The sequence below is a fragment of the Struthio camelus genome, chromosome 19 (genome assembly GCF_040807025.1).
Source record: "Struthio camelus isolate bStrCam1 chromosome 19, bStrCam1.hap1, whole genome shotgun sequence".
NCBI lineage: Eukaryota > Metazoa > Chordata > Aves > Struthioniformes > Struthionidae > Struthio > Struthio camelus.
In genome coordinates this window covers 54105-163535 of record NC_090960.1, presented here as the reverse complement: position 1 = coordinate 163535, position 109431 = coordinate 54105, and the positions used below count along the sequence as shown (strand labels likewise).

The 109431-nt window shown below is 40.0% G+C and overlaps 3 protein-coding genes across 40 annotated transcripts; 1 reads left to right on the top strand and 2 right to left on the bottom strand.

The window, feature by feature from the left end:
• Nucleotides 1-1021: 1021 nt before the first annotated feature.
• CCDC57 (coiled-coil domain containing 57) lies at nucleotides 1022-60212 on the bottom strand. 31 transcript variants are annotated; one of them, XM_068913942.1, is made up of 19 exons: nucleotides 54277-54606; nucleotides 52532-52754; nucleotides 50667-50733; nucleotides 49602-49814; nucleotides 49377-49468; nucleotides 42549-42959; nucleotides 41784-41855; nucleotides 38234-38342; nucleotides 35594-35695; nucleotides 33845-34002; nucleotides 30765-30965; nucleotides 28522-28680; nucleotides 27708-27870; nucleotides 22854-23082; nucleotides 20696-20796; nucleotides 16403-16631; nucleotides 15565-15701; nucleotides 10717-10939; nucleotides 1039-2929 (listed from the first exon to the last, which is right to left on the bottom strand). In XM_068913942.1, exons 6-19 carry the CDS (start codon nucleotides 42938-42940, stop codon nucleotides 2700-2702), a joined length of 2505 nt encoding a protein of 834 aa, XP_068770043.1. In that variant the 5' UTR covers nucleotides 42941-42959; nucleotides 49377-49468; nucleotides 49602-49814; nucleotides 50667-50733; nucleotides 52532-52754; nucleotides 54277-54606; the 3' UTR covers nucleotides 1039-2699. The 31 variants fall into 31 exon arrangements, with proteins under 31 accessions (XP_068770067.1, XP_009667087.2, XP_068770058.1 ...); XM_068913941.1 differs by lacking the exon at nucleotides 49602-49814 and having other exon boundaries at nucleotides 52532-52616; nucleotides 52696-52754; XM_068913945.1 differs by lacking the exons at nucleotides 49602-49814; nucleotides 52532-52754; nucleotides 54277-54606 and adding exons at nucleotides 59370-59468; nucleotides 60128-60212.
• On the top strand, nucleotides 54748-70224 carry SLC16A3 (solute carrier family 16 member 3). Of its 2 annotated transcripts, none has more exons than XM_068913974.1 (5): nucleotides 54748-54920; nucleotides 64330-64573; nucleotides 64954-65097; nucleotides 65485-66252; nucleotides 67583-70224. In XM_068913974.1, the coding sequence occupies exons 2-5, from the start codon at nucleotides 64351-64353 to the stop codon at nucleotides 67867-67869; spliced, it is 1422 nt and encodes a 473-aa protein (XP_068770075.1). In that variant the 5' UTR covers nucleotides 54748-54920; nucleotides 64330-64350; the 3' UTR covers nucleotides 67870-70224. The 2 variants fall into 2 exon arrangements, with proteins under 2 accessions (XP_068770075.1, XP_068770074.1); XM_068913973.1 differs by lacking the exon at nucleotides 54748-54920 and adding an exon at nucleotides 62066-62202.
• CSNK1D (casein kinase 1 delta) lies at nucleotides 61034-100201 on the bottom strand. 7 transcript variants are annotated; one of them, XR_011135547.1, is made up of 11 exons: nucleotides 99650-100140; nucleotides 93585-93695; nucleotides 91562-91710; nucleotides 90846-91074; nucleotides 90307-90477; nucleotides 88572-88720; nucleotides 87865-88036; nucleotides 87399-87538; nucleotides 81074-81140; nucleotides 79460-79522; nucleotides 77162-79316 (listed from the first exon to the last, which is right to left on the bottom strand). XR_011135547.1 is itself a non-coding variant. In XM_068913978.1 (10 exons), the coding sequence occupies exons 1-9, from the start codon at nucleotides 99723-99725 to the stop codon at nucleotides 81108-81110; spliced, it is 1230 nt and encodes a 409-aa protein (XP_068770079.1). In that variant the 5' UTR covers nucleotides 99726-100140; the 3' UTR covers nucleotides 64900-66298; nucleotides 81074-81107. The 7 variants fall into 7 exon arrangements, 6 of the variants coding, with proteins under 6 accessions (XP_068770081.1, XP_068770079.1, XP_068770080.1 ...); XM_068913978.1 differs by lacking the exons at nucleotides 77162-79316; nucleotides 79460-79522 and adding an exon at nucleotides 64900-66298; XM_068913977.1 differs by lacking the exon at nucleotides 79460-79522 and having other exon boundaries at nucleotides 99650-100201.
• Nucleotides 100202-109431: the final 9230 nt, after the last annotated feature.

Sequence of the window (109431 nt, the reverse complement as noted above, 5' to 3'; positions counted from 1 at the left end):
GCAGGGCCCATGTGGGTGTTGCTAGGCGATAAGGCGATGTGGTGACTGCTGAGGGGCGGCCGCGAGGCCGCCGGCGAGCGAGCAGCACCCGCGCGTCGCCGGCGGTCGTTGACCCCGGCGGAGCGCGGCCCCGGGGTTACCACAGGGCAGCTGCGCGGCGGCCGGGCATGCGCTGCTCTGGGCCCGGCGGCGGCGGCGGCGGCAGAGCGGGCTTGGCGCGGGAGAGGTGGGCCGCGGCAGAGCCGGTCCCTGTCGTGCCGCAGGCGCCCGCCTCTGGCGTTTTCACCTTTCAGAAGTGGAAAAAGTGAAAGGAGTATAAGATACGGCAAAGGGTACCCTTTTCCCACTTTCTCCATATCTTGTACTACTTATATTAAAGCAAAATACTGAAAAAAAAATCATATGAAACTTCGTTCAAAGGACTTTTTTTGTGATGAAGTAGTTGTCCCTCCTGCCTTTCAGTTGGCAAACTTAGGCCCAAATGCAAGGATGCAGCGAGCACTAATATCTCCTCCTTGCGAAGACAGCACGTGGGTCAGAGGTCCCATCTAGATTAAGGCTTGTCACTAACTACTTCTGGAGGTGCACCAAAGCACCACTGGTTCGAAACACAGCTCGCTTATGACCTTCTATAAGCAGAACTTCTGCCTTTATCCATATATCCCCAATACTACATAATTTTTTTAACTCTCCCCTAGCAACAATCGGTACTGCACCTTTAATCTTAGTTTTACCTTTTGAGTGCTCTGTGAACAGCTGGAATTCTCTTTTTTTATAGGCTCTTCTTTCTTTGTACAATTCAATAGCATTCACAGTATCATCTGTGAATCAACTGCTGTCTTCTTTCCTTACCTACAATTGCCTTAAGGAAACTTGTTTCTCAGGGAAAATAAATAAATAAAAGTTGCCTTTCTGGCAAGAGGTCTACATGACCAGGCATGCCAGCTGAAATAGTAAAAAACAAAACAAACCCAACTCCCCCCTCCAAAAAAAAAAAAACCACACACACAAAGGCATTTCTGAAGTCTGCAGCCCAGGAGTTTATATCCATGATATAAGAAATACAGAGCAGTGTTTTTCAAGCTCAGATGTGGTATTACCAAGATTACGGAACAAACTGCTCCTTTCCTAATGAGTTGACACTGCTTTTAATGAAACAACTGCAAATGCACAGGATCTCATTGCACGGAAATACTCAGCATCTCCACAGTTCAATAAAAAAACATGGAATCAGAAATAAAAAAGTTACTTTAGAGGATAACCTGCAGCTAATAACAATTTTGGAATTTACACATTGTGCTCTAGAAATATCCAATGAGAGCTCTAATTGTGGGGTGAGCTCAGCCAAAATTCCTGTGCTTGTTAGAAACCACTATGCTTTGAGCTGCAGAAAGAGCTCATTCACGGCCTGGTTCAAGGGAATGCATCATGTTGTTCTGGCTCATGAACAATGTCAAATGTTGAATCCAATGACAGGACTTTCAAGTAATAAAACGATTCAGAAAGAAGCCCAGAAGATCCCTCAGGTCTCATATTGGCTTGATAACGTCCCAATGCAATTTAATTGGGGATTTAAGCATCTGATTATAATACCATAGCATCTTTATACTGAAGCAAAACATTTTCAACAGGAAGTAGAAAAATAATTTTTCAAAATTTTCTCAAAATGATTAACTACAACATTATCAGATGCTACAGGGACCAGCTGTTTGCAAATACTACCAGGGAAGAAATTCTAAAACAAAAAGCGCTGCAGAAAAAAGTACTGGTGGGTGAGTAGCTCTCATCTTTCCTTAATTCTGTTTAGATTTTATATATGCTTTTAGCAGTAACAGAGAACTACAGTTCACTTCATTGATACCACTTGCAGTAAAGTTCAATGCTGAAATACCTCAAGACAGCCCCCTCTTGCTGGAATTCGTGACACAACTACACTGATCACTTGTTTAAGTGTCCTGGTATGGTTGATAACTACACAGGTATTCCTCATTCCATCACAACTCACTCAAGTTTTCTTTTAGCTTCATCTGTTTTAAGACTTATTTCCTATAGCGCTTCTGAAAGGTTCTAAGTGTTACTAATGAACATGTTCTTCGCTGCTCTAAACTTTGTGAAATCTCTTGTTAAAGAAAAACAGTATTATGGTGTGATGATAGATTTTTGACTGTATACTCTTTCTCAGGAGGTGGAAACAACTACAGAAGATGAGATACAATACAAATTCAGGTGTAATCTTTTCAACTACCTTTCTCTCAAGTGGAAAGAGAGCTGCACAGGATTAACGCATTGTTAATTATAAGAAAACAAGTAGGTTGACGCATCCCACTTCTAAGCTTAAAACACCTCTACAGTTTCTCAACAAAATATTTGCTAAAGACCTGCTAGCTTTGTCTAAAGGCAAAAGGATTTACATGTGTATTAACTGGGCATTTCTAAATCCATGATGCAAGCAATATTTAACATATATAATTAAAATAAATCAGTATTAACAGTAAGGATGATAATCTTATCACGTACGCAGATTAATCCTTTATTTTAGCTTGCAGCATGAAACAGAGCATTTGTTCGCTCTTTCGGCCCCAAATATCCCAACTTTGCATATAAAAATGAACACCAAAGCCAATATTTAAATCTGATTCATGGGTTTAAAAATAAATAAATTGCAAGTGTGGACATGAAACTTGCTGCCAACAAAGAAATCAGTCTTTAATGTTGTAGTTACGGATTTTTGCCATGTTGGAAGAGAATTTTTTTGGCTTTATGGGATGAGCACAAGACAAATTCCTGGATTTTAACTTCTGCTGAACTTCCAACTTGGTTCCTGTGACTGTCAAAAGTGTAGCTGGCATTTCAACTTTATCCTTGGCTTCAATATTTTGCTGAGATTCTTCAGGCATCTCAGTTTTATCTATCACTTCAAACTCCACTCCTCGAAAAAATAAATAAAATTATTTTGTAGCTATGTTTGTATTTAATCATAAGACTGGATAGTTGAGGAAAATAATTTTATCTTGTCCTCTAACTATACTGCCTTCATAGTGCCATATTATCAAAGTCTTATATTGGGCAACTGAACCTTTCTGCAATAGTAAACACAGGGGGCATAGAACTGTCCATTAAGGCCTGCCAAGCTGACGGTAAAAATACAACAGCATCTCCTGCTCAATCCTTGCTTCATCTGTACCCCTTCATCCTCAGTTAGCACTGGCCTGCTTAACAGAGGAGGAAGGAAGACAGGAAGGAAGGTCTGGAAGTTCAGTTCAAGCACTACTATCTGCTCAGCTGTTTTTAACACCACATTTTACAAGCGCATTCCTCTCTGCCTTCTGAGAGAACATTTGTTTCAATCAAAGCAATACCATCACTGGATAACATGATATAGTTAGACCTACTTATTCCCATGCTGTGAAATGGTGATAAATTAGTCATTAGTTGGCTGCAACAGTGAGACCTTATGTTTCAAAGAAATCACCAGCAGCCACGAGAGCTGCAGCAAAATCTTTTAAGAGAAGCATGATCTAAAGGTGCTAAGGTAGTTCTGTGGGCTTGAGTGAAAAATCTCTGTCAAATCAACATCTTGCTCAGAAGAAGGCACCAGTGCTGAGTTTCCAAAGCTGTTTCATTACTAGAATCCCTTTATCAGGGCACAGTACTCTAAAAAAGTCATTTTATTTGTCAGATTTAATAACTGAAAAACAATGAGAAAGCTTAAGGTGCCTATCATGGAACGCTTCAGGGCCTCTGCCTTGAACATATTCTATATGGCAGCCCATCGCCACCCAGTGAAAGTCTTGTAGGATTTTTAATAGGAATGCCATGTTCTCATAACACAAATACTAGGCATGACTTGCTGGAGAAAATTTGTAATTATGCTATTACATCAAAATAATGTAACATCCAGAAGCTTCACCCTACCCATCTGCTGCAATGAACAGTCTGAACTTGAGAAGACAGGGTGGGAGGAGGAAGGGATACCTCGCTCCTGCCCAAAGGCAAAACCCAGCAAACCACTAGATGCAACTGTCCCAATCTCATAATTCTAAAATAATTTCACATGTGAGACAACGGAGTACAGGCAAACACAGTTTTAATAAGGGAATAAGGTATAGAGGGAAGAAACTTAGGATGTTCTATTTTGTTCCTGTTGGGTTCTTCTTTCTGTTCATTCTAAACTCATTCTGTCTGTATATTAAAGCTACATTACCACCATTATGTGCACTTTTTTTTCATCCTCTCTCACAGAGGAAGGTGTACACAGTGGAACACTTATCTAAAATGTTAGTGTGTACTAGGAAGGACTAACTGAAAAAGTAACATCTTAGGTTGGGAAGCAGGGAGACTGGTCTTAATACTCACAGGAGTTCACATTGCAGTGTCTCCATTCTCTGAAAACACTCTCTCCAACTAAATGAACTTTAATCTTATCACAGATTTCATTAGGTAGGATAAGTGGAATTGGTCAATCACAGTATTCATTGTAAGCTTTAAGTAATGTTCATAGGTGCTTGGCTCCAGCCACTTAATCCTTATTTTTTTAAGGCACTCATATTTTAACCTCAGATTTGCTATAGGAATCCAAAGCAGGCAGCAAAAGTAGGCTCAATTTATTTGCGAAAACATCCGCTACAGTATTCTGTACAAATTGGAACGTTCCGAGCATGACAGGCTTCAGTCCCAGGTACGATCCAATCACAGAGCAAGGAAGAAAGGTGCACGAATTGTCAAGGATAGGTTATTAGCAGGATAAGATAAATTTTTATAGTCAACAGAACGTAGTAGAAAGTCTGAAAAAAGTTCTATGTGGAAGCTTAGCATTATTCACAAAGGAAATCAAAACCACTCTTGAATTATGGAATGAATTAATCAATTGAGGCTTTACAGCTCTCTCCTAAACATGACACTGTGACTGTATACTTTTCAAAATCACTTTTACATTCAGGCTTAGTTTGAACCAGTTGTTCATCCACGAATGTGAAATCTCTGCACTGGGTCAGCTTGATAGCATTTATTATTACAGGTGGCGAAGGCTCAGCGGACCCTTGTGTCACTTGTATACTACTGATGTGAGATCAAGTTGTTCAGCTTGCCACCTAGTGGTTACCTACGGCTGTTGAAGATACGAAAGAAAATTAATGCTCGAGGCCACAGAAGACCTTTGTGTGTGTTTTCTTTCCAGGAAAAAGGACTTCAGTTACAGTGCGTTACCTAGACCCCTGCCACATCTGTCAGATGATAAAGCAGAATTTCATGACAACATCAACATTTCAGAAAAGTGCAGGAGGCTGTGTCTTAAATGACACGGATACAGCTTCAAGGATTATTTTACTTGAGCAGGAGCTGCAGCAGATCAGACTCTCTCTCATTTGTGGTCCAGTTAAGAGCACTGAGGTCAGGTCCATAAATAGACAGCGGTGCTTATTGACAGCTTGTTGCGAAAGATTCCCTCAGCTTTGAGGGGCCTTTTGAATTTGACCAAAGGAACGATTTTCAGAAAAAATGTGGGAGGTCCTAATCTTACAGACCCAAAGGTAAAATAACCAAGCACTAAGAGGCACTCATCACCTGCATCCTTTCTTCCAAAATCTTTTGTTACATTTGCCACTTTTGACAGCAGTGGAGACACTGCAATTACAACTAGTAAGGGCTATACATTAGTTAGGTGTTTGGAACACCATCACAAATATGCAAGCATGTAAAGTTTTGGATTGTCTGTGTTAATACAGAAATTTAAAACAATGAAACTGCAAACAGGCAAGGCTAGTCCTATAATACTGTGTCACGGAAAAAGATAAAGAATCAACACGCAACCTTAGAAATGCTATTTAAAACTGAAATATCCTAAGAGAATACTGAATAAGGACCTTCATGTGTTACTGTTTCTGCTTAGAACTGTTCACCTGTATGAAGGATCTTCAGTTAAAAAAAAAAAAAGTGCATCCAACTTACAAGTTCATTAACTTACTTTCAAAGTAACTTTGCTAATAAGAAAGAACTAATAAGAACATAGTTAAGAGCCTAAACTTTAGATTACCGAAATGCTCAACTCATCTTCTGTTTGACCTCTGTTGACTACAGTCAGACAGAGATTACAATACACAGATTTTTTCCCCCCCCTGCAACTAAAGAGATACAAGTAGACATGTTATATGAGCAAAATGAAATTTCCCAGAACTGAAGCCTTCATTTTAAAAACTGGTCCTTAGCTATTTACTTAGGGCTAACAGCACTTCTGAAGGAACACCAACTCAAACAGTTCCTATTCAGGAGAAGAACATTTAAGTGTAGAATGTGTAACTAGGAGATTAGTTAATATTTGTGAAACACTTCAAAGATGAAAAGTTTTATTTAACACGGAAGAGAAATCATCAGTCCTTCTTTAACTGGAGCCAGAAAGAAGCAGATCTCTTTCTGTTTGTTAATATTTTACCAGATTCTTTCTCTGGCCAGCTTTTTACCCACATGGATTGCTCTTAGAACTGTCAGTGATATCAAAGCTGTTGAAATTCTGTCTAGTGTGGAAACATTTAAGATAACTTTTGATCCATAAAGTGTAGAATTTCAGACCACAGGGCTCAGCAACTAACAGTAACAATAAGAATTATAGTAAAAGAAACTCCTGTATCTAAGTTCAAGTAGTAAACCAGAAAAGTTACTTTGCTTTAAAGCAGCTCAGTCTCTTTCTTCCTTAGTCTACAACATAAACTCAACTTTAATATCCAAAGGACCACGGTCCTGAATAGCTGTGGGGGTGGGGTTTCTCCAAATTTATGTTGGGACTATCCACCGCAATTGGAGCCCTACTCTGGCATGGAAAATAGGAAGTCTCATCTACTTCAAAAGCGTATTCAGTTTCTTCAGAACAAGTGACTAGTTGGGACATTCTTAGTGCAGATAGTTTGCCTTATGCTCTTATTCCCTCTGCACTGACCCTAGTCTGCTGACCCAAGGAGAGACAGCTGATCAGGAGCTTTTCACATGGTAACACAATGCATCAATAACAGTACTGGCTTCAGTCTAAAGGTCAGTCAAATTTTAAATAGGTGGTGTTTGCTTTCTTGTCTTAGTTTTTCTGAAGAAAAAAAGAAGTGCCTACAAGAACAAGTAAAAACTCTATTAAACTAATCTTGAAGAAAAAAATTCCAGTTTTCGAAACGTTCTACAAACCAGAACTCCCCTCCTCTCCCCTAACATTTATTCCTAAATCTAAGAAAAGCTCTGTAACCCACGAGTGAATAGAGAAATCTTGCAACCTATACAGAAGCTAAGCACACTGTTGGATAAGTGTGCAATGATTTTTGGAGAAAAGCCACAACTCCTCTGACAAGCAACTTTCCTTTGGGGATTACCTGTCATCAGCATTCAAAATGCATGTGTCATGGACCACCAGCCAAAGTCTCCCACCTGCTCCCAACCCCTAGAACAGGGCACAGAAAGGAAATACAGAAGTGTACTCACTATCATTTAGTACAGTTTCTGTATGTAACTGATGTTTTCAGTAGCAGCCTGGCTTGCGCTTGTCTACCTCAGCTGCAGGATCTTTTCCTTTCAATAATACAGTACCATGAAAAACAACTGTACAAGGATCCTGTATTCTTTCTAAACCCCTTATTTCTACTTATCTGCAAAATTAACACAAAATTTATTTTAATCCATCTCCTTCCTACAGTACAAACTACATATCAGTAGGCAGAGTAAGGAGAGAGAAAATCAGAATATTTCTTAGTCCTTTAACTCAACTGAAAACTTCCATGAGTTTGGAATTTGATAGCGAGATGAACAAAGTATGTAAGAGTCCATTTCAGTGATTCAGTGTTAACTTCTAGGTCAAAAAACACCCCAAAACACATTGTCACAATGAATCGTGTCATATGCTGGAAATACAGCAAATAGTAAGGCTTATTTGAAGTGCCAGCTATTTTAAGGCCCAACTGCCTGCACTGTACATGAAAGGAGAATGAAGCTGTTCAATAGGTTCAGAAAATAATTCTCATGCTACATCTGGTTTCACCAGAAGTGTCCGTAAAACATTGTTACTGGTGTGAAAGATCTGTATAGTGTTGAACTTATAAAAGAAATGCTTGAATGAGCAATCTAACTTGCTTGCTGCTGTTCCACATCATCTTTTGTTACTGAGCTTTCAACTGTGCGCGTCACTTCTGTTTGAAAGCCCAGTAGCCAGTCGTGCAGTCTTAATGATAGTTCTCTCCACTATAACCATATGTTTGATGAATATATTAAATTCAAATGAGTGACTTTAAAAAAGAAAGACTGAATTAATTTTCCATAATTCAGGCACAAAAAAAAAGTTATCCAGGTCTCTGCTAAAAATCAGAAGCAGAACTCCTTGAAAATGTTGTACACACTGCTCTGAAAACATGGTCACAGACATGCAGAAAAGGAGGATTTTAATTTTATAATGTTGTTTTCTGAAATGTATAAAACTAACCAACAATCTAGCAGAATTAAGCCACCACTTGGCCAGTTTCCTAGAGAAGAGAGCTAAGCAACACAAAAAGAATTTTTCGAAGTTCTACTCCTGCAATGCAGTATTTCAGGGCCTGCATGTAATGAGTAAGAAGCTCCTCTCTTAAGCGTTTTTTGGGTGAAACTGGATGCACAGAACACATTAAGGCTGTACATGGGAAAACGTCATCCCTTAATGTCGTTTTGCCTGTTTTATGTCATCAGTAACCTCTTCTTGGCTCTTCTCTGGACCCCAAAAATCTCACAGTAAGTTTTGCAACTGTGGCTGGAAATTTCTAGACATTAAGAAACCGATGTCCTTGTAAGGCTGCCAGTGGTGTTGCATCATACATACAGCAGCATGAAACTGCATGGCATTATCAGTAATGTTTCAAAGACTTCCTTTTGCTTATCCTGTCAATATAGGCCTGACCTGAAATACTCCTCCTATTTCAGTCCCAGCCCCACAAAAAAGCATATGAATCACGACCATCAGCACTACTTCCATTCCAGTCCTACAAGTCTGTCAATGCATATTAGTTTGTCCCTGCAATACACTGTCACTGTGAATAATTGCACTTTTATAACTCATTTTTCATTGTGAAAGCCCATTTAAATACCAATTATTTTTGCTCTTGTGTGCCACTGAAGAGGGTTCACTGCACCTATACACTGGCTTAAAAACGGAAGCAGGGTAACGAAGATTGGAAGGGACCGCTAGAGACCTGGAGTTCAACCCCTTCCCCAGAGCAGGGCTAACTTCAAAGTTATATCGGATTACCCAGGTCTTTGCCCAGCTGAGTTTTTGAACATCTCCAAGGATGAAGATTCCACAGCCTCTCTGGGCAAAACGTCACAATGCTTATTCCTCTCTAGTCAGAGCAATCAGATCACCCCCTTGACCCTCTCTTGTCCATGCTGAATGACGCGGCCCTCTCAACCTCGTCTTGTACATCATATGCTCCAGCCCCCTAGCCATCTTAGTGACTCTCCACTGGACTCACTCCAGTCTGTCAATACTCTCTCTCACACCAGAAGGTCCAAAACTGGACACAGTACTCCAGATGCGGCCTCGATAAGTGCCAAACAGAGGGGAATAATCAGTTCCCTTAACTAGCTGGCTACACTCTTGCAGCCCAGTATGCGGTTGGCCTTTATCACTGCACAGGAGTATCTCTGTAATGGTAACAGGCCACTATGAGTAGAAAGCTAACTCTAAGAGTCTAAAGAGCTGCAGTATTACTCCACAGCTATCACCAGATCTCAGGAATAATAATGGTAATAATAAACAGCCCCTCATACATAAGTCCCATAGCATTCTAAGAAATAATTTATTGAAGGCTACCCCTCCTAATCCAAAACAAAACAAATCACCTTTACTTGCAATATTCTGGAGAAATGTTTATCTGTGAATCTATGAAGACCTTCAATACAGAAGAGTCTATGACCCTCCTGGGTAACACAGTCCAGTATTAGATGTTCCTACAGTTTTTCCATTATCACAAGTTAAGGACATTACTTTTTGTCCTGTCCATAGCAGAAGTAAGAACAGTTTTCCAAAGTTTTGCCGATGAAGTATTACTTAATGAACAGACCAACAGTTTGGGAAACACATAACATTCATCTGCAATACAGTGCTCAACGTAACGGCTACCATTAGAAAGTTCACTTACAGTTTGCATGCGAAGAAGCTAAACTTTGGAACTACTAGTGTATTTCATTCCTCTTTGCTTATGCTTATTTTGCCCCTCTACACCCTAAGTAATCACAACTTCTTCAATCATTTTTTTAAAATCATGATTTCTAGACTTCTGCTCATTCTTGTTTCTCTCCTGTTGACCCATATCGTTCAAATGCAGTGCCCCAAAATGGGACCTCCAGCAGATGTCTCACTAGAACTAGGTAGGAGTGAAAAGATTACTACAGCTGTCTTATAAACAACATTCCTGCTAAAACTTCCAAGTACCTATGTTTTCTGCGCAACTGTGTAACATTGATTAATGTTCAGTCTGTGATCTAGGTCTTATCCTCTCCTCTCATTCCAACCCTGACACTGTCTTCTGGCAAAATATTTCTTCTGGCAAGAGTGAAAGTACCTTAAACAACTCATTAGATCTTCAGATGGTGATTACAGGACTATAAAACCAGTAGCATTCATGTAAAAAAAATAGTGGAAGGGGGCAGAATCCACTACTGTACTTGCATTCTTCTAGAAGAGTCAAATACTATGATTACATTGCAAAGCATGCTTACCTCGGCCAGTGTTGTTTTGAGGACTGAGAATAGAAGGGCTTGATCCCATTTCTAAAGCGTGCCAAATATCTTGGCAGGAACTATGCGTTCTAGATGAAGAAAGCCAGACCTGCTGGGCTCGACTAGGACTCTCCCTGAGTGGCTGACTTTCAATGAGCTCTGAGGATGTACATGCCTTTTGTTGCTCTGGCCAACAACTTTCAATAGAGGAATCTAGCTGAACCTGTGAAATTCAAACATAGTCTTACAAAGATGCATACTCTTCATATCAAAGACATCTGGTAATTGGTTAAACCTAATAGTGGGATCCTGGCTTTCAAAAAGATGGAAGGTTTCAGCACCTTAGAGACGAGCAGAAACAGAAAGATGTCACTTTTAATTTTGAAAGGTTGTAGGAGAAGATGAATTTTAACATGGTAAAAGTGATCGAGATACCCTAGTTTAAGCGTTAAGTAGAATAAAGCTCTATTACAAATACTATTTTGTACTTAAACAATGAATAACTTAAAAATATATATATATTCTTTTTTTTTTTTTTTTTAAAGTTTTCCAGAAAATGACTTTTGGACAACTACACTTGAAGCATCCCACTGAGGGCAAGTTTGATGATAAAACTGCACTGTAGCTCAGTGGATGGTAATTCTATTTCTTCCCTACAGCTGCTTGGAGCTTCTTCATTTAAGCTAGAGCAGGCATTTAGAGGAGATTCTTGAGAGATGCTCTTGCTTTGCGTACTGCTGCTCCTTCTATGAAATGCTACATTAACACAAATAACCTACAACCTCTAAAAATAGCTGTAATGCTGCTACACTACTAGATTAAAAATAATCTATTATCAATATATTAATCTGTTATAAATAATACTAAATAAAATTGCGTTCTATTTGGATCAACAGGGCCCAATCTTCCCTCCTAATAACTTTGTACTAAATCTGTTCACAATCTCTATTTCTTACTGCTGTTACTATCACCATGCTTGTTACTCAAGTGTATAGTCACAGGGATGTTGTTCCTTTTCATCTATTCCCATGATCAAATTACAGAGGAAAACTTGTAGAGCAGTATTTAAAAAAAGAGATTTATCAGCCAAAAAAAAAATCAAAGTTTCACGAACTTTCAACATGTAGCAATTAAAGTGAGATCTGATGAAAAGTTAACTGCTTCAGCCCTTTCAAAGGAGATTAAAATAAACATCAAAAAAGTCTTTAGCCATAGACTAAAGAAACAAGATATGAGCCCATCACATAAAGTAACTGAGATTGAAATTCTTGTAAGTACGACCTCTGGCCTATAGTAATAAGTTTCTCACAGTTTTTAATAAGGATGATGATGGTTATGAACACAGGAGCATACGTAGCATGGCTAATAAGAGTGATTAAATGGGAGGTCAGGGGAAAGAACCCAAGCACTTGAATGGCAGTGCTTGGAAGCTCAACCTCCTGGAGCTCAGCATCAGTGCAAGAGCTGAAGCCGCAGCAGGTTATGTTCAGCATAAAGACCACTGGGGAGGAATAGCTAGGATGGAGGAAGGGACATCCTCTGACAACCTTCTTCGCACTAAGACAAGATGTTAATACTTCTTGTGACAGTGCTGCTATGACAGTTCTTGATCGGGACTGCAGATCATCAATGAAGGGTTGCAAAACACCACCACGTTCCCAGATCTCTTCTCATAGAATCTAAATATAATCCGAGTCTGCCCAGCTTCATAGCCTAGATGGCTTTCACTATTTTGTGTCCTAACTAATATTTCTGATGCCCTCACCAATTTTTTTGACGTCAAAGCAACTTGAACAGATAGATTTTTCAAAACAGATCACTCTCTAGCTGGTGCTCCACTTACCCGACTGACTTCTTATAGTCTAAGATAACAGAAATTTAGAACTATCTGCTATACCTAAGGAAGAATAAGCCTCCATTAGCTCTGCAGAGGTTACACCATATGGCCTTCTCAGTTTATCGCTCTCTGATGGATTGTTTACAGTGTCTGTTCACACTGCAACCTTTAAAACTTCTTCATTGACTAATGGCGGTAAGGAAGGATCTTATTTTCATTCAGGCAACCTGTTTTAAGTTTCTAATTGACTTTAATGTCATAGCCTTTTGCAACTGAGGCAATTTGTTTCTCTATTAAACCTTCCATGGGAGTGCACCTCCTGCTGAATATCTGCTAGGAAGAAGCTAAGAGAAATTTAAGCCCTCGTGATGGGACTTCCAGACACAGAGTTCTTCCCTGCCATGTTCCTTAGAACATACTGCAAAATGTTGCCATAGGTTGAGTATGAGCTTCACCTTAGCCAAGAAACACGTGTACCCATTTTCTTCCCTGAACATGCATCTTCTCAGGCTGAAATACTGCTGCGTGGCTGAAATACTGCTGCGTACCTCAGATGCTTGGAGAGCCCTTTCCTTTCACATTCAAAAGTCTAGGCCCTCCAATCAAGTATGACCTGTTTTTACTGCTATTCTCTATCCAAGAGAATAGCAATCTTCTGCAAAGCTGGGTAACTGTTTGCCTACAGGCCTGATAGCAGGACACTGAACTTGACCCCGTCAACACCTGCTCCCAACTTTAATTGCTGGATAGTCCTTGGACTTCAACTTTTTACGCTATTCTCTTAAATCTACTAACCCAGAAGTTTTTCTAACTACTGCAGCTCAGCTAACATCCCTCATGGTTATAATTACATGGTTCACCTGCAGTGCTATTTTGCTTAGCAGGAAAAAAAAAAAAAAACAACTGTCTTAGGCAGAACTTAATTGCAAAACAAAAGAATCACCCCCCAGACACATAAGCGGTTAAATTAGTACCTGCTGAGTGACATAACTTTCATTTACCTAATTTGTAGCACTTATTCTAAGCAACTGGAGAGGCTAAGGTGATTTTTTCTTTAATCTCACTCCGAACTGAAGGAAAAGAAGAACATCTGAAAGTTCCTTAGAATTTATTACCACTGACTCTTTTAGGAAATTCATTTTTCATTCAAACTGGCTAGCTAGATGGTTTATATAGCTTTGTTACAAACCTAGGCCAACCAGGTAACTCAAAATAATACAAGATGGCATGCTTAGAATGCACATGTGGTTATTCCATCTTTTGGGTTTTTTTGAGTATGTTTTTCCTTCACTAATCTGAAGCAGGAAGGTAAAATTTTCCAATAACTGACTGATAGTCATGATTTCTTAGTGTAAGTTGGCAACACAATAGGGTTTTCTCCTGTGTAGTTTCATATTACCATAGACAGAGATCTTTGTATGCAAAAAGGAAAACATTATACTTCAGTCTCTTACATATTCCTGGATCAATCCTAATGATCCTCAAAAAGGATCTCAACTTGTTGCTGGTTTCAGTTAAGACAAATAAGAATTCCCCTCACAGAGAGGGGATGAAAAATAAGCAGGATACTAGAGACGAGGTTTTAATTCAGTTCATTTTTTCCCCACAAAAGGGCAAAGAGGTTGCATTTACTATCTAACAGGTTGCGGGCTGACTGGCTGGAAAGCAGCTCAGCAGAAAAGAACCTGGGAGTCTTGGGGGACACCAAGTTGAACACGAGCCAGCAACGTGCCCTTCCAGCCAAGGCGGCCAATGGCATCCTTGGCTGCATCGGGAAAAGCATCAGCAGCAGGTCGAGGGAGGTGATTATTCCCCTCTACTCAGCATTGGTGTGATGACATTTGGAGTACTGTGCCCAGTTCCAGGCTCCCCAGTACGAGGAGGACAGTGACATACTGGAACGAGTCCAGCAGAAGGCCACAGAGATGATTAAGGGATTGGAGCATCTGACATAAGAGGAGAGGCTGAGGAAGCTACAATTGTTTAGCCTCAAGAAAAGGAAGCTCTGGAGGGATTGGGAGGAGGTAGGAGGGGTAGTAAAAGACGACTGAGCCAGACTCCTCTCAGTGGTATCCCATGCAAGAACAAGAGGCAACGGGCAGAAACTGAAATACAGGAAATTCCACTCACACATAAGAAAAAAAAGCCACTTCTTCACCGGGAGGGTGATCAAACACTGGAACAGGTCACCCAGAGAGGTTCCCAGAGGAAGTATTTCCCCAATTGAACTTGGTTAATAATTCTACTGGAGTTGTACGCCTCAGAGCAACAACCTCACCCTTTCTGAAATAACATCGTTTACTGCCCTCAAAACTAAAACGACAATCAGCTGCTCTGACTCAATCATCACAGGAACAAACCTGCTGATCAATTAAGTAAAGTACATAGTGAAATCCTGACTCCACTGAAGTCATTGGGAGGTCTGCCACTAACTTTTGGGGGAGTCAAGATTTATGCATTTGTCTCTCTGAGGAAAATTGTAATTTAACTATTAAAAACTTTATTTTAATTATAAAAGATTAGAGACAGGTTAGTTACACATTCTATCTTCATATATGTAAACATGCTATTGCAATAATTCGGATAAGAGTGCTTTAAAATCCCACCAGGGTTTATATTTGGAAATATGCTCACTGATTAATCATTTTCAAGTTTATCTTAGAACATATTGCAAATACCTTCAAATGGCATTATCTTACTCATTTAGAACTAAGCTTTATGAAACTCATACTTGTAATTCAGCACTTCTACAGAATAAATAACGCATTTCTGCCGCATTAACACAAATATTTCTGAAGTTTCTTGGATGAATACCATGTTTAAAAAACGCAGTTCTCAAGCTCCAAGTATAATCCCTTAAGTATAAATCTTCCAAGGAACCAAAGGAGGACTTTTACTGGGTTTAGCTCAAAACGCCCAAATGCAAGGAGTTTTAAGGAAAGTTATATACATGGAAATAGAATTGCCTTAACAGCTCAGTATCCCTAAATTTCAGAAGAGTATGTCATTACCTGTGTTGCAAGCTTGTACTGTAGATGCTCTAAAGCTGAAAGCTGACACTGTACTCTTTTGACAAGCTCTCTTGGAGAAAGACTACCAGAGGCAACACAAACCGTGCAGCACTTAGAGCTAACAGGATGCTGAAGTCCTGTAAAAGGTGAGAAAACATTGAGGAAGGCACTCGCTGTTGTTATTCCATCATCAATATTGCATTCCTTGCAGGTGTTTACAGCAGGTATAAATGAATCACAGAACACAGCAGCTTCTTATCGCAGATGAATTCAATACTTTGTGAGAACAGGCTTAGAAACACCTCTTCCAGCTAGTGTTTTTTTTTTTAAATCTTTGCTTCACTGTCACAGTGATTGTTACACAGAATTTACATGTCTACAGTGAAGTTTACTTACATTCTATCTACTGTCAATTCAAGCTTATTCCATAATAAGCCTATTCTGCTTCCTTTCCCATTTTAATGAGAAATTAGTTTTTATTCCAAAAGATAAGCTGCTTTTTTTCTGCACTTAAAAGAGAAAAGTCTTAATTCAACTTCCAGTTCCCACACGGAATCTAAGCACCAGGGAATCCTTCATCAGAATATTCATCCTCCCAAAATTACTGCCTACAGCCTCTCCTCGTTCTATCTTTGCATCGTCTATCACAGAATAATTTTACTTGTAACAATTAGTTCTGCAGTCTCACAGAAACTGTCCAGCTCAAGGATCCGCCAGGTCCAGCACTTGGCTTTCATATCAAAACTTAGCGCTCTCCAGCTCAAAAGATGAAATTATTTCCAAGTTTTAGTTTTATTCTAAATACATGAGCTAGCATCCTTCTGTAGAATAAGTTTACCTTCCTTTGATACCCTTCCAAGTTCTGCTCTGAGCCTGTTTCCCATTTCAATTAGCTGCTGCTTCTCTTGGCTTAAAATCAAGATTTTTTTCGCTGCTTCCTTCAGTTTATTCCGTATTCCTTGTAGACTGCAACCCACCCAATATGGAAGACCATCACCAGGCCCTACATCAGACAACTGTTGTCCATGATCTACCATCTTTTCTTGAGGAACTTTGTTTTTTGGCCCCTGAAAAAACAGATAACACGTATAATGGATATTTTAAAAGTGTGGTCTATTGGTTTAGAGATTGGTACAAACATGCATTAGAAGCCAGTGGAGAAAAAGTGTAAAGTTACTCTGAAGCCCATTTTTTGCAGGTCCATTTTTGAACTTTTTTTGTTAGCAATACAGAACAAATTAAACCATGGACAAAACTGCTATTGTGATCTGTGACGTTCCCACAAGTATGCTCCATCTTGTTAACTGTAAATGTAAAATAATACATGTAGCCTAAAAACTGTACAACTGTTCATTAGAGAGCAGTTAGTTTTAAGATAAAATGTGAAAAAAGAGACTTCATAGCAGATAGCAGGCTACCACAAACTCTTCTTTGTGATCTGCGTGTGCATACACACGAGGAATAGGTATGACATACAACAACGTTAGAAGAAAAAAGGCTGCAAAATAAAGATTCTAGAGTTGGTTTTGTCTCTGCATCCCTAACTGAGCCCACTTGCACATATGCGTTATGATACAGTATTTACTCAAAATATCACAATCTCATTTTAGGAGCTGTATGGTGGCCTCTTTCAGCTCCCTTACTACAGAGGGGACATTTTCAATAGTCATTTAAATACTCACCATTCACTGAACATATCCTCTCCCTACAGACTTGTTTTAATGCTACATATTACCACAAGTATGTAATCATTTCACACACATTACAATAGTTTTGCAAAACTCTTACAGCTCTATATTTACACTTCCACATATAAACTACTGCTAAATTGTAATTGTATAATTTCAATCAACTTTCAACTAAATCACCCTTAACACTGTGATTCAACAAGTATACATTGATTAAGGTGTCACTGGGGGAGGGGGAGGGGGGGGTGGAAGAAGCTTTAGGGCATTATGCGACTCCCAAACATTCTTTTATTCTTTTTGGATAATTCTACCATAAAAGAGGAGATTCTTGAAAGCATGCACAGAAAGCACACAGGTACACAAACATTATGGAGGAGGAAGGCGGAGAAATAAGGACAGGGCAAGAATATGTAAAAATATTAAGGGACCACCATGGGGGGGGGGGGGGGGAAGATCACTACCTTGGTGTACATACAGCAATTTGTATCAAAGCAATCAATGTAAGAAGCTGTAAATTATTACATTCTAACCTCATCATACAGCTGGTGAAAATAAAGCACTGCGGCTCAATATTACGAGATTTCAGGGCCGCATCCAATTATGGTACCACTGGCTGTCAGGCTATGTACTACCCCCCCCCTTGTACCAACAGGCAGAAGTATACCACAGGGCAAGGGCAGAAATATCTTTTTATTTTCATTAAACTTATATTTTCATGGAATTTTACATAAAAGCAAGCACAGAGGAATTTGTTTCAGGTGAAATCTTTTTACCTTTAGCCCCATGTCCAGTGTAAAACTCTACCAATACAAAAGAGAGGAAACATGGAAAAGACAGGCACTTAAAAACAAAAAAAAAAAAGGAGAAAATTCTCCTAAGAATAGATATGAAAAGAATGGAAGACAGACACACATACAGACAAAAGTCTATATGCCCATTTAACCAGTTTATGCAATAAAATTTCCTCTTTTCCTTAAGATACATTTTAGCTGTGAAGTCTACCATTTTGAGAATACAGTCCCAGAACCTCTGTTACACTAAGTGGAAAAAGAAAACTATCACTGTGTCCTTGGGTAGACCTCATGTCTGCTCCCCTGTGTTTAATTACCATCACTGCTCAACAGATGTTTGAGGTTTTCTACCTCAAACTCCTTGCGGTAGAAATATTTTTGCCTGAAATTTGTTACAGCCTTAAGCACATGCTTAACATGCAATTAAAAAACATCATTCTTCTACCCTACCCCTGCGCTTCTTAAGAGACAAGGACTTTTAAAATACAATAAGGAATTTTGATGATATTTTGTCTATTATTCCAAAGCCAGTCTCGGGATTATTTCATCAACCAATCTAAGCCTAAGAAGGCTTATTATGTGCTAAGGAAGAAAAAATAAAACACAACTGTGTGTGTAGGAGACAGGAAAATGCTAGTTCAACATCAATGAAGACAGCACTGACTACAGTTCCAGTACTTTGTTCACTGTAAATTTAGGCCCACACATTTAGAGTGTCATTATTTGCCTATACACATACTGCATAAGTAATACAGTATTTCACACCAAAGATGCTCATCACTGCCTGAAAAATATTGTTGTTTCTCATAACCAGTCCTGAGCATTCAATTACTGTTTAGCATCATGAAGTAAAGGATTTATCTTGGGCATAGAGAATGTTCAGTTCCAATCTCTGTGTCCCCACGACAAAGCCACTCTCTACTTTTCTTTTAAGGCTCCTTCCACACTTAAAAAAAAAAAACTCAAAGAAGATGCAAATGCATCTTGGACAGTGGTTTGTAAAATATTTTCCGCAACAGAAAAGAACAATTGGTACAAAAATCAGTTTTCATCTAATCATTCCGAAAGTGACCAAAGAGGAGAAATAAATCCATTTAATCTATACTGGCACATTTGCTACATGTAGTTTTGCAGCAGGAACAAACAAAACTCCTTACGTATTCAACAAATAGACACAATTACGATTAAGCATTAGCTGTTTAGGGTGGGTTGTGCATGTTTTCACACAAGCTTCCCAGGGCTCCAAAGTTTTGCTTAAACATTGATATCGTGTCAGTTCTTAAAGCTATTACCTTTTAATGTAATCTATGGCCATTATTTATTACTTAGTTACTATTTCCATTTTCTTGAACTTAGAAGGCTGGCCCAGTCTTAACACTTAAAAAAGCTAAAAGGAAACACAGTAGATTATATGGAGTAGTTTAAAGTTAGAAAATTTATTTTTTTTTAATTGCATTTTAACCTATCTTACTCCAGGCTCTTTTTACTACACCATAAACTCTCTCGAACAGGAAGAACATAGAGACTTATTCCATAGATAGTATTCAGTATTTGTCTCAGCTTTTAATTCATTTTTTAGTAATTTTTTACCAAGAGATTGGCCTTAGTGTGACAGACATGCATTGTTCCTACCTCTAAAATAACACAATAGGAATTACATTTGTAGACAGAGCTGAACAAAAATGCTCCTGGAGCCAGTGAGTTTTGAATTCTCAGGTGGCAAGAGCTCCAGACACTAGCCTTCAATTATTTCCCCGAGCCATACATAATGGAGTTACTCACGGTCGCCTGTCCCACAGGGGAAGGACAGGGAACAGAGAAGTGGGGCTCCAGTGGCTGCTGGGCTGCGCTGCCCTCGCAGGCACAGCCATGCTGCCCCTAGTGAGGGTCCTGAAAAAGAGCGCTCAACGAGCTGGCAAATCAGAGGTTCTTTACAGAAAAGACGTAAATTAAGTACCACCCAGTGTAGGTATGATAGTTAAGTTCTGTTACGTTTATTTTGTGAAAACGTTCGTATGTGAATTTCCTAAAGGAATATTAATTTAAATATGTACAACTGCCCCTGTTCTTTACCTGAAGGAAAAAAAAAGGGGAGGGGGAAAAGGGAAGAGGCTGCAAAGAAAATTTGGGAAGAGAAAAATTAGGCACAATCAGATGTGACTCAGGTTCATATTTCCATAAAATAAAAAGGGAATACAACTTCATTTGCATATCTGTGTCAAATCAAAGTTTCACGGTAACTTCTCCCAGACTCCAGTAGCGGCACACTACCTACATCACCATCTGTACTCACCTCGTTACTGGCATACTGAAAGATTTTCAGTACATGCACACCTAAAAGATGGATTTACAAGGGAAAACTTGAAGATTTGATATTCAATAGTTGACATATTTCCAAGAGCTGGGGGTGCAGGGGAAAAAAAAAATCAGAAAGGACTCATGCCAGGGAATGACTAGCCAAAATTTATTACCTAGACAGAAGGAGCATAAATTTGGCTGAAAAAAATCACTGCTGGCTCTCATCTAACTTACACTCCTTACTAACTGACCATATAGGTGTATATAGCACCTTATTTTTAATATTTAAACAAAAGTAATATAGTATTTATGTAACCACACACGTTATCTTTGGTAGTTCAAACACCTTCATACCTTTTCTTTGTGTGGCTTTACTATTAAATCCAAGTTAGCAGCGCTCACTTTGATATTGTTTAAAGTGGTTCTAGTGGAAACTTTGTCTGTGCATGATGAACCTAAAAGAAGAGAGGAGTACAATATGAGAGTATGTGTGTGCACACACGTGTGTGTGTGTGTATATATATATATATATATAGTCTAGCCTTTCATAGCAACAGCTGCATCAGAACTTAGTCTCGTTAATAGACAGGCATATCGTTTCAGTACATATACTTTAAACAGAGCTGAAGAAATAAAAAAAGTAGTACAAGCTCACAATATGCAAACATCATTCAGCTACAAAATACAGAAGTGATTATATAAAGTCAACTCATGGGTAAGGAGCACACAAACAAAAGTTATTTCTTCCAATGCTGCATTATTAAATCATTCTCAGGAAACTGGCAATACTCAGTATAACAAGAATAGTTAAGATATAGTGGCTTTTCAATCACAGGTAAAAAAAAAAAAAAAAAACACGCATATTAATAAATTGAAACTAATCCTGAAACATTTTCAAATTCCAGTAAAAATGGAAGTCTGAATCTGAACATTTTGGTGTACATGGGCAGGCCAGTGGAAAGAACAATTGACTTCTCAGAAATCAGAAGCGCTCTTCCAAGTTACTCTGCCATTGCCTTAAATTTTAGGTTTAACATTATCATCTCTTTGAGTGACTGAATATAATCTCCATCTACATTTTTAAAGGGATATCAGAAAGATTATTTTAGTTGAAGAAAGGCCTAGCGAAAATGCACAATCAATTTCTGAAAAGTTACATTTATCAACTGATAAAGATCATTGGTTTTCTTGGAGAACACGAAGCTCTCACAGCTGTAAGCCTTTTTAATATTAAACTATATCATCTCCAAAAACAGTGGACTAACTTTAGTTGCCTGTGACAAAACTATTCTTGAAATAATTTTTTTATTTAACAGGTTTTCTTGAATTAGTTATCATTATTTTGTTACTAACAAAACTGAAAAGTAAAATAAGCTTATATTTATTAAAAATGCCTCTGCAGCCTTAATTAGCTAGTCATTTCACATTGCTGCATAAGTAGCAGTTTAAAATAAATTCTGAAAACTGGTAAGACAGATTTATTCTCATTGCAAAATCTAAACAGAGAAGCATATTGGACAGCAAAACACAGGGTGCAACAAAACACCTTTCACCAAGTCCATCTTAGTTTTCTGAAATATAAATTCAGAAGTTAAAGGTTTACATAAATGAGGCATAAACAGATGTACAACACAGCTATCTACCTGAATTTAAATAACTGGCAAAAACTGATAAAAACCAGGGCTACCTTTCTGCACAGGTTTTGAAAGATAACCTTGAAAGAGTTATACCTTGCCTAATTTATTATTATTATTACACCAAAAACAGATGGGGGCTGGTTATTCCATTACCACGTTACAGTTGGTTTCCTTTTCCATTTTCTCCAGAATTCCAAAATTCACAAGAATGTGTACCCCTCCCTCCCCCCCCCCAAATAAATACAATCCTTTTCTGTTTCCAAACAGGCCTGCACAAGTGCCAATCGAAAACAAAGTTTATACAATTGTGAAAACTTATTACAAAATAATAATATATGTAATGGATATAATAACTTCTGCAGTTCATTTTTTGTTGATGTTATCAGCTTTCAGCTCTAATATAACTACGTTCTATTTTGTGTTTTCCACAAAGGATATACAATATACTAAAATGTTTAAGTGATACTAAAATTTTATTAGTCACCCAACTACGGCAGTATTTGGTAAAGGGATGAGTCTGACAGTTTATATATATAGGGGTGTGTGTGTGTGTGTGTGTAATATATGTATGTATGTATATATGCACATACACACACATATATAGGGCATGAAACTTTCAAAAATAAGAATTTCATGTATTTTTATATTATGTCTTATAAAGTATCTTATTGAGATTTATTTATTATAATGCATTTGTTATGAAGTACTTCTTATTGAGATGTTTTTAATTTTCAGCTTCCTTAACTGAATTTAGATTTCTAAGTCAAGATTTGTTCCCTAAGGGAGAGGAAAAAAAACAACAAAACAAAAAAAAAGTGTGAAAGGTGCACGTAACACTTATGTAACAATGTCTTCATCCCATTCCACCTCATTACCTGGTGTAAGTGTTGAGATTTCTGTAGTTATGCCAGTGTTAGCCTGCTCTGCAAGCTGTCTGTTTTCTGTCAGAGGATGAGAGGGTAGCATCTGCTCATCAAGACTCTCCATTTCTTTCCTCATTTGTGCAATAGTAGCCCGAAGGTTGTCATTCTGCTTCTGAAGTTTTTGTACTTCCAAGGTAGGAAAATCCTTGCTAAGAGAACTTTTATCATCACATAGACATACCTATAAAATAAAATTACAGCACAATAGTAACAATCTTTATTGATGAGCAACACAAATCCTCTCTCCACAACACTGCACACAAGGAGCTTAACACTTTCAATCTATTAGCAGATTGCTGGAAAAAAAACACAGAAAGTGAAGAAAAATCTGGTTATTCTGAGGATTTGCCTAAGAAAAAAGTGGTATGCTGAGAATCCGAGATGGGAAGGGGCGCAGAAAGGGAAGAAGAGGGCCACAGAGGGCTATATCTTATCTCTGTTGTTCTTTCAATTGTTCTCTGTCTCTCCCTCTCATATCCCAGCTCTTGAAAGAATTCATTTGCTCAACAGCAATCCCCTTTCTGACCTGCCAAATTCTCGTGTCATTGGAGGACATTTGCTTGAAATCATAAAGAGGATGGACATCCATTGCTACACTGGAAAAAGGAAAGAGGGGTATGGAATACATCTAGACAACATCTAGACACTCTAAGTGCTTATTCATGTGTAAAATAAGTAACACTGGCTTTCCTTAAAAAGTAGTTGCTTAGATGGTCTTAGGTATTATGCGTAACAGCAGACAAAATAAAAGGAATTTTGTCAGATACCAATTGAAGCTCTGCCTTCACAAAGAGCATCTGTAGTAGAAGTCTGACTTTTGGAATTATACTTGACGAAAGCATGAACTGATGAGCAACTGTCGGTCCCTACAGACTTCCAAAATTGAAAAGTCTGCCAAAAAAAGATTGGCAAAGCTGCTTTAACTACTGTAGAAACACTAATCTATATTCATAAAATAGGAGTAGCTTGCTTATAGGGTGATACATCCCAGAATCATCCTCTTTCAAGAATTTTTGAAGGGGAATTGTCTGATGTTTTCTCCATAGGCTGCAAACAGTCTTGAAGATCATCCTAGAGATTTAGCTTGGAAACAAAGTTGTGCGTGAATAAGGTGATGCTCTAATCAGAACAAGAATGTGAAATGTTCTAAATCATAAACTTTGATCACTGCTTTACTTTGTTACACCAAAGGTTGCCTGCTCCAGCATCCAATGTCTGACAGTAGTCAGCAACATATGTTTAAGGAAAGCTTAAAAAAAACCAAAAAAACCCACAAAAATGACAAATATAGAATCGCTTCCTCTCACATGTCTTTCTCAGTTTCCAAATTTGCAACTTTGGAGAGGGGAAAAAAGAAAAAAAAAAAAAAAGAAAAAATAGACATGACAACACCCCCTTCCCTGCCCAACAACCAACACACAGGAACCGGTAAGCACATTTCCTGATCATTTGAAATTCCAATGCAATCCTCAGAATGTTTTCCTGGTAGAATCTACGCATCATTGAAAAAATACACGACAGGGTCCTGACAGTAAGTACCACTACTGCCATTTCTTCTTTCAAAGTATTAGTGACTTCAATATTCTTAAACAGGTTGCATTAAATGGGTGACTGTGTGTTATAACGGTGGTTTCATCAAAATGCAAAGTTTAGGTTCCATTCCATAAAATCCTCTCTAACTGATGGAAATGCTTGTTGTCAGCCTTGTAAGATACATTGATACCAGTTGGTATGCAAGTATTAGAAACTCATGGAATTGTGGAACATACACTAATATAGTCACTAAATGAGTCTTGATTTACAGATAGCCCAGACGAGATGTTTTTAGAAAGGAAAAACAGTTTAATGCGTTTGGAACATTCGCGCTCAATGCTGCTAGTTTGTGTTGCTGAGTGTAGAAGTTCCAAATGTTTTTTTTTATTCAACCCTAACCCAAAACTGTTGCAAGGCAGCAGTCCTGCCTCTTGGGAGGGAAAAGCAATCCATGAGCCCCTGTACAAAGGACAGGTCAGCAAAATACTTAAATCTTAACTTTTTATGCCTTGCACTGCCTCAAAAAACACAACTCCTTTTTCAGTCTTCTCCATCACTCCCCATTTCTTGCAGTCTCCTTGTTTCCCCAGTCATCAGGCTATTCTGGGAGTGTGATCTGAAAGCTGGGAATCTAATGGCCTTCAAATTAAGTTTCCCTTTCATAAGGGCAATGGCTGTGCTACAGCTCATTTCTCTCCTGTGGCTCTTTCCTCCTTTTACAGTACAGGGGTAACGTGGAAGATGTGAATAATCCCTACTCTGCTTTTACAGTCTCTCCAAGGTTATCAAGGTAGGTGAGGGGAAAGGAAGGCTGAAGAGGCACGAAGAGGAAGGCAGCAGTAGGTACCAGTACATCTACATAGGTATGCTCTGAATTTTAGGGCCCAAAACTCCATATCAATCTGCAACATAGATTTGAGCCACTGAGGTCTGAACCAGAAATATAACTGTTCCAGATCTTTGCTAGCGGAAAAGAATCTAGACAGAAGACCAGAAAACTGCACAGAATGCTTGCAGTCAATCTGTCCTTATGTGAGCATTTGTACGGTATTAGTAAGGCCATAGCTGCCGGACTAGGGCAAAGTCATACTCAGAATCTGTTCCAAGGAAGAACTTCCAGGTTGGTGTTTTTCACAACTCCGTTGCTTAGTTAGTCTTCAGGATGTGACTTGCATAGCATTTCCAGTGCTCTCACAGGGTCCCAGACCAATTTGAAGAAAGGATCTGTATGCTAAGGATACTGTAGCAGCGTGTATTTGTAACTTTTCTTGCCCCAATAGTCTGAACCAGAGGAGAGCCAACACACTACTGTGTCTTTGGGAAAAAGTTTGAAGAATGCTTTGCAAGTATTATCAATTTTAAACACGTTTCCCCCCCATTTGTTTACATTTCACTTTTTTTTTTTCCCCCCTGCACAAAGATTCCAGTTCGGAATACTTTTTTTGCTGTTTGTTTTGTTTTTAAAACAATGGCCCTTCATAAAAATCAAAGGCAAAAATGGTTTTACCGAGATGGGTACCATGTGTCCTATAGGTCAAAAACAGAGACAAAGTATATTAACAACAAAAAAGTGTGACAATGAAAAAGTGTTGTCAACAACGGTAGCAGTCAGATTACAGTAGAAGAACCACCCTTCCCCAACCATGATTCACTTTGCATTTGAATGATCATGTATATAGCTTTTGCATCAAGTCCAGTTTCAGATGAAATTGGAGCAATCTTCTTCATAAGAAGTTTTTGCTACCAGTCTACTTTTGTCCCTTTTTATTTTAATTTAAAAGTTGTTTTCAGGAAGTACCTTCAAACTATTTTCTGTATTCAGAAAACATTAGGTTTGCTTAACACTGCTTTTTCATTTCAGCAAGATCAGATAATATATTCTTACTAGTTTATTCTGAGCATCGGCAACTGCTCAGTAGGGCACCCCACACATTACACTCTACTCTCACTCTTTACGAAAGTCTTTTCTTGATACATCTCTGCCAGAAGAGTAAGGGATATGATGACCAAAATTAGCAAGAAAGCTTTCCCAGAATGACCAAGTAGGTCTCCAGAATTATCTGTTTGTAAAGCATTCAATTAAAATTTTAGCTTTATAGCTTCAAAATCTACTCTGAACTGCAACTAACACAGAGCTTCAGGAACACACCAGCAAATAATTCTTCCTGAAGTGCCACAATACTATAGTACATTGTCCTTTTTTTGGAGTAACGTTTTTCTTGCATCTGGTTTGCTCCTTTTGCTGGAAAGGAGAGGATCAGATGCGTAACGAATCCCGTGTCACATAATCTACACATATTCCAGGCTACATGTGTCTCTATTTTGAGTTAGACGGGTGTCTCAAATGAGCTGCTTACAAGTAGTCCAGTGGAAACAAGCCCTATAGGGTTTTCATCTCATTACGAATCCATCCAAGCCAAGACATTAATTGTTGCCTAACCTGTTTCTCTCCTTCAGGTAAAATATCATGACTCCAAAGTGCTTGGAATGTTTGTTCTCTCTCAACAGTCAAGGCAGAAAGAACAGTCTCAATTTCATGCAGCCTATATTCTGTCTTCTGTAGATCAGCTGCAACCTAGGAGGGATTGGGGGGGGGGGGGAACTAAATCACAGGACAGGGACGTACATAAGAGACATATATCCCTTTTGGCTCTGTCAAAAACCTCTTTCACAGAAAAATAATTTGGCTTCCCTGTCCATGCTGTGAAATGGACAATGATTCACCTCTCAAATATATTCCTGCGCTACACCTACTGATGTCTAGAAATCATTTTGGAAGACAAAGGTAAAACAATACGCCAGTGTAATAATCTCTAGGCAAAAAAAATATGTTGATCATCTGTTTAATTTCCTTTTTCAGAAACAGCAGCTAGCACACTTCACAAAATAGCTCCCCCCACGTGGCTAATATTGTTCCCTTGACAGAATTTAAGCCCTCTTATGATCTGTGAAACTCTCTTTGGCCTGTGGCTGCTCTGAAAGGACATTTCTTTTCCTGCTATAGCGCCAAGAGAAACACGGTAGCATCTCTCAGGCTGTCTTGACTTCGTTACAAGGAAAAAAAGACAGCTAGAAGTTGTCTATGAGAACTACTCTGGTCTATGATAAACTACAGTTGATGACCTGCCAAGCGCAATACAAAATCCACGTTCAAAAGGGCTTTGAAAGGTGACTAAAGTCACGCATCCCCTGATGAACATCATGACGGAAAGAAACTTTGTGACTCTCTATGCAACAGATGCTTTCTGAACAGAGTTAATTTGATCTTTTGACCTGCTCGCTTGCTGAAGACAGGCTTTGTATTAGGTCCTCTGATTTCTGAGACTGATTTCTTTCAGTATTCTCATAGCGCTGCTGCCAGTCCAGTTCTTCTTGTGTTTTACTCTGTTCTAGAACCCATTCTCCTTCAGCTGCTGGAGCCAGTTGTTGTTTATACCTACGATAAACACAAAAAAAGCTGAAAATGTTACTGTTGATTTCAGCAGAATAAATATTGAGATATTAAAAAAACAAAACAACAAAAACAAATACACACACAGCCTTGTTTGTTGTGCTCTTCTTTCCTTGTTCTGTTTTGGCAAAAGAAATCTGTTACATTCTATTCCTAATCTAAATATTTTTCTGGACAGAAGCGTTTACATTACTGAGAACTCAGCGGTCTCTTGAAGTACATCTTTATGGGTATTTAGAGTCAACTTCAGAAGTTACCTCAGCTCAAGCTGCATAAAATGCTCCTCAACAGATACTGCTCTCAGCAAAACCATCCAAAGCATATTTCTGATTTGCTAATAATGGAAATAGGATACAAAAGGGCTAGGAAGCAGGAACAGAAGATTGTTGGATGGTTGGAGTAGACTTGCTAAGCTCAGAGCCTGCTGCATATGCATAAACTGCAAACAAACCGAAGAAAGGGAAGGGCTAGGAGTACACAGAATGAGACAAATTTCGTACTCAGAACTTAAGGGCTTTCAAGACTGGTTCAACTTCCTTAGGACTGAGCAAAGGCTTTTATAACACAAAAACATTAAGACTGCAGGACAATCTTAAGAGTGACTGTAAATGGCACTTTAGACAAAGTATTCTTTACCATTCTGCATCTTCCTGGAACTTGGCCAATTTTGTCCTCATTAACTTATCTTCTTCATGCATTGATTGAATTTGGAAGTCTTTAGAAGCAAACTCTTTAGAAATCTCAGTCAGATGAGAATGCCAGCCTGTTTTTAGTGTTACAAGTTCTTCTTGAAGTCTACATCCAGGAAAAGAACAAAAACAAAGCCCACATGAATACATAATTGTTCAGACAATAAACAAAAGATATAACACAATCTCGTATGTAAAACTATTCAATAACATCTTTTAAATTAAAAGCTCAGAGGGAATTCTGTTTTCTTGAGCCAAATGCATACTGCAAACCAAGCATTTCCAGTCATGCAAAATGCAGGCCACCTAGACAATTCTTTATTTGGTTTCCAATGGCCTTCCAGGAATGGCCGTTGCCTCTTTACAGACTGGCTATGGCAGAAGCTCTTTTCTTCCGGTATGCTGTTGCTTCTCTAGATTCCCAGCTACTTTCTTTCCCATGTCAGCTCCTTCTCTTGCTAATACTTTGAGTAGCCTGTTCTTGCTGGTATCAACCATATAACTAACTTTTATATATATGTCAAAGTTTTGCTACACGTTTTGTTGTAATAAGACATATACGATTTCAGACAGTATAAGTTTACTCAGACCTACATTTGTCATAGCTTCACAAATATGGTAACACATCTGCCTCACCAGACATACATACACATCCTATACTTAACAGAGCCTTTCTCAAAAGGGTTTGCATGCAAGCAGTATCCCTACCAAAGGATAGTAAGTGAGACCTTAAAGAAATAGAAATGGGGGGGTTGGGAAGACCAAGCAACTTAACCAAACATCTGAGAAAGACTTCACTTTGCTGCTTTGCATTTACAAAATAGGAATCCATCTTAGATGAGCAACACAGGCAACTACATTCTAGAAAAGCGAATCTTAGCTTTGTTCAGAAATTAAGTCTTACTTAGACTAAGTTCTAAATATAGAGCTTAGACTGGAGATGAGAAAGTTTATTATAAGGTTCCATTTATATCCATTGCACTACATCTTTCATTAAAAGAAAACAAAAAACCCTGGAAACTAAAAGTTTACTATTACTGCCTTGAATGGCTAAAGAGGGCAAACAGAATGACCACCAACCCTTTCCTCACCTAGGAGAGGAAAAATAAAAAAGATGGGGGAGGGCAGTGAGTGACAGACCAGCCTGACACCACTTCACACACACAGATTTGGTATGAGGTCTTATAACAAGGTCACCAAGCCAATGAGCTCACCAAGCCTCCTACAGCAGGTAGCTACTATTTAAAATGACATTTGGAAGCAGGCATTTTCAAGAATCTTGAAATAAAATTTCAAAGGTTATGCTTCTCAACACCCTTAGCCATGTCAAGATTAGACATGAAATTGCACTGGCACAGCCAAAAGTTATTCCTCTGAAAGAAGCAGGAGTCTGGAGATAACAAAATCCAGGCTTATCGGTAATAAAGACACAAACATCAGAAATAGCCATCACGTTATCCTTCAGTCAAGCTACCGCTAAGTTTTTTTTAAATTACAAGAGTTAGTCTAAACGTACAAAGAACTTCCACCCAAATAAAGGTGACCATTTGTAGGTGTTGTTGAGATCTTTGCCATTCTCATTCCATTGTCCCAGCTCACGAAGGAACTCAGGGTACTGTGAGGTATTGCACATGCTGACACTGGAAAAGTGATCCATTTGAGACTTCTCCCTATTTACAGCAATCACAGATATCTAAGAGGCCACACTGCAACTAAATGGTATCTTGCAAACACCTTTTGTGTTGAAGGCAGGCAAAAAGATGAGAAAAGCAAAAACAGTTTGTCCTCACAGAGAAAAAGATATTTGATGTAAATGGGTTTTACGTTGCACAGGGATATGTACCTCTTACATGAACAGCTGCATACTGATCCTTCTTCAGCTAAGACAGGATAAAATCCCCTGTGTAAGGCTCCTCGAGTTTTAAAAACTAGTTTGAGGTTTCCAAAATCCAAAACACATTTCAGATCATCTATTTTGTGGAAAGTGAGAAAGAAGTTTTAGTAAAACTGTCCTAACTCTGATGCTATCAAAGAGCTCTGGAAAGGAATACTTCTATAGACATTTTTCAGTCTAAGGGTCCCCATAAAGAACTGTGGGAAGATGAGTGGGTAATGTTAAACCAAGCAGTCTCTCAATACAGTATGTTATTTCATTAGAGCTTAGGAAACAAGACAAATCAGGGAACGCACTTTCCAATGAGGGCATCTTTCTCTCTTAAGCAAGCACTGTAACTCCATTCTTTTCTCTGTAGCTCCGTTTCCAGACTTTGATGTCTTATTTGCAGTTCCCTAATTTGCTTCTCCAAATTTTGTAATTGTTCGACTTGAGTTTCTTTTGCTGAAGCTGGCACCGCAGCCTTTTCCTTGGCAGCGTGATCTACTACTTCATGTCTAGAAGATGAAAAGAAACAGAATAAAGTGAGGTGTCAGGCAACATAAAGCATGTGGTTTTTTTCCCCTCCAAACTGTTGTTTTACTTTCTTGTCAATTTTGTTTGAGCAAATTTAAAGAACCATTGCCAGAAGCTCAGCCAACAGAAATTAGCCTCAGCTTGCTAGCGAAACAGGTTAGGGGTTTTTGTTGTTTGTTTTCTTTTAAACTCAGAATGCCACTATTTGGATGAACTTGAGATGGGGATAGAATCTCTCTATACCATTGAAAGAGTTTAGCTCCAGTTGATCACAGAACTTTTAAGTTTATGCTTTGCACAAAGAACCAGTATTTCACCTAATAACAGGATCAGAACCATCTTAAAAATTAGGGTGTTTTAAAAATAGCTCATAGTGTAGTTACTATTTTAACAGATAGACCTCTCCTTTATCTCCATGCAAAATACTGTTATACCACACTGAAAATATTCTTCACATTAATTAAGTAATTGGAAGGCAGCTATGATCAGGGTGCCCAGACAGGAGACTCCAGGAATCCATGGAGTAAAAATACTGCTTGTTTGAATAGACAGTTGTCATTTGCAGATTAATTTCCTGAGCATACACACCAAGACAGAGAACAGGTTTAAAATAAGGGCAGAAGTGGGTAGTTTACGTTAGAAGAAAAGATCAACTAATATTGACTATAGAAAACTCAAATCTAACAAGAAAAAAAAAAAAAAAGGAGACACGCAAGTAATTGAGTTATGCAATGTTAATACTCTGATCTAAGCTTTTAATAGAGTGGAAGTTCACCTGTGCCATAAGGAAAACGCTAACAAGCGCCTTTAGATAGCACCAGCAGCTGATTATTTCCAAAAATCGCAAATCCCAAAGTAAAATACTACCGCTTAAAAAATTAGGACTTCTGATCTCAGTTTCACACTGTAAGAAACGCTCACTTTCTCTGAAATGTTTCCATCTTTTCATGCACCAGACCTTGGGGGTGGGGGAGAAAAGTAGTTTACGCTCTAATTCCTATAACCTAACTCAGCAAGCATTGGGAAAAGAATAAAAACAGATTTAGAAACTTCAAAGCTCAGATAATTATGTTTAAGAGTTACAAAGTCAGGAAGGAAGCGGTCAATTATGTAACTGACAGCGTGGAAACTAAATGCGTGAGCATGCCCTCAGCATTTTCCAAAATATACTGGTAAGATTTCAGTTTTTTCTGTTCTTTGACAGCCCTAAAACAAACAAAAACAAAAGAAAAACACACTTTTTTAAACATCAGTTCAAGAAAATAAAACAAAGAGATTGCCACGTTATTCAGCTACGCACTTAACATCCATTCAGCAGCTAGCCACCCGAGTTCCTGTCCAAAGTCACTTTTGTCTATTGATGCCCATACATCATGCAACCCTCCCTCACAGCATTTAGGTGGAGCAAGCAGCTAACATCTGCAGTTCTTATCCCCACTCTTTGGGGAGCCTGCTCTCCACTTCAGGAGCTGCCTCATCTAATTGGTGTACTGGATTTGAGAGTCCTCTTCTGCCATTCAGCCCAGGGAAACTGGAATGAATGTAGTTGAGGTTTTCCTTCAGAAGCAAGGGAGTCTCAAGTTCACACCTTCTCTTTTTACACAAAGGTAGAAGGTTTTACTTTTCAGGTAAAAGCCTTCACATATCTTTCCATGGAAAGTCATGAGGAAATAAGTGATACAGCTTCAAATCACAACTGTGATGTTCAAAACTTCTTCCCAAAACTTTGAGTTTTCTCCAAAACCTTGTTACAGGTCATGTAAAACTACTACTTTGGTAGATGTAATGCAAACTCTTAAATAGGATGAGCTTCCTTGGATTTAATCATTTGAAACAAATTATATGGCCCAGCAACAACACGCATTATTGGCACGTCTCTGAAATCTGAAAGACAAACACAGTTACAGCAGAAATGTTTGTGGTTCATACCAGTTCAAAGCCCAGAACCAGAGGCTAAAAGTAGGAGAGGCTACAAAGATCTAGAACATGAAGCAAAGAGGAAAAAAGGGACAGCGAAGCCAGAAATGAGAGAGAGGAAAGTTCAGGCAACTCAGGTGGAGAAAGACCATAACACATCCATTCCACAAAATAAAAACAAACACACATGCATCCTAACTATTTTTCAGTCAGATCTTTGCTGCAAGATTTGCTGCTGCTGTTTCCTTAATTCCCCATTGCATATAATGGATTAAACATAAACAGAAGGAACAGAAATAGAATTATGAATAAGTCTTAAGTTTGAACTAGTGTTATACAGATGCCTTAGACCCATTCAAATAAGATATCCCCAATCTATTTAAGGGGTCCTAATTTTTCAGGTTAAATAGTGAAATTATACATTAACTTCTCCCCAAAGTTGAGGCACAAAAAAAAAAAAGTGCTAGTTCTGTCAGACATTTGAATTATGAGTCAGTGCTGGTTGTATGCATAATCAAATAATTAATTCCATCCTATCTATCAGTACTGAACCAGAAAAAGGCAAGCCACATAGTACGTAATTAACTCCAGTCTTGAAACACAGATTTTCAATATGGATCTCTAATGCCTTTCAAAGCTTGCCTCCTTCAAAAGTTTTTTAAAGTAAAGTCAGAAGGCAACAATGAACCTTTAGAACTTTATCTTAAAAGTTTTAAAGTGAGACAGGTTACATGCAGACAGAATGCATTAGAACTTACCCAAAAATCCATGCTACTTAGCAAATATTTCATACCAAGGGTTACTTCTTTTTGTTGCAACAGTGGATGTTACTAGACGAATTAGTTTCTATACATCTGAAACTGTTGCTATAATTAAAGAGCATGTGAAGAAGAATAAAGTTGAAAGGCAGCTTATTTTGACCATAATCAAATTGGTATAATACCGAGCATCTTCCACAGCTACAGAATCTTTAAATTCCCAATCCTTGAATTTGATCTCTTTCTTCAGTTTCAAATTAATTGTTTCTGCTGTTTGTAGTGATTCTGCAGCTCTCCTTCCAGCCTCTTTCAGGGCCTCCAGTTCTTTGGTCAGCAGCTTAACCTTAAAAAGAAGGATAGTAAGACTCAAGAATTCTAATTAGCCCCAATATGATGAAGAGCCCTTACACAGTTCGAATGTTAACAACAGCTCCAGGGAAAACAAACAAACAAAATTTATATTTATTTAAAGTATTCAATTTGAATGGTGTAAATGTGTGCAACAAAAACTCTTTAAAACATCCTCCTCATAAGTCATAACCTCTGCTGTTATTTAAACTTCTACTTCCCTATTACTTCTAAACATCCATTTTGTATCCTTTTCCTACAATTATTATCTATTCTAACATAAATCTGCATACTGCCCTTCCTATATCTTCCTGAAGTTCCTCTCCCACAGCTTGTGTTCCATGACTCCTTAGTTTCTCCCACAGCTTGCCTCAGTAATACATGGGGAAAATGACAGCAGATAGCCTCCCCTTCTGCTTAAAACTTCCACCACTAATTCAGCTATGAATAGCAGATTTAACATACAACTCAATACAGACAATGTTTCATAAAGAAAGAAAAAGATGTTACAGCATTTAGCACACTAGGAGTACTGAGAGTCATTACATTCAAATGCAACTGGACATAGCATTAGAGACAGAAAGAGTATTAGAGATAGCTAACCATGCACTGAAGTCTGAAAGCTACAACAGTTAAAGGTTCCTTCTGAAGTACTATCGGAGGTATAGTGCATAGTACGCAGTAAGCAACAGTACGTGTAAGTTTACATTTAGGAAGTACACATGCAGTCACTTTTTTCACACCAAGTTAACAGCAGTTGGTCTTGCAGTCTTTACAGCCAAGACTGAAGTAAGAGTAAGTCTTTATGTCCATTACTACAGCAGCGTTCTTAAAACAAAACAAAGAAAACCCCACAAAGACGAGCAAAAAAACTAAATTCAGAAACCAAATCCCAAGTTGCGTCAGTACTCAACATGAGATACCACTAACGGCCAGAAAACATTTTAATTTCCTAACAAGGCTTTGGCAAGACAAAATTTGTAGCCAGAAGTAATTTATTTTATTAGACAAAAATCAATGCAGCTAGAAAAAAGCTGACAAACTTTTAGGCATACAAGTTGTCTTCCTGAAAGTTTGTCTGCTTTTTCCAATGCTATCAATTGGTTTAACATGAGGTTTTTTTAACCTCTAAACACTTTGGTTTGTTGAACTACTATACCATCAGTTAAATCTGAAACAAGCAAACTGAACAAGCAAACTGAACCAAGCAAAATGGGCAGCAAGTCTTCCAAGTAACGCTGGCTATCAGTGAAGAATGCACAAGCAGAGACTACTCCTTTTGGAAGAGTGATTTCCTTATTACCAATCTTATAAGGATGAGACAGGCCTTCAAGGACCTGTACATAGTTTTTGTTTGTGTAGGGGAAAAGGATGGTAGCTATGAACGAAGTTAAGATGCACACTGCAAGTATGTCTGCTTCCTGCTGTCCTGGAAACAACTAATTCAATACACAGGTGGAAGGAAAAAAAAAAAAAAAAAAGTAGGAGCATCATCTTTTCATGCATTTCACCCAGGAGTGACTTGAGATTATAATAAACTCATTCACTCTGAGTAAAGCAGAACAGCCAGCTTAAAAATAACTTACCTTAACTTCATGGGACAGAATTAAGTTACCCATTTTGTTCATCTGCTGTCGAAACTCACATTCTCGCCTTTTCATTTCTGCATCAAATTCAGCTAGCATTTCCTATAATGGGAACAACAGATAGGTAATGCTAATACAACAGCATTGATGGACAAACACTGTACTGTCATTTGTTTTTTTGGTTTTTTTTGTTTTGTTTTTTTTTTAAATCATTGCACCATTTTTCTCTGCTCTAATGAGGATCAGAACATCCTGAATGAAATCAACCATCTGGTCTATGCTAGTTCCCCTAATATGCCTTGTACAGCAAAGCAGAAATTAAAGAAATACATCAGCGAAATGGCATCCTCTGTAAAATAAGCTCAGATTCCACAAGCAAAAGGAAAAAAGTTAACTTATTTGAAAGAAAACCTTACAGACATTAAAGCTCAATTCCTACACAGACACCTGAGCATTTGCAGTACAAAGACTATTCAGTATGGAAATATCTGCTTTTTCTTTCCACTCTCAGATGAGCAGGGAAGTGCAACTTCCCCTCAGTACTAAGAGTTTATTTATTTATTTTTTAAACTAGGCATATTATTCAGAAACAAGCCATATCAGCTGCAGATAGCAAATGGGCTTGGACTATCTTGGACTCCACAAAAAGAAACAGAATGAAGTTGTTTCAGCCCTGTTTGTCACAAATTTAAGTAAGATTTTAAATATAAAATAACAAGTATTAACAGAAGTTAGAAGCATGCTGACAAGAGTAGTACATGGTGTAAGCACATAAATAAAAGGATATAGATTTTTTATATACAATCATTACAAGCAGCTAGGACATCTGCTTTCTTATAAACACATATTAATTTCATACACACACACACACGATGATAAACATTTAACCATTTTCCCCTTTTTTTTGGCAGAACAATGTTAAAAACAGTACTAAAGCACAAAAAACGGTCACTGACAAACCACACAAGAAAGATGGTAGAAGCACATCACCGAAATTTATAATCCCAGGTCTAAGCTTTTTGTTTAAGTTAAGTAAGACAATCCACTGCTATTAGAAGGGAAAGTCTTGGCTGCAGTAAAGACGCTTTTAAAGGGAATACTTGTAGACCTACTAAAAAGCTAAAAAAATTAAAGCCTTACTGAAAAGTGGCTTGAAAAAAATTCCTCTGTATTTCCATATCAGAGACAGAAAATTGACAGGAGGGCTGCTGGGAGACAGGAAGCTATGGAAAAGTCTCTCTCTTGTATCGCCTATACAGCTGTTGGAACTGGAAAGTACTAAAAAAAAAAAAAAAGTGTTTGAGAGAGACTGCTTCCAGGATTGCAATTGATGATTCATGACTGAAACTTAAAAGCAAAGAGGACAAGAGGTCAAAAGAGGAGATTTTGGCTAGCTGATGCAATATCGTGTTAGATAAAGGGGAATGGAAAAAAAGTTACCATAAATAGCGTGCATTAGATGATGTGCCCTTATACCCAAGGAACAGTAGATAATCAGTGTTATCATTATAGTTTAACCACATACACAAAGATAACTTCTAAATTAAGCCAATTACCTATCAAGTGTTTTCTAAGCGAGAAGTGCTCATACTCCCTAAGGTAGGTTCATAAACTATCATCGGGAAGCAAGTAGATGACAGACTCCTAGGTGAAGATGGGCTGTTCCAGCAGGACTACCACTCGGAGGGCAGGGAGGTTTGGTTTAGTAGGTTCAAGCTGTAATTGCATAGAAATATCTCCTACCTCTCCAATTTATATTATACATACTGGTTTGTATGACAGACCAAAAATTAACCATTCTAATTGTAACGATCAGCACTGACATGTAAAAACACTTTAAAAAGTTGAATATCTCCTTCCTTGGAGATATTCAAAAGCTGCCTGGACACAATCCTGAGCAACATGCTCTAGGTGACCCTGCTTGAGCAGGGAGGGGTTGGACTAGATGATCTTCAGAGGTCCCTTGCAGCCTCAACCATTCTGTGAGTCTGTGAGAAGTAAATTTTTAATATCATAAATCTGTTTTTATATAAAAATAAGGAGGGACAATTTTGTTGTTCTTTTAATTTTTTTTTTTTAATTACAATATATAGGTGGTGGAATGCCCCCCCCACCAAGGTATCACAGTTGAAGCTCAGATTTCCCTGTCAGTTGATCAGACTATCCTTTTATGATGAGGTGATAGCAATATAACAGGTAGAAGGCGGGGGGGGGGGGAGGGGAGGAGGCCTTGGAATCAGGAGTATGACACACACAGTACATTTATCTACCTATCTCACCTCAAGCTGCCTCTGCTTTCTAGAGGCTGACCTTTGCTGAAGTTTCAAGGTTAATAAACTTAACACTCTGCTGTCTACATACTTAAAAGAATCTCAGATTACTAAACACATTCTTAACAGTTCCTCACAAGTGGCAGCTGCCAGAGAAGTAAAGCAACAGCTACCACACAAGCACTAAATAACACCTAGAAGTCTAAAGAATTTTCTAAACTGTTATCACACATTTCATTAATTTAAACAAAAAGGCAAAAATAAAAGCTTATACAACTATCTAGCAATGCTAAACCAGAGCATTCTAATAAAGAAGGATAGACTGCTAGGTGGCGCCCTAACACAGCTTTGTTACTCCATATTTTTATACCTGTTTCCGACCAGCAAGCTCTCCTTCCAGGTCTTGGAGTTTTCTTTCCATGACACGTTTCAGGCTCACAAAGTTCTCATGCTGATGACCTATGTTGCTGTTCTTAGAGCTATAAACAAAAATAAAACAAATTTACAAGACTGTCTCCAGAAGAGGCATGCACTGGGGGCGGGGGGGGGGGGCGGGGGGGGGAAGGTCTTTCCAGTGGTAACACAACTAGAAATACAAGATGCATTAAGTTCCTAAAGGAACAGTCATCTTAAAAACAAATAAAAAAACACCTTTCCTTTCACTACAGATCATTAGAAAACACTATTTCTAAATTATCATACACATAAGAAGTGAACAAACCATTTAAAACAACATGATTCATTATGGTCAAATTGCTCAATCTCCTTTTTAACATAGTATATAAACTTTTACTGATTTTTTTCCAAGATGTTCAGTCTCAATTTAAAAAGGTCAGGCAATATAGAGTATATCATAGTCCCTGGTAAGTTAGTTCAGTATTCATTTCCCTTATGAAAAAAGAATGAATAATGTTTCAACTTCAGCATGTGTCAGGGTAACTCGTCAGCCATCAGATTTCACTAGGGTTTGAACTGCACTCTTCTAAACACCCTCTTCTATGCAGGCTTATCACGCTCTCATATAGTCTCCTCCTCCGCCCATCATAGAGAATGTTCACTGGTGAAGCTCCCTAAGAATCCAACTTAATTGTTTTCTATGATTCAAGTTATTCTCCACACCTTTCCCCTCTCCACTGCCCCCCAACAGTTCTGGAACAGTGTATGTTGTCAAAGTCAAAAGGTAATACCTGCTCTTCAATCCCACTGCTATGCCTCTGGTGATACCTCTAGAGATCCTGTACAATCTATTAGTTGTAGCATCAACTTGGAGCTTGCTGAACTTGTCACCCAGTACGACTCTTAATTGCCCTTCTGAGTAAAGCTATAGTCTGGCAAGCAGCAGGATAAGTTGTTGGACCTCACGTTACTTTAGAGATGCATTTGTTTGTGCCCCCTTTATTTACTGACCTACAAGGATTCATTACAAATCATTTCAGTACAAAATAATCTGGACTAATTACAGGTTTAAAAGGAAAAGGGGGAAGAAAGAAAAACCCCACATATTTCTGCCTATCTCCACAGATCAGCGATAATGACTTCCCAGAAAAGCTTTTTAGCTTTCTTTTTTTTTTTTTTGCTGCATCTTCTCCTCAATACTATCATCTGCTGTGAACCTACTGGTAGGGCATTTTAGACACAAAAATCTAGCTACAGTCAAGACAGGGAAGAAGTTTCTGTTAGCGAGCATACAGAAAAGGTCAGCATGGTAATACGCAAGATTGGCAGCAGCAGACTTGAACTTGTCCTAACACAACCTCCACTGCCAGTAGAGTTACAATATCACTCTGCAGGGTGGACAGTTTTTAACTTGGCTTACAAATCTTCAAGCAGCATGAATACGTACATTCAGGATATAATTTATCTCTGAAATTCTTGTTCGATGTGTATCGTTCTCTTCCCTTTCTTGAATAAAAGGGGTCTCACTGCTCAAAAAGAAAAAAATCAAACTCTTGGTTCTGATGAAAAGTCTCTTTTTTTTTTTTTTTTTTTTTAAAAAAAAGGAACAAGTAACAGGTAAGAACAACATACCTATCTTTCTCCCTAGTTCCTTAGCAAGGTAACATCTAGAGGCCTTTCTGTAACTGATCTAGCCAGAGTCCAGCAAGGCATTATTTTTCCCATCTTAACTTAGGCAACCATTTCACATAGCGCTTTTAGCAAGAGACAATTCAAAATTGTTTTAAAATAAGTTATTCAAATTTTTAAACAGACTATACACACTGCATCAGGTGGTTAGAACTGAAATTCCATATTCATAACCCAAGCTTAAGTCACAGAAGAGGTCAGAGCCATATATCATTAGAAAGTCCCTTAATATATGAAAATAAAAAAAAATCACCTCTCCCTGTGACACTTCTGCAGTTAGCAATAATAAAACTGACCAGCTGGTTAGAGATCAAGTTTCTGAGTACAGGGGAGACTTAGAAATGCTTGATCTTTTACTTTGGAACCTGAAAACAAAATATACCACTGGTTTTGGATTCAAATACATGGCAGTCTGCCATTTGAACTGGCTACTCCTTCTACTTCTCCCAAAACTATATCTTGCATTTAAGTCTTCTAGTGACCCGGGTAAGTTATTACTCGTAAACGCTAGTAATCTTCAACATGTAGCCAGATATCGTTGAAAAGACATCAGGCACATTGACGTAGAGTAGGAACAACTGGATGACCTTGTCTGAGGATGGAAAATTTTGAACGTCTTCCGTAGCGCAGCAGTTTGGACCACAACTCTCTCTTCCTTTCTGTTATAGTCTGTGCTTCTGAAACTTGTTACTCATGAGTTTGTATAAGGTACGTTTGTTTACATAATTCTATAAAAGCCCAAATACATGTTCCCCAAAAGTATAGTCCAAGTACTTACATTTCATGTTAAATCATTCTAAACGGATTTTTGCTTACAGACTTTCTACAAACTTTGTCATTCATTTCTAGCAGCTCATTCTACAATTACCCACCATCTCATTCTAGGGGTGTTTTTCCCCAGTAAATGGCAACAAGAGAGAGCAGGATAGTTGGGAAAAAAAGGGGGGGAGAATTAATGATATTATTATAATATGTTATTAATATTATATAATATGATCTATAATGTTATACATATAAATAATTATAGTGATATAGCATATATATGTCATACAATGTTATTAATATTATGTTATTCTAATATAATAACTACATAGATACAATTGCAAACCAGAAACGGATAGTCATAGATAGCTAAATGCACACTCACTTCCATACTTCACTTAATTTTGCTCTTAAATTTACACATCAGCTAAATCAATCTGAATCCCATAGCCAACAGTTAAGCACATAAATAAAGTATAACAGAAGCACTGTCTCAGTGCAGTCCAGACAGGTACTTCTGATCTGCCTTGTCCTTGAGAGTTGTGGGATAAACAAGGGAGGTGTAGAAAAACAGTTGCTGTACAGCCCAGGAACCACAGTTCAGCTCAGCCTGGGAAAGGGGCAATGCTGGATGAAAGAGCTTCACACTCCTCCTCCCATCCCCAAAGGACATATTCCACATAACATTCCTGCACTGGCTTTAAACGATTTGCATATGCCCCATAACGATGGTAACCTCAATCAGTTGCCCGTGAGAAACTCTAACATGTCCAGATCACTTCTAACAACTGAAAAGTTATTTATAACTAATCCAGCCATCTCTACATTATAAATGCAATCTGAACGAGAACATTTTGCCACAGTGATCAAATTAAAGAGAGAATAATTTCAAAGATACCATTGTATCTGAAGACAGTAGTTACAGTAGAAAAGAACTGAGATTGAGAGAGACTTCAAGAAATAAGCATTTATACTTTTTCCAAGGTTTACAACATATACAGAGAAATAAAAATTATTGAGAATGGACAAATTCAGTAAGTGCACTGCTTTGGCTATCTTGATCTTTTAATTACTTTGATAAGCTGTAAATCCTGGTCCTCCTGTGGCTGGATACGGCCCAAAGGACTTCTTTCCTGCAAGGAAGCCTACCAGAGAAGATGGGTCAAGATTCAACAGCCTGCAGATCCAGTTCCTATCACAGGATTAACTTGTAATAGCCTAAAATAACTGAAAGACTGAACTCTATGTTGAATCCATAGCACAATATAGCAATGAGTGCTTAGTAATCTTAGATATTATTACTAATGATAGTTGGCAAAACTACCATTTAACTCCCTGCACACACAGTAGACAAATTTATCTTGATATAACACATAGGAGACATATACCAAACAGTTTCAGATTCACCTCAGTCGCCATGGAAAAAAAAGTGGCCCCTTTGATAAATCTTTTTTGGCTCTCTACACCACATCCCTCCCCTAATCATACCATCTCTCCAGCATACACCCCTTATAAATTATGTAGGGGCATGCTGTTTATTTAAGTAAAAGTAAGATTGCTGTTTATGTCATCCCGTCTCTAAGGTATTTCCAGACTTTGGACAAGTCACCGGTAAAAACCAAGATACAGGAGGTATAAAGACAGCCGGAGTCATTTTTGTTTGCCCTTATCCTGTTCATGCTTAGGTATTCCTTTGTCAGAACAAATAATCAGATCTCCATGCTCCAAGTGCTCTCTACCGTATGAACGATGTTACTGCTTTACCTCAAACTAAACATATCCTAGAGAAGCTAGGTTTCTCATTTCCTGCATACCATTCTAAGGAAGTCACGTCTCACCTGCAAAACTGTTCCAGCTCTAACTTATGGTCTTCAAGGTTTTGTTGATAGTGATAATGAAGTTCCTCTCGTTTTTTTCTTTCCTTCACAAGTGCTTGCTCCAGTTTATCTAGCTGTACTCTAAGATCACTAATCTCTGCCTCTTTAGCATTTTCAGAAGTTCGCAGATGAGCGACCATGGCATCATAGCGTTCTAACTCTTTATCTCTCTCTTCTAAAATTCTCAGATTATAGACAAAATCTTCTTTTAACTTGTTAAATTTTTCACGCATGTCTTGGAGCTGCTTTCTGACATTCTGCAGTGTTGTCTTTTGACAAGAGAACTTGCAGGCCTGTAGCTCTTTGCATTCTTTTTCTTTCCACCTAGGTAGCTCATTTAGTTCCATTTCCATTTGCTACCCTGTTATAAATCTGAAATAAAACATGATAGCAGACAGTTAAGACTGAGTACTAAGACAAATCAAGTATCTTCTCATTCCCAATCTACAGCATAGCTTAATTGATTATCAATGCATTTTACATTTAAATTCTAAAATTTCCTGGAGCATCAGGTGACAGCCATTTCTAGAAGCAGAATTCTCTCTTATTTATATTCCTGCATTATCAAGGGATAAGACTTCTCAGTCTAATTACTAAATGCCACTAAACTATAAAGTGAGAAAATATTCTTTTCCCTTTCATACAGATGGAAAACAGAGGAATATAAAGATTTAGTCATTCAGAGAATCCTGTGCTTTCCACTGAGAATCTTAGAGCAGCATACTCCCAAAAGAGGAGAAGAGCTGTAAATTGTATAAGTATTTCTCTTATCCTGAGGACACTTATGAAAAATTTAGTCAAACCGTAATCCAGCTTTGTCTCATACTGCACTGCCCATTTGGTCTTTCTACCCATTAAAATTTTAATTTCTGTGTCCCATTTGTCTTCTCTTCCTACAATTATTTTGATACGTTTCCTTGCGTCCCCCTCCCCATCGCTTCCTAACTGTGGACTACAAAGCTACCTGTTCTGTCCTCTGCCAAATCCACCTCAAAGCCACTCTTCAGAAAGCCCAACAGGTATGAGGAAATAGCTGCATTTCAATAACATATTAACTGCATCTTTAAAATTAAAAAGAAAATAAACAACACGGAGGTCATGTGCCCCTTTATCTGCTTCACATACACCTATTATTTACTATCCACATTTGCCTCACATCTAATTATAAACTTTGTAGAAGAATAACCATTGATTCTAAGAGGTGCATATACACTGATTAAAAAAAAAAAAAAAGAAAAAGAAAAAGAAAAAAGAAATTAAAAAAGTAATCTCTGCTCAGCACATTTTCCTAAATCTCTGGAGTCAATACAGCTTCTTTCACAGCACAGTATTGTTCTGTGCCAGTAGTCATAGATAATCCTGTCTGAATAAGCCCTGGGATACAGAAAACAACAAATCAGACAAGCACGCCTTTTAAACAGCGGCTCTTTAATCTCTAAATGTAAGAGACTTCCAGATCAGCAAATGTGATGCAGCATCTCTCCTGCAAAAGAATGCCACAATTTGAACACCATTTATCTCATACACTAGACAAAAGTAATTCTGGAGAGTCAGAAAATGAGTCTCTGATAGCTGGAAGTGACAAGCATAATAAAAGTCAACCTTGTTTTTCTTAGGCACACTGAGTAACGCTGCTAGAAGACACAAGGGTCTGCTGGTCTTTACTTCTGCCTAGAATCACACTGTTATATTTATCTTTAAGGGAATTAAAATTAAAGTATGTATTTTCTTCAGATTATGCTTGTTGATGGTAATCTTCAAATTAAAATAAGGTGTAAAAACAGTATAAATAATGTCTTTTCCATTTAGGTAAGCAGAAATATGTATTTTCTGTAAAAGTCACCATACTGGATATTCCCAAGTAGTATTGTCTCTTTGCCTGTAACATACAACACTACAGAAAGATAGCTCCCTTTCAGTTATTATTGCTCTCAATGCACCTGACAGCTACCACAGTTAGAAAATATTAACTAAACCTGATATTTGTTCTTCCTCTGATCATAAATATATAAAAGATGTTGATAAAAGTGTCATTATTAAGTGCTTACAAGATTGTTTCTGAACTCTATTTCTAAAGACACTGAAAGAAACCGTCCTCAGTCTATACTCATTAAGGTATTGAAACAGTTTCATAAGTGCCTTTTTAAAGAACTGACACGTGCTTCATTAGTTAAACTTAGAAATATATTATTAGAGAAGACCTTAGTGTAAGGAAACAAAAATAAGATCACAGTTCCAGCCTGTTATCCAGCCTTGAAATTATCAAGCAGAAACCTCTTCCCCCTCCCCCCCCCTTTTTTTTTTTTAAATAGAGGGAGTTAAAAAACAAAATATTTATAATGCAATCTCTCTCTACAATTAGCTTAAAACTAAAATGGTACCATGCAGTTTCCTGTAAACATAAGTTTTCTCCAAATATTTAAGTTAACTATATCGGTAAGTTAAAAGTGGTATCGCTGACACATGTGTGTTACACATAACACACAACTTATTCATTTCATATAAAAATTATGAGTGAGCAAGGATGAAAATATGTTATTTTTCCAAGATGATCCACCCACACACAGTCCCACCAAAATCCATACCAACCTCTACTGATTGCCTCTTAAGCTGAAAGATATCAGGGGCCTTAAATACACAAGAAAAGAAACAGTCCATCCTGCAACTTAAAGTATTGCTTTACAGAGAGCTGTATCTTTAAAAATGTAACTGAATAGGGGAGAAGAGAGCACTTTACCATCAACAGCAGCACTATTCATAACTGCGAGTTAGAAATACCTACTCCGCTTTCAGTAAGGACCTTAATGGAAAACATAGTGCATAATTTTAACTGTAAGTTGCACCAGTCTCCTGGATGTCTTACACTCAAAAGAAGAATAATAAAAATAAATCCAATGACATTCAAAGATGACCTAGAAAACAGCACAGTTGTAAGTAAGAGACACCACTGTACAAGAACAGCTTACCCATACTACCTAGACAGTAAAGATGCTCATTACAATACCATCATTTATCTCAAGCATATTCAGAAAGAGGAGACTGATAAATACTCCCATTCCTCTGTACATGGGCCCAATAGGATTTACAACCGCCTCTGAAAAGCGCCATTTTACCAAATACGATGGCTCCGTTGTAAATAGCAAACAATTGAATGCTACTGTGTGTTATGAGATATTGGCATTATCTGATTCAGTAGAGATTTCACAGCTATTATTATTAAAACCCTACTTTAGCAACAAGAAATTAGATGCCATGTTTGAGCTAGTCACTTTTCAACCAGCGAGAACGTGGTGATGCTGAAGAACAGTGCAAAGTAATAGCTGAGAACATTCAGACTTCCATACAATCCTTATTTTGTCAAAGGGGTTTAGAGCCTTACAAATTTTGTTCAAAGTATAAAGAAGCTGCACTTGCTTCTCTTTCTCTCTCTCTCCCCCCCCCCATAACATATCCTTACTGCAACAAGTATATAAAATATGCATAACAGAGACTACCTGTAAGGCTAATAAACTGCTATTCCTTCTGTTCCTTTCAAAGTTACAGAAATGAGGATGAGAAAGAAAATGCCACATAGCCAGTATCAATTAAGCATCTCTGGCCACAATTGTTTTCACTGATGAAGCAGTAATGGACAGAACCAAGACCACCTGTGCATTACCATAGCTACTTCACTCTGCTGAAAGTCTTAAGGAGACAAGCAGCATAGGCTATCGCAACACAGCTGCAGCATAAATGGTTCTGTGCCCTAGCATTGTTGATTTAAAAAAAAAAAACAAAAAAACCCCACACATCTCTGTCAACACAGTTCCAAGAAAAAAAAAATCAGTGACAATCAGCGACACAAGCTAGTATCAATTAGGTCTCTTCCCTTACTGTTAGTTGCTCTTTTGGTCATTACAAGTAAGGTTAGACATAGAAAACAGCAATCATACATCATGCATTATGTAATTATTGTAAGAACAGACAAAATATGGCAGAAGTTGGATAAGAACCAAATACACACACAAGAAACCTGGGATGTCTACGTAATAGGATCCCCTGATCAAAGTCAAGCAGGAACAGGACCGCACAGCTGGCAACATATACAGTGGGCTATGCTATGGGGATACATGATAGTCTGATGTCAGGCTCTGCCATTATGCAGGATGGGGGGGAAGAGTGGAAGGCATAAGGGATTGCATAAGGAAAAGACAAGGTATGGTGGGAAGAAACAATTAACCCTGGAACTGGGAGATGGGTACATACTCTAGCAGATATCCAGAGAAGTTGACAGAGGGTAACATACCATGAGGAGCACCAACACAGGGTCCCCTAGAGCAGATATCCTCTGGGATGACAGGAAGGGACAGCTGCAGGTAAGCCAGCAATCAGCTACCATGTAGGACTAGATGGTCATACAATTTAAGCACAGAGAAAGAAAGAAAGGCAGAATCAGGGAGGAAGGAAAGAAAATGCCATTAGGGGAAATGGTAAGCAGGCAGGAAGCAGATCCCAGGAGGAGGGCCCAGAGGGACAGATGCTCTGAGGTAGAAGAACAGATGGCAGGAGGATTGCTGAGGGCAAGACCCTTTGAAGAAGGCAGTAGAGAGGAAGGAGCACACCACAGCAGAAGATAACGCTTAGGACTCAGAGGCAGCAGATGGAAGGTGCTTAGCAGCAAGAAGGTAACAAAAACACAACGGGTACCCGGGGTGGTGGGGTCAGACACGAGGGTGCTGTACCGGCGGCTCTGAAGGACAAGCTGCACTACACTGGGGAACGGGCCTAGCGCCCCTTCCGGAAGACGCCCGCGGAGTAGCCCAGCGCCGGCTAGCCGCTCCCGGCGCGAACCCGCACGTCCGCCTGCTCGCGCCTCCAGGCCCCGTCTCCATGGGAACCGCGGCGAGCGCCGCCTCCCCCCGAGCGCGGCATATCCCTATAGGAACCGCGGCCTCGCCCAATCAGCGCTCCCCGGCCCGCGCCCCGCCCTCTACAGGCGTTTCCTCGCCCCGGCCCGGCCGGGCAAGCGGAGGAGCAGCCCGGCGGCTGGCGGCTTCGAGCTACCTCCGGCTCCGGCTCGTCAGGGCTCGCTAGTTAGTCTGCTCGCTTCTCCCCTTCTGGCTCAACAAACTAGTGTTTCTCGGTTTTTCTCACTGCATTCATTCCCGCCGCCTAGTATTGTATGCTTTTGCTTGTATTTTCTACGTTTCATCCTCTCCACAGAGAGCAGTCCTTCCTCCATTGTGTAAGGGCACGCACACCCTTTCCGAGTTACGCTCTCGTAGTATTACCCCTTTCTCCCAAAACACAGCTAACGCTTATTTCATCCCCTCCGATCTCATTTTCTTTTTCACTGACGGTCTTCCCATATCATTTATTCATTCATCGGATTACGGATTACTAAATAATCTCTCCTTGCTCCAGAGCAGGAGGGAGGGTCCTAGACCAATTCAGGTACAGCTGTTAGGCATGGTTATACAGGGAACTTCCCATTCTCTCCTAGCCCCCGTTATATCGTTTGAAAAGCTCTAAAAAGCTCAGGCAAACAGAAACACAACGTTATGCTGCGCTGAAAAATAATTTCTGCTACCAGAGCATTTAATTATTTTAAAAAATAACTATAAATTAAAACAGAGACTATACTCTTCCCTGACTTTGCCTGTGCCCAAACTAAGATGCAATGTGTACTTAATGAACTGTCTACGTGAGACTGAGGAAGATGTAACGCATGAACGGGATGTAAAGCAAGATTTTCCCTTAGTCACTCTAGATGACTTGTTTGTCTGGAAGCCATGAGGCAAACTTCCTGTAACGCTCTCTCCCTTCTTCAAGTTCCTGAAAAAAAAGTTGTTGTTATTGTTTTTTAATACAAACTGCTCCATCAGATGAAAGACCTTTCAGAAACCTGAATGTTGCATGAAATATAATTATGGCTGATTTATACTGATTTTTAGAAAAGAGAATAGTATCAGTAGTTCTTATATATTTCTTCCGTAAGTCATGAGAAAAGAATTGCCTTTCTTAGCCCTATGTGACCTGAAGAAAGGAGGGGATTATTTCCATCAGTAACTATTATTGAAAATTAGACTCAGAAGTAATAATTTGACTTTCAAAATAAACCATTTTTCATTTAGCTATATAAAGTGTATCCACATAAAATTTTAGAATACCAAAATCACTAAAGGGATTTAATTCATTTGTTTATATATATAGTCACCTCTAGTTTAAAACGCAGCACTGAATTCTGGCCTTAAATCATTTTCAAAACCTTTGGAGCGCGCAAGCCCCAGCACAACCTGTACTCTTCAGTGGGCCTGTCAAAGCGCTCATCACAATCTCTGCATAGTAGCTGAACGCTTAAATCCACATATCGCATTAGCTGGTGGTGTACTCCGCTTCTTTCTGTTACCCCATGGCTGCCTAACCTGTCAGCTGCAGATCTTTTGCAAGATCCCCTCTTCTTCCCCCCGCCCCCCCCCCCAACACTTCATTCAAATTAGTTGTCATCTTCCCCAAAGTACTTTCAGACAGTCTCGAGTCACATAATTAAAGCATGCTGCTTCCTCAAAGGAGCGTCTGCTGGATTCTACTGATCCAATACTGCCCTAAATGGGCCATTTCTGATGTAACAGCGAGTCAGGAAGATAAGAGTCTACACATTATAGAGTTTGGGATGAATGTAGAAAGCTGTATATACCTAAAATAAACACAGAAAACGTCCATCATAGATGGAAATGAAAGGAAAACTTCTTGCCTTTTAACAAAAATCAACTGCAATTTAGAAAAGAGAAACAGATTTTCTGTTCTTACCAAACACTGTTGAGTTCAGGAAGATTTAGGCCAGAGCTAGATTTAAGGCACCTTTCTGCTTCAGAATCCAAGTCTTTGGTCCTGTTAGTGTACTGTGAAATAGCAACAGTTACAAGTTGCTTCACAAAGAAAGAAAGAAAATGGCATCATCCTGGTTACATATATATTACTAGGCTTGAAAGCACTTCCAAGTTTCCAGCCTGTGGAAGGCTGTGTCCAACTCACCATGGCCCAACTCCATACCAAGGCAAGACTCAGGATTACACTATTTATCTTGCCTCCCTCATCCTTGTTTCTACGGAAAAGTAGTTCAAGACACTGGCTGGGGAGAGCCAAGGCACACTCCAAACAACGCTTATATGGACAATGAGGAATAGGCTCCTGAGCACGTACAGGAGCTTACCATGCAAGGCCCCTCTAAATGAATGCAAACATAACCTACATTGAAGAAACACAGAAATTAAGACCTAATTCAGAATAGTCTTTCTTACAAGTAAAACTTTCCTTCCAGCGAATACATATCATGTTTTCACAGAACCCCAAGGAAATTATTTGGTACAGAGTATACTATTTGACAAATAGAAAATATATATAAAAAAAGAAAACTAATGTTTTTAGGCTGGTCTTCTAAATAAAAGTGGCCTAGTTTTCACAAGAGCTGGATGCCCTCTGCTTGCAAAAGACTCCAGAGGAACTTTTGATCCCCAGCATCTCTGAAATTTGGCTACTGTTATTTAGGAACTGAATGACATTTAAATCCCAACTTCATCTAGGCTAGAAGAATTTGGTGTCCGTGTCTATCTTCCCCATGTCTAACTGCACAACATTTGTGGGATTACATTTTTAAAGACTACATACATCTTTGTGGGTACAGTTTATGTTCCTCACTTGCGTCTTCAGAGTCATATAAAAACACTTTATTTTCCTACTTGCTTTAGAAACAAACTAAAAATTGTTGAAACCTCAGCGCTGAATATTACTGGCCTTTCTGCAATAAAGATCTTACAAGAGCTCTTTGTATCATGTGGTCTGCTAGATTTTCCTTTTGAAGCAAAGGCAGAGATGTAAGCACGGCACAGCGCACAGTCAGCTTTGTATGAAATCATTTGAAAATGTTCAATGTTATGTTAAAATTCTTACAAATATCACTGTGAAAATCCTTACTTAATACAGCATACTCCATTCAAGTGTTGAGAAATAAGAAAAAATAGCCTCAAAAATAAAATATCTGTAAAAGCTTAATTGGAATAAATATTTACAAGCACTTTTAAGGCAATATTTGGGACTCACCCACAAACTGCAGGAACGGTGAAAGGTACAGTAGGAATTTGGAACAGGAAGCAGCTGCCACCCAAACCTGTTATGATACACAGAAGCATTTCTACAGTTAAAGAGGTGCTAGGGGAGACATTTGCCATAGGAAGCCCTAAGTTCCACAGACATAAAGTTTTGTCCTAATGGCAGCTACTCTCTTCCTATTTATACTCTGTAACAACAATGCTTCAGTCATTTCTGCCTCTTTGGAAGCCTGATTAGGAAAAAATTTCCAATATTTTCTTACTATCCTTACTGACCTGAACTGCGAACAGTTATTTGATTCTACTCTCTACTACACCTTACGCTGACTTTTGAATGGAAACAGCCTAGGAATCTCATGACATTCAACAAACGGAAATGTAAAGTCCTGCATCTAGGGATGAATAAGCCCATGCACCAGTACAGGCTGGGAGCCAATCGGCTGGAAAGCAGCTCTGAAGAAAAAGACCTGGGGGTCCTGGTGAGCAAAAAGTTGAACATGAGCCAGCCTTGCAGCAAAGAAGGAGAGGATGAGAGAACTGGGACTCTGTATCCTTGAGAAAAGAAACCTCAGTGGCAGATCTTATCCGACGCTTATAAATACCTGATGGGGCAGGGTATTAAAGAAGACTGAGCTGGACTCTTCTCAGTGGCATCCAGAGAAAGAACAAGAGGCAATAGGCACAAACCAAAATACAAGAAATTACCTTTAAACGTAAGAAAAACCTTTTTTACTTTAAGGGTGACTGAACACTGGAACAGGTTGCCCAGAGAGGTTGTGGAGTTTCCATCTTTGAAGATGGTCAAAACCTGGTCCTAATCAACCTGTTCTAATTGACCATGCTTTGAGCACAGGAATTGGACTAGACAATCTCCAGAGGTCCCTTCCAACCTCAACCATTCTATGAGTCTATGAACCTAGGAGAAAACACAGGAAAACCACTGCATACCTTTTTGAGGAATACAGAAAACATATGAAGGAGGGAAAACTGAAAAGATACGCAATGAAGTGGATGGTATGAGTAATGACTAAAAGGGAGTAGAAACAAAAGTAGATTTTTGTTAGTTATGTGAAGCTGCATTGTGGCAAAAAAGCATACTGTCCCTTGATCTTAGCCCTGACACTATGCAAATGTATTTCATATGAAATAAGTAGTGCTTAAAAATTTATTCTACGTTATTTCAAATATATTAATTCAGTTTATCTATTTGTATTGCGTGATTATCAGAGTTTCAAAGACAATAAAAAATAAAAGATAAAGTAAAATGAAGTCTATAAATGAAGAACACACTGGGATCATTATTTATTTGGAAACCAGAACGGAATTTTGGAGTGAAGGACTCTTTAGTGGCGGGTTGGCTGAATCTAGCCTCTATTTAATATAACCCAACAATATTATTCTTGCTTATTAAGAATCCTCTTTAGCAAGAAACTGAACTGAGACTTTCACAGTCTACTCTGGACAAAGAGAATTTGCCTAGTTAATGATTCCTCATGACTCTGTCTTAACATCACTCTGAGACTATCTGTAATAGCTGGCCTACTTGTAAAGGAACAATAATAAGCTGCTGAAAATTGTGTTTTATATTTAGTTAAAACTTTACAGAAGAATTTTTCAAAGCTCTTTTGCGAGCTACATGCCTTAAGTCCCTGTGTTCTGAGTTCTCTTTGTTACATTTTAGAATTCTCTCTTTTCATAAGCCTATTGCAGCTTATTTAGTACTTAAACCTATGCAACATAACTCCACCTAACAGCTAGGGTTTTTGTGCCTTCTTTTCAGTTCCAAATATTTCTGAGGTTATCCAGACTCTGTGCAGGCTTCTGCAAGTACAGCAACCTCGTGTTCTGCTCACTTACACTAGTGTCTTGTTGAATACCGAATCAAATCCAATGATCTAGGTCCTGATGTTGAGGGGTGTCATTTATCCTGGCACATCAGCCTCTGTGAGTATGATTATTCTCAGAAAATGCATTCTTTTGAAACAATGGGAGTCATCAGATACAAAAGTGAGACCACAGACCATTGGTCACAGTTTTCCCAGCTATGGCCATCCACTTCTGAAAAACAGACTGCATCTGCCTCCAGGAAAAAAAAAAAAAAAAAAAAAGTGGACCTGTTAGATGACGTGAATGTCCTACAACTGAATTCTAACTAGAGAACACGTCATTTTCTCCTGATTAGGCTGGAGGAAGTGCAAGTCTATACTGGGACACAAGCTTTAGCATGAGCAATGCTGCCAGATCTGAAGACACATCAGTTATCTTTCAAGTCTTTCAAACGTATTAGGTGCATATCTCTTTTCTTATCTAGCCTCTTAAAACATGTAAGTACTACCTCTAAGAGATACTGGTATTTTAGAAAAAATTCTTCTGGACACAGGTGCAACACTGGCAGCTCTTTTGTCAACTTCCCTTTCACTGATTCTCTTCCCCTCTCCCTTCCTAGGCTCCCTCTGTCCTTTGTGAAAGTGTCTTTAGAGAGTACAAATCTCTAAGGTTTGAATTAAAAGGTCTAATAGGTGATTATACAGGTCTATGCTGTGGTAATTTATGTTAAGGTAGAATAATTAGGCAAAAGATTTTGCAGGAAGGTACTGTCCCCCTTAAGCAATTGTAGTTGGGGCGGGGGCAATGATAAATGAAACGGTCTCCCTCTCAAAAACAGTAATGGCTTTTCCAGGCCTTAGAGATGGGCAACTAAGATCATATTTTCTCTTTTTGGAGAACCAAGATTAGCTGTAGAGACACCTAGAAATGGCTTCAGCTGCTGGACTGCACCAATTCTGCTGGCCCTCAAGCACAGTACCACTTGCCACAGAAACTCCACAAGAATCAGTGCTCTTGCTCTTTTGCAATACCTTCATCTAGCCTCTAAGTGAATGACTTGGACTGAGGTAACAGTAAACAGATGACAAATGATCTTACTTATCTTTTAGATTAGCTATGTATGGCTCACTGACAATACGCTATATACCCAAACAATCCACCGGGTCTTGCTCACTCTTGCACATTACTGCAATGAATGCCTAAATTGTAAAATTGGCTACTATGGTAAAATTGATTCAAAAGCCAGAGCAAACCTGTTGTCCAGGAAAAAGAAAAAAAACTTCTATGGATTGTAAATTCTGCCTCTGTATTGCCTGATTTCATCAAATAGCTTCTAAAAGCTATTAATCAGTGCAACACCAGACACCTCACAAGACAGTACTGAATCCTATCCTTTACTAGTTACAACCCCAACCCCTATATATCTCCATCCAGGTTACAGGAATGCCATAAACATACACTGAATTGTGTTGTAAGCACACAGAAGAGTAGAGCACCCAGTCCTGAATTTCCTAACACCTGGGTAGCCTAAGAAATGTTACATTCTGTACTGCGGTTCAGAAACACATCACAACTTGCATGGACACCAAATAATAGCAATATGAAAGCACATTCAGTTTTATAATTCAACTTGTCTATCAACAGCAGTGGAGCCACCAGCAGATATGTGCAGAGACATCATTTTATCTGCATCTAAAAGGGGACACGCTTCAAGCAGGTGCATTTGCAGTCAGCCCCCCCTCGGTAAAGGATGAGAAGGGACGCTTTTCAGTTACCTGCAGAAGGCACACGATCACAATTAAAATGACTAAAGACAAGAAAAAAAAGCGAGGACCCTCATAAAAGTCATTCTTATGTGAGAAGACAGTGAAGAAGCTTTCACCACTCCGTGGACAACAGCAATGACGGCACAGAACACACCTCGGCTACAGAGAAAAATCTGGACATAAAGGTCCGTTATTCAACGGGTCCCGCTCCTCCTGGCAGCAGGCACAACCTGCGACGCGCGCAGGTTCCCCCGAGGCACGGCACAAAAGCGACGCATCAGACCTGCCGAGAAGCTCCCGCCCGCGCCGCCGCGCCCCGGGGCCGCCGCGCCGCGCCGCGGGGGTGCCCCTCCCGCCGGCCTCGGCGCGCCGGCGCAGCCGGGCGCACGCGGCGTCCGGGGAGCCCCTGCCCGGGCGAACCTGTAGCGGCGGGACGGCGGGGGCCGGGTGGCGCTAGGACCCGCCGCCGCTGCTCTGACGTGGGAGGGGCGAGCAGCCTCCGACCTGCCGCGCCGAAAGGCTCCGCAGCCGGCGGAGCGGGGGCAGAGGGGCCGCGGCGGGTGCGTCGGGGCGCAGCGGGGAGAGCGGGCAGAGCGGGCAGCGGTCCGGCGCACGCTCGGGCATCCGACGCCGAGGCGCGGGACGTGACTCAGGTACTGAGGCGGAGCCGTCGTGCGCGATGCTGCGGAGCGCTCGGCAGGCGCACGGGGCGAGCGCCGCGGGGCGCGGGGGGCTCCCGAGCCGGGCGAGCCTGCTGCGGGCGGCGTCCGCGCCGGCGGACGCGCTCGAGCGCTGCTGGAGCCTTGCGCGGGCACGCCGCCTGCATCCCTCGGTCCGGCGCGCCGCGGGCGGGCCGCCAGGGCGGCGGGCACCGCGCCGCCTGCCTTGCTCCCTGGGGCGCCGCCTCACGTGGTGGCCGGCGCGGCGCCCCGAGATCGGGCTTCTCCCCGGGGCACGGGCCCTGGCGGGCGCGCTCTGTCGTTGGCAAGGCGCGTTGCCCGCGCTAACGGAGCGCCGCTCGCGCCTCCGCGGCCGTTGGCCGGACAGCGCTGTCCGGGCAGTCAGCGGTGCTGGCGGCCGAGCCCTGCTCGGGCTGCCGGAGGCATCGCTGCATCCAGCGTCCTCCTCTGGCGGTCGGTCACGCCGAGGGGCCCCAGACGGCAGCGCACCGGCAGCCCAGGGCATCTGTGAGCTCGGGCTTTGTTTCGTGTGATCGACTGGCTTCAAACCGACCCCGGAATACGAGGGCTTACGTCCAGCCACGCACCTCGTTCATTCCTTTCGCTGTCGCTCACCTTTCATTTCCCTTTCCCACATCGGGGACATCTCAAATCCCTCAAAGCAGGCAAAGCGCAGTCTAAAGGATTGTCCCTTCATGAGGACATCGCCTCAGCGCAGGGCATTAACTCCGTTAGTCGTTTCTGCTAGCGCTCTGAAAACGATTAAGCACTTGGACGCTTAATCTCTTGTCTCCCTAGAGACAGTTTGCATCTGAGGCGGCGGCGGCGGCGGCGCCGCCCGCGCGCCCACAGGAGCCGCCCGGGCTGCGGGCGGCGCGCGCGGGCCCGCGGCCGTTGGCCGTTGGCGGCCCCGCGCGCCGCCACCATTGTTCCCCCGACCCCCTCCCCTTCCCCCCCCCCCCCGCTCCCCTTCACCTTTCTGGAAACTGCACTTTTTGGCTGCTGCGGGTAGTCCACAGAAAAAGGTCTTCGGGTCGCCTTAGTCCAGATAACAGTTTTTGTGGAGAAAAGAACAACTACATAAACAAACAGGAGATTGAATTGTAACAGTACAACTTCCTCACGGGCGCAGATCGTTAGTGCCGGTTCTGAAAACGCACTCTCTCGGACAACGGGCTTGAGTTCTTTTTGGATACTTGGTAAACCGTTTAGTTTAGAATGTCTTAGAGTGAAATTATATATGGTTTTGCAATATTTGTTTCTGAGGGAGTGGTGGTTTGTTAAGGTGTGTTAGTCAGCAGTTTGAAAATGTAAAACAGTGTATTAGTACAATACACCTGTTGTGATAAGTCAGAAGTAGTAGTAACTCGAGGGAAATTATAAAATATTATAACTGTTATAAAAATATTAAGGTGACATATACATTTTAAATTATGAACGAAGTGAAAATTCACATACACAGATGTATGATACTGTATTATTCAGCTGCACTATGCAAAGAGATTGTGTAAAACCATACCTCTTAGGCAGCTGATCTCTCCCCATTATATTCAGCCACATCTTCTAACCTAGCTTGAGATACAATACACCTGCATGTCCATAGTCCCATGGTATTCCACAAAATAGGCATACATGTTCAGTTGGTGACAGGACTGCACTCTTATTTCAGAATTTATCTAGCTCTATCACTTCTGGTCTTCATACAAGACAAAATAAGGACGTTGGTCTACCATGAACAATTGGCAAGAATATTTTTCTGTCTTTTTTAATCTCACTCACACTGCAAAACCACCACAGCTGCAGGGCTGAAATAATTTTCATGATACATGAAGAATAAAGCGTAAGTATTCGATTGAAGTTGGGATACTATAACTTCCGTTTCTGAAAGCATACTGAAAAACAGCAGGATAATTCAAGTACAACTGAAGGCATGTTTGCTGCTTGTTCTGTGCACACAGAAAGGGCGTATGCTGTCTGTTCTCAGGGTGCTGACAGTAATGCATTTGCACTTATGGTAATGGATGTGGTATTAAAAAAACCCACAGGTTTTAGGGAAAAAAAAGTCTACTTCTCCAAAGACGGGGCATTTGATATCAAAGTTAGGGAAAATAACTAGGGAGGTTCACAATGCTTTTGTTATAGAATTGATGTATTTGTCTCAAAGATGGTACCTGAGAAAATTGAACTGCTAGTTACAGTTGTATTTATAATTAAAGAAAATATTTATGCAAGTATTTTACATCAAGATTAAAAAAGCTATTCCTTTCTTGGTAAGAAGAAAGTCACACTAGTATTTTTCCTTTCAGCTTCAAGTTAGTATGCAGATCTGTGGCTTGTTCTTTTGCTTATGGCCCAGAATAAGTTGGGGGTCCTTGCTCATATCATGCTTGTTATTTAAAAAAAAAAAAACCAACACCACCACCACCAACCAAAACAACAATATAATTCAGTTTTCCCAAATAATATAATGAGCACTGTTTTAACATGCGCATTATTAAAAAAGCAGAAAAAGCCCGACTTCCTCTACAGATCAGTTAATACCCAGATAATATGAAGACACTGGTCACCATCCTTTGTTACACATACGCTTGCAGCATGAGCAAGCATGTGCGTTGTTCAGGCCGGTAACTTGTGATGTACAGTGTTGCAGCTCCAGCAGCGAAATAACACTATAATGGTTGGAGCATAAGTGGGGACAGGAGATTGATAGTAGGTGTTGGCATGGAACATCACCTACAACTATAGACAGCACAGAAATACTGCATGGTTTTTCTTGGGAGTTTTGAGAGACAGATGGATGAATGGGGAAAGCTGGCAAACCTTTCAGAAAGGCGGACACAGATCCTGCAGAACTGGAAAACTGTCTCTGATAAAACAAAGGAGGCCAAACTGGGAGAGTGAAAGTGACTGCACGGTGTGAGGGGGAGGAGAGGAGGTCATGGAAGGCACTGGTAAATACGGTAATGATTTTGTAGGGGATGGGCATTTGCAGCAGCCTTTGGAAATGGATGTTTAACTAAAATGGCTGGCACGTAGGCAGTTGAGACACAAGAAATGCACTCTTGTGTCAGATCAGTGGCCCATCAAGATGGCTTGTAGGAAGTACCCAAGAATGAACTGTAAATAAATGAGATGATAGATGAGAATTTAAGATATATGAATTAGTGTTTAGAGCACCAGGAAATAGTTAGAATCAGGCTGGGTAGGCAGATGCCTGTGATACATCCTTGTAAAGGGTAGTTGTTTTGCAGTAGAGGGCTATCAGCAGGATCTGGAGGATATTGAAGTAAATTGATTTTTGGAAGGGTCATTTCCTGCATGATTTCAGTGAAGATGGTTAGTCCTAGAATTCTTCACTCAAAAAATGAAGATAATAAATCTTTTGTCTCGCTTGTTTACATTTTAATATCTTTGGGCAAATACAGGAGGTTTAGGAGGTTTAAGACTCCTATTACCATAGTATCAAGCATCCTACACTTTTCAGTGTGTCCATACTCTCAATACCCTATGAAGAGAGCAGTATTATTCTCTAAATTCCATGGATAAGAAACTGAACGTGGATCTCTACATTGATCAACTTGGACACTCTTCCTCTTGTGACTGTACAACAACCCAGTAGGATTTCAATCTGAACTGGGATCCCTATATGGAAGTGCAAGACCTTGTTTTCTGTTTGATAACCACTACTTATTACTAGCCTAAGAATTCAAGGTTGGATAGATTTCTAGCACATCTGCCCTAGTTAAATTAATTCAAGGGAAGTCCTCTAGCTATACAGGAGGTCAGCCTACATAATCACAAACGTCCCTCCTACCCACACCGCTGGCCCTAAAGTACTGCTACATGGCAAATAAAGGTACTGGCTAAACATCAGCATTAGATTTTTCTTATTTCTTGGGGCTGCTTTTTATAATGTAAATGCTCTCCTTGTATATATACTGTACCATTGCACCAAATCCGCCATCCATAATGCTAACAATCAATCACCTAATATTTCCTCCTAAGGGTATTGTATCCTGTGTTGGTTTACAAGGGAATAAGGAGATGATATCAAGAGCATGAAAGCACACAGGTTTAACCACATTTGCCCTTTGTTTCACATATTGCAAAAGCAAGAGCCCGTTTATGATAGACTCTGGAATAAATACTGGCAATTCTGTCATGTCTGCTGTATGGACTGAATCTGAGCTACAGCCAGTTAAATGTGATCCTTCTCTGACAAGGCTAAGCTAGCAAGAGCAGAAAGAAAAAAATGAACTTTAGTAATGGTTACACAGAACCCTCCTTTTGGCAGGCTATGACCTCAATAGTGAGCACCGGAAGTGAAATTATATGAAAAAGTTTTGTTTCTGCTAATCAACCATGAGTCCAGCTCTTCCAACCCTAACCCAAGCTTGCACAACCTCTCACACAGGAACTTACCCATTACTTCCTTATTAGCGCTTAAGGAGGTTTAGGCAGTCCAGCCGAGCCAAGTAACGGGCTTCTCGCTCCACGGCTCCACGAATCGCGTCTTCTCTGCTGTATTTAAAGAGACAGGGTTCATTTAGTTCTGGTTAATGCTTTTTTAATTCTTACGTATTGCCATGAACTACTGATGGATTAAACCAGATGAGTAAGATTGATGTAGAAGTATGCCTATTTAGTCCAATTTTAACAGGGTGGTGTTCGAGGGCCTGATGGGTTGTTTTCTGGTGATTTTTAGCCGTGCACGCTAATGGACATTTATGATGAAAAGAAGAGTAAATGGATGTTATTGTTTCCCCATAAGCCTATTTTTCTGGAAGGCTGGAAGTAGGCCAAGCCCCCCACAGCTACCAGTCTGCCCCTCACATCACAGTAGAAAATGGTTTTAAAGATTCCTACTGCTAGGGCACACAAAGTGTGATCAGCCCCATAGGCGAGGTGGAACGAAACACGGCTTGACCTGCTCTGCTAGGCGGGGAAGCGGCACAAGACCCGCCAGGGCGGAGGGCGTTTCTCCCCGTCCCGAGCAGACCGGGCTCCGCGGAGCGCCTGCTGCGGGCGCTGCTGTAGCCTCGGCGCCGCCCAGGCCGCCGCGCGCGAGCCCCGTCGCGGCCGCGCTGGCAGACGCCGAGCTCCGCCAGACACGGTCGCCCGCGCCGCCTCCGGGAAGCGCGCTAGGCTGCCTCCGCCTGCAATTACGGTAAGAGCCCCACCCATCCGCCAGTCACGTCCTCCACGTCTCAGTGCGGCGGCCGCCCGGGCGCGCGCCCCGCCGGGGTGGCTCGCGCCGCCGCGCGCTCTGCCCGGAGGCTGGCAGCTCAGCGAAGGGCGGCGCTGGAGGGTGCTGGGGCCGCCCTCCGGTCCGGGTTTGCACCAGCTACGGTGGCATCGCGTGCTGAGGCGGTTTCGTGCTCACCGGGAGAAATTCCGTGAAGCTTTGACGTTTTTTTCCGGATAGAACAAGTGTGCTGCCAGATAGCTTTTGATGCCAGTTCCTACAGAGAGCCACTTGCCGTTGAGATGGTTGGGATGTAGTTTTATTGTATGGGTCCAGCACGGGAAGTCTGTAGAGATTACCATCAGAAGATCTTTGCTATAGATTCAGTAAAGGAGACTGTCCTCGCCTGCGTGCAGGAAAAGCCACAGCAGTGGACGGCAAGAAATGGCTTATTTCTTCCATTTCTAGGGCTGAAGGTTCCAGTCCTGCACGGTATAAGTGGTCTGGAGAAACTGCTGCCTGGTATTTTTCAACGAAACATGCTCATGTCGCAGTACTTATTTTATGTTGCCACTAGATGGCTCATTATAAAAGAATAACAAGTGAAATTTACTCTTCCACCAATATTTCAAACATTCACTCCAGCTGAAGTGTTCTGTCTCCCTCCCATTTTGGCACAATGGGCGTGATCAAACCCCATTTCCCCTAGATTCTTGCAGTTTTATGTTTCTTATTCCTGTTAGTCATAGAATTGAGCTGAGACACTTGAATCAACGTTTTCCTGTTCTCAATATTACAGAACTACGAGTGTCATGAATGTATTACACTTAGTGCACGTACTCTGTGTTATCTGGTTGTTGCTTGTAAAAAACAATCCTTTTTGAAGAATACAAACTCGTTACTTTGGCTTGGGTTTTATTTCACTCAGAATGATTCTAACAATGTTTTGATTTAAAAAGTGTTATTTATTAGGGGTTTACACTAGCAGACCTTTAATACACATTATATTGTCATCTGGTGGGTGGAGAGTGGAAGAGCAAGTAGGTAGCAGAACAGCTTGCTAGATGGATTGATTGTAAAGCTATTGAACAGCTATTGAACAGTATGCTGATGTCCCAGGAACTTCACTTGTCCAGGTACACCAAGTTTTCAATGAACTTCTGTATTTAATATTTTACTTCCTTCTTTGACATATTACAAACGCCTTTTTGCTCTTTGTCTGGATGGAGAAAATGCATAACTGCATATTAACCAAGTTGTCTCTCCACCTCTTTTTTTTTGATAAGCTAGTTGGATGTTTCCTCCCTGGAAGATTCTTTATTTCCCGAAAGACTATTTTTTTCTGTATTTCAGATAGAAATTCAGTCCTGGATTTTCAAACGTAAGCAGGAAAGGCAAAATGAAATAAATGTCCACAATAGTAGAATTCAGTAGAGGTTTAGGGGTTTTTAGCATTGAAGGCTGAAGTGCCTAAATAAATACATAGCAAAACATTCAGTGAGTATAAAGGAGAGGAGATTTTTTTGGAGAATTCGAGGAAAGTGAATTTAATATTACCAACCAAAAATCATTATCACAGACTGCTGTATGAATGTGCATCATACAGAAGTTACTGGGAAAACAGTTTTGAAGAGGGGACGGATCCCAATGTGAGGAGAGCTTGCAGACGTGAGGTCTGCATCTTAAGACATGTTTAGAGGTCCAAAACTAGTGACTAGGTCCAAACTCGTGACTGCCCAGTCTGACAAACTAAGAGCATGTTCTTATGGCAGTCAGCAAATGAACCAGACACCTAGAATCATGGCACTGATTTTAGGATGCTTAGTTTTATTGTTTTCTGTTTCACTCCATGTTTAACCACTTTGGAGTCTAATTGCATGGAGTTCAGACATACTGTTACCTGCTTATATTTGCAGAAAACAAGAGGTGCAGCCAGTAGTATGAGGCTTATTGTCCTTCTTGAACAGCCCAGGGGCACAGATCAGCTATAGTCGTGGCCAGGTTTACATCTGGGTCTTCTATATGAAGTTGTTTCTTCCAAGAAGCAGCAGTGCTGGTCTAGATGTCATAGTAAGTACATTCATTCAGGCCTATTAACAATCATGCAGTCAGTGCTCAATTGTCTAGACAGCGAGTCTGCATCAACAATATTGTGTCATATATAGTCTGATTCAGAAATAGATCTGTTAAGAACTACATAATTCCAGTGCATCGCTATCACTATATTGGCCTATGCTTTTCAAAGCAGAAGCATTCTTTACTGAGGGACATCTCTGATGTGCAACTGTGCTTGCACTCTTCTTCCAGGTAGCATTACAGTGGAACCATGACCCAGTGGGAACAGTCATTTGCATTTCTAAACAAGTGATTAAATTTTACATAAGCAAGATTAATATATAATTTGTTTGATGCTTCACTTTATATTTTCAAGGCTTCTATAATAAGCATATCCTATAGAAACCTAATTATATATGCAAAAGTAGAGAATGCATCAAATATACATTTGACAGGAGAAACTGGACATTAAACAAATGCCACTAGGTATTAGAAAACTGCTACTGCTATTTGTCAGCAATTAGTCCGCTTTGCTCCCAGCTACCTGTTCTACTCATACCTATTTTACTCGTTTATAAACCACTTCCTGTTTCAAAAGATTGGTAGCCCTTATGCCTCCTCCAGGGTTTTTTTTTTTTGAGAGTCTTTCTTACTTTTTTGCTACAAGCTCAACCTTTTAACTCTCCTTTATGCCAAGCAGAAGAGGTTTTCCTATGACCCTTGCCCGGTACCTAGGAAGCATTTTGTAGGCTGTGATCACACGGTACTAACATGTAACTACAAGTCCCAGAATATCTACCTGAAGGGCAGAAGTAAGCCATGGGCCTAACTTCAAGGCAGCCGCTCACCCTGGAACACGTGTATGAAAAGTTGTTTTGGAAAAACTGCTTTTAAGGTTATACTTCAGAGGAAGCTTCGTGTCTGAGAAGCCCCTTATTTTCTGAGTTACTAGCTAGCTTCTTTTTTTGATATACTTGTCAACTGGAACACTATATGTTTATAAGTAGACTTATCTGAAAGTGCATTACACACTGAAATGTCATTTTTAAATGAGGTTTTTTTGAATCAAGGATGCTATTGGATTTTTTTGGCCATTTGCCGATGTGTTCATCTAGCACAGATGCTGTATGCATTGAGAAGGGGTTGTAATTGTGTCTAGATTTGTGATGCCCAGTATCTCCCTGCTATCTCCACATAAATGCACACTTTATCTGCCTTTTCCACTGTCTTTTTCTCAGCCTCTCTCTCTCTTTTAAAACAGCAGCATTACTGCATAGTACATAAACGCTGGTGCAAGAAAAGGTTTTTATTAGGGAGATTTAAAAAGGAGTTTGTGGCTGCATATGGAAGATGTGAAGAAAAAGATTCAGCAAATGTAATACTGGGAAATTACATTGATAAAGTAATAATACCACCAATGGAAAGTATTGCTTCAGGCAGTCTGAGATACTGAAAAGAAATTGCTGCAGTTATTAACTCTTTCTTCCACAAAACTTTCCCATGAAGTTTTTCATTACAGTTTAGCTTAGGTATTTATTTGATGCATGGAAATTGATAGCTCATCAGAAGCTGTAAGGTGTCTCAAGATAGCTATGCATTAGGGCTGTACTGCTGTCCTCAGTAAGGAACAAAAAGCCCGAGTGCTATGTCCACTGTTGCAGAAAACACTTGTGATAGACCAGCAGTTTGCATCCAGGTCTCCTAAGTGAATAATTCAGTAGCTTCACATAGCGAGGCCTTGTAACAAAACCCGCCCAGACCCTAATGCGGTAATTGCTACGCTTTTATGAAAGCCAAATCCATCCCTAAACAGCTGCAATGGCTTCAGTTTTCTGTGAAATGGTGGTTTGGTTGAAATCCAATCAGTTTTGACTTTGAGAAAGCTATGAGAGGACATTCACTTACAATTCTACTGTATGGGTCTCATTTCTATGTAACTTTGCAGGTTTTAACTTGACAAAACTCTGACAAGGAATAGTTAAAAGTAGCCCTGTGTCTTCAATATTGGTATTTAAAGCAGTCACATATCTTGTTTGTAACTTTAATTGTAGTACAACTTCTACCTTGGGGTAATTCGGGTAAGATTACTGTCCCAATGTCTATAGCCCATAACCGTGTGGTGTTTTTTTTTTTATGTCTTAGGGAACACTTTTGAGTTTCATCATGGGAGCTGTAGTAGCTGATGATGGTCCATCTGGTGTTAAAGCCCCTGATGGAGGCTGGGGCTGGGCTGTCCTTTTGGGCTGTTTTATCATCACAGGATTCTCCTATGCCTTTCCTAAGGCAGTTAGTGTATTCTTCAAAGAACTTATCCGGGAATTTGGCGTTGGATATAGTGACACTGCATGGATTTCCTCCATTCTGCTGGCCATGCTTTATGGGACAGGTAGGTAGTCACCCGTTTTTGAAACAGTATTGCATGTAAATCATACAGACATTTATATCGGGAATCATCATTGCATTATCACTACTGAGGCAAAAATTAAGGCATTCCAAAGAACAACTATTGTGGATCACGTCAATCCAGAAATCTAAGCGCATCCACCTTGCGTATAAAAATTAAATCCCTGTAACTAAGTAGGTACGAAAGATGATTAAAAAAGAAAATGTGCGTGGCATTCTGAAGAGGAAAACAACTAACTGTATGACTAAACCCTCCCAGGTTGGCCCGACAATGTGGGCAAAGTAAGGAAAGAATTGCAAACACAAAAATAAATTGCAAAAATTGGTTTATCGCAGTAACTGTAACTCGTTCTTCTTGTTCAGGTCCACTCTGCAGTGTATGTGTCAATCGCTTTGGCTGTCGCCCTGTCATGCTGGTGGGTGGCCTTTTTGCATCAATGGGGATGGTCATCGCCTCCTTCTGCACGAGCATTGTTCAGATCTATCTAACTGCAGGTGTGATTACTGGTAAGTAGAGCGCATGGTTGAAAAGGAGCTGGCTAATGTTTTGGCTATCGGTATGAAGAGTCACATAAATGACAAATATCTAAACCATCAGGATCATCCAAATGGACTTTATTTATCAAGACACCAGTTCAATACGGAATGAACTTGTCATATTTATTTTTTACGAAAGTTAATTTTTTCTAGTATGTTCAATAGCCACTGCTATCATCAGTGACGTGTACCTATGGAGTATAAGAATAATACGGAGGTAGAATTCTTTCAAAAACTTTGTTATCCTGGAATTTTTTACCTCCCTTTGAAGTAAAACGGAATCTAAAGAACTATAATTACAGATGTCTTATAGCAATATGCAGGCCAGTATTAATTTTTATGTATTCTGTGTCCCAGGTTTGGGTCTGGCGCTCAACTTTCAGCCTTCGCTCATCATGTTAAACCGTTACTTTGACAAACGCCGCCCTTTAGCCAATGGCCTATCTGCTGCTGGGAGCCCAGTGTTTCTTTGTGCCCTCTCACCATTGGGGCAGATACTACAACATGAGTATGGTTGGAGAGGAGGATTCCTTATACTGGGTGGGATGCTGCTCAACTGCTGCGTATGTGGAGCGCTAATGAGACCTTTGGAGCCACCCAAAAAGTCTGAAGCCACCAAAGAACCTGATGAGAAGAAAGTGAAGAAAAAGCTTCTGGATTTCAGTGTGTTTAAAGATGGTGGTTTTGTAATCTACACACTAGCGGCCTCTATCATGGTGCTTGGCCTCTTTGTGCCGCCAGTTTTCGTCGTGAGCTATGCCAAGGATTTAGGGTATCCAGACACGAAAGCAGCTTTTCTTCTGACTATTCTGGGATTCATTGATATGTTTGCTCGGCCTATTTGTGGAATGGTAGCTGGTCTCAAGTGGGTTAGACCACGCTGTGTCTACCTCTTCAGTTTTGCTATGATTTTTAATGGCTTTACAGATCTTATGGGTTCCATGTCTGTTGATTACGGCGGCCTGGTAGTCTTTTGCATTTTCTTTGGCATTTCTTATGGAATGGTAGGTGCTCTTCAGTTTGAAGTTCTCATGGCTATTGTTGGTACTCAGAAGTTTTCCAGTGCTATTGGCTTAGTTCTCCTGGCAGAAGCTATGGCTGTTCTAATTGGTCCACCATCAGCAGGTAAGAATTCCATTTAGTTCAGAAGTCAACATCATTTGCATTGCACCTATTTATACAAATTACACGATAAGGAGGGGAAAAAAGAAACAACATGAGTCACTCAAAAAGTGCATATTGTCCTAGGGTTGCACATGCTTACATGACTTTTTTTGCCGTTACAATGGGATGAATTCTGTCCTTTTTTGGTCTTGGGCTTGTTTTACAATTGGTCAAATTGCCATCTGGAGATGCTGCTCTTCCTCCACTGAAAGCCTACACTAGACATCCTATTAGTTGATGGCTAACATTATATGAGATAAATTTCATACACAAACAGTGTATAACTTTTATGAAGTTCAGACCTCTTTCGATTTGGGATGCAGAATATGAAAGCTATCAGTTTACTTCAGAAAGTACTGGGATCGATTCTGTATCCCCATGGTAGATTTGAAGGAGGAGAAAAAATATGAAAAGGATTAAAAAAAAGCCGTATAAGGAGGACTAGGAAACATTAGGACTGTTTTAAGGAAGGTAGAGTGACTGCTTCTGTTGCACGTGTCCTACAACCCAACGCTAAGGGGACACTACAAAATACTGCAAATTCATTACTAATTAAAGCACATACATTTTATACAACATTGACCTGAAAAAAATCTAATTCACCGCCACAGAATGCTGTTTACACCGGACACTTAAAAAGCATCAGGTATCTTTACTGTGACAGACTCCTTTATGGACAAAAACAGTACTATGCACTACTTCTTGTGAAGTTTTGAAAGTTTGGAGCGGAGCTTCCTCCACATCCTCCCTCCTATTCCTTCACCTGCAGACAATCCAGTGAAAATGTAACTTGAATAAAGCGTGAGAGAGTCGGTCAGTTTCTGCAGACTGACTGTTTAATAAGACCTGCAAAATGCACTGCCTGCCTGGAGAGGGAAGATGAGGTTGGGACTGTCAGGAAGCTGATGATACAGATCCTGGCCATGGATGCACATATTTTGATGTGAAATCCATGGTGCTTGTCCCATATCTTGCATACAAAGTCTCGGTTGGTTTTACTCCAGCTGAATTGCATGACAATGTGTGGGTGAGGGGGAATATGTGTTTGAGATTGCTAAATAGTTCCAGTGAATGCTGGAAGCTGACACTGAAATAGTTGTGAACGCTTTTGTTATAAACTTGTTCAAATACCATTTCAAAAACTTGGTTACATAATCACTGTACTTCTGGTGATTTAAATGGCCACTAGTTATTTAAATGCTGACTTTATTTAAAAAAAAAAAAAAAACGGACAAAATTTCATTGTAAGATAATCACTTTTGTTAATTACCTGAAATGTTATCTTTTTCAGGAAAACTCTGGGATAAAACAGGGAGGTACATGTTTGTTTTTATTATTGCTGGAATTGAAGTTACCACCTCAGCATTCGTATTGGCTTTAGGAAATTTCTTTTGCATTAAGAAAAAATCAGAAGAACCGCATACAAAGGAAGAAGCAGCAGAAAGAGAGGAATTAAACAAAGCTGAAGACAAAACTCCCGAAGATGCCAAGGTGGACTCCATTGAAGTGGAACAGTTTCTGAAAGATGAGCCCGAAAAAAATGGGGAAGTTGTAACTAACCCTGAAACATGTGTGTGAGCATGACAAGAGACTGACACATTTAGAAAGCATTTAGAAAAGTGTAAAAGATTTTCAACACTATTTATTTTAGAAATAGAATTAGTTTAGGGTTGGGCCATTTGCTTCATTAACTGGAGGCCAGACAGCTCATCAGGTTTCTCTGGAAGCTGTTTTGTTAGACAACCTTTCAACAGAAAATTAGCTTTATCAGTAAAAGGTGAAGCATTGTGGCTATACTTTTAATGTAAGCTATACAGATTTTGTAAACACAAGTAGAGTCCTGCTATGCATCACCACAAAAATTCTCACTTGGAAGAGATATATAGGAAGAATCTATTTTAGAGTAAAGTGGAATTATATGTATGCTTTCAGACAATATGAGTGAAATTGTTGTATTGTGCAGCTAAATGTAATTTCCCTTTCGGTGTTTTTTGTGAAGGGGAAAGAGTTTGAGATGGAGAAAAAACTCAGGAACTTATATAAGGTCTCCATTCGGTATTTGAATTTCTTACTTTTTTAGATTTTTAGATTAATTGGCTCAGCCCTAATTTAATTTTGATAATATCTGTTCCTTGGATTTATGCAAATGTATTTCTATGAGTTTTGTCTAAACCTGTGATCTTTGTCATTATCATCTGGAAACACTGTACATGGAAAAGAACATACTGTCCTCAGCAGATCACACAAGTGGTATTCCTAGGTAATACCAAAAGAAAATAAAATGAGCAGAATTGATTCTGACAGACCATAAGCAAGCAAGGTTAGTTTATATTCACATCCAGAGTTTTCAGTAGTCTCCCTGTAACATAGACAAATATTTAAAAAATAACATTGAAAAGACAGATACTAGCTTTAGTAGAATCTTCTCAAAGAACCTCCATTTTGTCCATAAAAATCAGGATAGGTTTCCAGATCACATATAATGAGACATGGAGATGTTGGTTAACTTAGAAAAAAGGACTGGGCTATTTTGAAACATGTTAAATGTTAAAAATGCAATGTTAGCAACATATTAAGGTCTTAAAACGTTGTACTTACTTATTCTTTTAATTTGCCCCACTTCCCTATACTTTTGCTTGGTCTAAAGAAGTTCAAGATGCTATTCTTGTTGGTTGAGAAAAGAGGCTGGAACTGTTGACCACATTTATGACAGCAGTGTGTAAGGACCGATCAAGAATTGGGCTGCTTTGCTACTCATTGCACAAACAGAACAGGGAGCCTCTAGACAGTCTTTAAATCTTCTCCAACATTGGATGGGCAAAGGAAATAAAACAAGCAGAACAGAACGTAGTGACAGCACATTTGAAGAAACGCAGAAAGGGAAAATATTCATTGTGAGACATTATCTCAATAGAAAAAGAAAGTAAAATCCTATATCCTATATATTTTACCATTCATCCACTCAAACGCATTGAAGGAATGTATATAATCGTTTACATAAAATCATGCTACAGCAACCCATCTTTCAACTATGTTTATAAAAAGCTCTCTAGGCTTTGTGACTGCAGTAACACTCTTCAAAACAGACTCAGTCGTAACTGGTTAATTTTTTTCTTGCTGATAACAAAGGAGTACTGGCTTTGAGGTGCCAAAATTGTTCCATTTCTCTTAATAATTGAAAACTATGAAACTCAGTGGTATCCATTCAAAATAACAACATCATTAGTTTTTGAATAATTGATCATTTTAGCTGAAACATACCGTAAATCCAAGACAAGTGCCAAAACATGAATCATTCCCTAACGCGTTCCCTAACCAGCTTCCATTCTGGTAATTTTTACACAATGGTTTGCATTGTTAGAACAAAACTTCCACGGACGTCGAAACCTTAGGATCGTGAGGGTTTTTCTGACTGATTTTAACACAAAATGGATGCTGTATTGAATAAATTGTTTATTTTTATATTGCATATATCACATTACTCTAAAATCTTTTTAAATTTAGCAGCAGGAATTGCTCTGACATGTCCTAGTAATAAGAACTTAGCCACAGAACTTAGTTCCAGTTTGCCAAAGAGTAAGCCAGTACCTGGAACACAGCAGTGCTTGCCCCAAGAGGCCACCGTATGAAAGGGCAAGAGGAAAAAGGAATGCACAAATCAGTTTACGATAGCCCTGGAGGCTGCTTTAGATGGTGCAATAATCAGATGATAATAAGGCCTGAAACTGCTTTCAGCGTTCCCTGTTCTGTTTCAGAAAGCAAAAGCTAAAAGCCTCTCAACTTCTCAAGGCATTTTTGTCCTACTGTGGGTTTTAATTTCCAAATTCCTTTGCTAGAGAATACTATACTGTTATCGCAGAATTAAATGGTTATTCATTTTGCTTTAGGTTTGGTACAATTTTAAGTGTCAATAAATCCTGCAAATTGTCCAGATTTTAACATCTCTTAAATTCAGGCTTATATCTTATTATACTTTCTAGACTACATGACATTTTCCATACATAATGCCTTTACAACAGTTAAACTGGAACCAAGTGGCGTTAAGTTACTATTTTATTTGATTCGGGTGGAAGGAGAAGTCCTTAAGACAAGGGAAAAACATTTCAATAATTTTAAAGTAAATCTACTGCTCATGGAAAGTGCCTCTTTGGCCTACACCAACTCTTTTCCTTCACTAAAAGATGGACTACTCCAAGTAGGACTGCCAATGTTTTTGTGGTATTTTCAGCACAGACCTACCAAAGGATGGCAGTATTCATGATATCAGGAGATACTTACTGTGTGAGAGGGGACACATCGCAAGACTGTTTTACTGACTGTGAGAAATAGGCTTAGAATTTAATTTGCTAATTAGTTTCACACAGGCTACTGAACTAGTATCATAAAAAAAAAATCTTTTAACTGTTTTCATTATTTACAAGAAGCATCAATACGGAGAGAAGAAACTCTTAACGTAGATCTCTTAGCAACATCTAAACTGGCAGACCTAAGAGTACCTCTAGAGTTCTGGAGCCAGTTAAGTTCCCTGCCTCCATCCTATCCCATTTTGGGGTGCTATCCAGGTATGTGCTAGCTCTCCAGTGCTCTTTTCTTTCCCTCTGTTCACTAGCGTTCCTTGGCAGGAAATCCCAATGTGCTGATGGGAAAGAAACCTTCATGCATGCCAACCAGATCCTCAGCCCAGAAAACTGTGGACCAATATACTAGACCATGCTGAGGCATGTACTCATATGGACACAGCCACAAAGGCCTTTACATTGAACTCTTCTTTTATAGACCTTCCTCCCTCCTATCCCAAGCTGTAAAAAGCTGCAGAAGTTCCTAAGGTTCCCAGAGCTATCTTAAAACAACAGCTAGGAACTTTATTACGTATAGAAGAAAGAGAAGATTGTATCAGAACCACTCTCTTGGCAAGACTAGCCTGCTCCATATTAAATCAACTCTGCTTATTGTAAATTCAGAAGGAAATACTCTTAAATCTCTCCACTTTTTTGTTACGGAATTTCTTTAATCTCCCCACTGTTGAGATGCAAACCCCGTAAGTGCAGTTTCTGATAGGCTGTGTTCTTCCATCTGTTTTGGGAAGCGGGGTGGTCTGAGTCAGAAAGCATTGCTAAGAAGACACTAACTGCCTCCAGTAGGGGAAGAAGAACAGTGCCATGCAACATCTACCTGAATGAACCTTTGTTTGATCTTCACCTGGTTAAAATTCCGTGATTTGAAAACTGAAGCAAAAAGGTGAGGGGAGGTCAGGTAATTACACAACTGAATTACCAAACATCCCAAAGGCAGTATTATAACTTGCTCTTGCATCATACGCTACTGGAACAAATGTAATTTCTTTAAACATGTAGTTCATGAACCTATTTTAAAAAAACCTGTGGAAACAATCTAAATACACAGATGCAAAAAATCCAAGTGTAATACTATAAAACAGTTAAAAAGCCTTTTCATAGATTATTTCTCTGAAACTAATAAATGATCCCTTCTCTTAGTGTACAGGCTAGTATAATTTTTAAAGCTTTTCAGATCTTTGTACATTCTATACGTTGTGTACTACAGGGTTTGTGGTTAAACTATTCTGTTTTATTATTTATTGATTGTAGGCCCTTAATTTCCTTACGCAAGGAGAATGTATGTGCATACATGCCTGTAACACACAGAGAATATGTAAACAGGTGTACGTATGAGCGTGTGTGAGTGTGTGTGTGTGTCTCTCTCTGTATGTACATCAAACATACGCAAAATACCAAGTAGACTGGAAGAGTGGTAGTTTGCATGTTCACTAGGCAATGAGCAATGCAGAGTTAAAAATATTTGTTCCTTCTCCTACATAAACAGATTTTTTTTTTTAATTTCTAAATAAAATACCTTGTACCTATTTGGATCCCACAAGAACTCCGAATTAAAAGTCATGAAGTGATGCAGCTGTCTGTTTAAAATAGCAGTCCTCAGATTTTACTTTTCTCCAGTCCTTAAATACATTACAGCAAATCTTCAATAGTACCTGCTCTTCGAGCAGCTATATTACCTAAAGTTGAGAATTGAGAAAAGTACAGTATGAAGAGTTGGACAGATCTTGTGCTTGTTAATATTAAAACCCATCCAAACAAGTACATGGTAGGTAATGTAAAATCATTCTCTAAAAAGAAATGAAAACATTTCCCTAACCAAGCAAACAAAACCAAAAATCCCCAAATAGACTCTTGTATGCACCTTTGTTACCTCCCAAAGAAAGCTTTAATTTGGCAGGCAACCATAAAGCAGAGGGCTTTCAGGAGAACACACATTCTTACCTGTTACAAAGGTAAGTACCTACAGATTTGCATCTGTGTGTGTTTCTGCTACACTTGTCTCTGGGGTTATGTGACTACACTTCAGTTTTGCGCAAGTGAGATGACTTTTTGTTTCCTGTTAACACACTTTAACTGTGTACATTTATACTTAGATGTGCTTTATGCTCTTCTAGCAAATGTAGTTAATACATATATTTTGGTTGTCAAAAACTGTGGGTGTCAGGAAATAAGCTTAGAAAAAAAGCCTGCCTTTGTTTAACACCCAGATTTACAAATTGCACTCTGTAATGCACCTTCATTGGCACATGTTCAAATAGTCATACAGAAGCTGAGTGCTCATGAAGAAAAAAAAAAAAAAGCTGCACTGAGCTGACAGGCAGCCAAATTTTATTTTATTGCAGGCAAGGGGACTGCTTTTGCAATGACCCAGAGTTTTGCCAGTTCCAAAATGGAAACAGACATGGGTTTTGGAAACAGACATGGGGTCCTGCTGTAAATGATCCTGAAGACCATCTGAAAGCAACAACTACTTTAAAATAATAGCTATTAATTTTGTGGTGCTTCATGGAGAAACTGCTATCCTCGCCCTCTGTGAAGCACTCCAGGTTTTGTTTGCAGGTAAAATTTTATGAGCTGCTTGACTTACAAAGCCCTAAGTATTTTGAATACTGACTTGCTAGCAAACTGTCTTTATCTTTAGGGGATGCTCTTCAGCATGCACTTTAGCACTTGAAAGCTCCTAAGAGAACACAGTTTAAGAATACATTTATTTGGGGCTTTTTTGAATCCCACTGCTCCCCAGCTGAGACCCACTCCTCAAAGTATACTGTCAAGCCTGCACCCAAATGAATCAAAATTATGATTTCTCTTCAATCTGATAAGAGTTACATTTTGTTATCTAGAAGCATGAGTACTTGTAAAGTTCACACCTATTTGTGCCTAATTCTAGGCACCTCCGCTGAGAAATCTTAGATAAATCTCTCCAAGTCTCAGCTTCAAAAGTTTCTCTCTATGCTTTTACAAGATTCTACGTCTAGTTTACATAAAATACACCTTTGAGTGAATGCGTGATTAATTTTTTTTTTTTTAATGCTGGCTTGGCTAAACAGATAAGATTTAAGGCTTAACCAAATCCTTGGAGAAGAAACATCTAACGACTTCAAAGGTTTATTTGGCAGCAATGGAAATAGCCTGGCAGACAGTGAGAGTTCTACATTTCTTTTGCCCCTTTCAGCGCTGTGTACAGCACCCTGTTTTGCTACCCCATTGACCAAATCAAACCACATCCTGCTAAAGGAATGAATGTTATCAGGTCAACTAAAACGACAGAATTTATTAGTATGCACTCAGCACATCCTTGAGAACTGAAAAAAGTATGGTATGAAGAATTGGACAGATCTTGTGCTTGTTAACACTAAATCCCATCCAAACAAATATGCGATAGGCAATGTAAACATCATTTTCTAAAAAGAAATATAAAATATCCCCCTAACCAAGCAAACAAAAATGAAAATCCCAAAGCGACTCATGTATTCATCTTTGTTACCTCCCAATGAAAAGCTTTAATTTGGCAGGGAAAACCATAAAGTTTATCATTGCCTCTGGCACTCCCAGAGCCTAGAAGAAGAGAGGCCATTCACTGTGGAGGAAGAAGGGCATGACCTGAGTTACATAGCTCTTCCTCTCTGCTGCTGCACTCAAAACAAGAGGAAGCCAAACTGATGAAGGAAGGTGACCCACTGATACTGGAAGAGTAAACAACTAAGAACAGTAGAGGCATTGCATACGAGAAGTACAGCTTTGGGATACATATCTTAGCTGCTTTCTCAACTTTTCTGTAATGGAGCTTGTCTTGGTGCCAGTAGGAAAAACGTGCATCTACTGTAAATTTCAGGGCTCTTAACATCTCTTGTTAGTGGCCCAGTGTGTGAGAGCAGCAGTCCTGCATTTTTCTGAGAAAGAATGGAAAACTAGGAGGTAGACAGAGTGAAAAGCTACTTACCTCTTGTTATATGCTGTTTGTTCCTGGACCGATCTCAATATCTGCTTCATCATCTCAGCAACATTCCAGCTGGCAACTTCCTCACTACCCTTAGATGAATGCTTTGGAGCAGTAAGAAATGAAGATAGCTCTTGCCCTCCTGACTCTTCTGTCTACTACTGTCTCAGAAGTTAAAGGCTTTCACTGGAAAACTCAGAAGCCAATAAAGAAGTGTATCTAGATGTTAATATTTAAAATGTCTTAAATAGAAGACTTTTCAGTCTTGCTGAAAAATGTCATCAGAAATGGCATAAGAAAATGACATAAGATCCAATGATTGACAATTAAGTGTCAGACAAACTTACTGATAAAATAAAAGGCAATTTCCTAGCAGTGAGAGGAATCATCTGGTTTTTGGGGTCTTTTAAGACAAAGTCTGCACTTAACTCAAAATCTTGTGAGTCACTGGTTCATTCCTGCCTTTAAGGACTATGGGAAATACCAGGAGCTCTCCATTGCCTTTGTGCCTTTAATAAGGTCTGTAACTAAACCAAAGGTTTTGGCTGGTTGAGGGGTCAGGACTCTAGACACTTTCCTCACCGTTCATAATCTGCCAGATGAATTCCTGTTTTATTCCCCACCCCACCCCCCAAATTATCCTGGATTGGTCACAGGAGACAGACACAAGTAAACAAGGGCTTAATGTTTTAAGATGATATAGACAAATTCCCTTTTCTCCGTGTTCCCATTTGTCCATTGTGCTTATATTTCTTAGAGCTGGACCTCATTCATGCATTTTGAGTCATGAATTTTCCCACAAATGAGATTAACAAAGGAGACTAAAAAAGGGTTGTTGTTTTTTTTTTTTTTTTGTAGAACTGCATGTGGGTCATAGGTACAGAACCCATCTCATTAATTTTCTGTTGTACTTTTCCTTGTAATATGCAATGGTTTGGTCAAAAGAACTGAAACATACTAGTCTTACTTAAGAAGAAATAACAATGTCTGAGCAAAAGTCATAAAGCAACAGTCCTATGCAAATATTGGCCAAAAAAGTTAGCAGGATTTAGCTGTGAAACAGATTCTCACTGAAGATCAGGCCCCTTGGCACTTTCCTAGTGTGAAAATATTGAATGATGCAAACGGTACATAGGTTCATACCAATCACTCGCATGCAGACATATACATCTAATGCCAACAAAAGATACTTGAATGAACCACAGGGACATGCACTGTTCTTAATAATGAAGTACCGCATTCTTTAACAGCAAAAACTTCTTATTACTAACCTGTCTCATCCCGTGAACTTAGAAACTACTTTGTTGCTGCAGGATTAAGTTCATGGTAGATTACGCTTCCTCACAACTGGGTTAAAACTAGATTTCTGACTATATATCTCAGTGCTATTAAAAAAACAGCAATGTTTTTTTCAGTCAGTATTTTGTATGCACAAAGTGAGTAATGTTAGATGTTAAAGGAAGCTGCTTTTATAAGCCCAAGTTAGAGAACAACAGAAAATATCTTTTTTATTTCCAGGGGGTTTCATTCTCTTACAGACAGAAAAGGATTACTCTTGAAAGGAACACACTCCACCTCATGATGTACCCATAAATCCATTCCTTGTAAAGATTCTTGTTGGGAAATTCCATTTCTGAAAGTGTTACCTTTGACAGTTTCAATGGAGGAGCTGCCACTCTGAGGTCTGGAGCGTAAGGAAAGCAAGACAACAAATAGTTGTGCTTATGATACCTTTCCCCACTTGAGAATGAAGGATGAGAAGCCTCTAAGTTCTACATGACTTCCTCCAAGGGAGATTTCAAGTACTTCCATGAAGTTAGCATGTGGAATGCACAGACTCTTTAAATCCTTTAACTTTGGTATACCTCTTGAAGTATAGGATTTACTGTCAACTGTTTTTAAGGTACTTGTATCACAAAGAATTCAGAGACTCAATCACCAGGATTATGTACAACCGCAGCACAGGTGATATTTTCCACATAAAAAAACATAGCCAATTTTGCATGAAAACTAGGGGGATAAATTAATAAGCCTCCACCTTTTAAAGAGCTGTAATTAGAGATATAAAGGGCTCTTGAAAGCCTATCCACCCTCAGATTTTGAATAGACTTTTGAGGAGGACTTTATAATTATACAGGGCATTGCAGGCAAGCTAAATATTCTTGTCACTTTTATCCTAGCTCCTACAACTTATCAAGTCTCAAAAGCAATTGCCTTCCCACATTTCCTATCCATAAAATGTATTACCTGATAAAGCAAAGCCTTTGCAAAAAGACTTCTGGAAAAGAAGCAATATTCAAACAAACAAACAAAATTACCTCTTAAAAGAAAAAGGCTCGTTTTCTGTGAAATGGGCAATGAATGCCTTCTTTTTTTCCTGTGTACCCTACCTGCTGTATTCTGACTGTGACTACCAAGATCCTTCAGTGAAAGTTTTAGTATTACCACAATTTCTTCAAGTGTTCATAACTGAGAATGTTCTTTATGTGTACAGAAACCCATTCAAAAGGTAAACAAAATTACACCAAGGAAAGTCGGGAGTCATCGTGAGTAAGTAAGTTACACCAAGGAAGAGTAGAAGTCATTATGAATGTATTTACACAATTGTTAAGGTACACAAATACAGTGGTAATACAAATGAAGTGCTCTGAGCTACTGGTTTCCAATACACAGGTTTATACAGACAGTCTAAGTATTTTCCACATGATGGAATTTAACTATTATGAAGGGCAATAATTGCCCACAACCGAGTACAAGTCTAGAAGTCTGCAGTCAACTTTTAAGTATAGTACAGCAATCTAATGTTCCAGATACAGAGGGAATAAAGAGGCTGCCTTTGTGAGTCCCTCTAACAGGACATATTAACCACAGATATTTACAAGGAAAGCACAGTGAAGTGTAGAGCTGTTCAAATGGTAGTGCACATGCCTAAAATACTGAAGTTTACAGTAACTGAGGAAAAAATTCCGTCATGTGAACTTATCTGTGGATCAAACTCTTAAGCTTTTCCACTGTACTCTCCCAAACACAGGTCTCCCCAGTCAGACCCAGAGTACACACAAGGGAGTAGTTAATGTTCTGAAAACCTCTAAAGAAAAGTGACTAACACTTAATATGTGGATTTTTGAGGGAGGGAGGAATTTGCAAACTTTTGAACAATAAATATTACTCTTAATAAAACTTTGAAGGCCAATAAGCCATTAAATAATTTGTTTTCAAGCAAGGAAGAATTTCTCAAAATAGCTAACTTTTCAAACGAAAGCTGTATATGTACTTTCATTTCCAGCATGGAACTTCCTATTACTTCAGTGATATTAGTATAAACAGTACTTCTGATACTGTTCCAACTACTATGAGGACAAAATATCTATTATTATTTTATGAGACTTTTTACAGTAATAAACAATATAAAGATTCTCCTATATTCCTTAAGAAGGACATTTGCCAAGAACACCTGCAAATTTTTTGGATACCCTAAGCAAGTTGTGCCATCCGTTCCTAGCTCATGGCTAATGATTCTGGAAATACACAGGTTGATTACGATTAAGAATCAAAAATGGTACATACCTGAGTTTTGAAAATTCTCAGGATTTCACAGCAACAATACTTTCTTTAGAATCCCTTTTTTTGAGTCTTGGCATGAAACAGAAGGCCAGAACATGTAGATACTAAAGCAAATACCAATTCACTGGAGACTCTCTGGCAACATTCATTTTCCACTTGCAATTCCCTCCAAGCTAACCAGCCTCAGAGTGCAGGACACAAGACCTTACCCAGAAAAAAAAATGTTTGAAACACAATCCATTTTCTCAAATAAAGCAGAGAGATATGACAAGCTTCCAAACTCTAAATCCCTCAAATATCAGTCTTGCGCTTTGTTCTTCGTAACCTTTACAAGTAAGAAATCCATTATCACCATCTCTACTATACTTAGACTCTCCTGCAGGATCTTTATTCCTCTTCTATCGTGCAGAAGAACGAGTATCAAAAATTCCTTTGTGTTACATGGAAAGTTAAATGCAAGTGTGAACGAAGACAGCAAACAACAAAATATAATTCTAAGTTTTAAAAATTTCATGACAAACTCTTCTCATTCAGAATGGGATCATACAAGTAAGTAAACAGTTTAAATGAAGTCAGATGGTTTTGATTCATTTACATGTTCCCTGTCAGACTAATATTTTTTTAAACAAGAAATTTCAAGTCATTGTCTTTAGTTTAGGATTGTGTATATTCTACATTTTCAAATCAGACAAAAGCAAGATAGAGTTCTTTACAGAGAATTAAGCCAATAATTTTAGCAAAATGATACAAAAACTTTCTGAAACCAAGTAAAAGATTTTATAGTTACAGTAGAATACTAAAAAGGGGTAAAGTCTGCCGCCTGTGGAGGGAGAACTGAAATGGCCATCCGATAACAGGCGGTCAACTCGGTAAACCATCTTTCTTTTCCAGCCCTGTTACTACAGAGTTCTCTTAAGGTCACTGGGTTTCTGGCAAAAGCGTCCTGTAACGGCAGCTGCTGGAGTCTGTCCATGTTCCTCCAAGTGCCTTTTAAGCCACATGGAGAACTCCAGTTGTAACGTTTCCATTCTAGTTTAGGGTATTTTTGCTAGTAAAGCCATTGGCAATATAGGAGATCAGCCATGCATTATCTGCCCTCCATGGCAAAACAATTTTCATCGGTGCACAGCGGACTGGAGAACACTGGTAGTTACCCGAGCAGGAATCTACCGAAGCCAAAAACAAGATAAGATCAGCACAAGTCCGTCCCGTTAACATGCAAATGGCTCTCAACATACTTTCACATCATTTGTTGCCAAAAAGTGTGTGAATCTATGATCCAACGAACTACATAATGTTTCGCACCCACCTGTAGCTACACGAAGTTCCCTGTATTTTCCTCCTTTAGTGGAAGTTAACATGGAAAATTCACCTTTCCAGTCAGAAGGGATGTTTTGAAGAAAAAGTAAATAGAGCATAAACATGCACACAAAAAAGAATAAACCAGATGAAAACACAACCAATGTGGAGAAATAGAATCAATGAATACTAAGGTTGGAAAAAAAAAATTGCAAGATGAAGGTGAAAAATAATTATTTTAAACGGTGTTTTGTTTTTAATGGAACATTGCGTTACAAGGTACTCTGCAAGTTTCCATAGCTTGACCTATTTCAATAACGCTTTCACCGTGAAAGTGAACAACAATCATGCATCGGTGCAATTTAAGATGTAAGAAATGTCAAAGTAGCTAGGTCAGGATTCATTTCAGTTGTAAATAGCTACAAATAGTAAAGCATATAGCAAAGGCCAAACAATGCAGACACAACCCTGAGCAGACTGCAACCTGCGATTCTCACATACGTGAACTTTTCAAAGTGATTTTTTTTTTTTGTAATTTTGATTAAGGGCTGGTAATTGGGCTCTAAAGTGTTAAGCTATCATTTAAAGTTGGATCTTCTTAATATTACAAACTGTTTAAGCAGCAGCTTGTGTCAAACAGCCAAGCAAACAAAGCAGGAGAAAATCAAAGAGAAAGAGCAGGATTCTTCACCAACTAGAGATACAGGATTAGTGCAAGCTTAGGATTTATAGAGAAAGTGAGGCAGCAGACAGAGTATACAGTGGAATTTAAAAAGGAACAGCAAAATCTCATGGCCTTCTTTTTAAAATAAAAAGCAAAGCAAAGAAGAAGCTCCTGAAATATTTAAGAAAGCATCCTTTCAGCGCATCAAGGTTCAGATTCCAACTGAAACTTACTGCTTCCCTGATGAAACCTGCTATTGCCTAAAGCAGAACGGACTAAAAAGCTGAAAACTGCACACAAACAGGCAGAAAATTCTACTGCAACGATCAATGGAAAGGAGTTCTAAGTATCTAAATCCAAGTCTGTCTGCCTTCAAGACGCTCAACGTTCAAACTGTTCTCATTAGTAGTATTGATCTGAATATTTTTAACATGGCAGCTCATAAGGAATGGAGAAGAATACAAAACGGTGAAAAATTAATAATGCTGTAGTAGAACATTCCATTCATGACAAGATAGAGCCTCATTTGAGCAATGCAGTTAATTAAATCTTTGTAAAATATTTTGGTTTTATGATTCTGAAGCTTGATCTGGTTTTGAATGGATGACAAACTGCTGCATGAGCATCCCCGGAAAGACATATTATAATTCTAGAATAGCCATGATTTAGAGTTGGTTATTTTATCTTTGATGCCTGAATGATTTTAGGGACTTCAAAAGTCACTATTTTTGTCAGTTCTCCTAAAGAGTCCAAGTGGAACAGCAGCAATAACTCAACTTTTGGAAGGACGTTTACTTTTACATTTAGAAGAAAACAATGCTTCATCAAGCGTCTGATCGGAAGGCACAGAAACAGTGTACAACTGTGAGATAACGTGAGGAGGAGAAGCAAAGACTGATGTTTCTAAAGAATTTTTCCCCACCCCATCCAAAGTTTTGGTGTCTAATGAGAAGCACTCACCCAGTGCTGCCTTCCAACGAAAGGAGACGAGCAGCTACTTGCCATGGTGTTCGAAAGGAATGCTATTCTGAGGTGGGGGAAAACACAGCAATTTGTAACGGTTCCACTGTCCAAATATATAAAGATGACTACAAAAATCCAACTCAAACTTGCAGTTGCAACCACGTATCTTTTGAAAGAGCTCAGATTTCAGACTTCTGTAAGATACTGCTATCATATTAAGAAATACTTAAAAGGAACAAATAATTATCCCTCAAAGAAAGCTGACAAATCTCAGAGCCAGAAGAGCAATGCAGAGTATGATGCCTATTAAGACGAATGCATGGAGAAAGGTTTGCTCATGAGGAGATGGAAAATGCAGTGGTATTGGAAATACGTTGCTTTTTCCCAATGAAGCGGCACAACACTTAAGTCGTTCACTGCCAGTTTGGCCTACCACTTTAGAAAACTGCTCTTGTCAAAGATACTTATTCAAATACTTCTTTGTGCAGCATTATAATCTTTTCTTCCAGCTAAGGAGAGATTCATCTATCACTAGTAGGAACTACATGCAGTCTCGACTGTAAGGTGCTGAACATGCCACATTCAGAAAAAAAAAAAAAAAAGTAACTTACTGTACACCACGAGCAGTCTCACTGAGGTAGCGTTTTGCAGGACTGAATCTTACATAGAGAAAATGACGGCTACTCACCTGCAACTAGACTCTGGGATGATCACTGCACATTCATACTTTTGGGATGCAGTCTTTGCAGTCTGGACTGACAGAATCCATTCAGAGTAGTGCTTACTGGAATACTCATGCCCTCTTTTACTACCTTTCCTAACATTTAAAGACTGCGACTACATAAAGGAGACTCAGTGAACGAATAATTTGCAGAGCTTAGGAGCAGAAGGATCTTCTAACAGTTGGCCTGATTTTCTGTCCAGCACAGATTGTAGAACTTCACTGCACTGAAACCAGTAGCTTACGCTTGCCTTTGGACCCAAATACGTGACCCAGAAAGGAATTCAGTTCTGATGTAAAGCCAAAGGGGGTGGATGAATCCTGTACTTCTTTCAGAAGTTGTTTCAGTGTCTTCATTTTAGAAGTTGCTTCAGGGCCTTCACTTAAAACTTCTGCTTCAGTTTTCTTTGAATGTGACTGTTTTTAATTTTAAGTAATAGGTTATTTATGTATGCTTTCCATATAAATTTAAGCTCCTGGTACAACCCTTGTCTCTATAATACTACACTAACTCAAGATGATATTTTATCTTTCAGACAAATTGAAAGATACTGAGCCAAAATTGTCCTGTTGTACAGTGTGTTTTCTCAAGCACAATTTTTATGGCTCTTCTCTGTGCTACTTCCAGTTTTCCAACAGTTTAAAATACTGAGAACTGAACTAGACATAGTATTCCAGAATCAGTGTCACTAATGCCATGAAATAACCTCCCTACTTCTGTTTATTGCTATCTTCTGTACACGTTCAAGGATGACCTTAATCCCTTTCATTACGACATCACACCAACCTCTCCATCATTACACCTAAAGCCTCCTCAGTCATCGTTCACCGTGGATATAGTTCCCATCTATAAAACAACAGGCTGCATTCCCTGATCCTAATCAGGCTTTACAGTACTATGTTAATGCACATTTTATTTGAAAGGGCTTACCTCTCTAACAAATTGCAGCCGTTTTGCATGACTGCCCAACTCTCACCAATGTTTATCACTCAAACATTTCATGCCCCAAGGATTTTCAGTTGTTATATTCACATTCATATAACTGAGAAAAACAGTGAATAGTACATGTCACTGAACTGATGTAATTTCACTCGAAACACTGTTTCACGAACCCTTTAGGAGACCTGCTAATTGTTATTCCAATAAACAATTCTTATTTAATGTTGAAAAGTGCTAATCGTCCTAACGAGAATGATTTAGGTACTACGGAGACAATTTCTTGGTGCTGGGCAATATATGACACCTATGCAGCTACCCTTACCAATCACTGTTTTCCCCCCCTCAGTGTGAAATCTCTCTTACCAAACAAAGGCATCCAATACAACACCAAATCTGATTAATCAAGTTATAAATAACAAATCTAGTACTTAACATAAGACATCCGTAGACCTACGCAGCAGACTGTAAATGCTGCTTTTCTACCAGGAGTACGGCCTAAGCACTGGAAAAGGAACAGTGGTAGTTCTTACTTAAGTGGCAGTATTTACTTAAGACTTGGAAAGGAAACGAGCATGCCTGGGATGGATATGGATGAACAGTTGCTGTTCTTTACTGTTTTCTTGATAAGAAGTGGTATAGGCAATTTGCTATATTCTTTAGATCTATCCGAACTGAATTCTCCTTAACGACCTTGCCCTGCAAGTTGGGTACTTTAGGTTTTCCTGACTAAGAATAAGGGCTAAAGATACAGGGAAATCCATGGCCTTAATTTGTATCCTGGTAAATATCTGAGGATAAATTTTGACTATGGAAGAACTACTTTAACTTCATGAAGATAGTAACAGCCTAAGCTATTGAAATTTGCAATTCAAGCTGTCTTGTCTGCTACAGAGTAAGTGAAAACTGAAAATGAAAAGTGAAATTTCGCTAACGGGCTCAAAGGTAAGTTTTATAAGATAAAAATCTAAGTAAAATTCTCTTGCCTTCCAAATCTGAGAGGTCCGGGGGAAGATATTTAAATTATATTATGACTGCACACTGTTGTTCAGCCACCTTATGAGTGAAGACCACAGCTGTTCACTAGCTTGGTAAGAACTAAAAAAAATAATAGAAGATGAATGATCAATTCCGACGAACCCAGAGAAGATCCTGACTAGTCTGCTATTGTAATTGTAAAGAGGTTGACTGAGTGATCCTGCAGTTGGAGCAGAATGCCAAAGGGTGGGTAGGGAAACACGCTATTAGTCCAGGCTGCACTGTGGGCACATGCCGTGAACATGGATATTCACAGGCTACTCAAAAAACACATTCCTACACAAACCCAGAATATTCCCATTTTACAAATTAAATAGACCTAAAAAACTATCTGCAAACCTACCTGGATTACTCACGCTTAAAACATTTAGAAAAATGTCATGTGCACACTGAGCTAAATGTCAGCTATATAGCAAAAAATGTATGAAGCACACTCAATGTAATTGATTCTCCTAGCACAACCAAATATCATTGTGCTTATTTCTGTTATTCCCACTAATTATTTGCTTTCATCTGACTGGTAACAGAGACAAACTATCCGAAATTTGCCCAGAGTGCCAGAGATGAACCTTGAGTGTACACACTTCACCACCGAAACATCTTTATACTCGAGTATCTCACAGAGAACTCCAAATAACAGAATAGTTGAGGTTGGAAGGGACCTCTGGAGATCAACAAGTCCAACCGTCCTGCTCAAAGAAGGGTCAACTCGAGCTGGTTGATCAGGACGTTCTCCAGTCAGGTCTTCAGTATCTCCAAAGACGGAGACTCCACAACCTCTCTGGGCAACCTGTTCCAGCGCCTGACCACCTTCACGGTTAAAAAAAAAAAAAAGTGTTTTTCTTATGTTTAAATGGAATTTCTTGTATTTCAATTTGTGCCTATTGCCTCTTGTCCGTTCACTGGGCACTATTAAAAAGAATTTGGCTCCATCTTCTCTACACCCTCCCATCAGGTATTTTACACGTTGATAAAACCCCCCTGAGCCTTCCTTTCTCCAGACTTAAATATCCCCAGCTCTCTCAGCCTTTCCACATATGTCAGATGCTCCAATTCCATAATCATTTTTATGGCCCTTCACTGGACTCACTCCTGTACATCCAGGTCTCTCTTGTGATAGGGAGCCCAGAACTGGACCTCAGTTTCCCCAGAAACTCCAAATCAGTATTTCACCACACACTTCAGTATGGATAGTTAAAAGGTATTTATGCACAGTTACGACCTCTTCATTTTCATGCTGCTCATAAATCTCAGCCATAAAATATTTCAATCTGAGGGTTTCTAGTGGCACGGATTGTAGTTCAATGAACATTTTAAGCTGGCAAAAACTGCCACCAAAGCCAAGGGAGACAGCCTCATCTGTCTCCTGTGCTTGTCCACTCAAATTTCCTCCTGCACTGTCCATCCTTTGTGCCAGCACAAATGTTTGTGCAGCTACATGGTGAAACGGAATTCATCCACCTGAAAACTACCCCAAAAATCCCACTCTGCTTTTGTTACAGCAAAATTAGTTCTCCAACCCAGTTCAGCATCTGTCTGTATGAATGGTGATACTGATGCAAAAGAGAGCCTATTTTTCAAGCAATTGTGTCAGCCTAAAAGGTACGGAAACTACAGCCCTAGGTTTTTAAGTTGGTGGGATTAAATTGTCAGAAATCCAGGGTAGCACTGTTCTCCCTCAGTTCACTGACATCTCGAAGTTCAAGACCTTAACTGTCAGGTAAAAACAGGACCATTCCCAGATATCTAAATGGATACATGGCATCTTCTCCTACACTTGGACACCTCTGAAGGGGATATGTCTAAAAGCATTGAAATAGTTTTACAGACCTTTTAAAAGTTCCAGCCCTTCCTAGATAGGCCACAGGAAGAAAATCACAGTTGCAGTTCTAGTTTTCTAACATTTAGAAGGAAATAGCATATACCTACATGCTCTCCCATAAATAAGAAATCATATATTGCTGTTTATTCACCATGCAAACTGGATGTGAAATGAGACAGAGGACTTGCAGGTTCTAGAGCTAAAGCCTTCCCAAATTCTGCTTCACTTAATACAAAAGTTGTACGGTGCAGGCTGAAGTGAGGCAAAATTTGCCTTAATCAGAGGATGCTGCTCATCATTCATTGTACACATGGACACTCTTCCACTATTTCCAATTTCTCACTCTGTAAAATGTTTTGCTGGGCTGTTTCTTTCCTGTTATACAGATGAGGGAAGCACATTTCCTTCTGAAAAGCATTTTGAGTTTGATTTAAAAAACTTCTATGACGTAGGTATTTATCATCTTGCTATTGTTTTGGCAAATGAATCCCATCTCATAGGCTTTCATATTACTTTTAGTAAGACTGAGTTCCAGATTGACATTTTTTTCCAATTCCATTGTGTTTTCATTGTCTTATCTCTTTCTCATTTGTAGTTCAGGCCAGAACATAAGATCCATTCAGAAAAAAAACCCTGTGGCCTCAGTCTTCATTAGAGACACCCATCTGACCACCATCTAAAAGAGTTCTCTCTCTAGCACAAAGATTTAATGTACAAGAACACATATTATCCCAAATGATTAATTCTGTCAAAAAAATGAAGAAGCCAAAGAAACTGAATTCTTTTTTTTCTTTCTTTCTTTCTTTCTTTTTTTTTTTTTAATCAACACAGCATGCTTATCCACAAGGAATAACATGAGTCCACTGCAAAAGTTATGTGTTTAAATCTCCGGCATAGTGTTGAGGGACAATGACAAAAACTGCAGGCAACTACACCAGTCCTCCTAACATACTCCTCTCTCATTAATGTCGCAGTCTATCTATAGGACAAGAGATTCCCTATTCTGTAAGTAAGGCTGAAGTCAAGCTGCACAAAACCAGGTGACTGGCTACTTAGGACAAGTCTGTGTCAACGTTCTGACAAAGGAGTGTTTCAGCTGTAGTGCACGGAGAGTTAAAAATATATTCAAATATTGCTGGTCAGGCCTAAAAAGAAGCATTCCAAAAATCTTTTTGCTAAGTCACCGTGGCCAATGAGGATGATTTCGGTGCAGACTACAGCTATGAATCGCTCTATCATTCAACGTCCTGCCATCCTGTTCAACTAAGCCTTCTGTGACCTTTCAAGCATCCATGTATGCAGCTTATCTGCTCTAAATTACAGTATCGCACTACAGTATTTCTTCACTTCTGTGCCTTTCTATTCTTTATGAATTCTCTCTTTTCTATTCTGTACCAATATTATCTATTTCATTGATTTGGAAACATGACTCACAACCGACTCCAACTTGCTTTGCTTCCTCACTGATAACTAATGTAAGAAAATCAATGACCAAGGGAGCTACAGGCTACAATTTTGCTAAAGGCACAAAAAATCTGTATCCCTAGGATTTTGCATTGTCTCGTACACCAAAGATTCCTCATTACTTTGAGCGTTTTAGGTTTATCGCTGCCAAGGTATGAGAATTTTCACAGTAACCTACAGCCATGTCACAAACATTCAGGTAAAATGTCAAGCATTTATGTGAGTCAACGCTGTTTGAAAAATCAATATGAAATCTCATCAATTAGCTGATACGCTCTTTTAGCAAATTAACTTGATCAAATCACCCTCATTTTTGCTTCACACAAAAATCTTTTTTTACCTGTGAAGTTGACATGCGAGAGGTATCTTGTCGGCCTGTTAAGTCAGACGACGAGATATTGACGGGGGCACCACGATGCAATCGCATACTCACTTTCCTTTCTCTTTCTATGCCAGACACTGGCCGAGGAGAGGTGTTGGCTGTGAGAAAAACTCCATTAGTACTCTGATAACGTGAAATGGAATTAAATCACGATCACACAAAAAACGAAACTCTTGCTGTTTGCTTATATGGCTTCCACAGAGCCAAACCAGAGAAATTAGGGGCTTTGTTCTATATCCACAGAAAACCGTTAAGTAGCAACTGGCAGGTAATGGGTGTGTGCGATTTACCTTCAAGCTGTTAAAAAAAAGACCAATTACCACTCAGGTATCCTAATTCTAATTCCTAATTTCCAATTACCAGGAACAAACTGCAAATTAGAGTATTCTGCAAGGTGCATCTATCCTGGTACTCACTCACTCACCAGCATGTGAAGTTGGGGTAAGAGGAGTAGGAGGAGCTACATCTTGCGTCCCCCTCAGCCTGCCAGAAGCAGTGGAGGGTAAGCCACGAACAGCTGGATTTCGTGTATGTCTTAATCTTTCCTCTCGTTCTCTCCTTTCACGTTCAGCATCTTCAGCAGCTCTGCTTGCACCCTGTGGATTGAGACTAGTGAACAACTTGGAGTATTGAACTTACAACTATATATTCAGATAAATACTGAACATTAAAAACGGTTAAGTGGAATTTGCTAGGGCATTAATTTTGGATAAAATTTCTTGAAAACTGTCATAAATGCAGTTCATACAATTGCTGGAATAGTCTTCAAAATGCTGATGCACATGCTTACTGCTTTGGCAGCTGGACACCTTGTAACAGTTTCAAGTGACCCCTGCTGAAGATCAAGATGGAAGAAAACAATAACTCAGCAACCTAACCTGAGGACTGCTCTGAGGAAAATACCTCAAAAACATTACTCATTTAAAACCCTGTAACTGCAACTTAGTTGCCATTCAACCTGATCTCATGGCTCCTGCAACTCCTGCATTTCCCGATTTTCTCATCTTTTTCCTAGACAATAAAGCTTCTAGGGGAAGAGACAAAACATACCAGTAAAGAACTCAAACTGACAATGTAGTAAATAATAGGATTACCAAAAATTTATTCCAGTAAGCTATGTCAGCTACTCACAAATTTGAGCATGTTCCAGTCAAACACATAATCATAGGAGAACCCTTGTCGGTGGAAGAGGTTTCTGAATAATTGCCTTAGATAGGAATAGTCCGGTTTGTCATCAAAACGCAAAGAACGGCAGAAATTCAAATAAGTAGCAAACTCAGCTGTAATGGAAAAAAAAAAACAAACTGTTTTTTTTCCTCAGCTTCACATTTGCTTTTTATAATTCTGAGTCATAAAAATAGAGAACGTCCCAAAATCAGAAAAACAGAATAGTGACCAAATACTTGGGGCCTAGTGAAGGCAATACTATTTGTAATACCGTATCAAAGTACACCCAGAAAAAGGAATTATATGTCTACTGCAAAGTAGGCAAAGATCTCACTTGTCAACATCAAAGGACACGGAATGTTACGATTTGAGGAGACAGAGGGGAGACTGGTCTAAAACTACAGTTGCAGAAATGGAAAGAGGGGTTTTTTGTTTGCCTTTTCTGCTATGAATGTATTGAAACTGAATGTTCCAGGACATGGAATAGCACTTTTTTGCCCTAAAGTCACAGGAAGATTCATTTCTGCTACTTAACAACTCACAAAGACTAGGGACCGGAAGGGAGAACAGGAACAGAATACGGACCCGTATCAATCTCCCAGTTCGGTCACGTTGCAAGTTTAGATTCTCAATATTCAGAATATCTGTTTTTACATGGCACTCAAAATATTAGTTACACAATCAAAACAGAATATGATTGTGCATGCAATGCACCAGAGATAACACTGGTAGCTTTTGAGGTCAAATGTCTCCAGCTGAAAGATTATATGAATAATTTTATGTTAAATAAGAAATTCTAACAAATAGCACAGGAAAAATTGATTAGTTTTCCCTGTCTGTTAATCCCAGAGGACAGAAACAGTTAATGAGTGCAAAGGAAGGTAAATGACGCGACATTTGAAACAGATCAAAGAAAATAAGTTCTCATACAACTATAACAACAACTATGGTTTTCGTTATCGTAGGTAGCTGTTGCGGCCAAGAGTGTGGAAAGAGTAGAGACAGAACTTTTCCTGAGAGAGAACAATATTCTCTAACAGCAGTTAACGTTAACAAGTTTTAAAGCAGATTAAGTATAATTTTGCACAGCTCAAAAACTGTCAAATTATTAATATGGGGACAATACCAAATTGAGGAAAAGACCAGCTCGGAGGGATCACGCTAGGATATAGGAGGGTTTCTAATACTTGTCACAGACGCTGGCCACTGACTGGGCAAACTAGATGAACCAAGCATGACAATTACTAAATGAAACAACTACAATAACAGGTGAGTTTGGCTACACAATCCTAATCATCCGTGAAACAGTACCCACACATATGAAGAAATGGGTAGTTTCTCGAAAAGCTGCTTGGCTGGTGCAGTTAACAGGGCCACATATATGCAGACACGCACAACATTGCGCAGATCAGACACACTGAGCTAACCTTCAGTCTCAAAGGCATGGCAATGATTGCACATTAAATACTTAACACAGGGGACAAGTAGAAATGATCCAGGAACACAAAGATTCCAGTCTTGAAAGTACAGTATCTCTATCACGGACATGCCCACGCACTAAGAAAAGTCAGAAAGACTGGTAAATTACATGCTTCAAGCACAACATTCTGATACTAGGAGCTAGAAGTCAGTGTAAACAAAAAAGCAATACCCCTAAAAAATAAACATTTAGCGCCAGTGCCACAAAAGAGTAACTTACAAGGATATCCTTTACACAAAACCTCAATGGGTGTAGACATTTTCTTTTCACTGATACGTTCATATTTCTGCCTCTTTGTTGCTGCTTTCAGTCCCTGCCAGGGGAGGGAGCCCAGGTTAAAATACATCAGTACATAGCCCAAGGACTCCAAGTCATCTCTGCGAGATTGCTCTACAACAGCATAAAAAAGTGGACTCATTAGGTTTGATTTTCTACTTGAAAAACACAAAACTGTGCAACAATGTCATAAAAAGCCTTAAAAACACAACAGACGCTGAAAGTTAGTATGTCCATGTTAAACTCATCCAATACTAGAAAAGGCCTACCATCCTTACAGTTATTAAAATACGCGTTAATTCCTTGGAATTACAACCTGACGGAATCCCTCCCCACCAACACGAGCCTAAGCATACTGCATTGCTAGCATCAGGAATACGGACTGTCTTCTATGCCTCCGTAAAGCAACGTTTGGTTGCTAAAATTATCGACATCTAAAATACCGACACTAAATTTTCTATTTATTGCATTCCCCAACTCACCAATTCCAAGATGAGTATTGATGGATGCATAACGGGCAGTTCCTGTTAAGTTTTTATTTTCACGATATGGGATATGTTGGTGAGTTCGAGCATCTCGATATTTCTTCGCTAATCCAAAGTCTATTATATAGACAAGATTGCCCTTCTTTCCCAGGCCCATTAAGAAGTTATCTGGTTTCACATCTCGGTGGATGAAGTTCTTAGAGTGAATATACTCAATTCGACTAATCTAGATACAGAGGATGAAAAATAATTGAGAGGTTAGGCATATATTTTTTTCTTAAAAAGCACCAGAAACATGGTCTTAATAATAAAATTGGCAAAGACACTTTTTATTGTAAAACACGGGGGCATTAAGAGAATATAATTTCAAAGACAATAGATAAACCTTCTCTCCAGTTTTCCCCTGTGTCTGTTCCACTTGTGTTTCTAAAAAACATTCTTGGGGGAATTTGCTCATATTTGAGCAGTATAATACCTAGTTTGCAAGTGGCTCAGGTGCAGGTTTTAAATCAAATTAAGACTTTAAAATTACTTTTGACGAGAGACCGTCTGTTTACAGAAACAAAACTAATTTTGAGCCTTTTCTCTAATATGATACACCCTATTCGCCTCTAAATTACCAAAGAGAGAATATAATTGGTTGCGATCTCTCTTAAGAAATTTTAATATGCCCGACATACTTCATTAACAAGAACACCAAAGCAGTTTCCTACCATTTGGTCAGCAAGTAAGAGGACTGTCTTGAGGCTAAATTTCCTTGAGCAAAAATTGAAGAGATCTTCAAGACTTGGTCCCAACAACTCCATCACCATTACATTATAATCCCCTTCTGCTCCACACCACTTAATTGTGGGAATACCCACTGGAACAAAGAAAATAGTTTATTCAGTACTTTTTTTTTTGATTTATATAGGTCTCGCATACAAATCTGCAAGGCTCGTAAGACGGATTCTAAGGGGGTCGTTACTATGAATATTCATATTTCCACTGAAGCTTAATATTTCATGCTACCTTCAGTTTTTCTGAAATTAAAAGTCTGACCATTTCATAGAAGGACTAATATAAAAAACATAGCTAGAGAGATCCAAAATAGCCTTTTTCTCTTTTCCAGAAACCTCATCATCTTTGCCCTTAGCTTGTAATGATCCAACTAAACGCCTGAAAGCATTTAGTGGTTTTGCTGGATTTGAACCTTAAACATTTTATAAATATCAACCGTCAATGTAGCACCCAAAATGTCAATAAGGAGTGAACTGGAAGTCTGAAAATAAAGACATTGGCTAAACCACTAAATATTATTAAAGAAGAGTTCAGAAATTAACTTCTTAGTTTCAAAGCCTACGAGATCCCCGTAAACTACCTTTCTCTTCCTTCTGAATTTGGAATGAATTTTCCCCCTTGCTTCATATTCCTGCCTTTCCTCCAGTTCCTGTGTACTTGCTATTTGGTGTACCTCTACCGAAGTAGCACCATTTATGAGATATGCTATACTGCTGTATACCCACTTTGACATAGCTGAAGGTAGCCCCACTATATGGGGGCTCAGGAACTCAGGAACATTATTCCACAAAAAACTGTACAATTGCTCAAATATTTTGAATTATACCTGTATGTAGATATTCTTACTCAGAATTTCAAATGGCTTTATCGTGAGTTAATTTTATGTAATCTGGAAGTGAAATAGTAAAATTAATTTTAATTTATACCTTTATTTAGTGTAAATTAAGTTTTCCTGAGTTTCCTTCATGGGGAAACCCTACTTGTGTGGTTACTTTACTTTGCATCACCTGCCTCTGCACAGTGTCCATCAGCAGAAGGAACTCACCATCCTAGCTTTAGCAAGCCTATAAAGGAAGTATTTCATTCCATGAAGGTTAGCCAGGTTACACTCAGACAGGAATAAACTGAAGAAAGGCAGGAATTGAAAGATAACCGAACAACCATAATTCTACTCATTTGCAAATACAATTATCATCTGTTTTTAGATATACGATTACCACATTTTGTATTTGAGATGTAGCGTAGAATGTAGCCTTTATGCAAAGTATAACCTTTCTCAGAAAGAATTCCATGGATTATGCAATAGAAGCAAAATTAACTATACCAAATTTATGTCCCAAAACTGCATTGGAGTCCTACATTTGCAGAATCCTAAAATCAGTAAGCAAGTTCTCCTAGCAGAGTACCACACAGCAGCTATGAAGTTGCTTCACTCATGCTCTCTACTATTAATGCCATTACATGCTAGAATTCCTACAGCAAGGAAACACTTCTAACCAAGAAGAAAGAATACTAGCACTTGTAACAAAAATTAACCTGAATTTACTAAGTTTAGAATTTGTGCTACTATATTAATGAAGCCAGGTTGAATTCTCAACACCAGCTGTTACCTTCTTTCACTGATCCACGAGAAAAAACACAAATCAAGCAGCGTACTGCCAGGCAAGACCAAACTTTGCTCCATATTGGTCTGAGCTTTCACTTTGTAATATTCTGGGACCCTAAGCATCTTTGGAGGATATCGCTGGATATCATGAGGTTCGGTAGCCACAGATTGGAAACTGCTACTCTATACCACAGAAGAGCTGAGGTACTCCTCTTCATCTACCCTGTCACCTTCCCCACTTCCTCGTAATCTTCCAAAAGAGAAGAGAACTATTAAATACTTAAAGATGGAAGATACAACAAAGACATAAAGACAACTAAGTCTCTTAAGAAGGAAAAGAATTTGCTTGCCTCCACCCTGCATCATTTTGTAGATTTTACTCTCGATGTGGAGCTGAGGATGTTTGGTCTTCACGCATTCCAACTTAATTGCGACTTCCTCTCCAGCAGCAATATCAGTTCCTAAAACCAGAAAAATGTAACAACATCGATCAAAGTATTTTTTCAGATTGCATTTCCTTTGTCAAGACTAAAACTAAACAAACACTGACAAACTATATCTCCACGGCAAACATCCAGATATTGTTAACTACTTTCAGCCGTGATTATCCAAAATTCTTCTCAAGTCTTCTAATTTCTTTCCAATACACTAGCAGTTCAGGAGAAGAGAGGCATTAGACACTGTAGCACAGGAAGCCAAATGCTGCTATCCCACATCAAAAAAAAAAAAAAAAAAAAAAAGTGCAACTTTTGAGGGGAGTCTTTCCACTCCCTGTTTGTGGTGTAGGTGATCCCAGTGAATGTTTACAGGTTCGGTATGCAGTGATACATCCCTACCAAACTAAGAAATTTTAGGAATTCAGATTGCCTGCTCTTCTGCCTTAGAAGCAGAGACTACGACTTCTCTGAATCTCAACATATTCCATGTATGTTATGATGCCTTATAATTTTATCTGTTTGTGTGGCAGGTATCTAGAGCACTTATCCTCCCAAACAGAGGTTTTTTGATCATATGGAATTCTTGTTTCAGTACCCAAGAGACTGAAAAATTAGATTACCCGTTCACTTTCAAAGATGAAATGCAAAGGGGGAAAAGCTGACATTCTTAAAAAGAAGTGTTGACTCAGGAAATCTATATGCTCACAGCTAAGCTACTTCAGAACTACAGGGATACAGGAATTCGCATACAGAGACGTGTGGCACTTGATATGTTTCACGGAGCCTTTCTACTTTCAGAATTTGGTTTTCTCTTTTTTTTAAACTACCTCGTGGTTTAGGATCATTTGAAGTAACACCTGTTGGGTTTTTTTTTTGGATCCTCATTCCTAACAGTTTCATTTGAGGTCCAGTTGTTTTTGTTTGGAAGGAGACAGCAAAAAAATCACTTTGTATTCACTTTCTCTATGAAGCTCCAGATTTCACAGACTTTCACTCTATCGCACTTAACTCTTTTCATGGTTAAGAAGCCCTTGTCATTTTTTGTATAGAAGTCATTTTGTACTACCCCTAATTATTCCCCATTTCATCTCTCTGCACCTCTTTCAGTTCTATAATGCCTTTTTTGTGATCCACACAAGTAATCAAGTTACGGATGCACAATGATATTGTGGTTTTTTCTGAGTAATTTTTTTTTCCCCCCAATAATTCCTAGTAATTTATTTATGCTTTTTTTGACCATTAGTGAGTACCGAGCTAACGTAGTCACCAAACTATCATAACTCCAAAATCCTGTTCCAGAAGCTGAGAAGCTCCTTCAGCGCTCTTTCCCATTGCAATCTCTCCTATATTTACTTGACATTTTCCATTAGTCTTCAAGCAAAAAAGGGATATGAAGTTGTTTGAATCTACAGAGCACCAATACATTATTGTCTGCTGAAGTCAAAATTGAGAGGCCCTTTGGAAGACGGCTCCCTGAGGTGCCTTGTCACAAGGAGATACCTTGTCACCTACAGCCATACCCAGTAAGAGTCATACTTTGTCACAGTCTTACTGTAAGAAGCAATCACACCAGCTTCTTGAACCACAGGTTTCCCTATCGCTCAACAAGTAGATGTCATGCTTACAGTGAATTCATTCTTCAGAACCTTTGCAAAGCAAAAAAATAAAAAGTGTATTTTTTCTTTGTTCCTTTTTAGATACGGTCTTGAAATTCAAACTTCTGCTTTGTCTAGTTTCCATCATTTTGTCATTTTTTTCCCTGGCTAGTAAGACGCGACTGAGCGTTGAATTATCTTTGAATTCACGCAAGGCTATGCATCTTATTAGGTTAGGAAAATATCTTTTTGCGCGTGAGCACACGTGTATTAAGGTAACGTTTCTAGTAAAGCGTGCTGTTCTGAGTCAACATTAGGATCAGTATTTGTTAGGCATTTCACAGTGCACCTGAAGAAAATAAACTGTCTGAAGCTCTCTCTGGATACAATAAATGCAACTCAACTCAAGGTGAACAACCAGAAGACACGAAGAAAAGAATTTTTCCACCTGTAGCTAAGGCTGCATATCTGCCTTTTATGACTCATTTGTGACTGAGACGGGTGGCAGGATCCTTGATCGCTACTTGGGTCACCTGGATAGTAGCAGCGACCAGAAACTCTTCAATCTGTAATCTAAGGTTTTCATATTTTATGAATGTATTATTTTTATGGAATTTAAATGAGCTATGCTGCACATCAATCCAGAACCATGAAAGGACAGATACATTTTTTCCCTCTTGATGATACAAGGAGGAAGGCATTATCTTCTCATTTTGCACTGAAAAGGAAACAGAAATAACCTTGATTTTGAACTATGGAACTCTAGATCTTTCCTACAAGGCAAACTATGCTTTTCCCTACCCTCACTACCTGCCTAGAAGACTTGGAAAAGCGTTCACCAATGAGTATTATCTGATGGGCGATCAGCACCAGAAGCAGCTTTTTTCCTTATTCTGATATGAAATGGACACTGAAAGGCACATCTCTTTGTATAGATAGTTGCAGACGTCTATGTTTGGTTGGGGCAAGAACTGCATGGAAGAAAGTATTATAGATATCAAGTCCTTGATTGACCATAGTCTTGACCCTCCAAAGAACTCTGCCCATTACTCTGGACAAGGGGCAATGGGCATAAATTGAAATACAGGAAATTCTGCTTGAACGTAAGAAAACACTGTGAGGGTGGTCGAAAACAGGAACAGGTTGCACGGGCAGGTTGTGGAGTCTCCATTTTGGAGATATTCAAAACCCACCTGTTCATGCCTCTTGAGCAACCTGCTCTAACTGACCCCACTTGAGCAGAGGGGTTGGACTAGATGATCTCCAGAGGTCCCTTCCAACCTCAACTATTCTGTGATTCTTTATCAGTTAGGATCCTTAGACAGCACTCCGCTTCTCTATAAGCCATAATCTCTCTGAAAACAACAGATTTCATATTAAAATAATGAAACCAAAGTATTTAGTCTTGCAGAAATAAACAGAGAGAGGAAAATATAAGTCATGCTTTCAAGTAATCCAAATTAGCGTTCCTTGGTCTTCCTTCACTTAAGTTTTGGGCAAAATTTATAAAATAACCTTGTAACCACTACTTTGTTTTGTTTACAGTAAATGTAGCAATAAATGAGAAGTAGTGATAAGCAGCGTAATATGAATCACCACATGTAAGTGAAAAGAAAAACTCTAAAGAGTTGCAAAAATATTTTATTTTAAATAACGTAATTTAGTGTAACTGCAAAGTCCTCCCTCTATCATTAGAGAAGCCTTGGAAATTATTTTAGATAACAGTCGATTACCCCCAAAAAATCCTTAAGAAAACGTATGTAATGCAAAAATAACAAAAACACAGTGAATGCCATGCCATGATTCATATCCGACCTCACGGATTGAGCAACAAAACAGATGCTTACTCTGATTCTTTTTTCTGTATGGTGCCCCTTGTTTCGTACTATTTAGAATTTCTAGTAATTCGTGCTACTCTTTCATATCTTCCACTGGAGGGTAATCTTAATAGATGCAGGTACATTACATTCCTAAATTTTATTTTCACTAGGTTTGTCTATTCTTGTATTTAAAATAGTGCCTAAGATTATTGTGGTAGAATGGTAGGACCCTACCAATTAGGGGGCATTCCAAATTCCGGAAGACACATTTTGAGGTGCAGGGGAGAATGGGAAAGATTATGAAAGAAGTGTGATAATCAGGAATGGTTAGCTCTATATTTGAAAGAAAAGACATAAAGAAAGAGCCGTCTCTTCTCAATGGACTGTCTTCAACCCCCTGTAACTTCATTAAAGAAACTACAGGAAGACTGGAAAATGGCGGGGGGGGGGGGGAATTAAGCATAAAATTAAATTGGGAACCTGAAATCTGATGAGGAATATTGGAAATCATTTGTACTTCAGAAAATTAATGAGAACTGAGAGGCTTTAAAAAGTTATTTTAATGTAGTTATGCCCTACTGTACAGTTTGAATAACTGAGTAAACTTTATTTTTTTTTTGTTTTAAATGTTTCATATCACACACAGCACAGATTTTAAAAATAACCTCTGTTTTAATAGATTATGTTAAGCAAACAAAATGGGCCTCTATAAAAGACTGCCACATTTCAGTTCTTGAAACAGCAATTACCCCTGGAAAAAGAAATATATACTATTAGCTGGATCTCTCAGACACATAATTCTCTACTAGTTGCTGACTCAATCATCACATTTGCAGGAAGCCCCGAAAGCAAATCCACACTGACTCCTCAGAGATCAAAGAGGATAAAATCTAAGGATGAGCAATTCTTGTGCAAAATGCAGTATGGCAGTAGCTCTGTACTAATAAATACAGAACTATTATCTCCTGTGCAATTTTTCTAGTGTAGGCTCTACGCATGAAGATAAAAGTGACAAACAAAATATCTATCGTTTCCAATCTAGCTACCGCACACAGGACAGTAACAACAGAGTTGCCTGATTTCTTTTTATCAGTTAATTTGGATTACAAATTAAAGTATGAATATACCGTACTTAAATGTGACTGGATTTACCTGAGTAGTCAAAAACTGAGGTAAGAGTATCCCAGGTCAGCTAAGATTTTTCAGATTTTAACTGTTGTCTTAATCTCCACCCAAAACCCTAAAGGTAGCCAACAAAGATTTTGCATAAGCCTTATCACCATTGTTCTCACAGCAGTCTTCAGTCTTTTACATAAGCCTTAGAGAGAGAAAGAATGATGTTCTCTGCCTCTAGACAATCCACAAGCTTTCTGCTAGAAACACAGAATTTCCAGCAGGCATATGTTCTATATCAAGGATAACCAGTATCTGGGTAACGTAAACAAGTAGCTTTCACTAACGTTATTTCAGAACGGCAACTGTGTGCTGCAATACAAAGCACTGTTGTCTAGAAAAAAAAAAAAAAAAGACAGCTCATGTACTAGGTATACTGCCTAATATACTACATGCATTAGCCAGTGACTAATTCTTTTTACCCTCCAGACATATGCAGATAACCTACCATGGCTCCTGTAAGTCTTTTTCCATGTCTTTGGATGCGCCTTCTGAAAGTTATCACAACTTTCAAAAGCAAAATGCTCACTTTCATGTGGCAGTATATAAAATTTACATTTGTCTGGATTTACCTGACTTCCTAAGGTTTGATGGTTTGTAGAACGGAGTGTTTTAAAAACACACGTTTCAGAACTTGTTGTACACACCGCTGCTTATCAAATGGTTAGTGAACCACTAGGATGGAAAGCTACAAAAACAGACAGGAAAAGACAGTCCTAGTCCTGCAAACTTTACAGTCACATAGAAATCACGGTAGCAGAATAAGATGTATGCATTAAGATGTAAGGGCAACATTCAAGCAACAGGATAGCTGAACTATGCTGATTCTATGAAGGGGTTAAAATGTTTTTAGCTCCAATCTAGTCATCCTTAGTTATCTCATTTGTTTAGGCCTCACTGGAAAACCATAATCCTCCCTGTGACAGCAATTTCTCCTAGTCCACTGCAATTATATTTATTGCAGAGGGTCACGTTTCTATTTCAAAACATTTTTCTGAATGGTTTTTCAGATGAAGGGATTGATATCCTTATCCACGTTTTACAGATGAGCAGGTTGACGGTGCCCAAGGTCACAAGACAACAATGGGAAGAGGCAGGCATATAATCCAGAAGTCCCGATTTCCGCACTGTCTAAATTAGGACATGACGCCAACGAAAAATTAAGTTATTACTGCACCAGCGGCAAGGTACCTCATATCGAAAGGCATTTTTTGGTCTGTGCTCCAGCGAGAATGAAATGAGGTCCCGGGAGCAGCCCCCGACCCAACCTCAGCGGGGGGCAGGGTGCAGGCGGGAGCTCGAGCAGCGCCCGGCCCGGCCCGGCCCGGCTCACGCAGCTCTCCACAGAGCGACAGACCCGCCAAGTATGTCCCGGGTAAGCCCTCCTTACCCAGGTAGATGTCCCCAAAGGAACCGCTCCCGATCTTCCGGCCCAGCCGGTACCGGTTCCCGACCCGCAGCTCCATAGCGGCAGCTCGCTCCGTCCGCGATCCTGCCCGGTTGCCCTGTCCACCCTACCGGCTCGCGCTCTGCCGGCTCACAGCCCTACGGTTCCTGATGCCATCGCGGCCTTGGTCCCGCCGCGCGACAGTGGCGAGGCAGGCGGCACCAGCGCCGCAGCTCCGCCGGAGGATGGACGCGGATTCCCCACAGCCCCGACACCTCAGCCCCTGCGGCCCAGAGCCGCCATACTGCGTGACCTCACTTCCCTAGCAACGGGGGTGGGGCGCGCCCGCAGGCAGGGCGGAGGCGCCGCCGCGCGCGAGGAGCCGTGCCGCGCGGGTGCCGGCCCGCGTCACGTGTCCCCCTGCGTCTTTGCCGCGCTGTTTTCGGCCGCCGCTGCCGGCCGTGAGGCCCCTTCGCGGGGAGTCTTTCGCGGCGCCACTGGCTGCTGCCGCATCGCGCCGCATCGCATCGCGCCGCGCCCTGGGCCGGCCGCCCCGCCCCAGCGGCCTGCGTCGGGCCGTGCCGGACGGAGGGAGCGGCCCGCGGCCTGCCGCGTCCCTCTTCCGTAAAGACGTGGGAGGCTCTGCGGTGGAGGTGGCAGTCCGGCTGTGCTGAACTGGGTTCCGAGGAGTATTGGTGTGACTGTGCGGTGTCTAGAGCAAAGTCTGAGTCATGTCCATCAGGCCCTGCCAACTTCAGTGGTGAAACGGCGATCTGAGTCATCCCTGCTTGTGAACAGTGTCTGGACCACTTCTGTGGCCTTCTGGGGGGTAGAGGGTGACTTGAGTGGGGAGAACCACCTGTGTCTGTGCGGGTGTGGGAGACGAGTGGTGGGAGAGTGTGTTTCTGTAGGCCTATTTTCTCGTTTTCTTGCAGCAATGCTGCTTGAAAGCACTGCTTTTGACTGGCCAGTGGTCCTATTAAATTGGATGAATCAAGAAGTAGCCTTGTCTGATGGCACCTAGGGAGCTGCATTTGCAAGTGAAGAGATAGACTGTGAAGCCAGCCCCTGGTGTGAGCACAGGGGCTGCTGAATGAGCATGGCTGGGCTGCAGATGACAGTGGACTGTGATGTAAGAGCACTGGGAGTGCTAAGGATGGTGTATGTGCTGGAGGTGTGGGGTGGCAGAGGGATGGAAAGTAACGGTTAGTAGGTTTCTTGGCAAAGAGTCTCTGACTGCCTCTGACTACCTACTACAGTTGTTTCATATACTGTCCATGTGCAATGGCAAGGGAGAATTTTTCCCTCTCCTGTAACTGAGCAAACTGTAAAGCCTGTATCTTGGAGACACTTGCTTCCTGCCACTAATATTACTGAATTGCAGGGTTTTTGGGTTCATTCTGCCTGGGTGGTGCGGCAGGTCCCAACTGCGTGGGCAGTGATGCCTGAGTTGTGTGCCAGGCCTAAGCTGCAGCTGCCTGTCTAGCAAGAGCTGCAGTATGCTGCTCAGAGATGAGAAGTGGAGCTGAGCAGCAGGACTAGTCTAGATGGCTACCTGTGTTTTAGTTGTTAAGAGCCTGCAGTGTAAGTGCACAGTGAGCAGTAGAGTCAGAGGATGCATGCATTAGGCAGCTCTCGGCACCATCTTGCCTCATCAGTTGCAGGGCAGAGTATACGGTGCCTTTCCCTGCACGAGCAAAGTCTGGGTCCTGCTTCATAGAGAATGATCGAATACCAGAACAATTGGTTTCTAGTCAGGATGTGTTGTCACAGAGAGTCATCTGGGTGACCTGGGGATTGTCCTGTCATGTGCGGTGGAAAGGGAGCATGGCCTCATAGGATGGCTGGGTTGTGAGCAGGTGAAGGTTAGGGCTAGGTGAGGGCAGCTGGGATAATGTGCTATGGAGAAATATGGAGATAATACGGAGAAAAAAATGAGCGTTTTTTATTCCCTGATAGGAAGAACAAGGTGGTTAGTGCCTATGGAAATCATGTGCAAGTACGTGTCAGTTTTGCTCAGGGAGTGCTTGTAGAACACTGCAGACTCAAAACTAGAAGGAATCTTTTTACTGAGCCGTCTCTCTATCATGCATGGGATCTCTGGGTTTTGGCCCGTGGCAGTGCTGAGATGATCGTGGTTCCCCGCGACGTCCTACGCCAAGAGGAAAAACTATGCTGTGTGGTACGTGCTAGAACGGATAAAAGCAGAGTAGTGCCCTTCTTGTTGTACGCATCGGGGAGCACTCTGTGTGCCCTTGGCATTACGGGTGTCCTGACTGTCTGGGCAGAACTAGTAGCAGAAGCACATATGCAGTCAGGTCAAGTGAGGCCGACAACCAGAGACAGGGAAGGAAACAGAGCTCTGTTAGTTGGGGTAATGAAGCACATGTACAGGTTGAGGTGTGAATTGTGAATTGCTTGGGTCGCGTCAAGTTACATAAGGCAGTGAAGGTTTAGGGCGCAATGGCAGAGGCAAGGGGCTCTACTTGTGTTCATGAAAATGCAAGCTGCGTTGGTTCCTGCTTAGGTAAACAACTTTGTGCATGCGGAGGAAGCTGCGGTGCTAGTATGGAAATGGAAATGGACAGGAGGCTGTATGTAATGCATTAAAGAAATGTCTTTTTTTCCTCCAGTCTTGGCCTTGTTTCTTTTGCAGTAGGAGGCGAGCTGAAGATAGGAGTAGAACTGTCGGTCACAGCTGACTGATGGAGTTTCCAGGTTGTGCCCCTGATTTTCACCAGTGTGCTTGTGGGTATATTGAGGGAACAGTGACTCTGTTGGAAACCCTGGGATGAGTTCAGCAAAGTGTGGGAAGCTGCATGGGAGGCATGGCAGGGAATATGGACAGAAAGGAGCTTGTTTCTCGGGAGTGAGGATGTTTGCGTGGGAAGAATGGGCCAAAGGGTGGAGTTATCGGCAAGAGATGCTAATGCAAAGGCCAGAAAAATCTAGGGGGCAAGAATTGGTTGAGGGAAGAGGCTTACTGTGCAGAATGAAGTGATTTCTGAGTTTGTTTTTTTCCAGTAGCAGGATCAGCTAGGATCAGCTGGTACCTGTCTGTGTGAAAGAACAAAGTGAGTGTCCATTAAGGTGAAACAGGGTTGTGATGTAAGCTGTTGGTTCTACAGACTGCTGTGTGGGGTCTTGACTGAGTTATATTCCTGTGACTGGAGCTACAGAAGAAGCGTGAGAAAAGTTGTAAAAGTTCAATTTGAATAAGACACAATTACTGCCACCCCAGGTTAATTACTTGGGAGTTGTAATTGGAGAAGCAGGAAGACAGATGCATAGAAGAAATATTAAAGTCTTGTATGTAACTGAGTGACATTTTGTTATGCAAATAACTGGATAGCGATGGGGAAATTCCAAACATACAGTTTTACTGGAGAATACACGTATGGCAGAGCAGGCTGAAGGTCTTAATTGTGTGTCTTGTTCAATGTTACAGGTGCCAAAGACTGGATGACGCTTGGCAGAGGCGATCAGCAGCAGAGGGAGAATCCTGTTGATTCCTGTTGTGGCTCAAGTAACATCAAACACCTCTTTGCTGAGTCGGTGACTCAGGCACAGGGCTGTGGGTGTGTAATCCAGGCCACTCCTGCTGTCTGTTAGTCTGCAGTAGTGAGAAAGCATCCCATGTCTCTCACTGTCCTGGCCAGACTCAGTCTCCTGTTTGAGTTTTGTAGAGTCACAGCACTCCATGTTCCCATCCCAGTAAGATAAGCACAAGCTAGCCCTTGACTGCAATTTATTCTCAATTAATGCAAATGATGTTAGATTCCATTAAGGGAAACAGCAAGGCCTGGCCAGGCAGCCCAAAACCCGCTCGGCTCCATTGCTGGCACTGCTGGATGTCAACGTAGCTCATGCTGTATTGGGGTCCCTCTTGCTGCCCGCAGTGTGACTGTGGTGACCCCACAGACCCCAAATACTCCAAAAACCCTGCCCAAAGCTCCTCCTAATGCCCAAATGACCCAAATCCAACTCTCCACCTTTTCTTCCTCTCCCTGTCACTGTCCAGCTCCCTGTCTCCCCCCCTCCCCTCCTTCACTCCCAGCCCTTTTGTTTGGTGCCCTGTAACTCTCTCTGGCTCCCCATCCTTCTTATTCTCTTGCCGTGCTGCTGTTCTGTTCACCTCTCTTTTCCACCCTATCACTCTCTCCCTCAGTCTGTCTCCCCAACCGTCTTGTCTTTGCTCCATCCTTCTATCTGGCACCCCTTCCCACTTTTCCTTGTTCTGTACCGCTGTTCACCTCGATATCCCTCTTCTCCTGCTCCCCATCCCTCTGTCCATCCCTTTGTCCATCTGTGTGGCCCTCCATCCCTCTCTTTCTGTCCCTCTGTCCAGCTCCCTGTCCATCTGTCTGGGTCTTCATTCCTCTCCTCCTTGTTTCCATCCCCCTGCCCAGCTCACTATCACTGTCTTCCTCTCCCCTCCATCTGGCTCCCCATCCCTCTCTTTCTCTCTCCATCCCTTTGCCTCTCAAACCCTTCTTCCCTTTCCATTCCTCTCTTCCCCCCACCCCACCCCATCCCTTTGACTGCCTCTGTATCCCTTTCCCTTTTCATTCCTCTCTTCTCTCCCCTCTCCCGCCACCCCTCTCGCCTTTAGGGCTGAGATGGAGCAGATGGAGTGTGCACCCTTGCTCTTGCAGGCACAGATGGCCTGGAGGTGTGAGGAGGTGGGCTGGCTCTCGAGCAGGATTTTGGCATGGCATCCCCTTGGGGGGGGGGATAGCTCCTCTGTAGCATGTGCACCCAAGGGTGTTGGTAAGTCACTAGAAGACAACAAGCAGCTGCCAGTTATAGAGCTAACTGTTTCTTTGCCTTAACTAAAGAAAATCAGCTTACAGATTGGCTTTCACATTTAGAGACAAACCTTTCCTCAGGTCCTGAGGAGGTTTCACAACACGTCTGCAATAACACATGGTCACGTCAGAGAAGTGTTACAATCGTCGTTTGCACAGAATAAAGAAATTGAGTTATCTTACATGGAGCAGAGTGAGGTCTGGCTATCCTTTTCTGTCATTTTAAAATTGTGTGAGCCCACAGCTCCAAAGGTAATTAGATGCCTTATTTCCTTTGGCATGGATAGCAATTAATACCCAAAGTACCTCTCTGACTGTGTGAAAAGGTCTGTAGTAGACCACTGCCTATTTAGTGGTTGCAAATTGTCTCATTAAGTAATATGTATTATGGTTTTTTTTTTTCCTTTTTCTTTTTAAGCAGCCTATGGGTAGTTATGTCTGCAGAGCATTCTGGATTGTTTGAATGGAAGTTTTGCCAAAACAAGCTTCTAGCGAAAGGGCCTTGAATATACAATGTACAGCATCTGTATGTAGCATGAGGCACTTAAAATAATGAGGGATCAGATTAGGCAACGGCAGTGAATTAGTACTGGCATTGTAGAGTTCAGTTTAGAACTGAACTTGTTCACATAGTCCTAAAGTTTCTGAGACTAGTTTCTCCCACATATAAATATCAGGGGATTAAAATGATTTTATTAGAATGATATGATTAATTTTATAGCACTTAAAGCCTAGACTTAGTATGTGCCTTTTTCTTTGCAAAAGCATGTTTGAAAAATGGGGGTGGAGCATGGAAGGAAAGGTGGGGGGGGGGGAAGCACCTAAAGCTAGACCCTACTGACACCCCAAAGACAAGTAAATGGAAGCCTCAGCAGCTTATAATACTTATAAGAATACTCAGCAGCTTATAATACTGATTACAGAAAATAATGTATTATGACTCCCTACTAGCTACAAAGCAATTGAGTAGTGCTTTTCAAAACATATTAGTGCAGGCAAAAAAGACTGACCATGTGTTGAGTTTCCTAGCTAAGCATGCCGTTCCTTTTTTTCCTGCTTAAAAATACATATAGTCTGGACACCTAAGAGTTTCAGCAAGGGAAATGAAGAGCAGAAATGTCTCCAAATTCCAGGGCTGAAGTTGCACCCTGGCACACAGTTATAGTCATGATTATTACAACTGCTATTGAAATATTACCCTTTTGTGCAAATATAAAGTGAATATATCACAGAAGCCAGGCATTGCTAATGACTTTCTCTAGGATTTTAGGTTCAAGATGAAACAAGGATGTTGGACTAGTTGTTTGAGAGAACCAGAGCACGTAGAAAAAGGAAATGGGCTATGCGTCTTTGTTAGATCTTTTCCCGTCTTAAAGTGGGGTTGTAAAACCGTTCCTCAAATCTGTGTTGGCTGTTGTCAGAAACTTTCAATATTGGAGATCCTGAAATTTCCTGGGGCTGTTGCTTCCATAGCAACTTCATTAGACAGTTGAGGGCCATTTTGCTGCAAAGGGGAAAGGTGTAAACAGCTGGAATTTACAAAATTATTCTTTTGGTTTTGGAATGAAACTAATATTCATTTAGCTTCCTTGCCTAGTGAGAAGGGAAAGGAATCTCCCCGCCCTGTCAGTCTATTGGATGTGCTGTTGTGCATCATTCAAGTTTGTGAAACAAATGTAAGCACTGGGTGGTTATGGTTTCTGTCTGTCTTGGAGGCTGGTACTTCCAGCTGTTGTTTGCGCTCTTTGAAAAACCTTCTCATCTTTCTATGTGGACATTTTTCTTAACTGTCTTAGTGTCGCAACTGAAATTGAAACAAATATTGTGCTGTCATTGCATGTGATCTCATGTGCTGTTTACATTCATATATATATATGTTCTTTCTAGGAATGACCTTGCCTTTTTTTTTTTTTTTTTTTTAACAAAGTAAAAGAAATATCTTCCTGAGCCAATACTGAACATCATGGTGGATGCGCTTCTAACACTAATGTAGTGTCATGGGAGGCAGCTGAGGGCAGTCAATAGCCCAGTGTTCCAGACATGCCAGGACAGGAAGAGGACGACTAGCTACTGAGCTTCCCTAGAGAGTGGAGAAAGAGGAAGAGAATCCTGATGGGAGACTAGTTAGTTTAATTTGCTTATTACAGAGCATCAGTATGGCACATATTGCTAGCTTTCATTTGACTACCGTGTGGGAATTGGGCAAAGGCATTACAGATTTGCAAGCTTGAAACGGAAACTCAAACCATTCTTTGGTTTGCTAACAGTTAGGTCCTTTATCAGCCTTTATGGGGGCAGAGGGAGCTTCGTACCTGTAGTATGGTCAGACTATTCAACCAGTGTTGACTCAAATCATCAAACAAATACTGACATAAAGTTATTTTTATTCTTCTCTGCACTGAGCTTGCAGAACTACCACATTTTTACTTGTTCTTACCTAATTAATGCTCATTATTCTCAGTAATACAGGCTCCAGGTTAAAGCTCTTGTTTCCCTTTATTTTCTTCTATATTCCTAGTAGGAAATTAGAATTATTTTCCATGAATGTTCCCTTTACTAATGCATGCAGAGGTGCATAACATGACAAAAAGTTACTTTGGTAGTGCTTGAGATCTTTCAAGGCCTCATAGTAAAGACATATTTAAATACTACATTCAGTGTTGTTTGACACTTATTAATATTGAAGGCAGTGAGAATCCTGTCATGCGTGTATAATCCTGTTTGATTCTTTGCTGTCATGTAAGTAGCATCAAAAAAAGCAGGCGCTTATCATGTTTGCAAGTGTTCCCTGGGCAGCACCTTGTATCACACTGATGCAGCCTCCAGGATCCTTGACAGGTAGCACAGAAGGCTTACTGTATCTTGGGGCTTGAGGCAGCATGCGTTGGGCTTACCATCTTTGTCCACAGCATACCCTGAACTCTTCTGGAAGGAAAAAAAAAAAAAAAAGTGATTGTTAGATATTGAAAAAAACGATATGAAAACATGATATACTTTTTTCCCCCACTTCTGCACAGTTAACTAGCCCTTGTTCAGGTCATCACAGAAAGCAGTTGCTGCACTCCCTGGACACATCACTGAGGATCTGTCTCAGTGGGAGGGCGATATGCTATTGTTTGTGCATGTGCACATGTAACATCTGTAAACTAGCATTTTGGATTTGCTAGTGCTGGTGGCTGCATGTGCAGTCTTCACATGTTCCTGTCCCATTTGCCTGCCCCATTTGCAAGGTCTTATATCAAAATGAAATGCGTCTGTCCCCTTCCATAGACTCAAGGCCATGGTGGTGCTTAGTAAGTAGCAGGGTTTGGAATTTGTGTCTGTGTGTAACAAATCATTACTTTGGCCTTTAGAATAATGATGCATACGCATTTCAAATCCAGAATTACAGCAGCGCTTAGAGTTTACTTTCCATCCTATTTATAAATAAGCTTGTCAAGTAAGATATGCTGTCACAGTATTGGATTCTTATATGCTGGAATGTTTGTAGGCCACAAATACTCACCTTTTGCTGTGTGCTGCTCTAGAACTTTGGGTGATGCTGAAGCGCAGAACTGTGGCTACCCACCGGGGTCAGAGATGAGTGCTCCTCAGTAGCGAGACTATCACTATTATTCAGACGGATCTTTGTGTCCCTGAGGAAGCTGATCTGCTATTAGTTGGGAAGCAGCAGTGAAGCAGCGGGAGCAGAGGTGGGCATGCTGCAGGGCTGTGCGTTCGTGACAAGTTTCTCATTGGCCATGGCAGGTAAGGGCCAGAACCGCCTCGTGCTGAGGGCTCAGCAGTACTGAGTGCCTGAATTTATCCTGTCCACTTTTAGGCAGGGGTGTGAGAAAAAGGGTGGGGGGGTTTCTGGGGCCTGCCAGCCCCCCTGGCAAGGGTTTCTGGGGCTCTATGCTGGAACTGTGTGGAGCAGGGTCTACTTGAAATGCATATTGGACTTTCCCTGCCTTTTTTGTTTGTTTGTTTTCAGTCGTGCTTTTAGGGCTCAGGTTCCTCTCCAAAGCAGGCTTGTGCGCGCCCTTGCTCTTGTCAGGAAGCTGTTAGTTCACCTCACCTGGAGGTGCAGGGAAGCGGGACATCCCTTGCGCATTTGAGATTTTGGCATAGCATCCCTGGGAGGATAGCTCCTATGTAGCATGCATGCCCAAGGATGCTGTTAAATGACAAGAGGATAACAAGCAGCTGTGAGTCACAGATCTGTTTCTTTGCTGTTCCCATTAGTGAAAAAAGCAATTTGCAGATTGGCTTTCAGATTTAGAGATGAACAATATACCTTTCCTCAGGTCCTGCAGGGGTTTCACAACATGCCTGCAATAGCACATGGTCATGACAGAGAAGCATTAGAATGCAGCAGCTAAAGAAAAAGTGTTACTTTATGTGGACAACACTGTGGTGACCAGAGCTACAGAAGAAGAGGTGTGAGAGTGAAGTAACTGAGACTTAAAATCACTGGACCAGCCAGAATTTAAGGTCAGTTTGCGCGTAATGCAAAATTAGTGCAACCCCAAGTTAATTACACAGGCACTGTAATTTGGGAAATAGGAAGCTATCAGAGGAAAGATTAAAGCTTTGTGTGAAATAAAGGCTTCTTACCATTAGTCCTGACTAAGATGATTGCAATTCTGATAGCAGTATAGCCATAACTTTGCTCGTAGCAGCAGACTGCAATGGAAGTTATTGGAGTGGAGGCAGGAACAGAGCTGGAATAAGGAACGTGACACTACTTTCCCCAGCATGATGGAAGCAGCTGTAAAAATGCTTGCCATAAAAGTCTCAGGACCAAGCCAGTCCCAGGCTGGAGGAGAAGGTCAGAGGAGGACCTACCCTGGCCACTGCATGCAGGCACCCGCTTAGCTTCCCCGCAAGCCCTGCTCATCCTTCAAACCCACCATGGAGCGCCCCAATCCCATGCATGGCACTGGGTCCCAAGTTGCCGCTGACACTGCCCAGTGCTGGTGTGCTCGTGATGTGTTG

What these genes read in the sequence shown, in the direction of transcription:
- CCDC57 (XM_068913945.1), bottom strand. Translation starts at nt 42,940, where the DNA reads ATGGAAATGGAACTAAATGAGCTACCTAGGTGGAAAGAAAAAGAATGC. An exon ending in AGGATTTACAGCTTATCAAA is followed by an intron (nt 38,343 to 41,783) that starts GTAATTAAAAGA and finishes TTTTGTTTATAG; the next exon opens with CTCTAAGAACAGCAACATAG. An exon ending in TGGAAGGGTATCAAAGGAAG is followed by an intron (nt 15,702 to 16,402) that starts GTAAACTTATTC and finishes CACCTTTTACAG; the next exon opens with GACTTCAGCATCCTGTTAGC.
- SLC16A3 (XM_068913973.1), top strand. Translation starts at nt 62,155, where the DNA reads ATGAAGTTGTTTCTTCCAAGAAGCAGCAGTGCTGGTCTAGATGTCATA. An exon ending in GTGCTGGTCTAGATGTCATA is followed by an intron (nt 62,203 to 64,329) that starts GTAAGTACATTC and finishes TTTATGTCTTAG; the next exon opens with GGAACACTTTTGAGTTTCAT. An exon ending in AATTGGTCCACCATCAGCAG is followed by an intron (nt 66,253 to 67,582) that starts GTAAGAATTCCA and finishes TATCTTTTTCAG; the next exon opens with GAAAACTCTGGGATAAAACA.
- CSNK1D (XM_068913975.1), bottom strand. Translation starts at nt 99,725, where the DNA reads ATGGAGCTGCGGGTCGGGAACCGGTACCGGCTGGGCCGGAAGATCGGG. An exon ending in CAATACTCATCTTGGAATTG is followed by an intron (nt 90,478 to 90,845) that starts GTGAGTTGGGGA and finishes ATGCTGTTGTAG; the next exon opens with AGCAATCTCGCAGAGATGAC. An exon ending in TTTGTGTAAAGGATATCCTT is followed by an intron (nt 88,721 to 90,306) that starts GTAAGTTACTCT and finishes TTTCCATTACAG; the next exon opens with CTGAGTTTGCTACTTATTTG.